Source organism: Neltuma alba, unplaced genomic scaffold, assembly GCF_004799145.2.
Source record: "Neltuma alba isolate B1F8T4 unplaced genomic scaffold, ASM479914v2 tig00010875_pilon, whole genome shotgun sequence".
Lineage (NCBI taxonomy): Eukaryota > Viridiplantae > Streptophyta > Magnoliopsida > Fabales > Fabaceae > Neltuma > Neltuma alba.
In genome coordinates, this window is record NW_021635666.1 from 414,185 (window position 1) to 558,363 (window position 144,179).

The following is a 144,179-nucleotide window of genomic DNA, read 5'->3' on the forward strand; positions in this document are numbered from 1 at the left end:
AATCTATGATTTGAAACTTAAAAGACCAAAAGTAAAATAAAAACAAACTTGAGGGACCAGAAATTATATTAATTAACCCTAAAAGTCTATTACACCTTGCAACAAATGCCATAATTCATTTTAGAAATGTCACCGCCTATATTTTTAATGTCTGTTTTAAAAACAAATAGACATAAATAAGGGAAGTAAATACTCTATTTCGTGGTAGTGGTATTCCAGTCCTAACATAAATAAGGGATGTAAATACTCTATTTCGTGGTAGTGATTCCAATCCTAACCATTCATGCGCTGTTAAACCCTAATGGCTCTTTTCTTTCTATTTGCTAGACTTGCTTCTTCAATGGTCACATCATCCTCTTTTTAGTCAAGAAGACGTTCATCAAGGCAGAGTAAAATGATGAACAATGTGAGTAGTCACGGCGACTAAAAGAATATTGCTGTAGATAACATAGCAATTTAAATGTTTCAATGTCTCTCTTTAATCAGTACTATGGCTTTTCTTTTAAGCATAAGTGTACTCTTATTGAAGGCAATCTTATTCGAGATACTGTTAAATATTAAATATGGGTACATTTCCCAACAAGAATTTGTTCTTAGCAAAATTTGAGTTGAAGTTTAATGGTTTCTTCCCCTATTGACAAACTCTTATTTTGCAGTGAATTCTTGGTCTAATTTGTTGGGTTAAAATGGAAATTTTGTGATTAAAAGCTATTTGTTTTGTGGGAAATGAATAAAAAAATATAACTGATCAAATTAGGAACCAAGTGTCATTTTTGATACTATTTTTGATGCTGTGAACCAGTTACTCTTTCTGTTATTTTTATCAGGTCTTGGGCTAGAAATTAAAGGCATGAAAGCTCAAGCCCAGCCCAAAAGAATTGGATGAAGACTTTGAATAACGAAGTGCTGCGTTTTGAGGTAGAGCGGGGTGGAAGAGGATTCTGTTATGAACCGCTGGGCAAGAGGGTGATTGATTGGGTTTTATGAGTTGGCAGAGGCGAATCAATTTATCTTCTTCGTTCTTTCCGCAAAATGGGGGGAAGTTCGCTGTTCTTCTTGCTAGAAAATTCATTCGCTTCAGGGATCATCAGCTTCGTCCCTCTTCTCTTCTATCGTTAAGCGTTCATCGCTGCTTCATGGATCCTCCGTCTTACTCCTCGTCCTTTGCAAAGCTTGACCTGAATATTGGTGGCTAAGCCTGAGTGGATCTGCCTGGCAGATGCTAAGCCCGAGCTCTTGTTCTGATTGTAATGAAGATCGCTCCACTCTCTGATTTAGTCTAGAGTTTATATAACTCCAGGACCTATACTGCTTATATCAAACTGGAATAGAGAGTAACTAGGATTTGTTAATTCGATGATTATTTGTAAGACCGAGTTAGCTTGCTTCTCCTCTTTCAAATTCATATCAATTTGTTGATTCAATCGAACTGATTCATTTCTTCAATTATAGATTAGGTTTCATAATATTTCATGGTTGTGGCTATGGGCAGGAGAATTATTCGTCTTGTTAACTATCCTGAACTGCATCATTTAACTCTCTGTGATTTGCTATAGTCATAGGATTGCAGTGAGAAATCCAGCGAGTTGTTGGGTATTTCTTTGAATTCGATTCTAGATTTTTCTTATCCAATGGCGAGCTGGGAAGGCAGAAGTGATTCCAGGTGGATACCTCGTTAAAATTGTTGATTTTCTCCTCTTCTTCAATCCTACTTCTTGTTCATTGTTAAAATACCAAAAATTCATAAACATTTAGATCAAGGATGTAATTAGACACTTTAAATCAGACACTTCAGTTTCGTTAATTTGATTAGATTATCGCCATAGGATTCTTTAGGAAATCTTACTCCATTTAGGCTCTTTGAGATCAGACCTGGGTTAAATTCCCTTTCTACATTTAGCTTAGTAATTTTTGAAGAGTAAACGACATGCTTTTCACCTATATGTAATCAAAGCATTATTTGAGTTTCTCATATATCACTGCCAGAAGTTAGGCAAAGGTGCATAGCTATTTAAATTTAGTTATTATTAATTTATTATAAATTATTATTATACGGGTAAAGTGCAATTTATCTCGTGGGTTTGCAATAAGCTCCCTGCAATACTTTAGTTGACTACTGTGGTTAAAAAAAAAAAAAAAGTTGATTAAAAGCCTGTCATAATAGAAAAGGATTTTATCCAACATTATAAAACCTAAACATAATAGAAAAAGAGTTTAACTAGACATTTAAAATGCTACCATAGTTATAAAAACAAGGGAAAATGACACTAAAATACCACTTGAATTCCAAAAAGACAAATAAGGGACCTGAATAAGCAAAATGACAAAGAAGGCATCAGGTACCAATCTGGAATTTTGATTTTTGGCCTAAAGACTGAATTGCCCTTATTGTGTTCGCCTCCTCCCAGCGAAAGCAATTCCCCCCACTCGGCGAAAGAGAAACTGCCCCCACTTGGCGAAACCAATCCATCTGCTCGGTGAAACTAATCCCTCCCCTCAGTGAAACCGAATCCCTCTACTCGATGAAACCAATCCCTCCACTCCACAAAACCGAACCCCTTCCAGTTGACGAAACTAAATCCTTCGCATCACCATTCTGTAGAGATTATTGATTTGGTAGGTTTTGGTTGTGGGAAAGAGGATTTGTAGTGAGAGAGGGAGTGAACCTGTGGGAAAGACGAAGCGGAAATCAGAAAACAATGGCAAGCAATTACGTAACGTAACTGCTGTCATATGCCTGCTGGTTTTTGGTAAATCTCATTACGTGAATGGTAAATTTCACTATACATGTAGTTATTTATGAATTTTACAAAATACATATTGTGATTTACAACTTTTGTAGTGAAAGTGACTACTTTGTTAATGGGTTTTGCAACCTGTTTTCAGGAGATAAACAACTTGTTTGTAAAAACCAATAAAATTTCACGCTAAATTTGACAAAACGTATAGTGGGATTTACAACTTCCATAGTAAAAATGACCACTTATTCAATGGGTTTTGTAACTTGTTTTCAGGAGATGGGCAGCTTGTTTCTAAAAACTAATAAAATTTCCTACTAAATTTGACAAAACACATAGTGAGATTTATAACTTTCGTAGTGAAAATTACCACTTCTTAAATGAGTTTTGCAACCTCTTTTTAAGGAATTGGCAACTTGTTTCTAAAAACCAATAAAATTCCATGATGAATTTTACAAAACATAGAGTGATATTTACAACTTTTGTAATGAAAATTACCACTTCTTAAATGAGTTTTGCAACCTCTTTTCAAGGGATTGGCAACTTGTTTCAAAAACCAATAAAATTCCATGCTGAATTTTACAAAACACACAGTGATATTTACAACTTTTTAGTGAAAATTACCACTTCTTAAATGAGTTTTGCAACCTCTTTTCAGGGGATGAGCAGCTTATTTCTAAAAATCAATAAAATTTGACGCTGAATTTTACAAAACACACAGTGATATTTACAACTTTTATAGTGAAAATGGCCACTTCTTAAATGAGTTTTGCAACCTCTTTTCAAGGGATTGACAACTTGTTTCAAAAACCAATAAAATTCCATGCTGAATTTTACAAAACACAGAGTGATATTTACAACTTTTTTAGTGAAAATTACCACTTCTTAAATGAGTTTTGCAACCTCTTTTCAGGGGATGAGCAACTTGTTTCTAAAAATCAATAAAATTTGACGTTGAATTTTACAAAACACACAGTGATATTTACAACTTTTATAGTGAAAATGACCACTTCTTAAATGGCTTTTGCAACCAGTTAATTCAACGTGACTACAAAAGTTGTCACTTTTATTAGTTTTTAAACAAGTTGTTTATCTCCTGAAAACAGGTTGTAAAACCCATTAACAAAGTAGTCACTTTCACTACAAAAGTTGTAAATCACAATATGTATTTTGTAAAATTCATAAATAACTACATGTATAGTGAAATTTACCATTCACGTAATGGGATTTACCAAAAACCAGCAGGCATATGACAGCAGTTACGTTACGTAATTGCTTGCCAGTTTTCTGATTTCCGCTTCATCTTTCCGCTTCGGTTCACTCCCTCTCTCACTACAAATCCTCTTTCCCACAACCAAAACCCACCAAATCAACAATCTCTACAGAATGGTGATGCGAAGGAGTAAGATAATAGCATTTCCAACATTCTTCTTTCCTTCTTCCCGCATTTCATCAGCGTCGGTCTTCCTCTCTCCTTTCTCTCACTGCGTCGGTCTTCTTCTCTCCTTTCTCTCACTTTCAGCTTTCGGTCTTCCCCAATTTCATCAGGGCATTTTGGTCTTTTGGCCGAAAATATGAATTCCAGATTGGTACCCAGTGCCCTATTTGTCATTTTGCTTATTCAGGTCCCTTATCTGTCTTTTTAGAATTCAAGTGGTATTTTATTGTCATTTTCCCTAAAAACAATTTCACTTTTTGAACTTATTATCAAAAAGACTGTAACGCATAAATAGAGTTTTACGAAAACATTCACGTGCAAACCATGCTAAGAAAAAAGCACAACTCACTGACATGGTTATTTAGGGACAAACCTCTGATTAACATCAATACTTTTCACAGCAACAACAATTAGACTTTGGGTAATACAAAGGCCACGATAACACATCTCAACAATGATCATTTAATCACATCCTTGCACTATTTTCTGAATAACATTCCATTCATTAACTTTCATGCTAACGTACTCAAGTATTTAAATAATCAAATCTCAAACTAGAAAAATGGGTTCAAAGTTCACATGCAACCTAGTGGCTTTTAGCCAACTATCAACACTCGTTCCACATTAGTTTTCTTTTCGGCCAGACTTTCCAGAATAGCTAATCAAAAGTATATCATAATATATCCGAAAGGGCCATAAATATGACAACATGTTGTTCATAGCTAATTAAACGCAGTAAATAGCTATAGAAAAGTTGAGAATGACCTGAAAAAGTGGTCTTATTAATTGATAATGAAAGTTGTTAGTAGCTGATGAAATTTAGTCAACACCTAAATATAAATTGTGAATAAACGAAAATTATTAATAACTAATGAAATGTAGATCATACATAAACAATAGTTGTGAATGATCTTCAGTCAAAATTAAGTTGCTAACATTTATATTATTCTGCACTATTTCGATAACAAAACACTTGTGTCTTAACAGTGACCTTTAATTTTAACATGCACAAGCGACCATGGGATCACATCCCGCCTCCACAGTTTTCCCACCCAAAAAAAAAAAAAAATCGATACCTTTTTTCAAATGGGAGCATTTGGGTCTTCTTGTTTGAATTTCAAAATCTTATCTAATGATCTCACGCTTTATAAGAATTTGCTATATTCATGCACCATTTTTGACATTTAGCAATTTTCAGGTTTTCTTTTTCCTATTCTTTTTCCCTATTTTTTTAAGGCTTCTCTTTTCTTTACCCCCTCGTTTGGGAGATAAATAATAAAGTATAAATATATCACCCCACCCTAATTGCCTTGCACTTGAACACTGTCCATACCCCCACCAGGCAGTTGCTCATTTTTAAAAACTATTCAAGAGTTTACCTTTTACCTTGTCTTATACTTCATAATGTTTTTATTCACAAATGTAGAAAATAAAAAATAATTGGAAATTTTCAAAAACTTATTTTTAATGAGTCTTTTTTTTTTTTTGGGTAGACACACCACTAAGTATGAGCACATCTTCTAACAAAAATTTAAATCTTGATTTACCATATTATTGAAGATTAACTCTTTCCGCTAAACCCAACCCTCTATTAGTTAAACAAGTCTAGTTTGGTATTGGAAACTATTTAAGGATTTTTGAATCTAACTAAAGTACCTCATTATAATTTTCTCCATCCACAATATTAGATCTCACTAGAAAAGAATTGAGAATCACCATTCTCAATTGGATATAGCATCCCACAGCATATGCCTACTTTGTCTTCCAAAGAAAATCTACACGGAAAATATCTCTGAGATGTATTTAACGCAGTGTGTAGCAAATCAATTAGAAGCATTATATATGAAACACGTTAAAGAAATCTAGCTCCAGAAAAATTTATCTGCACCACCAACTCAGCCGGTCGAAGCCGACAACGAACTTCAAGGGAATAAACCGGTTCAAGAAGTGCTAACAATTCTGAAATACAACCCTAAGCCAATAACAAGTTTCTTTTTTTTTGTTTTTTTTCCCCTTTTGTTTTTCTTTCTCCTAAGCTCATAATGATTTTGTGGTGGAACAGATAAGAGCTCCATCAGAGAGGCAATAACCTTTGTCTCCAAAAGCAGAGGATTATCTCAGTGGATGCATGCCATGAATTAAAAGTCAGGCAAGCTTCTAACACACCCATCCAATGAGCTCCTTTATCTACTACTCTCTTCAAGATAGTGGATGCCGCCTCCTGCACTCATTCCAATGTCATCAGTCTTGTGAGTAAACTAATGCCGTACCAACACAATGCACTTTTAGCCCAATTTCCTCTACTACATATTGCTTGTTATAATTCCTTTCCGTTAACAAGACACGGTCCCATAATTGTTTCAAATCAAGAACCCAAGAGAAAAAGGTAAAATTGGGTTGGCGGAAATCCTACTCAGTATATTGAATTAAGTATTCAAACGCCAAAATAATTGAGCCAAAAAGAAAATTATAAACTAAATTATTGAGAACCAACCAGGAATCAAAACCTAACCACTTTTTTTTTTTTTTCATTCTCTGGGTATCATTGCCAGTAGGTGACATCCGGATAAACCAGGATGCACACAACCAAAATTTTATCCAAGACAATCTAGTCAAATACTTAAAGCTCTCTCAAATTACCTTTTAGGTCGGCTTCGATCTTCCTCATAGTCCATCACTCCACCAGATTCAGAGTTGATCTCCTCATGCCCTCGAAAGTCAATGTCGGCCTGCTGACAGTGTGCAACTTCTGCCACAAAGTAAGTAAGACACATCGACCAATATATCCCAGCATTTGTATTAAGACTAAATCTAATAATATGAGATCAAACAGTAAAGAAAAAAAAGGCAGTTATCTAAGCAAACAAGTCTCATACTTCTGTACCATCCTAAAGAAATACTGCAGCTGCCTCCAAGGTATTGCATAGAATAGATTTTAACCTGAAGACTTTAGAGAATCTATGCATGGCTCAAACTAGCTTAATTACCATGGTGATCATAGTGCGTTTGACATCCAAACCACATAATGAAGCACAAAGCTGGTTTCAATAATTCAAAAATTTCCCTGAGCAGCTTTATGATAATATTTAAAATAAAATGGGGCAAGAAAACTCTTACATGGACAAGGCCATTACATATCCAGTTTTTATATTTATATACAATTTTTTCCTCCTATATGTTCGTTTCTCTCCTTGATGAAGGTGTATGGTATAGCCTCATACTCCCTTTCAGAGACCAAGCTCTCCCGGTGATCCCAATTAGATATACATACTATAAGAAGTTAAGAAAACGTAGCCAAACCAAGCCTTAAGTTAATTTGCTTTTGCCAAAATTTGGAATGACCCCATCAGATCTACACTAACTCTTCAGATGCAGTTAGGAACAAAATAACAAAAATATGAGAGATCAACTTATCAGAACCAATACAACAACAAAGCCTCATCCCACTAGGTGGGGTTGGCTATATGGATCGCACAATGTCATTGAGCTCTATCCAAAGCCAAACAAGAGAATTTGATTCTGTAAAAAACTGAACTTGATTCTGTAAACCTTACCCATTAGATGAATTTGATTCTGTAGGGTTATTCTTATGTGATATTCTTGAACTGGAGAATGACATTCTAGTATTAGAATTAAAACCAAAACATTGTAAGCCATGGACATCCAAATTTTGTGACAGATAAGAAAGAGAAGCTATAATGCAGAACAGAAGCTTATATAATATATATTTATATAATGCAAGCAAAGATTAATGGATTGGCAGCTGATAATTGTTTGACAAACATTTTTGGTATGTTTGAGCTAATAAAAGCAGAGATCCTACGGGAAGGCTTTATATAAATGGATTACTCGCACAATTATGTATGAATAGTGAAGGTTGAAATTGTACATCTCCCATTCAACATTAGTGTCTTGGCGTCATGAAAAAATACTACAAAAAACTTAAATGTAAACCCAAATTTGCAAGTACGAAGTGATTCATCTCTTTCATCTTCCTCTACCAGAGAGCATGTATATGAGCATGTGCATGTGCTGGGGGGCAACATAAGCACTGCCATAAAAAACTCAAGACAAACTTGTGCTAAACCAATTCCAGAACACAAATACATAAACTACAGAATAAATTAAAAATCTTTTACAAGTGTCAGTACAAGCCATTTATTCAAAACTGTCCTGCCTAGCTTGAAGGTAAAGAAGCAGATGATGAAAAGATCAATCCCAACACACAGCACCTAATAAACGGGAAATTGCCAACCACGATTCAAATTACATGCGTGTTTCTGATGGGCCATCCTCTTACCCATGTGAGTAAAGAAAATCACCAATTATGAATGAGATAGGCATGATATTAAATTCAACCGACCTTGAAAAGTGATTTCTTCACTTCTTCTGCCTTTTCTTCCACATCTTTCTTGTGCTTCTTGTCCAACTCGCTCATAGTATCAGCCCATTTTATCTTTTCTTGAATGGAAGCAAGCATATTATCTGATGTAGACAACCTATATTTCCAATCAATATTAAGATCTCAGATGCGAAGCCAACCCTTAATATTTTAAGGAAGGAACTCTACACATGGCATTGACATCAGAAAAATACGAAAAAGAATAATGGAGATAATTATCATTTAGAGAAGCTAGAAGAAGCAGACAAACACGGTACCAAAAGTTGAATCCAGTTTACTAAGAAAACCGAAATAAAAAATTTCCAAGCTTGATAACTGAAGGTTCAAACCAACTATAAGTGAGCTTGAATTCTATACAGACTAAACTTCAAGGAAAATAGTATTCCTCTGGTTTTTAATGTAAGACCTATTTAACTAATCTGATTAGATTAAAAAAACTAGGTAAGTTAGTTAATTATAAAAAAATATGACTTATTTTTCCTAAAACACTATAATCATCTTCCTTAATATCCTACATTCCTCTCCGACTTGATTATAGTTGAGGGAGAATCAATAAGGGTAATTTAGAAAAGAGATAAATATAAAAACTAAGTCTTATATTTAGAACTAAAAGCAACTTAATAATTAAGGACCGAAGGAGTATTTTTAAATAAAACCTCAGCAGAGTGACACTTGAAGCTTTGATTTGAACTAACCCAAAAATGCAAATTAAAGCTTTGATTTGAACTAACTCTATGTAGCAAGGAATTACATGATCCCTATCACATTACAGTTGTGAAGTCCTGTCATATTTATCATCAAGCAGGCCATCTGATAATGTCTCCAAATGCATGTAATTGATTACCAAGTCGAAATATGGTTACAACAAGCTTTCTTTCCTACAAAAAAAAGTTAACATTACCAATTAGAGAGTGTTTGTATCATATTTCCCAGCTGACCCGGTCTCAAGTCCCTCCCTGCTGCAAATTGGACCTAGAGTTCAACCCCAGAAATCAGCAAATATTCTGATAGAGGACACAACAAAACAGAACAGCAGAAGTGGAAAAGAAGCCCGACAAATTATGAAAGAGATCATGAGATGGGACCTCAAAACATCTTCGCAGTTGATCCAGCTTTCCTCTGACTATGCCCTGATAAAAGCAATAAAGATTGAAATTAGCCCGTTATTTATGCTAATAATTGTTTCCAAATTAACAATTCATTCAATGATTTTTCCACATCACCAGAAGAGTGCTAAATAAAATAAGGCAAGAACTCCAGAAAGATGACTGCCAAACATAAGCAGATTAAAACAGCATCATAAAGGGACAATGAGAATCATATTAATCTCCTACAATCAGCAAGTAATCTATAACACCGTATTATTGAAGAAAATTGAAGATTAATAAACCTATCATCATAAAAGTAAAATAAAAAGTCGACTCCTTGTTAGCACTTCCATATGAAAATGTCAACAAACATCTAGAAGGAAAGCAGAACCCAAAGTATCTTGCGTGGATTCATCAAAACTAATTATTTGATGTCCGGGATGCCATCATCAATGACAGAATTGATGCTGATGAGGGATCATGGAATGCAAGAACTTTCTGCCTAGAAATGGGACAGAATCATTTTCACCTCATTGACTAAGGTGAAAATCGGGCAATTGAAAACACCACTGAAAGGCACCAAAGATAACATGCTGATGAATGATTCTCTCTTGAAATCTAGCGTTGACGCATTGGCAGAATTGGTTGCTCAAGAATGCACAGAAAACATTTTCAAGGGTCTTTCAAAAGACTACAACCCATTTATCACATATCCTTGGATCGTGCAGATACAGCCCCCAATGCAAGAGCACAACCTAGAAGAGCAAGACTCAACCCTTGAAGGGGTGGCAGAAGCAATGATAGCCTAAAAATATTTCTGTTAATGAAAGGCAGCAACATAAACTGTCAACGCTGTGGCACTGACAATGCAGAGATAGCTGGCATTGTGATGAATACTTCCAAGCAATCTTAATCATCCATAATACTGCTGCATCCACCTCAAAGCAGTCTAAAAAATGTCCTACTGCACTGTTAGCCAAGTTTAAAACAATGGCTTCTGTACAGGGTCTTTTGATTCTGGAGCAACAAGCCATATCACTGATGATTCCACGAATCTGAAGGGGTCAAGTGCCAAATAGTGGAGCAAAGCAAGTGTATATAGGAGATGAATCAGGTTTGCTTGTTAAGAACATTGAGCATTCATTCATTTGCACCAACCATTGTATTACTCTTAATCTTTATAATATACTCCATGCCCCTTGCTTAACCAAGAATCTTAAAAGTATTTAAAAATTAAGTTTTGGCAATAATGCTGTAGTTGAATTCTACTATCAGCCATTGAAGGATTTCAGTATGCCAAGTCTAGTCCTTAGTCAGTTTTAGTTGCTTGTACTAATGATAAAATTTGTAATAAATGCCCAGAAAATAATATATAACGGGCTTACTTTGTTTCAGGTTTGGTACTAGATCATCCTTGTGCTTCTAACATCTTCAATAATAAATTAGATGTTTGCAAAGCATGCTATCAGGGTAAATCCAACAAAACCCCTTCTAATGCAGAATACGCCAAACCACTTTAGCTTGTAAATATGGTGGTCAGTGCCTACTAAATCTAGGGAAAAGTTTTCAAACTACATTCACTTTGTAGGCACCTACACATGATTCACATGGATTTAACCCCTTGAACGAAATCAGATGCACATACAGAAAATGAATGTCCACTATCCTCTTTCCATTGGCACTGACATTTCAGGTTTAGCAGCTTCAACTGTCTGCTTCCAACAGTTCAGAAGCTACAACTCAACAGAAGTCTCCTCAAGCTCAAGCTCAGGTAATGAACCACATCTAAAAGGAAGAACTAGTTCAGGTGTTGTTCAACAATCTGACAGCAGAGCTCAGAATCATTAGAGAATGCAAATTGTGGTACCATACAGGAACCTAACAGCAACCACCACATGACAACCAAGGCAAAGTCAGGGATCTTCAAAGGCAAAAGCAAAATTCCAGCTCTCATTGCAGAACAGAACCCACTACTGTCACTGAAGCTCTCAAAACTGCCCCCTGGAAGAAAGCTATGCAGGAAGAGTACGAAGCATTGATGAAGAATGGAACATCATCATTAATGAATCTACCACCAGGAAGGGAAGTAATAGTATAAAGCCGTAGTTGTTAGGTATAAAGCATTGCTAGCGACAAAAGGAAGGTAGAAAGAAAGGAGAAAGGAGAGAGGGGGGGGGGGGGAGAGAGAATAGAGAGAAAAGAGAAACAAATATATTACGCATATTTGAGCAGAAATGCAATATCCGAGGAAATGATGCCTACCGCATACATGCACTCGTTAATTAGAAAATCTTCAAGTTCACGTACATTTGTCACATCTAATTCCTGCATTAGTTGGTCATAAGGCAGCACCTGGAAGAAAACTGAATAAGTAAATATGTGATGACTAATGAATGATTACATGTTATAAGAGAAGCACCAACACCAAAACCAAAACTGAATACTTTTAGGCTGTTTCTCAAAGAGGTTATTTTCCACATGAGCAGATGGAAGAAAGAAAACAACAATGATAATAGAATCCTGCCCAGAATTTAAATAACATCCAGAGGGAGATAGTTGAGACAATAAGCTTCCATAAGTACTACAAGGCATGTAACTCTAGCTCTGCTGGTCAATAGTCTAACAGTGAGATAATCCAATTTAAATGATCAAGAAAAGAGAAGTGGGGCTTTCAGTTAACCACTAGAACACATGAATTAAGATACAACAGATTCTAAGGCTCTTGCTAAAATAAAGTCATTAGATTGAAGCTTCGTACTCAATAGAATCAACAATAATGACACGGTGTAGGTTCATAGAACAAAGACAATGTTTTACCCATTAAGTAGAATAAGTTGCTTGACATTTCCAGGGATCACTGAGGGTGTCCTCCATCCTTGGAACAATATCTCAAGACAGCTTTCACTAGTTTCGGGAAGAAAAGCAAAATGCTGTGGTAATTTGCTGTTTTTACAATACTATGATGTTAATTGGAAACAACCGCGAGCAATTTTGAGGGTGTTCCATAGCATCTCCAGTAATTGCAAGACAGTATAATGGTTATGGTCTATCTGGGTGATTTCCTTATTATGTTTTAAAAGGAATATCACTGCAGCTTTGCTGTATTCTTGACTTCCAAGTGTTTGAGACTTGCATTTCCCTTCCAATGATCTTCACTTCTTTTAGGAGGATATATTACATCCTCATTTGCAATATCTTTATGTTTAGTAAACCTTATTATTTTATTAATAAAAATAAAAATTAATTAATAATATTATCACTTATTAAGCCAAAAACAGCAAGTCCAGAAATCCACATGTTTACTTGATCTTTCCAAATCTATCAAAGGTTTAGAGGGCACCATCTTACCTTGTTTGTCTCGGCTAGTGTAAGAACTGTGAGTTGCTTTAGCTTGAGGATCTGATCAGGTATCAATTGCGGAAGACGACCAGCATTACCTACAAACAGTGTATTGCTCCACTATGATATTCCATAAACAGTGTATTGCTCTTGCACAACCCCTTAAAGATGACCAATAATACCTTTGCCCCTACAATTATTCTATTCTCCAAAAGGAGAAAACTAGAAATAGGCATTTTCCATTTCCTATTCAAATAATTTGCCAACAGAAAAATGGAGAAGAGCATAGTCACATGATCCATAATGTGAAGATACCCTTTCAAAATGGAGATTGTTGTCACATTCAACGCCAAATAACAACATATTATACAAGAATATTGCACAATAAGAGGAGCTGCTATCAGATGACCCTAATGACAAATGAATATAAGGATATAATAGGCAAGAGCAAATTATAGAAATGGCCATGTGAATATTTGATAAGAAAAGCGAACCCATATTAAGGCATAAAGGCCATAAAGATGCTTCACTAGGTCAATTCTTTTGATCACCATCAATTTACTTCAATATATTAGTTATTTCCTCAGACAACTTCAAGAATTGAATAATAAGGATCATAAGTATTTCCCTCAAAAGTGAGCATTGTGAGATTATATCTATCAGAAAAATGCTAACAAAAAGCCACTCACACAGACACACATTTCAATTCTCAGCCTAATATAACCTCCCCAATAGTAAAGATAGAATCTGTTGGAAAAGCTCACAAGTGGCAGCCCAACATAAACAAAATCAAATTAGTTTCTATTTTCCTTCTTATTTTCTATCTTTATTTAGCCTCTGATTTTATTTTTTGTTTTTCATGCTTTTCAGTTTTAATTAGACAGATCAGAATCAATTTTTAATTAGATTTAAATCTTCTGATAGATACTCTACAGCAAAAGTAACCCGTAGCAACCTCTACGTATATTGTCCTTGATGGTCAATAATCAAAAACAATTTTAGAAGCTGAGTCCTCAATTGCTCACCCTATCAGCATCCCATATTACTCAATGCCCAACACTCATCACCAATTTTTAAGAATCTCAAACAAGAAATGCAACTTTCCCATGAAAACATTTACTTTTTTTTTTTTTGGGGGATAAATGCAAACATTTACTTTCTAAATACAACCACTCATCGCAAGGTTCAAATCCTAACAGCTTAACACAGGTAATCAAAAGAAACAGTCACTTCTGCTGCACTTGACAACTCAGCAAGAGATTTGATATGGCAAATATAGGAATTTATAAATTTTACCTCATCAGCATGTTCCAGAACTTTTGAAAATGCCATTTGATACTATTCTTTTAAAACTAAGGTTAAATGTTTGGCATTGTCAATCATTGCCAGCTCTCTTTCCATCCATCCAAACCTTCTTTTCCTCTCAGTTTCACTATATGATTTCAATTTGATTCAGCTCCACATCAACCAGAACAATAGCAGTAGGATTTTGTGAAGAATCTCAATCATCATTAATTCATGGACACTATTCTCAGTACTAACTGCATCCATGTAATCTTTCAACACCTAAAAGCAGCTGAACATATAAGTCGGAACAATATTGTAACATTTTCTTCTAGGAAGCACCAATGCCCAATCCTCTGATAATGGAGCTTTAAACCCTAAACACTTCTTAAATTGCAGCAAGAATAGAACATTATTGTTGAAGTCATCACCATTATATAGTTAACAAATAATATACATAAAGTAACAATAATCTGTAACAAAAATAATTACACGGAGGAAAGAAACAGAAACATGAATTTTTAGGCTTACTCTTGTAGTCACTCCATGTACCATATGCAAACAATCGTAGCACATCAAGGTAGACAGAATGTTCAGTTCCTTCAAGCTGCATGATTTGTGAATGGAAAAACCATAGGAATTAATTAAGAATGAATCATACAAAAAAGTACTAACTAATAAGTAAAAGAAGTGCTGCTTTAAAAGTTGTACTAACTATTACCTTATAAATAAAAGCATGGGGATTCACAAGTACACCTAAGTGAAAGAACTGGTTGCCCACCGTGAAATATATAAAAAGCGCTTTATTTGGAAGCCCACTAGTCCCCATGAAATATATAAAAAGAAATTAACAAAATCATATTTAGAGGAGCCAAAATTGAAACTTCTGTTTTCAACACATTCTATCCCTAGCTCTTGAATTTCGAAAGAAACAGCAGCACAAATCTTATCGAGTCATCAACATGGTTATATTCCTATGTCCCTAAAATTTTAGGAGAAATGCCTTGACAGGACGAAGCCTCTCGAAGTGGTACTATCTTACTGTTTAACAACCAACATGTTGAAAAAATTCATGAGGCAAAAGGTTTAAAACTCAGGTGATGCCAATGTTACAAGATTTCAGCATAAACTAGAAAGAAACCAAACGGAAGCCTAAAAAAATTCAAGTAACTTTAAAGAAAGTGACCAAAGACCACGAGACTGCAAGAAAGAATCATCGCATGTGGCATAAAATATGAAAACCAGATAAGTTAGAGGTAAAGAATTAATTCTATTTCCCTCGAACTACAACCCTTCGAGCGGAATTTTTTGGGAAAAAGTGAAAAGAAGAAATTCCAGATCACTGAGACGTACGAACCTCTACAACATTGGGCACGGCAAGAATCTCAGAGAAAGCGAAGAGAGAAGGGTGAGAAGTGGCTTCAACAACCAGAGAACCAAGGGCCGAACCCTTGGAAGCAGATGCTTGCTTCACGAAGTGATCGATGAAATCCGCTTGCTTTTGCTCGATATCCATCTCAGCATAGAAGACGAGAGAAACCAGAGATTTGGGTATTGACACTTGCGCTTCTGCAGTGAGAACTTGAGGAAGGCCCTCTCGAAAGAAGGCTCTCGGTTGTAAGAACCGCTCTCGTAGTTCTTAAAAATTGTTATAAATTATAAATGTACTTTATAAAATGATTAAATATTTGTTAGTTTGGTTATTAATTAATTAAAAAGATTCCAAAAATTATAAATAAGTACTCTACAAAAAAAATGTAATGCCAATAAATTCTTAAAATTATGTTTCACTCGTATAAAACACCAAAATATCATTTTAATCAATTACTTTAAAAATTTAGCAAGAAGGAGAAAGGGAGGCAAGGTTTGGATAGAAGAAGAATGCAATACAGATCAATAGGAGAGGGAGAGGGGGAGGTGAGAGAGAAAGAAGACTAGGGGTGCAATCTTTTTATCATAAAGGTATTATAATCTTTTCATAATTTATGACTAATTATAAAAATAAAATTAATGCAAACATTCAATATGAATCCATACCAAACATACTTTTAAAGCCTCATTCTCAATCTTATTCTCATTCCCCATGCATCAAAATTTAATATTGTGTAAATAGGACTTAAGGATTATCCCAAACACGACAAACCTTAAACCTTGTGGTAGATTATGAATTATCAATATGTTAAATGAATGTCTTTTGACCCTTAAATTTGGTGGGCAAATTGTCTATGATGATGTAATCAATTTCATTTCTCAAATCAATGGAATGAATTTGAGAGTGTTCTTTTTATTGAAAGGAGTTTGACCTTCTTATGGGGTGTTTAGATGAAACCAAATCATGGTTTGGAGAATAGTTTCTGGAGAACAGATTTTTGAGAAAATAGATTTTGTGAAAAAGTGATTCTGATAAAGTGAGTATTTGGATAGTTGTTATCAGAAACACTTTTTATATGTGTAAATTACTAAAAAGAACATAAGTTAATATGATAATTATATAAAAGATAAATTTTATAATATATTTTAATTTGAAGGAATAAAATTATTAATAATATATTTTTTACCACCGTAATTAATAATATATAAGATAATGTAATTAATAAATAATTAATATGTGTATATATATTTATAAAATATAAGATTAAATATGCTTATAGAAAACTAATTGAGGGGTATTAAAGTCATATTACCGGTGGGATATACTTTGACAGACACAATCATACTCTCCAATTTGAGCCAGAAGCAGAATAAATTCACTTCTTCTGAAAATCATGGTTTTAAGCCCAAAACCATGGAATTGTCGCAAAACAGTGGTTTGTCCATTTGTCCCCTTGTTTGGCAAATTTCTAAAACCATGGTTTGGGTATTTTGCCAAACAGGCCTTTAAAGATGGTTGTTGACCTTAATTCGTCTATCATCCTTTCATCTTTCATGGTTTTTTCTTTTAGGTTATTTTTTTCTTTCATCTTCAATATTTAGTTGTTTGGTTTCTTCCTTGTTTGGTTGGTTTTGTAGATTTCTTTTTCTTATTTTGTTATGAGGAAATTTTTTTTTTGGTGAAAGGTACGGGGCTCAAAGGCCCAATATTATTGAATCATCACTGAACGGGGGATAGCAACTCCCACCCAGTCAGCATATAACAGCCTTCTTACAACCTGGGGAGGACTTTCAAAAATCATCTCCTCTATATCTATCTCAAAACTGTAATTTGCAAGGCAATCCGCAATAGTATTGCCTTCCCTATAAACATGTTGTATCCTAACATTCACAAATCTATCTAGCTCAACCTTTACAAATTTCAATAAGCTAGAATTACAATTAAAATCATCAACTATACTAGTTAGAATATTAACAGCAGCTAGGGAGTCGCATTCCACAATCAGGTGCTTGATCCCAGCCATGTACGCCATCTGCAAACCAGAGATCATGGCCCAGATTTTAGCTTTTATAGCCAAGCAAGATCCCAATTTTCTTAAGAATCCCCTGATCCATTTCCCATTGCAGCTATGAGGAAATATTTTCATTATAAGATGATGCTTCTAGACTACAGTAAGGAACATCTTGATTTTTGTCAAAATCATTATTTGTTTGCTTAAATATGGGATTCTCATCTGATTCGTGCCTAAAAGCTTAAACTTTTATTAGATTATTACTAGAATCAATTTCGGTGCTCATCATTTTGATAAGCATTCTAAACTCATCAAATTTGAAACGTTTATCTCTTATTTGGGTAGTTTGGATTTAATTTTTTTATTTTTATTTATTCAAAATAATTATTTTAATATGTATAGAATCTAAAATAAAGATAATAATCTTAACTATCATTTATTCAAAAAAATAATTAATTAGAGATTTTAAATCTGAACTATTCAAATCAAATATAAACAATCTAAATCTGATGAGCACTAAAACTGATTCTATTATTACTAGCATCTTGGAGGTCAAATTACTATTGCTCAACAAAATCTCAATCATTTTGTTATCTATTTTAGTAGTGTTTGTGATAAAGAATTCATATTAGGGTAAGGATCATGGATTCTCTAAGGGTTTATGCTAATTGTTTCTGAATGGCAACTATATCTTTCAATTTCGCATATTCATTTCAATTATCTGCGCGTATAGTTTCAAGTGAGTCGGTTATCATTGGGCTATTATTCAGAAGCGGTTGTTGATTATATTGGTAATTCAGTTGGCTCTTTCGTTTCTTTCAATGAATCATATCTAAGAAGATGACCTTTGTTTTAAGGTTTCATTGTCGAGTAATATCATGTTTTCTCATCTTTCATCCTTTCAAACTGCTAATAGCAAGGAACCGCAACTTTCATTGACACTAATCACTATGCGAAGGCATTGAGTTAGTGGGCTTCGTTCTATCTGCTACTGGGCCTAGATTAGCCCATATTTGTCATTCAAAATTTGTTTTGGAGTCACTATGCTAAGGCATTGAGTTAGTGGGCTTCCTTCTATCTGCTACTGGGCCTAGATTAGCCCTTATTTGTCATTCAAAATTTGGATATAGAATGTGTCGTGATTTTGGAGTCAAGTTTTGGGCTCAGCTCAATCCTATGAGCTTAAAGTAGTCGTGGGAATCAAATTCACGGTTTTGAGAAAAATGGAAATGAAATTATTGGGCTTTTTAAATAGATCGTCTAGAATCTTGAATTGATTAGTGAAATCGGGACTTCACTGAAAAGGATGGGTCTTTGTTCATCATGATGGAGCTCGCTCAGTGGGAAGCAAGATAAGTCGAACTAATATTGTCACATCGAATGTTGGGTGGAGTTTGAAGCACCTGATTAGTATCACGAAGGAGTAATAACAACCATGGAATTTCGGCCGTTTCCGTTAGAAGGGCGGATAAGCCAGTGAAAGTGAATGGCTGTTCAAGAGGCCCCTAATTCAACAAATGTAAGCTTTTTCCCCACTACTCAAGATAAGAAGTCACTTCCCCTCCTTGGTCTCGACCTCAAAAAAAAGAGGGCCGGCGGGAAATTATCTCATGGAAAGGTTCAAGTGGACTCTTCGTGAGTCCAGCGAAGCGCGCTGACCCAAGTAGTCCAGCAGGCTGCTCGACCAACTGGTGCTGTCTCATGTCTGTTACTTTACACTAACACAAGCAAGGAATAAAAGATTTGCTATTGGCATCACTGATCATCCCAGCTAGTGAGCTAAAATAGTTCATTAAGTTGAAGAGAAGTCCAAAGCTAATCAGAATGATTTAAGAAGTTATTTAAAGGTTTCCCATGGCATAAACTATTCAAAATGGTTGACGTGTCTTCCCATTATGCCATACGTTAGCTATTCCACAAACTATAATTGATGGAGTAACTTGAGGTTGGCGTCCGATTACATAAAGCTAAATAGCTAGTGTTAGACTTGCTATAAAGAGGAAGCATTAGGAATTACCGCTTCATCCTAAGGTGCTAAAACTCGACTTTAATCCTATGCAAAATTAGTGCTTTGATCGCAGTAGGCGCCATAGTGGAAATTTATCCAACTCTAAAACTCAAGCCAAATATGGATAGGGTAGTTATTTTCGGGATCATGCACAATTCAATGCCGAGGATAATGGATGGGTACCGTTACATTTAGACACTTCGTTGCCTTTGTGGTTCTGGGAGCTAGCGACCAAAAAGGCTTGCACTGTGGAAGAATGAAGTCTTAAGCCTTTGGCTACCATGGAATGGGCAGTGCTATGCCAGATGCTCACATGCTTAGGCTACTCAAGTTTACTTTATTCAAGCTTACTTTCACTTTCTTAATTTTTAGTACTATATAGCTACTATTTTAATGGCTTTGTTTTTCTTTGTCATCTTCTTCCTTCAACACTACTTCAACAGAATTCTCGACAAGCCTTCCGTATGGCTTATATGCTGACTTTTAGATCCTGTTTGGTACGAAGCATTGAAAATGAGAGATTGTGATTGTAATTGAAAAAAATTATTAAAATAGCATTTAGCATGAGTAATTTCTTGTTATATAGGATTAGACAAACCCATAGAGGTGGGATTGGAGAATACACTTCCTCCCATAGTATTCTCCAATCCCACATACATAGGTTTGGCTAATCCTATATAACAAGTAATCTCTTATACTAAATACTCTTTTAATAGATTTTTTTAATTGTAATCTCAATCTCAATCCTTTATTTTCAATGTTTCCTATCAAATGTAACCTAAGTTCTCAACAAACCAATTTCTTTTCAATAACTCGTGGGTTATAAATATCGTGTCATCAGAGTTTTCCAGTGTGCCGTAGGGGTATCTTCTATTGCCTCATGTTCTTTAAGTTTTACCTATTAGTGTGTTCCTACTTTTTACTAGGACTCTTGGCTATCTCTTCCTTGATGGTGTGATCACTCGTGTAGCACGAGACTTTATCTATCGCTTGTCTTCGAGAGGCTAACCTCGTGTTGGGCCTATTGTCTACTCCATGACATTTTGTATATGGCTTTTCATGTTTGCATGTTAGATTGTTTTTATGCTTTTCTTATACTTTTTATTTTTGAACTTTGGGCCTTCTAGCAAATGGGAGGACCTTTTTTAATGTATTGTTTTGTTTGCTTGAATAAATTGACGTTCTTAAAAAAAGAAGGTGGTGAATTTTACTGTGTTTTTAAAAATAATTTAAATTACCAACGGGGATTGGTTCAAGTGGTAAACGACTTGATACCGCTTAAACGAGGTCTCGAGTTCGACTCTCAGCGTATGAAGAAATTCCTGTTAGGAGACTCACCCACTACAGTCAGGTGCGCGACGCGGGTCGGATCCAGATGTAGTTGGAGCAAAGCTCCAGTGAATTGGGTGGGCAACCAAAAAAAATAATTTAAATTAGATTATGCAAATTATATATGTGGATTTAAAGAGGATTACTTAGATTTGGATTTGTTTGGATTAATATTAGTAATATTTTTATTCTAATTGTTTTTGCAAACTAAATTTAGGTAAAAATCAATTAATGTAACATGATTTATATATGAATGTAAAATTGTAATTTTTTATGCAATTTAAGTGACTCTGGGATATAGTTTCTCAAAGTACACAAGGTTTTAGAGTATTTATGATTATTGGATTTAAGTTCATTTACTCATTTGCACTTGAAAGTGAGAAATATTAGAATATGATATGAAATGGTAGGAAAAAAATTACAAATAGTGTTTTAAGGTTGAGGCACACAAATTAGCGCCCAAGTGGCACTCATGGCAATGAGCACTAGGGCCCAAGCGCTCAACATCAACACCCCAGGTTGTGGCTATTACAAGGGCCAACAACACCCAAGTGCTCGTGTTGCATATTTTTATAAGAAGGGAAGTTGGGGTGCAAAAAACAAAAGAAAATAAGAGAGAGAATGTTTTGGCTATGCTAGGGCATCAATTTTAGGCCAATTTGTAAGTGATTTCAAGCTTTCTAAGAAAAAGGTTAGTAATTTAAGGTTGATTTCTACATTTTCCTTTTAGTTTTTGAGATTTGATTGAGATAGTGTGGCTCTAGGACTTGGTGAATCCAAAGGGATGAGAGTTTTCTTCAGTTAGACTATGTGTCAATGGATTAGGTACTAATATAAATATTTAATCGGTTTAGTTTTGTTTAATTTCAAGTTTGGGATAATTTAAGGTTAGGATTTGATGATAATTTGAGTGTTTGGTAGGAGATGGATATTGTGACCAATTAAATGGTTGTTTAATGGTAGGAGTATGTTCGTATGAGTTAGAATTGAGGTTTAATTAGTTCAAATTGTTGGGTAAGCTTGATTTTCAATTATTGGTATTTGGAGGTTTGAGACCTAAGTGGTAAAGGGAGGAATTAATATATGAATAGATGTTGTTTGATTCAAATGAGTTGATTCCAAAAACAATTGAATACCATGGTTTGATGTTAGAAGCTGCTTTAACTTTCTTTTAGTGTAACATGAGTTTTGGCTTAAAAGCACACTGTAACTAACGTTTTTTCAAATAGAACGAATTGCGCCAGCTACCTTTTTCCTCAAAAAGCATTCATTCTGCTCTTATCTTATTGACAATCAAAACAAGCTTTAACACAACTAACCCTATAAGATGATAATGTAACTTTAGCCTTAATGGTTAAGGGACAAAATGGCTTCTCACCTACCACTAATCTAAACAAAACAAACTAGTTTTAATGGGTTTTTTGTGTCAAAAAAGTTAGTTTAAAGGGCTAAAACTAGGGCTATGCAAAAATGTTTAGAAGTCAATCTGTTCGGTCCAACTTGATACAGCGCGGTCCTAAAAAAATAACTCAACAAGAGTACAAGATCACACAGGTCAAACTGAACTACCGAGTAAAACCTGGTTAAAAGCTAATAGTTGAGACCATGTGGTCTAACCCAATCCAAGCAAGAAAGGGAAGGAGAATAAATTTCATTGAGTTTTTTTCTTCTATTTTTTTAATTTATTAGTACTCTTTAAATAAAAATGTATTTTACCTTGCTTCTTTTTATAACAGTACTTTAGGTTTGGTGTGAATTCTTTGAAATCCCCAGTGGTAACGTTGTTGTCATCTTCGAGTTCGTCCGTGATTGTGGGTGGCTGTTATTCGAAAGTAACTCTTTCTTATTAATTTCTCTTATATTTTTTTAGCAACCTGATCAGTTTTTTTAGCTTCCAGGATGCATTATTTTTTGGCTAAAAAATGTATAAAAGAGTTTTCTAAAAAAATATATATATAAGCAAAATATCAACCTAGACTGATCCGGTAACCCAGTGGATCAAGTGCAATCCCGTCTTGATCCTGGGCCTAATCAGACTGGCCTGGTCTTTGAACCAACATTTTCAACCCAGTTACTTTTCAGACCAAACTTCAGACTCGCATGCCGCTCGGTCTAATCCAGTCTCTATGCAGCTGTAGCTGATACGCGACCCCAAGCATGTCCTTGCTTTTTTGATTGGGATTCCAACCCATATGAAAATAGGCTAGTTCAATCAGACTCATGCCTTTTTATTTTTTATTTTTTGTTAAAAAGTTTAGATGAATTGGATCCCAAAAACTTATAGGGCTGATACATGTTTCTATGTTCAAAGAACGCTTACAAATATATTTACAAATCACTCACTAACAAAATACTTATATTTCTTTTTCAATCTATGATGGTCAGTCATATGATTTAGGTTGGCCTATGTTCTCACATCTCTCCCGTTCCCACATGTTCATTTGTGAGGTAAACTAATAATGTGCTTTTTCGTATTGAAAAAAAAAAATAATGTGTGTTTTTTTTTTTAACCTCGCAACGATTAGTTGTATATTATTTAATATTGACAACTATGTATATGTTTGTTGAATAAATTAATTATAAGTTAACAAGAGTGGAAAACAAACTAAAACGCGCGGAAGAAAAAGAACATCTCGCACAACACCCGAGTATTTTGCTATTTCCTCTTATATTTTCTTATTTTCAACCATTCGATTCTTACTCTAATTTTTAAAAAATTTAAATATTTTAATATTTTTTTAAGAAAAATACTTAAATAAAGTTTTTTATATCTATTATGTCAAGCTTTTCAATTATACATGGCTATGTGCTCTACTTTTTTAATGTAAACTTGTAATTAAATAATAATATTTCAAAAGTAGAATATATGATTATGTATAATTGGAAAATTTAATATAATAGATATAAAAAAACTGATATAAGTAGTGTCCAATATTAGATATATCTTAAATTCAGGGTAAATGTGCATGCAAAATCCTGATCTTATTTTGCATACATCCGGCATACTTTTATATAATGTCTCTAGTACGATAATCTTTTTTTTTTTGTACATCCAGCACCCTTGTATTAACTGCTCACCCACCTTTGTATTAGGTGCTCAATGCAACTAAATAAACATCATTGGGTGTTGAGTGTTCCAGAAAAATAACTTTATAGTGCTAGATATACTTGAGAAATAAGATCAAGGTGCTAAATATACTTTTACCCATTTTAATCATGGGGATTTTTATTTTTAATTAAAAATAAATTTCATACTATATTAAGGGAGATTATTTTTATTTTTATTAATCCTTAAAATATATTGCAAAGCTTAAGACAATGACTTCTCAGTCAGCAGATCAAATTTTAGAATAAAAAATTAGAATAAATCAAACACCAGCCATACGAAAAGACAGCCATGAAAAGAAAACAAATTTTTTTTTTTTTTGACCAAGAGAAAAGAAAACAAAGTTGAATCCTTAGATAGCCCATAAAATAATCATCAATATGGTAAAATCTCAGCCATGAAAGAAACAAAAGATCAATAGAATCATACTAAAAATTGAAGGCCTCAAAGGCGTAAATAAGGATCAAGCAATAGAAGTCAACACAAACATCCTGCATTGATGGGGTCCCACCTGTGCTGATATGTTTCCCACAAAATTTTGCTCCAATGTTTTGTGCTGCAACCATATTAATTAACCACACAAAAATTAAATTACTAACTACGTAGATCCAATTTACGTACATATAAAATTTTTTTTTTATATTCTTACTGTCAAATTCTTGGTTATAATATAGATATAATTTAATTAGTTTAAAGTATACATCTGATTCTCTAAGCTTATGTAAATTTAACTCCATAAAGAGTATGTTACTCCCTTAATTTGAACATTGTTTGTTTTATTTAACAAAAAATGATGATTCTGCAAATTTCAATGGTGACGACAAATGATGCTTATAATCCATATTTTTATAATATAAAATTAAAATAAACACACTAATCAGTAGGTTTAATTTAATTTTAAAATATCAAAATGATTATAAGCAAACTTGTCAGCATTTAATTTTAGAGCCTTTACCTAAATTATTGAGTCATTATTTTTTATTCAATAAGACTAACAGTATTAAAATTAAGAAATTTAAACACTTTATAAATTTAAAAGATTAAACTAAAATTTAAAATAAATTTAAAGGACCAAATATATACTCTTCATGATTTAATTACATAATCATACGAGTGCTATATTTTTATTCATGAGAAACGAAGTAAAGATATAATTTTTTCCTTATATTTTGCGCTCAAGATTTTTGTTTTAAATACAAGAAATATATTTTTTATATAATAATGAGGCATATATATAAGATATAATTAAAAGTTTATACAGGTGATATTTCTAAATTCAGGATAATAAAATAATGATGGAGGGGAAGTTGAATTTGAAGTTTAGAAATATTATTTTTATGATTATGAATAAAATTGTAAACTGGTGGTAAAATTAAAATACCTGCCAAACATCTCTGGCTTGAACGACGGCGTTGGGAGGGAGGCCAAGGTCATCCCAATGGGCAGTGATGGCGGCATTCCAATAACTTGTGCGGTTTATTAGCATCACAACTATTCTATTCCCTGACAATTGTCGTGCCCATGCCCATGCCCATGCCCGTAATTTTCCTAACATATTATTGTTCCACTCCTCCAATTTTTAATCTAACAACTATTTTTTTTTTCACAAAACAAAAATAAATCACTTATTTTAGGGAAGGTTCTATTTCCCCTGCTAAATTCCCCCATTCGAAACGATTTGATCAGCGGGTTAACCTTTTCTTTTTCCTTTTTATGAATGTAATTGTTAATTTGAATGATTGCATTTGAGAAATAATATAGTCCACCAATCCTAAATATAAAAGTAACTTTTAATTGTAAAGACAAGACTTTACTCCATCTTATTTATCATTTTTCTCGAGCTAATTTATTTAATTTTTAAAATAACATGTCACGAGTATTATAACTAAGTAATTAGTAATTCATTTAATCTTCAAACTTTATGTAATATTTTAATTTTATAAAATATTTTTTGTTTCTTTAATGCTAATACTATAACCCTCAAATGATGACTTTTTTTGCCAACTATTATTTTTTTAGAAAAGTTAAATTTAATATATGAGAATATTTTTGTCAATATTTAAAATTCTAATATCAGCATTTTTTGTCGATGGCATTTTGGTTAGAGGACCCAACATGCACTTTACAAAATGGAAAAATTTCAGAAAAAGAACTATGAAATTTTCATTTTTTTTTAATTTAGATACCTAAAAGTTGGAAATAATAGAAAGAAAATGGTATCTAATTTGATATATTGCAAATATAGTTAAATGATTAAAATGTCTTCGTATTAGATTTGGGAAAAAAAGGTCAAATTTGTCATTATTAATACAATTTTTGTCATTAATTGTTTAACATTTGTCATTGTCAGTTTATAATTAGTTAATAAATTTTTATATAAGAATATTTTAGTCATTTAATTACATTTGCAAAATACTAGACTAGACGGCACTTTCTCTTCTGAAACTTTGAAATATTTGGTTTCTGATTTGGAATATCACATTTTTCAACTTCTTTATTTATCATTTTTCCTTACAAAATTAATATACCAAATTAAAATATTTTATAAAGTTAAAACACTACATATATATATATATTAAAAAACTGATAGAAAAGGTATTTTAATTTTTCAAAATCCCTTAATGGTATTCTAAATTTATACATTCCCACTCAAGTGGTAGGGTGCCTAAAGTATGATTTTGAAATTCGGCCAAAAATTTGATCCACCAAACCATTTTGTTAAAACTTAAAATAGTGCAAAAGGATATACATATTTAGAGGACACTTACTGCGAGTGAGTAGAAATTTACTATAGTTGTACTTTTCACTAGTTCAATGCAAGTATATATGACACTTTTTTTTCCAGGTCATGCACATGTTAAAGTGAATGATAAAGGAACAAGTATGAGGATACTTACCACACTTGAGTGGGAATAATTTACGACACTTGATGTGATTTTCACTAATTCACATCAGAGATTTACAACAATTTCTTCGAGATTCCACGCTTGTTAAAATGAATGATGAAGGCCCTAGTTTGAGAACATTTATTACACTTGAATAGGTATTTACTAGACTTGATATTCAAACATTTCAATTTTGGGATTTACAACATTTTATTACGAATTCATTTTTAACAACCGTGGAATCTGAAAAAAAAAGAAGAAGTTGTAAATCCCTATAATGACCTAGTGAGAGTGGCAATAAGCGTCATCAATTCCTAGTCATCGATTATAATAAATATCGTCAAACCGAGTCCCCTATCTTTCATTTTAGCAAGTGTGAAATTTGGGGGGGAAATTGTTATCAATCCCTATAGTAAACTAGTGAAAATTACAAGAAAGGTATTTGCATAGTCCCTAAACACAGATGGCTGAGAGCGAACGCATGGTTGAGAGCGAATGCACTGACAGAGGGGAAGGAACAGACGACGGCGAGAAGGCAAAAAGAACGAGAAAGAAAGTAAAACATCCACTACCGGCGGAAACAGATGGAAAAGAGAAAGATGAGCCTACGCAGGAAACGTCTAAATCTTTTAAAGCCACTCTCCTGGGTACCTCTTCAGATCAGGTGTCAAGAGACAGGAAAGGCGCTAGTGTCTTCGATGAAGCTTGGGCTGAATACATTGATGGTCTGCAAGGTTATTTCAGTAAGGAAAATATGGATGGGGTAAGAGATGATACTGAGGAGGTGGATACCGATGACGATGAGGACTGTCCAACACTGAAGGTGTCGAGAGCGGACTACGAGAGATGGTGTGCTCCTTGGAGAAAGTCACTGATTGTGAAGCTGCTTGGGAAATCAGTCCCGCTATGGGTCATGAAGAACAGCCTAAAGTGGATGTGGAAAACGACCAAAGCCTTCACTACCAGAGATATCGATAATGGTTATTTTGTGGTCTCGTTTGAAGACGAGGAGGATTTGAATCGTATCTATCAGGAAGGTCCGTGGATGGTGTCGGACAGGTACCTCGTTGTCCAACGTTGGCGACCAAACTTTGATCCATGGAGTGCCGATCTGCAAAAGAAGATAGCAGTATGGATCAGGATACCTTTACTACCGTTAGAATTCTTTAATGCTGAAAGCTTAAAGATGATTGGTTCTTTGATTGGACGAGCTCTGAAAATTGATCGGGTCACTTATGGAAGCGAAAGAGGTAAGTATGCTCGAATATGTGTAGAAATAGATATTAAAAAACGTCTGAAGTTAGCTGTTAACATATTTGGGAGACGTCGTTGTGTCGAATACGAGGGACTACACCTAATCTGCTTCTGCTGTGGCAAATATGGCCACCACAAAGACTCCTGCCCTGAGAAAACTACTAATCAGAATACAGCAAAGGAACAGGAGGAGCATCAACCAAAGGGCACCACTCCTATGACGGAGACCTTTGAGGCAACTAATGAAGCTAGTGCTGAACAGGAGGTTGAACACCAAGGCGGAAAACGAACCAGAGAAGTGAATGGCGGTGTAACATCGGAGGTCGTCGGCGGTCAACCACAAACAGAGGGCTTCGGAGTCTGGAACCTCGTTCAACGCAGAAGGCGAAGCAAACTAGGAATGTCCGGGAAACCAGGAGATCAGAATCAGAGTTTCGCGAAGATCACGCAAGAGAAGAAGGAAGTGAAGATTTCACGGGAAAGAGACGTTAGTATTAATGAGGCTACCGGGATTTCAGAGGCAACAATCAAGGAGAAGAAGCACGATTCTGCTGTTATACTTAGTAAGGAACAAAGTAATCAAAAGATGTGGGTCCCGATGACAAAGGGAAGTCAGAATAAGGGAGATCGGAGGCTTAAGGGTAAGGAGAAAAGCAAGAGAATCAGTTTTTCCAAAGCTGGGCCTTCCTTACAGATAGCCCATGATGGTAAATCAAACTTTTTGAACTCACCCAATCCTTTTCAAGTCTTATCCTCAGAGCTTGGTAATGGGTCAATGGAAATAATATTGTCTAAACAAAAAAAAGCAAGCCCAGTGGTAAATGAAAACGCTGAAATGGACTGCTCTCTCGATGATCCAGCTAACTCTACAGCCCTCGAGATGCATGGTGCCACTCCTCAAGACTCTACTCACATGAACCCATCTCCACACTCTCACTCACAAGATAATATTTCTGAATTAAGGGGACCTATAAGCACTGTCTCCCCTATAGTTGGTACCCCATGATTTGTCTATTTTGGAATAGCAGAGGAACAGGATCAAAATCCTTCACGGGTCTCATAAAGGAGATTAAAAAACGTTACTCCATCAATTTTATGGCTCTTTTTGAAACGAAATGCAGCGGCTCTACGGCACAGAATCGTTGCAAGAAACTAGGCTTCAATAATTGTGAGATTGTCGACTCAGATGGATTACGTGGTGGCATTTGGATTGCTTGGGATGACGTGGGTTTCAACATCTCTATAGTTAAAAAATCTAATCAATTTATCCACGTGCTAGCAGAAAAAGGCAATGAGAAGTTATTTATTACTTCAGTTTATGCTAGCACAAATGTAAATTGTAGAAGACAACTTTGGGAAGAGATCTCGGATATTCAACCAACCGAAAACTGGCCATGGATTGTCGGAGGAGATTTTAACGCAACGCTTTACCATCGAGACCGTAGATCGAACGCGAATAATCCCATCTCAGTGGATAAAGATTTTGTCAGATGGTCTGAAAATTTGCAGCTTAATGACTTAGGATGTGTTGGCCCTTATTTTACTTGGCACAGGGAAGGTGTGGAAAGTCGTATTGATCGAGTGGTGGCTAATAATATGTTTAAGGAGAGATACACTGATGCCTCCGTCAAGCACTTACCTTGGTTTAAATCAGATCATAGACCCATCTTGTTTAACTTGTCCTTAGTCAATCCCAGGCAAAAAATTGAACGTCCCTTTCGAGTCTTAGCTTCATGGGTTATCCACGAGGATTTCTCCAGATTGATTAAGGACAACTGGGATGTGAATGTCTGCTGGAAAGATAATGTTGAGAATTTTACGTCGCAAGTGGGCTTTTGGAGTCATAACGTCTTTGGACATTTGGGACAGCTCAAGAGTCGGCTAATGGGTAGACTCGAAGGTATCAACAAACAGTACAATCACTCAAGCATTCCCTCCTCTATTGAACAACTCCAAACGAAGCTCTGGCTGGAGTTAGAGGAGGTACTGATCAAGGAAGAACTCATGTGGGCACAGAAAGCCAAATGTAGTTGGTACTCATTGGGTGACAAAAATACAAAATATTTTCATGCCCGTGCAAATGGTAGGAAGCACAAGAATAAAATAGAAGCAATCAAGAATGATTTGAATGAATGGATTGATGACAAAACAGAGATTAAAGCTTTAGCTACTAATTTCTTCAGAGGTCTATTTGAGGAGGATGAAGTGTGCCCCATTTCAACGTTCAATGGTTGCTCCTTTACTTCGATCAACGACGTGTGGAAAGAAGATATGAGAAAGGAGGTTTCAAGTGACGAGATACGTTCTGCTATTTTCAGCATGGGAGCTCTTAAATCACCGGGTCCGGATGGTCTAAATGCTTTGTTCTTTCAAAGTCAATGGGAGATTTTGGGCCCCTCAGTTACTCGTGTGGTTAGGAAAGCTTTCGAGGATCCTCGCAGTATTCAAGACCTTAATCACACTTTCCTGGTTTTGATTCCAAAAAGGGAGTTTCCTGAAACTATACGTGATTTCCGACCTATTAGTCTTTGTAATGTTATTTATAAAGCCATTACGAAAGTTATATCTAATCGTATTAAATGCTTTCTTCCGTAGGTAATTTCTCCCAACCAATGCAGTTTTGTACCTGGCAGAACAAGCTCGGAAAATATCATTGTAGCTCAGGAAGTCATACACTCTATGAGAAACATGACTGGCAAGAAAGGTTTTATGGCGATTAAGATCGATTTAGAAAAAGCTTATGATCGAGTCCGATGGGATTTTGTCATGCAATGTATTGAGGAGCTCCAAATTCCTACAGAAATTAGTGAGGTCATTCGGGCTTGCATTACTTCCTCGTCCATGCAGATCCTTTGGGAAGGAAGTAAAGCAAAAAGCTTCTTGCCATCCCATGGTTTGAGACAGGGAGACCCTTTATCCCCATATTTGTTTGTTATTTGCATGGAAAAACTCGCCCTTTTAATTCAAAAAGAGGTTATGGCTAAACGTTGGCGACCTATTCGGCTTGGTAAGAAAGGACCTCCTATATCCCATCTCTTTTTCGCTGACGATTTGTTATTGTTTGCAGAAGCTAGCATGGAGCAAGTGCTCATTTTGAAAAGCTGTCTAGATATATTTTGCAAAATGTCAGGACAAAAGATCAACACTTCCAAGACCAAGGTCTTCTTTTCTCGCAATATCAACCACACTCGAGTTAATCAGATGAGTGAGGCCTTAGGCTTTGCAAGCACTGCAAACTTGGGCAAATATCTTGGAGTACCTCTTCATCATGAGAAAGTGAACCCAGGCACTTATAATTATGTGATTGATAAAGTACGAGATAGATTGAACAACTGGAATGCTTCTTGTATTTTGCTTGCTGGACGGGATACTCTGGTCAAATCTGTTATTTCAGCCATGCCGAATTATTCGATGCAAACAGCGAACATCCCAGTTACTACTTGTGATGCTATTGAGAGGAAGGCCCGAGAATTTTTGTGGGGCTCCACTGAGGAGAAAAGGAAGTTGCACTCTATTTCTTGGGAAACAGTCTGTCACGAAAAAAGACTTGGAGGACTTGGGATGAGGCATATCAAGCAACAAAATAGAGCTTTTATGATGAAACTCGGATGGGGTCTCGTGAATGATCGCAGTTCGCTCTGGGTTAAAGTTATAAGGGGAAAGTATGGGTGTGGCAACGACCTTCTACCAAGAGTCAATTTGAAAAAACCAGGTTCTAATACTTGGAACGGCATAAAACAGAACTGGAGCAAAGTAGAGGAAGGCATTCAACAGGTTCCAGATCGACACGACAAGATTCAAGCTAGGTGGAAGTGGGAGAAAAGTGGTAAATTCACAGTCCGTTTTGCTTATCAATCTCTTAATACCATCTTGTCGAATGCCACTGGCAGATGGAGGGATATTTGGAAACTTAAAATTCCCCAAAGATGCAAAACTTTTGCATGGATAATGTTACATGGAAGACTTACAACCAACGCCCGAAAGTAGAAAACGAACCTTCACCCTACAGGCTTCTGTGATAGATGCAACTCGGACGTGGAAGATGGCTTACATGCCCTTAGAGACTGTCACGACATTAAACAAATGTGGAAATCCATAATTAAGCCCTCCTCCCAGAATCATTTCTTCTCAGCACAGTCTAAGGAGTGGTTTGAGTTGAATATGAAACGTAATGCATGTATTTCCCAAGGAGCGTCGAAGGAGTTATTTATCATTATATGTTGGCTAATTTGGTGTGATAGAAATAATAGAGTCCACAATAATTCTGGTCAGGAGTCATCCAGCCTCGTGGCTCGAGCCATAGCGATTCTGGGTAGCATGACAAGAGCCAGTGCCAAAGTTAGGGGAGTGCATCTTAGTAACTCCTCTAAATCTACTATTTTGGACGGTATTGCCATCTCTGGTTATGAAGCGTATGTCGAAGTGGATGGAGCTTTCTCTCTGATGAACCGAAGTGCTGCCTGTGGAGGAGTCCTTAAAGATAGCAAGGGGAAGATCATTGAAGGCTTTCAATTTAAATTACCAATGGGTGACGCTCTTTCTGCAGAGATATGGGGCTGCCTTTTAGGCCTCAAGAGAGCTTGGGACTGTGGCTTCAGAAATATCAGGCTAAGCAGTGATTCTCAAGAAGCCTTAACGCTCTTTCAGACCGAACCTTCGGACCTCCACGAAGACCTGAGGCTGATCTTAGAAGTCAGAGACATATTGCAAAGGGACTGGAAGGTGGTGACTCTGTTTCTTCCACGAGAGGAGAATCATTTGGCAGATAAAATGGCGAAGCATGCTTTAGCTAACAGTGTGGGTTTGCAAATTATGAGTCCAGAAGCCGTCAAGCGTCTCGTTCAAGAAGACACAGGGGATTAGAGTGTTTTGTTTTATTTCGGTATTTGTTTTGGTTAGTATTTTCCAGTATATCAAAAAAAAAAAAACTAGTGAAAATTACAACAAGCATAGCCAATTCCTACTAAAGCTAGTGAATTGGTAAAAATAGGACACATCATTATGAAATTTTAATAATTTAAGGTTTTTTTCGGGAAAAAGACAGAAAAATGCCACTTGAACTTCATAATCTTTAAATGGTCTGCTGAATTTGAGAAATCCCAATTTGGGTCTCAAGAGACCAAATTGGGATTATCATATTAAAAGAAAAGACCAAACTGCCCTCATTTATTTATTATTTTTAAAATACCAAAGCCCCTACTGGCTTGCCGGTCGCCGGAGCTCTGACAGCGGCAGTCACTGGAGCTCCGGCGACTGGCCAACAATTAGTCACCAGAGCTCCGGTGGTTGGAAATAATTTTTTTGAAAATTCTTACAACTTCAGTATAAGGTTAACAACATTTGTAATGCTATTAACAACTTCAGTATAGTAATTAACAACAAGTTATCTGAGAAATTTAACAAGTTCCAAAGGTCAGAAACAATGTTTTAAAAAAATTTTACAACTTCAGTATAACGGTTAACAATTTTTGTAATGCTATCAACAACTTTAGTATAGCAGTTAACAACAGGTTTTCTGGGAAATTCAACAAGTTACGGTGGTTGGAAACAATTTTTTTGAAAATTTTTACAACTTTAGTATAATGGTTAACAACTTTTGTGATGCTATTAACAATTTCAGTATAGCAGTTAACAACAGGTTTTCTGAGAAATTCAACAAGCTTTGATAGCTGGAAACAATTTTTTTGAAAATTTTTACAATTTTAATATAACAGTTAACAACTTTTGTGACGTTATTAACAATTTCAGTATAGCAATTAACAACAGGTTTTTCAGAAAATTCAACAATTGGTCGCCGCAGCTCCGGCAGCCAGAAACAATTTTTTTGAAAATTTTTACAACTTCCATATAACGGTTAACAACTTTTGTAACGCTATTAACAATTTCAGTATAGCAGTTAACAACAGGTTGTCAGTAAAAATGCTACTTTTTGAATTTTTTGAAAAACTTGTTGTTAACTGTTATACTGAGGTTGTTAATAACATTACAAAAGTTGTTAATCATTATACTAAAATTGTAAAAATTTTCAAAAAAAAAAAGTAATTGCTAAAGTTGTAAAAATGCTATTTTTTTAAAGTTTTAAGAAAACATGTTATTAAATGCTATACCGAAGTTGTTAATAGAGTTACAGAATTTGTTAACGGCATTATTGAAGTTGTACAAATGCTACTTTTTGAATTTCTTGAAAAACTTGTCGTTAATAGCTTTACAAAAGGTATTAACCGTTATACTGATGTTGTAAAAATTTTCAAAAAAATTATTTTTGGCTGCCAGAGCTCTGACGACCAATTGTTGAATTTTCTGAAAAACCTGTTGTTAATTGCTATATTGAAGCTGTTAATAGCATCACAAAAGTTGTTAACCGTTACACTGAAGTTGTAAAAATTTTCAAAAAAAATTATTTCCGGCCACCGAAACTTGTTGAATTTCCCAGAAAACCTGTTGTTAACTGCTATAATGAAGTTGTTAATAACGTCACAAAAGTTGTTAACCGTTATACTGAAGTTGTAAAAATTTTCAAAAAAAAATTGTTTCCGACCACCGTAGCTTGTTGAATTTCCCAGAAAACCTGTTGTTAACTGCTATACTGAAGTTGTTAACAGCATTACAAAAGTTGTTAACCATTATACTGAAATTGTAAAAAATTTTAAAAAAATTGTTTCTGGCCACTGAAACTTGTTGAATTTCTCAGAAAACATGTTGTTAATTGCTATATTGAAGTTATTAATAGCATTACAAATGCTATTAATCGTTATACTGAAGTTGTAAAAAATTTTTTAAAAATTATTTCCGACCGCCGGAGCTCCGGTGACCAATTGTCAGCCGGTCATCAGAGTTCCGGTGATTGCCGCCGCTGAAGCTCCAATGACTAGCAGGCCAGTAGGGGCTTTAGTATTTTAAAAACAATAAATAAATGAAGGGCAGTTTGGTCTTTCCTTTTAACATGATAATCCCAATTTGGTCTTGAGACCAAATTGGGATTTCTCAAATTCAGCAGACCATTTGGGGATTATGAAGTTCAAGTGGCATTTTTCTGCCTTTTTTCCTTCTTTTTCTATTATTTTTCATATATACTTTTTTTTTCCCCAAATAATAGGGACGTTGGAAGCCCAACTTTCCATGAAATGACTGTTGAGATTTTCGCTTGGATATTCAATATATAATGATTAAAGCAACCCCTAAGTAAATAGCGAATTAACGATGACATGAAAGTTGCCCAGCTGATCACTTTGTTTTTCTCTAAATTTTCTAAATATATTATTGCAGATAATTTATAATTCATTCAAATAGGATTTTCCATATATATGCCCTATATTTCTTTTGGAGAAAGATAAAGAAAGAATAATGCAGTGAATTTTTTTATTTATATAATTTAATTATTTATAATTTATATGGTGCACTAGAAGGATCTCATTGGAGTGAAGGATACTATTTGTAACGTTCTAATGAATAAAGTTGTTAAAAAGATAAACAATAAAAAACGTGGGTAATTAAAGCGTACCTGAAGGTCGCCCTCGCTCCTGGCTTTTCTTCCTTGAACACCAAGTGAATCTACAAATGCCCAAAAAAGTGTATTCATGACCATAACTCACTCATATGATACCATCTATCATTCTTAATATAAGAGCTAAATAATTAATTTATAAATATTATAAAAATTAATAAAATCAGTTATCTCTAATGAATAGGTATTTTTTTTTGTAAGATACTTTTGTTAATAATATGCATTAGAATGAAAAACTTTTAATATTTATAATTAGCATGAGAACTACTTTGAGAGAAAAATAAAAAAATATGAGAAATAAAATATATTAGAGATTTTGCATTTATGATCAAACTAAATCTTCAACAGCTCTTATTGGAGATAGTATCATTTTTCTTAACGGTTAATTTGCAAACTTACTCAAATTTTTTCTTCGTTATTGGTCATCATAAAATAAAACATGAGATAATGTTGCTTCTTGAGTAGTCCAAGAAAGGGAATAACAATGTTGCACTCTATTAAACTTGAGTTATTTTGACAATTAGTGAAGTCGGAGAGGACAAATTACAAATAGGATCTATAAAGATTACAAACAAGTCTCTTGACGAAACAAATCCATGTGTTTATAATATTTTTTTTATGCAAAGTAATCTAATAAGTTTTTAATATAAAAACCAGTTGGGAATAGATTTAGTCTTCAATATAACATTTTAATTCACTTCATCTCCAATATTTATCATTTTTCTTAAATTAATTTTGCCTGATTTATAAATTGATATACTAATATAATCTAATATTACACAAAAATATTTCAGGAAAACATATCACATTTAATTTGTTATAATTAACTAATTTATCAAGCTTAATTACCTATCCTATGTTTGTTATAAGAGAAATGAGGGGAGGGGAGGAAAAATTTTAATGAGCTCTATTTAAAAATTTAGAAAAGTGGGGTTTTAAAATTTTAATACAAAGAACATGTAAACTAAAAAAATTTGATAAAAATTAATTAAAAATTTTTAACTACGATTCTTCAGTTCTATAAAATTGATTTCATTAAAATTTTTCATCCCCTCTATTTTTCTCTCATACGAAACAAACCCTTAATTTATCTAAATTAATTAAATAGCTGTTATATTGAGTGGGGATATTTTTGTTATTTAAGTCATATACTAATTGATAATATTAAAATTTCGAATGATTTACCAAAAGGAGTAATAGTTAGAAAAAGAAATTTACAAGAACATACCTTGATTAATTGCAATAACCTCGCGGTTGCCTGTGATTTGTTTTGTGATGTCATTCATATTGCTCAGGTCGTTTCCCAGAATAAGAGGAGCCTGCATGTAGTTATCCCTTTCATTATTGTGAGCATGAAATTTACAAATCACTATCAATAATATTACTTTGATAGATATCTAAAGCGTGATAATATAATTTGTAGTCCTCAAGATGTCTTTAGTAAGCTCTTCGGGTTTGTAATTTGCTTCCAACCTTGGTAGATACCTTGACACTTACGTTGATTTGGGTGGGAATAAATTGACCATAATTGGGGGGAAATCACTAATGATGTCTCAAGCAAGGAGGTTAGCTTTTTACACACGCACATACAAAAGTTTAGATAAGTTGGGTCACAAATTGCCTACTAATAAGGTCCTCACATCAACAGTGGGATTCGAGTTCACAACTTTATAAATTGTGAGCTGACTTCTTATCAATTGGGCTAACTCTTGTTGGTTATATGTTAGTTTTGATTAAGTCAGCGGTTCTATCCCTGCTGGTATACCAACTTTCTACTGTTGAACTGCCTAGCTGCGTAGCCCACAGTATTGACATGCAGGTCGCTAATTTTTTTTTTTGGGAGATATGGATAATAAAAAAAACATTCGCCTGAAAGCCTGGAATCTGATCTGTTTGCCAACTTCTATGGGAGGGTTGGGGATCAAGAAAACGGAAGACTGCAACAAGGCCTTGCTGGCTAAATACTTGTGGAGATTAATTAGTGCCCCGAAGGATTCCCTACTACACTCCATTTTGAAACCTGAAGTCGATTGGTATAAAGTATTAAAAATAGAGGGTAAAGATTGTGATTGAGATTAAAAAAAATTTATTAAAAAATGTTTAGAATGAAAGATTGTTTGTTATATGGAATTGGACAAACCCATATAAATGGAACTGAGAAATATCATAGGGAGATGTGGTATTCTCCAATCCCACCTTTATGAGTTTACCGAATCCCATGTTAACAACCAATTACTCAAACTAAATACTCTTTTAATAATTTTTCTCCATTTTAGTCATAATCCTTACCTCTCATTTTTAGTGCTTGGTACCAAATGGGACCTAAATATCTTTCTATTACTCAGGAAGGTGATTTTAGACACCAGGCGGTGCAATCGTCTATGTGAAGGGAGGAATGGCTTTGGCCATAATGTTTCCCCATACAAACAGGGAAGAAGTGCGAGGGAGGAGTATTAATAAATGGCTCTTCTCTTAATGGCTTTGAGGAGGACGTTATGTTTGTTTGCAATCAGAGTGTTATCCTACTTCCCACCCCCTATGGTCTGACGATTCAGGTTGAAGATCCTAATTTCCTCCGGTTAATAATGGCTGGTCAGTTGAGCATTTCATGGGAGATCTTGCCTTTGGAAGAGGATTGTAATAAACCATTGCATAGGTTTACTTCTTCTAATATTTTGGAAGATATTCTTACTTGGAATTGTAATTTCTACCTTCATAAGTGCCCACAAACCGAAGTGAACGATGTATTCATTAGTGGTCATTCCTGAGTTTCCTACTTCAAGCATGTCCGGGTCTGCAAAATTGGTAAATTAGTAAGTTTAAAATTATAACAATATTATCCTTTATCGTTAAAAATATTTACAGTTAATGTTACTATTTTAATGGTAAATGTTTTTTTTTTTTTTTACAGTAGGGATAAATATTACTGTGATTTTAAATTTAGACAAAAAAATTCTCGGGTACCCAACTGTTATGATTAAAAACTTTTGAGACAAATTTACACCTTAATCCTACTAATAAATTTAATTTCTATGTGCTTGTATCCAGATTTATAAGCTCATCCAATAATTTCAAGAGATATATAGAAGAAACTAACCGTTCCATCCACCAGGCCCTGCATATTCTGCATATATTTCGTTATAATCTGCCCTAGTGATCATTCTGCACACAAAAAAGAAAAAAAAATATATTTTTATCTTATTTTCTTTTTATTTATTTATATGTATGAAAAATAAAATTCATGAAAACCTCTCCCAGTTGTTGTAACATCCTTATTTTTATCTAGTATTTAATTAAATTATAAATAAATATATTTTAGTATTAAGTTAATTAAAAAAAAGTTAGATATAAGCAAATTATTATTATTTTAATAATGTTTTTGTGTGTGATTGTGTGTGTGGATGATATTCTAGAAAATTAAACCATGGTATAGAAGTTTCACATCGACTAATCTTTAGAGTGAAGGAGTTTGAGGAGCCTATATATAGGAGATAATGAGTGGAGCTTGAAGTGAGTAAATAATTTTCGCACATATCTAAGGTAGTCTCAGAAAAGTGCTAGTTTTGAGTTTATTAACCGTTGGATCGGACTGAAATTTGGTCAGCCCATTTTGGACATCCAAATCGTTAATTTCAACGGTTGGATCATCATTTTGATATCCGATTTACAAGTTATCAGATATAAACTCTGTTGTGGCATTTTCGAGGTTGGACTCTGGTTGTAGTTGACTGTTAGCTAGGAGACCAGGTAACTAAATTTCTATCTGTTGCATGCTCTAGTATGAAGTTGGTGAGTGGTTTTATAACTAATTCTATAAAAGTATATTACATTTTGTATGAACTGTCTTGTGGGATGCTATTTTGAAGAGGATTGACATAGTTTGTATTGCAAGAAATTGGTGATCATGATTATGATGTGTTATTATGAAATTCTGTTGATTATGCATATAAATGTGTCATTTTGAACCCTGTGCATCTATTTTGGGTGGGAAAAGGAGATAATTGGAGTTATTGAGATTCATATACTTGCCACGTGGTATTACCCTCCATACGGAGCTCTATGGCTGGCTGCTATTATTGTCCCACTAGTTCTTCGAGAAACTGCGACACCCCACTAGTTCTTCGAGGGGGGACCCATGGTCCACCGAGTGCTCTGTGGTCTTTGGCCGGTCCACATCATTCGTGTGGTTAGCTTATCAGAGTTGCCAGTCAAATGGAAAGAACTTAGCCCATGAGTCTAGTCAGCGGAAATAAGGAGGATATAAGGATGGATTTGGGTTCAGGAATTGCATATGACATGGGATATTCATTGATATTTATATCTTTTAAATAAATGACAAGTATGTTATCTCTTTTGAAATGTATCAATTGCATGAGATTGGTGGAAATATTTGTCTTGTATGATTATTGTGAGTTTAAATGTTAAATAAATGTTTATCAACTATTATTAATTCTGTGTATCCCACCTGACACCTCACTAGCCCATGCTAGGGTGTGGGATAGGTAGGGATTTAGTTACTGAGACGTTGTCTCATTCCTATTGCTTTACCATTTTCAGGAAACAATACGCTAGCGGGATCTTCGGGGAAGACTCTTGAGGCTCAATAGCTGTAGCTGACAGTATAGAGCTTTTGGACTTTATTTTATGCAATCTTTTCATATATTGCCATGCATCAGGATTGCATTCATTTGGGACTTATTTTACCTTCTCATATTTTTATGTCAATTGACTTAGTGAACGCATTATACCTTCTATTTTTGGTTTATTTTGTCTGAATATTAGACTAGAGTGCTGATAGTGGGCCCGAGGCCCTTAGATTGCATGTGACTGAATTATTGTGGATCCACGATGTGAAAATGGCAATTTTTGCAAGTTTAGTTGTTGCTAGTATTGACTAAGATAGTCAAGTCTAAACTGCTATTATAATTTATCATTCAAAGGCGTATTGTTTTATAACCATGTTTGCCATGATTACAAATATATGTTATTCTTTTTCTAACCATGATAGCCTTAATTAAGGTCAAATGCTTCTCTATCATGGTTAGCCCCTTAATGATGTGGTTGCTCTTAAATAACCATGATAGGGTATGTTTACTAGTTTTAGTCCTTTCTATCATGGTTAGTTCTGGTTAGTAAGTGGTGGTGTTACAGTTGTCACCAATGTCATCGCTTGTCCTCCAGCTGTTTCCTATTTTTGAAGCTCATAGAGCTGGGTCCATGTCCCCCTTATTTAAGAACTAATAGTAATTGGTAATAAAAAATACTAAGAAATGAAGCAAATAGTTTAACATTTAACATCTAAAATAAAATTAAAAACAATTTCTCAGCCCAAAAATGTATGAAACATTTGCGTGTTAGATCTTATATAAATAAAATAAAGGATTTTTATACCTAAATTTTTAACTACTGAACACGATGCGAATTATGACATTTTTAGTGTTATGTATATTTTTGATTCAATCCCTAAAATTATAAAGTTTATATTTACCATAATGAATTAAAAATTGTATATTTAGCTTTTTATTATTAAGAAAATTAGTTGATTAATGATATTTCAGTTTTATATAATAATGAAAATATAAAAATATAAAAATGCTGTGTGTTTTTTTCATTGAATGAATTAAATAAAATAATTTCAAAAGAACGAAAAAGGTATATCTAACAAGAAACAAAAAACAGGACTAGACAATGAATCGGTTAAGATAGTAGGTTAAGGGTTAATGGTCTGACCAGAGTCGGACGAGGATTGGACCGGTCATATTAAAATAATATAATTTAATTAATAATAACAAAATAAAATAATGTTCATAAATAATAATTAGTCAACAAAATACAAAAAAAACCATAAAAATAGTTTAAATATTTTTGAATCATTGCTATGCAGTCGTCCCTTTTTTATCTCCATCTGCTTATAGCTTACCCCTCAATCACGCCATCAAGTACCACAGTCAAAATGCAACCAACCCAAAGGAAAGACTTGGAAGACTTGGACTATCATGCTTGCTCTGAAATTACAGGTTGTGCATTCCTTCTTTTAATAATAAAATAATTGCCTTTCATCCCTTCACTTCCTTAGACTACCGTGCTTGCTTTGAAATTACAGGCTGTGCTCACCTCTCTGTCCTCGTCCTCAATGGCTCCTCATTTTGCTATTCTTTCTCTTTCCACTTCCCCCCACCGCCACCTTTGTCCTTCTTATTTCAACCCTCCCACCACCTCTTCAACACCTCGAGGTATCTTCTTCATTCTCTACTCTTTGTTTCCTCCAGTTATCTTTTCCCTCCTCAATCACTGCCCCTCTCTTTCGCAGGATTCTCTAGATTTTCGGTCATCACCTCTTGCTCTTCTAATGGCAGAGACACAGATGGCCTCAAGAGCGACGACTGCCTTCGTGAACAACAGGAAGACTAGGATTATTAAACCGAACAACCCATCTAACCGACGGGTTGCCTGGTTTTTACAAGTTGAACCGGTTTTTTTTTCCGATTTGATCATAGGTCGGTTTTTTTCCTTCAACCAGACTAGACCAAAGACTGGTTTACCGGTTTTCTGTTGAACCGGCTGGTCCGGTCCGGTTTGATTTTTTTTTCCCCCATTGAATTTAAGTACCATTCACATAAGGAATAGAAGATTGGATGACCTGACTTCAATAATGCCTTGGACATTATTGGAAACCTGCAAGAGAAATAAAAGAAAAGATATTCACGCAATGTTATAATATCACAATTAAAATTATACCATTTTTAATATATTATTTAAATTTAAATAATATAAAACAGGATGATTTTTGCGTCAAGTTTTTTATATTCATTATGTTAAGTTTTCCAATCCCATGTATATTATTTTTGAAATATTAAAATTTAATAATAAACTCATTTAAAAAAAATTAAGACACTTAACCATTTATAATTAGAAGACTAAAATGTACTTTTGGTCTTTTAACTTTACATAAGGTTTTATTTTGGTCCCTTAATTAATTTTAAAAGGTAAACTTTTAGTCTCCTAACTCTAGAATTGTTAACAAAAAATGATGATATTGAGCTTTTGAATATTGATAAAATATTACTAAATGTTATAATATTAAGTTTAATTTTTAAAACAACCATGATTGTTACAAAAAATCACCATTTAAGAGTAAATTTTAGAGCTAAAGAACTAAAAGTATACTTTTGAAAGTTAAGGGATCAAATTGAAATCTTACATAAAGTTAAAGAATGAAATGTATACTTTAGTCTAATTAAAAAAACTTAACGAATAAAAAAAACTTAACGTGAGTAATTTTTCTCTGAAAAATTGCCTACAAAGCAATAAACTCAAATACGAATATACATCTATTGATAAGATTTTAGTTATTCCCTCCGTTTCTTATTATAAGATACATTTGATACTTATGACTGTTGGCTTTGATCCATCATGATTACAGTTGTCATACTTCAGAAAATCTACTCCCTGCACACAGTCAACCAATTAAGTTATCATTTTTGCATTCCAACGCATCGCATTGAAATTCAACTAGAAAATATATTTTATATTAAGAATCAAATGTAATATCATTTATACATTATAAATAATATGACTCATTTTGAATTCTGTAAGGAGAATAGATAGGAAAGCCTGTCTATTTCATATTCATAGAAAAATGACTATGGAATGTTCATCTTAATCTGAGTTACTGAAATTGATTTTAGATGGTCTACATGCAATTTAATTTTTTATTTTAACTTTTTTTTGTTTTGATAGATGTAAAATTTAAAATAAAAATAGTCTTATAAGTGACATTTCCAAAAAAAAATTTATGACAAAAAATTGTGGATTAAAAATTTTAAATTTGAATAATTTAAATAAAATACTGAACAATATAGATTTTATTATTGCGATAACTATGCAGTGCTTATTAGTGTGATGAACACTAAGAAATCTATCATATAAGATGGTTGCATCAAATTGAGTGTTAAATAATACCCATGAAGCAAACGTGTTTGCATCTTGTTGTTCATGACCAAGTGAACAGGCATATTATTATCACAAGTAAAGTAACTGGAAAATTAAAACAAAAAAACAAAAAAGTGAAGCTTGTCATAAGAAGCACATTATGTAAGAAATTATTTATAGTAGTAGTTAGTAGTAGTAATAATACCCTGCAGATGAATATATGCCAAGCTTGAGCCCCTTGCTATGAACATAATCTGCGAGAGCTTTTCCCGAAGGGAATTTTGTCTTGTGGGCTTGCAAATTACCCTACTTTCATGATAATTCATATTTAATAATAAGATCACAGAAGTTGGTGCAACAAAAAAAGAAAAGATTTATAAGCAATAAGATTTAGAAATAATCTTAATTACAAATTATACTACTGGTCTTAACTGTAAGACCTAGATTAGGATCAGAGGTAGTATCACAATAAGCAGTACCTCATAGGTATGATCTGGTTCGGCCCAACAATCGTCTGAAGAAACAATTCGCTATAATTCTGGGTCAGTTTCACAAATGAGTATAAGCAAAGGGATTAATTGGTAATTTTGCTGATAAGAAGAAATAATTAGTTCATAAGAATACAAATTCAAGCACACTAATAATTAAATAAAAGCTAACATTTATTAATCATTATTTTAGCTAAGCTTCAGAAACTAAAAAAATGTACTTAAAATAGCAATGGTACTGGTGGCCGGTGCTTTCCAAAGTTGTTATATATATATATATATATATATATATATATATATATTATATTATCAATTCAAAACAGTATAACACCAAGATAATTTGGTAATATAGATACTTTTGAGAAATACACATGAGAGGTACCTTGCGTCTCGCAAAAGATTAAAACTTTAAATACTGTGATTATAATCCAATATGGGATTCATCATTAAAAGAAATTTTTTAAAAGTAAATTTAAAAAGAAAAATTTTAGCTACTCAATTATAGCTGATAATGCTTGAATATATCTTAATTATATAGTTATATTTAATAAATAAGATACTTAAGCATATATAATATTCCCAAAAAGAAAAAAACGTGGCTACGAACCTATGTTCACATATTGATATCCAAGATTAGCAAGTCCAGTAGAAATCAACGCATCGGCTGCAGAGCGGTTAAAAAAAAAAAAAACAAATGAGTCATTAATATTTTTTTGAGCATTGAATGGCAAATTTTCAAGCCTACATTTACATGCATCTAAGCTATGCCCCATTTGGTACGATGGAATTGGAGGTAAGGAAATGGAAATGGAAATGGAATCAAATTCCATGCAAAAGGTTTGATTGGTTTGCTTGAATTGGATTTCCACATTGAAATGAAATCCATCAAAATGGGCCGAAATGGGTTCCTTCGCACAGCCAATGGAAATGAGATGAGTTCCATGGAAGCTATATTTTTTAGACTAAGATGTCCTTAGTTATGAAATTTCTAGACACCTTTACCCCTTTTTATTGAATTAAAAAGAAGCCCTAGCCAAAACTAAAATTGTAATCGATCTGTGAGTAGAAAAGAAGACCCCACTCTTGAAGCTTCGCACAAGTTAACGAGGAAGATGGTAGTCGAGCTTAGTGGAACGATTTGATAGAGAGGTGTTTCCCTGTAAGTTTTCCATCCTCTTCTTCTTCAAATGTTCTTGTAACAGTTAAAAAAATCTTGTTATTCTCCCCCTCTATGTTACAAAAATCTGTCTTATGTGATCTTCTTCTACAAATGTTATAGCATTTGAAAAATGTTGTTCTTCTCCCCCTTCTTTGTTACAGAGGTGTATTTAGCTATTATTTAAAATTTTGAGGTTATGCTTGGTGAAGAGGATATTATTATTTACATGTCATTTTGCTGCTCTCTATAGTGGTCTGTCAGATGAATTTGTTACTGAAGTTTTTAAAAAAATCTTGTTAGTAGTGCCTTTTTCTTGCTTTTTAGTCTAAGTGAAAAGCACTGCGAATTTTTTATAACAAACAGCATAATACCTGTTTAAACTTAGAACGGTCAATCAATATTTACGAATGAGAGACCAAAAAAATGGAAAATAAAAAAAAATTTACTAAGAAATTGACATCTTTGTAGATCTGCACATAATACCTGTGCTCCTTATTTGTTAGTTTAATTGTTTTTTTGTTTATATATTTCCTCATTTTTCTTTTTAAATGTATGAAGTAGTTTCATTCAAAACTCATACTTATTGCCTGACTTGGTTCAATTTAATTACATGTAGTGTTACTGAGTTTATTATATTTAACTTATGTAACATTATTATATTTTGATGTTTTCACTTAATTATAACTTTCCCTTGAATTATTTATATTTTTTATTATGAATATATTAGTTCTGATATACTTCTTACACACTTATGTCCATACAGTCATGGATCGTATTACAAGAGAAGTCATTGTGCACGTGATTCTTTGGTGGTTTCATGCTATTTGTGTTGTGAACCAATGTTTTGTGACCATATGTATTACTATTGCTTTGCATGGACAACAAATTAGTCATAAGCCATACACACTGGACTTTCATACTAGGAGAGTTCATCTTCGGAATCTTATTTATACTAGTGATATAACTTGTTTTAATCAAATTAGAATGAATAGAACTACTTTTGACAAGTTATGCCTGATGCTTGATATAAAAGGAGGTTAAAACCAACTAAAAACATATTGGTTGATGAACAAGTTGCTATGTTTCTTTACATCCTTGCCCATCATCAGAAAAACAGAGTTGTACAGTTATATCTTGGGAGGTTTGGTGAAACCATAAGTCGACATTTTAATTCTGTTTTGACTGCTATGATGCGCATGAACGAGGAGCTATTTAAGAAACCTGAACCCATCCCAGCAGATTCATCCCAGCAGATTCAATGGACATAAAATGGAAGTGGTTCAAGGTATAATATCATTTATTATATATTCAGATTAATGAGTTATTTAACTTCATTTGAATTTACTGATATAACTATTTAACTTTTTTTTTATAGAATTGTTTAGGTGCCCTTGATGGTACCCATATTAAAGTAAAAGTTCCTATTATAGACAAAGGAAGATATAGGAATAGAAAGGGAGATATAATTACTAATGTGCTAGGCGTTTGCTCCATGACGCATAGTTTATATATGTCCTTACTGGTTGGGAAGGCTCAGCTGCTGATAGTAGAGTTGAGATGCAATCCATAGAAGGAGTGGAAACTTCAAAGTGCCTCAAGGTTTGGTAATTATAATGATTTATCTATTATCATTACATAATGTCAATTGCTAACTAATCTTCTCATAAATACAAGACAATACTATTTGGTTGATGCTGGATATACAAATTCTGAGGGATTCTTGCACCCTATCAAGGACAACGTTATCATTTAAGTGAATGGAGAGATGGAAGACACCCTATAAATCCTCGTGAATGTTTTAATATGAGGCATGCATCAGCTCACAATGTGATCGAGCGTTGTTTTGGAATGTTGAAACTACGTTGGGCAATTCTTAGAAGTCCTTCATTTTATCCTATTCAAACTCATAATAAAATTGTGATAGCTTGTTGCCTCTTGCATAATTTGATTTATCAACAAGGATCAGATCCGCTTGAGGATGAGGTTGAAGAATTAGATACGGATGGATCTAACATAGATGCTCCACCTATTTTGATAATTGAACCATCAAATGCTTGGAGCAACTTTCGTGAGAGCTTGGCCAATGAGATGTTTGTTGATTTTAGAAGCCGTAGGGATAATAGAATAATAGAATAATGGAAGTATAATGATTTTATAGGAATGTGTAATAGAGTTGTCTTTGTATTGATAGTTTTATATTTGCAGTACTTGAATTTGAAATATGAGTGCTTTATTTTGCCATGCTTTTATATGTTTTGTTATGGATGTAATGAGTTTAAATATATATATATTTATGTTATCTTCATTTGAAATATAAATGTTTTGCAATTTTTTATTATGTTTTATTTGGATATATTTTATTATGTTCTATTATGTTTTGATTTAGATAATGGCAGAGGAGGGTTCAACAAAACAAAAATTCCGTGTGTGGACAGCTGAAGAGGATGATGTATTTGTTGCTTCCTTATTGCAACTTCATGAAGAAGGCAGTTTGCTTGCTGATAATGGTTTCAAACGTGGAGTTTTCAAGCAATTACATTCTATGTTGCTTGAAAAGATCCTTGGTTGTAATATGAAAATTCATCCTAACATCATATCTTGCTTGAAAACATTGAAACTAAATTAGCAAGTTGTTAATGACATGGTTAATGGCACTAACACATTAGGGTTTGGATGGGATCCAGAAAGAAAGTGTGTTATAGCTGAGAAATTTGTTTGGGACTAGTATATAAAGGTAAATGGAATGTTAATTTTTTAGAAACTTGCTAAATGAGTACCTGTTACATGGTTGTTGAATTTAGTTTGGTTTTTTTTTTTTAGAGTAACAAGAAAGCTGCTCAATTCTGTGGGAAACCTTTTTCTCATTTTGATGTACTTTGCATTATATTTGCTAAGGACAGAGCTACAAGGAAAGGGTTATTGTCTGGTGTAACTCCTGACCAGGTTGGAGACACTGAAGAAGCCCCAAATATTGATATGATGACAATGAAGAAACTGCACATGTTGATCTAGGTGTTGAAACTAACCCTTCCCATTACTGCTATGAATGGTGAGGATACTGCTACCTTGTCTAAAAGTAAGAAGAGGAGAAGGAACAGTCATGATGACTTTATGGAGGCTCTTCAAAAAATGATGAACAACACATGTGAAGGAATGCAAAATGCATCTGCAAATTTAGGAGCTCACCTTGAAAATATAGCATGGGGTTCCATGTTGGATGTAAAGCGTGAGGCCCTTTATGAGGAAATTTCCAAGTTGGAAGAGTTAACTGAAACTGAACAACAAGAGGCATTATTGAAAATTACTACTAATGATGGGCTCCTTTTTGTCTTCTCAACCCTCCTGTACAAGGCAAAACTGGATATGGCCAAAAGACTTCTTTCTTAGTTTGGCACTCTATCACAATATTTTGTTTGTAGGTATAGCTTGGATATGCTAATGATTGGCCACTTTTGTATATTTTGATACTACCAGAATACGCTACTATGTATTTTTGATATATGTAGGGGTTAATATGTTGGCCATTTAGATATGATTATGTAGCTTGTGAAAAGTGACCACACAACACATAATTGGATGATTGTATTTTGCTTAAACATATATTATATATGAAATATATATTCAGCCTTTTGTTAATTTGAAGTTGAGTTCATTTTAATGGCTTGAATACAGGATGCCTGAGAGAAGTTCTTACAATTTGATATTAACAAAGTAGACATCTTTCTTCTTTTTTTTAATGGATTTTTAGTTCTTTAGCTACAGGATGATTAATATATTTATTTTCTCATATTATTTATACAATTATATAATATTCAGCTTATTTATATAGTTAGATAGTCTTGTTAGTGGTAGTCTCACCCATGAGGGGGTGAATTGGGTGAGTTATAAAAATTTTGCGAAATTAAAACAATGAACCATCAAAAATAGAGAGCGTAAGTTAGAAGGATATCATCGTAGAAAAGAAGACACAAGATTTATATTGGTTCGGTCTCAACCACTTGACCTACATCCAGTCCTCAGAACACCTCTAAGTATTCCATTATGTTCCAAGATTAATCGGGCTCTTGGTGCCTCAATACAGTAATTGATACTCTTAGTTACTCTCCCTTACTTTCTGTAAGGTTACAAACCCACTCAAGAGTCCACCTCTTGAGTATCACACAAGACATGATTAATGATGAAAATGGAAACTCTCTTACAGAGTGAATAAATGATAATCACTGAAACTCGGTGTATGGAAGAACAAGTATTGAATGCAACAGTAAATAATCAACAGAGGGTAGCTCGCGTATTCAATCCGTTCATTTAATGCTTCTTCACGCCTTTTATAGTTGAGGTAGTTTAGTAACCGTTAGACAGAAGAGCTTTTAGCCGTTGAGAGTTCGATTGCGTGTTTTCCCAGTTGCAACGGTTTCTGCCATTAATGCTTCTGACAAAGTAGGTTACAGGCTATTTGGACAACCATTGGAGAGCCGTTGGGTTTTTCTTCGTAATCTACAAAAATACATTGATTCAATAAGTTTTTCTTTGCAGAGTAAGATCAAAAGTAGAATTGAACAAATGATAAAACGAACATTCATAGTTTACGGTTAAAATTAATCAGTTGTTAAATGTGCTGAGTAATAACTGATCGTGCTTGATCGAAGTGATGATCGATTACTGCTTAATCGATCAGGTTATCGATTATTCAGAGTAAAATTTTTTGAAACAGATAACTAAGTTTATCGATCAAGTGATGGATCAATGATTTATCGATCAAGTGATCGATAAAAGGAAATAGTGACATCATACTGTATGCATAGAAAAAGAAGATCAAGGTCACTTTTGATTTTGAAACTCTTTAAACAGTGAATTAAGACATTTATGAAGGTTGAGAAAAGCTCGAATGAAATAGATGATAAATTTTGAGAAATATCGAGACTAGTTAAAGTTTAAATTGAAATCGCCTCATGATTGAACAAGTGATCGAACACTTGTTGATCGATCAGGTTATGGATAATCAAAGTGTTATAGAAATAAATTTTGAAGCACTAATTTTCGAACACATTATCGATAAATAGATGATGGATAACCTTATCGATAAACAATAAGCAAAAGTATATTTAGTGAAAACACAGGCTATGTAGGTTGATCGAATAGGTGATCGATAAATGGCTGATCGATAATGTTATCGATAAAGAGGTTTGTTCTTGTAAAGTCAAAGAACTGATTTATCGATCACGTTATGTGAAAACATGAAGTGCAATGATCGATCATATTATCGATAATGAAATTATCGATCCCGTGATCGAAGAATCATGGTTTAAAAATGATGTGCTGATTATTGATCATGTGATCGATAATTTGTTGATCGATCAGGTGATCGATAAGCTACCAAAATCAATACCTGCACGCAGAGTTATGAAGCAATGTTCGATCATATTATCAATAAATGGCTAATCGATAAATGGCGACTAAAGCAAAACATAGAATGAGTAGAGCGCATTACCATTTATCTGTCTTCTCATCGATAATCTGTTTATTGATCATGTGATCAATAAATGCCTATCAAATTTGTATCCCGATATTCGATCATCCTGATTATCGATCAAGTGATTGATAATTTACTTCAAACTTTCATACACAACAAGTTAACAATGATTAATCAATTGATCGATCAACACATTATCTGACAAGTTATCGATCAAAGTTTCTGCTAAGTTACTTAATTGTATAGAGATATTATCTATCAGCTTATCAGTAAATGCTTGATTGATCAGGTGATCGATCAACATACTAAAACACAAATTACTTACTTTGTTATCATCAAAACCTTAATCCTAACAAATCTCTTATAATAATGATGGTTTATGGATTTAGAGCACCCCTGTTAAGAATAATTTCCTTTTGATAAGAAATCAGTGGCTATATATTTATTTTAAATAAATGATTTAATGAGAAATACTCAAAGCTTGATAATAATTAATTGAAATTAATGAGAGCAACTAAAAAGCTTCCAACATATGAAAGTAGCATGGACCATCCGGAGAGGCTGCTTTTTTTGCTTAGGTTCGAAGTTTGGCATTAAAAAAAGAAAACAAAAAAAACATTATAAATGATAATCTTTCATAGCTTAGCATTAAACTGAATGACCTTGTGTATAAAACAAAAGATACACACACACACATTCCAGATTGATAGAAAAGATATTGATGTAAGGCCACCAATTTTAAATCTTTTACTGCTACATTTTTCAATTTGTAAATCTACAAAGACAAGCATAATAATTTAAGTCTTCTTATGAGAACAACAATCTTCACATACAAAAGCTTAATTCATATACAATGAACAATACAAGGAAACAATAACAGCCTTCACATACAAAAACTTCTAAAACATTAGCATCTATAAAAGAAGTTCTCGAACAATCTTCTTTTTAGCATCACGTGGAAGGCTCAGAAACTTAGCACGCAATACTTTATCTTTAACCAGTTTTAGATAGGTAGCTTGATGCTCCTTGTCATTGATCCCATCCACATTCAACAACTCGTCATATAAAACCTCCAACTCAACAACAACATCACAAAGAACTTGTGATTCATTTCCACTTGTCCCATCCCTAAAAAAACACACTGGTTTGAGCATCAAAATGAGGGAAAACTTTTAAACGAACTAGTGCAGCTTTCTTGTTCACCTATAAACAACAACAAAAGTCATTTTAGTATACCAAAATAAAACATCACAACAAATAGTTAAATAATAATAAGACTCATTATGTATTTGTAATTTCTTACCTTGATGTATTCACCCCACACCTCTACTTCTGCAATAACACACTTTTGAATAGGATCCCACCCAAAACCTGGGTTATTGGTAGCATGCAACATCTGATATATCATGTGCCAATCTTTTTTCATTGTTTTTATACGGTAGTTAATATCAAGAACCTTTATCCCACGTCCAGGTAACTTTTCATTCAATATTATCTCTATTTGCTTCAACCATAGTGATTCCATCAAACCTCCTTCGTGAATCTCTGCCAAGCACTCAATGAGCAAATCATCTTCCTCTTGAGTCCACGTGTGCAACTTCTTACTTGCCATATTGAAGATAATATACAAGAAATTTTGCTTTCTTATAACTAAATATGTAATAGGTGGAAATATACAATATAAAGGCAATAATCTAATTTGTATATATAGTGATAAGACTATTAATGAAAAATTTTAAAAAATGTTAAACAAACAATCAACATACGATTGGTGCAAAGCATATAAACACATTCATTATTGTTTGTTGGTCTGTAAAATTTTTAGTAAGCATTAGGCAAAACCCAATAAGGAACTAGATTGAAGAAACCTAGAATGAACAAGTCAAAAAAAGAATTCCTAAACTCATCATCGATTTGGCATTTCTATAAGAAAAGTATAGTACCCCATAAAATTAGCATTTTGTTGGAAACAAATAAAGAAGGAAGACCAAATTTCTTTCCCACATCAACCATGAGCATACAAAAGAAATCAACGTGAGAAAAAAATTTAACATGCCACATCAAAAGTTGAAACAAGGAACCATTTTGCTAAGCAAAATTTAAAGCGACATGTAAAAAGAACTCAGAAAAGGGGTATGTTCATACTTGAAGTGGCAAAGCCAAATTGAAAGCTACAATAAAGTTGATAGCTGAAGTTAATAAAGGCTCACTGACACAGGATACAAGTTTGCAACACCAACGAGAAAGGGAGGCAGCTGAAGCATAATCTCTAAACACATAAACAATACCTTTAGGGAGAAATGCTCAACAAAGAACAGGATGCGATTTGAAAAGTTAAGAGATGGGATTCAACTTTGAGAGAGAGCGATGTGATTCGGTTTCAACAATGATACGCCCAACAGATTTGCTTGCTTGAACGAGTTCGCCTCTGTAAATTTGCTTGCTTGATGCATTCATTGTTGCTTGCACCCAGAAGGAAGAAGCCATCAATGGATGACTAGGGCAAGACGTATGTATTTTAATTCAATTCTTTTGTTTTTTTATTATTAAGGGTAAAACGGTCTTTTTGTTGCATTTGCATATATTCAATATGCATATCAAATAAAAACTATACATAGATTCTATCTTTATTTCCATAACATACCAAATATCTTTTTTAATCTCATCTCCATCTCCATATCCATATCCACTTCCACTTCTATTTCCATTTCCGTTCCCATCAAAATCAATTCCATCATACCAAACGGGGCATTAATGATTAATGCGTTTTTTGTATATTTATCTATTATGATTATTTCATTGAAAAAATACATTATGATTATTTTGTATTCACTCTATAATTATTACCCCTTGGGACAAGAGTCTCCATACTACTCTTCTAGTCCTAAGTGTAAGAATTTTTTTGTAATATAATTTATAATATAAAATAGATCTTATATTAAGATCAGTAGAGTATTATATATTAATGTGGAGACACATTGCATCAAAAAAATGGGGAGACACATTATTCTCTCTCCAGCATTTTATTTTAATGTGTAACTTTCTCCATGAAGTATTTATGAATACACATGCAATATTGTAATATTCACTTGGATGCAAAAATATTCATAAGATTCTAAAAAAAATGCAAAGCGTCGGTTATTTTTTAATGGTGGCTCCATATCCATTTATGTTCTAAAAGTCAATGAGCATAAGCTTTAAATTAACAGTCATGACAATTTTGCCCAGTTTTAAAATTTTCTTAGGCATACCTCAATAAACATTATGGTGTTAAACCCGCAATTTTTTTTATAAACCCTAAAAGATAAAAAAAATTAACTTTAAATTTCACGAGACATTAGTAACTTGAACTTATTACTTTAAAAAATTAAGTTAATAACTTCCAAATAATGAATTACCTGCATTTTTTATGATTGTCTCGTTGACTCCACACCAATAAATGTTCCAACTGTTCCACCTTTAAAAAAAAGTAAATAGTGGTCAACATATTATATATACAGAATGAATCATAGAATTGGGAAACCAATTAATATAAAACCAAAATAGAAAACAACTAACAAAGAAGATAGAATAAAAATTTCAAAATAAGTTGTAGGATTAAAATGCAAATCTACCAACTAAATATTTGCGAATGTGCACTTGTGGGTTTTAATGTCATGATTGATAATTTGAGCAAACATTCGTCCACTTCTACAACATAAAAGATGAGGGACCCACCATTAAAAAGTAGGGAAAATTATCATGAAGTTTCAATGAAGGAATTTAATTAAAAAGAAATTTCAATAACAAGTAACTAACATATCATTCTCTATCTTAGAATTTGTCATTGCATATTCTTAAAATTGTCAATAAACTTTCGGATAATTAAACCCATTTCCTATGACTTGATTGTAATTCTCCATAAAAAGTAACGATGGGCTGCTTAAATAAATGATTATGTCATTTTTATGTTCTTTTAGAATCTTCATAGACACTTTTGGCCCCAAGTGACAGTAGAGGCAATTTTATTGAAGGGACTATCGAGTATCAAATGTATGTGAGCACCTTTTCTAGAGGAGATTTGAACTTTGATACCCTTGCTATGAGGAATTAACTTATTTCACTAGATCCAATGTTCATTAATGCTCCAAGTGAATATTATGATATTAGGTGTGTATCTTCAAATACTTTATGGACTGATTTGCCCCTTACTCCTAAGTTATGTTGACATCTTTCAAATTATAAAATCAGTAACATTTCATTTGTTTTCTCACAATCAATTTAGCAGCGGAGGAAGTATATACAAAGTAGTCGCCGTTTGAGGAACATCTGATAAAATTGAAACAATATGCAGAAAAGTATATAGAAAGTTATTTTACGTGCAGAAAAGGCCATTATGAATAAGACTCTTTCTCCCCTGGTTCTTCTTTTCATAGTAAAGATGGCTTTTCAATCTTGAACCGCCACCACATTCACACATTGTAACCCCACATAAAATCAACATCAACCCAATAACTTTTTTCATCTTCCTACGGCTTCTTCTTAGCTGCTTAGTTCTTTCCTTCTTCTTTAAATTCTACCTACGCTTTTTTGATATATACGAGTCTGGATCTTTTTATAACCCCTCCTTCTCCCTTTCCTCTCAAAATCCCATCTCCACCCTAGATTAGAAAACAATGAGGGGTTCGGATTTAAGAGTTTATAACATATTCTTATATTATAATATTGCATAAAAATAAATTTAAGTTGTTGATATTTGGTTTTAACAGTTTATAACTGTAGTATATAAAAAATAAAAAAATTAATTAATAAAATATCATAATAATAGTTTTACAAAATATTAAATCTGAATCATTATTTTTTCATCTAACAATAGAGATAATATTCTAAGAGGAAAAGTAGAGAAATGATTATGGGAGCATCTGCTTTCGATATATACCTAGCTTGCCAGTGATATTTAGATTCTAGTACGAAAAGATCGAAGGATATGATTCACGCATCCTTTTCTCATGACTAGAGAATAGAGGTGATTGCAAAATATAATCTAAAGATTAAAATTTGATTCGACAAAATGTGAACCTAAAAATTAAAGAAGCGATTAGATCATATAAAAAAAAGTGGGAGAACTTGGCTTTCCAATAATTTATATATTTCCCCTATTTTTTCTTCTTAACAATAAATTTATCATACTCATAATAACACTTCAATAATTTTTTTTTATTATAGTACCCAGTATTACTTTATTAATGTATTATTTTTTAAAATTTATCTTTTTGAGTGTTCAATTTAGTACCTGTGCTGAGCGGGAAAAAAACTACCTTCCATTCAAATTAACTTGGTTGAGAATATTTATCTTCATAGTTCAAAAGACCTTAATCACTCGGATTTTCTTTCGGTTACACGGATTTCTTTTCAAAAAGGACTTGATAGGTTTATCTGAATTTATTTACAATTTTTTCTACAGTGCGATGTTGCTCATATAAAGGATTCAAAGAAGCGTTTCAACCATTCAAAATATAATATGGACAGTACCAATTTAAAATTTATAAATTTATAAATTTTAATTTTTAATAAATTTATTTTTTAAAAAATAAGTTATAAGATTGTCTTTTTTTTAATTTTAGTTAAATCTAAATCATCTTAAATTATTTTGAAGGGTCCAAATTAAAATAGTACTCTATTTTTTTTTTATGAGTATGGAATGTGCTCTTGTGCATCTTTGATTCGATAGAAATAGATTCTCAATTATATAAAAAAAATTTATGTATATTTTAATTTTAAAAAATGTTTATATACGTTTTGAAAACATATGGAAGATTTCTATAATTTAAGTAAAGCAAGAGATGGTTAATATATTTTACTCTATTTAAAAAGTACTTTGAGAATATAGGAAAAAAGAATATCTGTATCAAGGATAGCAGTGTATCTTCAAAACTCCAAAATCTTTTAGGTACATAAACACAAGAGACAGTGTGATAAAGTGGTCTATAAAAAACACATCCAATATTAAGATTTACATTCTATAAATCTTTAGATATAAAGAATGGGGTTAAAGTGTATTTAGTACCTTAAAACATTTTTTTCCCCATGTGCACTCAATGTCATAAAGTTATTTGTGAAAAAAAAAGTTATTTATGGGGTAATTTCAATTTAAAGTATTTAAAAAAAAAGCAGTTTCTTTAAAACCGCTAACACTAGAAACGATCATTAATTTCTATTTACAACTGGGCATTTTCAAATTGAAAATATAATTAAACTTGTCAATTATTAAATTAAACTTGTTAATTTTAAAGAATGTGTTTTGCGTAAGAAAAAGGCAACTGAAGTTTCAGCAATTTCTGATAAAAAAAAGGTTCAGCGATTAAAATCATATTAAAAATAATTATTATTAAATATAATGACAAGATTCGTACCTTTTCTAGTAATTATACATTTATACATAATTTTAGCAAATGAAATCAATATATAATTAAATTTCTCATAGTCATTTATAAAAAAATATTCAAATAGAAATCACAACTAACTAAAATTACTTTTAATCACGTAAAAATCACAATAATCTAAAAGCATATTTATTCACCTAACTTAAAGGGAGCACTTAATTGCATATTAGAAATTATACAAAAACATAATTAATGTTCCCCCTCTAAAATGTCTTATAAAAAATATTTTATTATAACTTTAGTTTGGCATTAGAGAATAAAGCTGATGATATGAGTTGTACCTATGAGCTAATTGGCTGATTAATTGTTATGAAGTTCAGCTTTAAAGATATCTCAAAGAAGTTTGATGTTCTGTGTAATGCAGTGGGTTAGTTTTCCCAACCAATTCAAATTTCCTTCAAAAATGATTAATAAGTTTTTTTTTGTTAAATGATTAATAATAAGTTATTTGTGACTTCCATTGGTGATTATACCAGAAAATGTTATATCTATTTAATGTACTCAAAGGATAAAATCTTAGAGAAATGTAAGATCTTTAAAACTAAAGTAGAGCTTCAATGTGAAACCATTCTTCAATATTAGAGTAAAGACAAAGGGGGAGAATACTATGATCCAAAATATTTTGAACTTGTTAGTATAACACATCAAGTAACCGTCCCTTGTTGTTTACAATAAAATGGTATAACTGAAAGGAAAAATAAAGTCCTAGTTGAAATGAAAAATGCCATGTATTGGGATCGTGCATTACTAATTGCATGTCATGTATTAAGTAGATTTCCTAATAAAAGGAACAAGATAACCCCATATAAACTATGAAAGGAAAGGAAGCCCACTTTCAATTATTTTAGGGTTTGGGTGTACAAGGCGATAGTTAATGTTCCAAAATCCAAAATAAAGAAATTGGGTAAAAGAGGAATTGAATACATCTTCTTGAGATATGTTGAAAATAGTAAAGCATATATATATTTTGTTAATGAACTGAATAATTCATATCTATTAATAAAGTTATTGAGTTAAGGGATGCAATTTTTCAAGAAGAAATATTTAACTGAATCCTTAAGCTCAGTGACATTCCTCATTCAAATGGGAATTCAAATCCAAAGAAAAGTGTTTCTAGTGACAATAACTTGGAAGAAATAGAAGTTAAAGGAAGTAAAATGCCTAGAAAGCAAAAAACCTATTGTTCATATTTCTTCATATTTCTTATTTGAGGGGACAAGAGAAGAGATTAAAAATTATTCACCTATTTACTTTAATGTAGAAAATAACCCTAAAACATTTGAAGAGGTTATGAAGTCTCAACATATAAAGTTTTAACAATATCTTGATTTTTTATCTCGAGGTTCGATGTTGATTAAGTAATGATTAGTGTGAGAATATGATTACTTCAGTAATCTAATTTAATTGATTGAGGGTTAAAAATATTAAGAATGATGATTGAAAGTCATATCTTTAGAATTTTTGCGGCAATATTGAAAATTGAAACTACCAAATGACAATATATTTAGTGATTCTTTTTGCATTAAAAAGTAGACATCTCATGCATTTCAAAAATGTTAACTTGTAATTTTTGGTGATCTGTGAAATTACTTTTAAATTTTGGAATTTAGACTATTCTTTTTGTGTCATTCATTGTAGTGAATAGTGCATTTACTGCAGTAAACATCAGAGAGAGGTCACTTGATTCTCTATGTCATTTATTAGAGTAAACACTATTTGCTGTAGTAAATGAGTAAAAAGATGGTTTATAAAATTAGTTTTAGAATGCAAAAACAAATGGGAGTTAAGGGAGGTATGACTTTGCTTTGTTATGGTTCAAATATTTCAGCCTATAGGAATATTGTTTAGTCTCCAAACTCTTAATGAATGTTTTATACTCTTTTCTATTAGGTTTTATGATTTAAATAGTTGAATGATGAAATTTTTGGGTGATTTCAAATGGGTGATATTTTGCCTGAATATTTTGATGTTATGGTTTGATAATAATTTAAGGGTTTTGTAGGAACTTGATGTTGTGATTGATTAAATGGTAGTTTAATGGTTGGATTATATTTGCATGAATTATAATTGAGATTTAATCAATTTAGATTGTTGAGTAAACTTCATTTTTAATTATGGATATGTAAGAGGTTTGAGGCATAAGTTGTAAATGGAACAATGATTATGAATGGATGTTGTTGAGGTTAATTAATGATTTAAATGAGTTGTTTGGCTTGAGAAAGCTTAGAATGTGTGATTGGTATGGTGGTCTGAGAGCTTTGAGAGAAACTACGAATTTTGGGTTGAATGGAAGTTACAAGGTGTAGTATTTGGAAAGTTATGTTTTGTAGCTAATTAATTGTTGTAACTTCTATTAATGTACATCTATATGATTATTGTAGATTAAGCAATAATTTAATTTGGCAAGTGGTTTTTTATCTCAAACTTGCAAGGTTAAGCTTTAAAAGGAAGTAACCATAGTTAGTATATTTCATATGCATGTTCTAGGTTGTAAGATCTTTTGAAATGTTTTTCATTATGAGTTTATTGTCACTTACAAAAATTTATCTTAAGAATTATATGTTGATGTTATGTGAAGTTTAGTGAAGTGAGAATTATTTTGTAACCGTACATATGATCTTACAGCATGAACTTGTATGTGGATTATAGCAACAAAATAGATTGATTTAGAAAACTATTATTTGAAATTCTTATATGACCTAAGCCAATGGCACTAATATCTATCCATTATAATAGTCAGTTTATTCTTGCAAGATTCTATAGCCAAATTTATAGTGAGAAGTCGCAACATATTGGATTATAACATGGTTATATGAAGGATTTGATTATGAATAAAGTAATATCTATATTTCATATAAGATCTAAACTAAATCTTACAGATTTTTTGACAAAATGTTTGACAGGGGATATATTCTCAAAAATAACAAAGGAGATATGATAAAAGCTTTATAAACGTTAATCATCGATAGTGAAAACCCAACTCACACTTGATCATCATTAAATCTTGAGTTCAGTGGTGAAAATAAATGCTAATGAAGCTTTTGAAAAAGAAGATATATTGAAGCTATAAGGTATTAGGCATTCCTCTTTCTCATTAGAAAACATAGTGTTACCATTATCACTCTCTAGTAAGTACCTTTGATTTTGCACATAAAAAAAGAAGACCCAGGACCTAAAAACCTAATACCATGATGCTCTATCTTAAAACCTAGAAGTTTAATGGCTAACTCTAAAAAAAGTTGCTTGGGACCTTGTTTTGTTGTGTTGCCATAAAAAATATAGTTTTGTTGCTTTATTCTTTTTTGTTGTACTCTTTTGAAAACTTTACTTTTTATGCTAAATAGAATAATGAAGCTGTTTGAATGATATTTAGGTCACTAAATAATTTTTTTTGATATGTTCATTCAATTCAAATACCATAATGGTGGTAATGGTTTTTTTAGTGTGTCAAATACTTAATTTAGTCATCAAAATGATTAACACAATTGTGACTGATGAGAACATAGCTACTAGCCTTTTATACAATTTCCAACCTTGATTATTCAAGTCCTTGGAGTTAGAAGATCAAATCAATCAACAAATAGTGGCCCTTCAATTTTGATTGATTTTGAGAGTTTGAATAACAAATGTACTTTAAGCTATGAGGATTACTGTAATGATGTGAGGTTAAGATATGTGATACTCTTGCAGATTATGCTACAACTTCAGTGTGAAATATTGGTAAACAAATTTAAGATAATCCCTCTTACATGTGACTTGGCTAAGAAATATTAGTTGGACTATGTAATAGCGACTAATATTTGTAATTATCACTTGGATAATGTAGCTCTTTTGAAATATGAAATGTAACAAGTTATATGAAATACTTTTTTTTTCATTTCTACACTCAAATTAAGCAAAATAATATGCATTTAGTGATAATATAGCATGTGTTATATTTTCATGCAAACTATTTAAGACACAAACACCTCATCATGTATAATAAGTGTGGCACATTACTAATTTCATATGATATGATATGATATGCATGATATATTATATATACTTGTCTTATATTCTTTTTATTTAGTTTTGTGTCTTCCTTGGAATAGGATTAAGTTTATCTATCAATGGTGGATTGATAGGCTTTTTCTAACAGTACATAATCATCAATTATAAAAAAAAAAAACTAAGTATTGAAGATTATCTTTTACATCTCATTTTCATTTTTTTTACTTAGGATTTAAAGACAATGTTCACAGATTATTTGCAAAACATAAAAGAGAACCTTAAAATTTGTATAATTAACATTCTATAATGATATGATGAGTAAGCAAGCTACCGGAAGCGAAGCTTCTGGCTCCCCATTTGAAGCCTCCGACTCCCTCCTTTTCGTTCAGCCACGCACAACAGACTTGCTCCTATGTAGCGAAGAAAGCTTTCAGTCCTTATTCCCCGGCTAACCCGGATTCAATAGCAACTCCTGCTGAACTAGTGGCATGATAGGGGAAGGAAGGCAAGGAGCCTAGCACATTTATGCACACTTGCCAGCCCTCTTTTATAGTCGAGCTAGTCAAGTTTTTATGTAGAAAGCAAGGAAGCTGCAAGAAAACCAACTCTCTTGACGCCCTCGTGAGATAGCTAAGGAAGAAATGCAAAACGGTCAGCTTGGCTGGAAGCTATAGAAGGTATAGTCGTATAAATAGGCTGTCATTACTAGTTGATTGAGGTTTTAGATCATCGGGAAATCCCTTTTCTTAATAGCCTTATTCTCCTTTCATCCAGAGCTGCCGTAACTTGGGCTCATCATGCTATATTGCGGGGAAGGAAAGTTCGTTTGTGCGTGGGTATTCCCCTCTTGGACTCTCCCTGGAGTTCCCCTTCTAGGGAGTCTTCGTAGGCTGTCATTACAGGCTTTATTGCTTAAGTATAGCCATAAGCCTCGCACTTGACCCCCTATGCCCTTAGATGATATTCTAATAAGAAAAATGATTCCATATGATTATATTGTGGCAATTTCATTTTTGGTTTCTATTCGTGAGAATGATTCTCTAAGTAGTAGGAAAAGAAAAGATGATGAAAAAAGTACGACATAATGTCTTCAAGGTACTAACAATACTTTATTTTATGTTTAATTCGTCCCTACTTATTAATTTCTTATTAGGTGTAAGTTGGGTTGACTGATAATTTTTTTCTATGATACAATAAAGAACCTTAAGTATGGATTGCACTTCCAGTACTCAAGTCAAGATAACAATAACCTTTACAAAGTGATCTTTGATTTTATATCTGCATGCACTTAAAGATAAAGGCAATAAGTTCGATCTTGTTATTGTGTGTTGAGTAATACATGTCAATAGAGTAATAGTGAGGGCTATAGATAGACTATGAAGTAATGACTTGAAGAGGCGCCTCTTGTGTCCTCTTTCAAATAGGCTTGAGTTTACCCATCAAGGATAGATTAGTAGGCCTTTTCTAAGAGTACATGATCATCGATTATAAAAAATACTAATTATTGAAGATTATCTCTTACATCTCATTTTCATTTTTTACTTAGGATTTAGAAATAGTATTCACAAGTTATATGCAAAACAAAAAGGAGAAAATCAAAATTTCTATAGTTAACATGCTATAATGATATGGCACAAGCCTTTAATTAAAAAAAATAATTTCATAAGATTATATTACGGCAATTTCATTCTTGGTTTGTATCCACAAGAATGATTCTCTAAGTTGTAGGAGAAGAGGAGATGATGAAAAAAAAATAATGCACCATGTCTTCAAGGTATGGGCAATATTTTCTTTTATGTTTAATTCATCCCTACTTATTAATATCTTATTCAGTATAAGTTGGATTGATCTATGAATTTCTTGTATGATAAAATAAAGATTCTTAAATATGTATTGCACTTTTAATATTCAAGCCAAGACAACAATAACCTTTACATAGTGACAATTTGAATTTATATCTGCATGTATTTAAAGATAAAGATAATGAGTTTGATCTTGTTATTATGTATGTTGATTGATGTGTGCAAGTAGAGTGATAGTGATGACTTAAAGTGGCACTTCTTCATGCAATATCTCTTTAATTAAAAATCACAGTCATATGCTGGCTTATAAAGCAACATAACTTAAATAACTAAAGATTATTTAATAATTTTTTCATGAAAAATTACAACCTTTTAGCATATAAAGTTTCTTTAAAAACAACACAACCTTTCACTAAGTTGTGGTTACCATATATTTCCATAGATGTTTTTAGAAATCAAAGAGAAGCAACTTTGATAACTTTTAATGTTGTAATTCCTTACACATCCATTCATATTAAATATGACTTTTAAAAAAACACAACTCTTTATTTTAAAAATTTTTTAACAATCCCTCACTATTTTCTCTAGACTCTTATCATTTTGAAAATCTCATGTTTTCTATAAAGGTATATTAAGAATTTGAACCTCTACCTAAGTGAGACATGATTTTACCTATCCAAAATAATATTATAGAGCAAGCTTTAAGCTAGTTATTTCATGTGAATAAGTGTGCATGACCCTTTTGCAGAATCCCTAGATCTAACTATCTATTTCTTCTAACAAGCAATATCAGTATAATCACATTAAAAAGTTGCCTCCTTCAAAACTTTCCAACCTTATAAAGTTTGTAGTTAATTGCTTCAAATAACTCCTTTGTATTTGTGAAAATTAAGTCTAAAGATTGTTGGCAAGAATGATTCGCTATAGAATAGGAAAAAAATAGATGAAGAAAAAAGTAATGCATAATGTTTTCAAGGCATGAGGAGCACTTTTCTTTAGATTTTAATTTTCCTCCACTCATTCTTATCTTATAGGATGTAAGATGTGTTGATTGGTGAATTTCTTGTGAGAGACAATAAAGGTCTTTGAGCATGGACTGCATTTCCAACACTCAAGCAAAGATAACAATAACCTTTACAAAATGATAATTTAACTTTATCTCTGTGCGAACTCAAAAATAAAGGTGATGTGTTTGATCTTGTTGTTATTGTGTATTTTGTGTTATGTGCAAACGTAGTGACGGTGAGGGTTATATATAGATCATGAAGTGATGCCTTAAAGAAGCACCTTTTGAAACAACATCTTTTCAATTAAAAGTCACAATTATATGTTGGTTCATGGACTAGCATAATTTAAATAATGAAATGTTATTTAATAACATTTTCGTGAAAACTTACAACTTTTTTAGTATATAGAGTTTTCTTAAAAGACAACACAATCATTTACTAAGTAATGGCTATTACACCTTTCGATGGATGTCTTTAGGAAACAAAAAACATAACATTATTGATTTCTAGTGTTGTAACTCCTTATATAACCCTTCATATAAATTTAAGATATGACCTTTTAAAAAACACAATTCTTTTTTTAAAAGTACTCCAATAATTTTTCATGTCATTAAGATGGCAACATTTCCTATAGATATCTCAAAATGGGTTATTAAAAGAAAACTTCCATGTATGCCTTCCATTAATGAAGTTGGGAAGCTAATCGGGCTGAAAAATCATGTCATATAAGTTCAAAGTAAATTTTTAATCTTTTGTGACATGTGTTGTCCAAGACAACTTGTCCCAAAAGATTGAGACTTTGATCTCAACAATTGTTGATTCCATAGGCTTAAAGATGCTTCTTGTTGAACTTTTTTGAGATAGCAAGTTGCTATCTCCATTGTTAAAGCTTTCACATCAATAGATTCTTCTTACAAGAATGTTTATCTATGAATATTTTATACTCCCAAGTTTATATTTATCAACAAATGAGTTAAGGTTTCCAACTTGCTCAAGTGTTCAGTCAACTCTAACAGCAACCATGCAAATATTATAAGACATCAATGATTTTCAATTCTGGGAGACATAGTGTTTTCTTGTCCATCAAGGTTTTGGAAAAATATGTTATGAAGTTTTGAAGTTCTTTATTTTAATTTTTGGTTTTCTAAGTTACATATAAACGATATTTAGTTATCTAACAAAGTCTAATTCTCTAATAAATCAATTTTAATTAACTTTGTTAAAGAACTTGTTAATATTTTTGGTTATGTGGAGTCAGAGCATACAAAGAACTTGCAAACATATTTCAAATATTGTGAGGATCTTGTCTTTATTGGCTTGGAATTATTTTTTGAAGATTATAAAGAGAAGATGATGATGGAACACTTTTGAAACTATTATCAAAATTGTTATAAAGATCAAAAGGTAAAATAATTAAATATTCTTAAAAGGTTTATTTTCCTTCCCAAATCAACTCTATATATATAGATAAATTTAGTATTTTTCTTACTCTAAAATATAAGAAATAAGCACAGATTAAACATAATTTCTCTAGTTGATTTTAAGGTCTATGTGAGCCAGAATCCAAAACTAATGGACAAAACTTCATAGGCATAAAAGAAAATGATGCCTATATTGCCCATGCTGATTATTATATTCTATTTTGAACTTATACACAGCTTGTACAAGTTGATATTCAGATTGCATATACGACAGTACTGAATTTTAAGAAAATGTTCAATTGGATAGATGACAAGATTGAAAATACCTTACCTTTCAAACCTACAAAATGTAAGCACTACAATACCTTTATATGAATATAGCTAGTTAAGGTTATTAAATTAGTCTTATTCTATAATTTTTTTGGGATTGAATATGTCAGTGTGCTTTTGTTGCTATTACTTGTTAGTTATGATAATGTTCATTAGCATACCTTATTATGAATACAACTTTTTTTATAATATTTTTCAAGGTAAGTTATTTAATGTAATGTTTATTTTAATTTGTTTCACAATAACATTGAACAACAGTTATTCTCTATTAGCTTATAACAACATTGTTGTTTAGGCACTATTTATATCTTGCAATGCTAGACTCAACTTGTTATCTCCATTGTTAAAGCTTCCTCATCAAAGGATTCTTCTCACAACAATGCTTATCTATGAATGTTTATACTCCCAAACTTATGGTTATCAACATATGAGTCAACATTTTCAACTTGCTTAGGTATTCTATCAATTCTAATAGTAGCCATTCAAATATTGTATGACATTAAGGGTTTTTTATTCTGGGAGAAGAGTTTGTCCAATAATGTTTCTACAAGTGGTTCTATAAGCAAAGAAAAATGTTTAATGGATTCAAATTTTGAGCAAGATCAACCTAAAGAAAAGGCTGCCACGCTTCTTTGCCACCTTTGTTCCTTATACACTAGGGCTTTGGAAAAATATGTTATGAAGTTTTTATGTTCTTTATTTTAATTTTTGGTTTTCTAAGAATTTGCTAAAGTTTCTGGTTATGTAAAGCTAGAGCATACAAAAAACTTGCAAACATATTTCAAATCTTGTGAGGATTTTGTCTTTATTGGATTCAAATTATTTTTTGAAGATTACGAAGAGAAGATTATGATGGAACACTTGTGGAATTATTGTCAAAATTCTTATTAAGATCATAAGGTAAAATAAAAGTGTGAATATTCTTAAAAGGTTTATTTTTTCTCCTAAATCAACTATATATATAGATAAATTTAGTATCTCTCTCTCTCTCTCTCTAAAATATAAGAAATAAAACACAGATTAAATATAATTCCTCTAGTTGATTTCAAGATCCATGTGAGCCAGAATCCAAAATTGATGGACAAAGCTTCACAGGCATAAAAGAAAATGATGCCTCTAAAATGCTAAAGTTGCACTGGGAAGAGAAGGGATTCAATTACATACCTCCCAAGATAAATATGAGAAGATTTAATTACATTCACTATGGGAGGAAGAAGGATGATGGTACCTTGGTGTATATTACCCATGCTAATTATTACATTCTATTGCGAGCTTATACACACCTTGCACAAGTGTATATTTGGATTATGCATATGGCAGTATTGAATTGGATGGAAGACAAGATTGAAAATACCTTGCCTTTCAAACCTACAAAATATGAGCACTATAATAACTTTATATGAATATAGTTAGTAAAGGCCACTAAGTTAGTCTTATTCTATAAATTTTTTTGGACTGAATGTGTCAATGTGTTTTTTGTTCCTATGAATCATTAGTTATGATAATGTTTATTAGCATACCTTGTCATAAATACAACATTTTTATAATATTTTTCATGGTAAGTTATTTAATATAATGGTTATTTTAATTTTGGTTCACAATAACATTGAATAATAGTTATTCTGTATTAGCTTATAACAACATTGTTGTTTAGGCACTATCCATAATCTTGCAATGCTAGACTCAAGTTGTTATCTCCATATTTAAATCTTCCTCATCAAAGGATTCTTATTACAATAATGCTCATCTATGAATGCTTTACGTTCCTAAGCTTATGGTTATCAACATATAAGTCAAGGTTTCCAACTTGCTTAGGTGTTCTATCAATTCTAACAGTAGCCATTCATATATTGTATGACATCAATTGGTTTTTATTTTGGGAGAAGAGTTTGTCCAATAATATTCCTACAAGTGTTTGTAAGCAAAGAAAAATGTTTAATGGATTCAAATTTTAAGCAAGATCAACCTAAAGAAAAGGCTACCACGCTTCTTTGCCACCTTCGTTCCTTACGCACTAGGGTTTTTGAAAAATATGTTATGAAGTTTTTATGTTCTTTATTTTAATTTTTGGTTTTCTAAGAACTTATTAAAGTTTCTGGTTATGTAGAGCCAGGGCATACAAAGAAATTGCAAACATATTTCAAATATTGTGATGATTTTGTTTTCATTGGATTCAAATTATCTTTTGAAGATTATGAAAAGAAGATTATGATGGAACACTTATGGAGTTATTGTCAAAATTGTTATTAAGATCAAAAGGTAAAATAAAAGTGTGAATATTCTTAAAAGGTTTATATTCCTCCTTAGGCCAACTATATATATAGATAAATTTAGTATTTCTCTCTCTCTAAAATATAAGAAAAAAGCACAGATTAAACATAATTCCTCTGGTTGATTTCAAGATCTATGTGAGTCAGAATCTAAAACTGATGGACAAAACTTCACAGGCATAAAAGAAAATGAAGCCTTTAACATACTAAAGTTGCACTTGTAAGAGAAAGAAATCAATTACATACCTCCCAAGATGAATATGAAAAGATTTAATTACATTCACTACGAGAGGAAGAAGGATGATGGTACCTTGGCCTATATTGCCTATACGGAATTATTACATTCTATTTTAGCTTATACACATCTTACACAATTTGATATTTAGATCAGGCATATGGCAGTATTGAATTTTGAGAAAAGGTTGAATTGGATGGAAAACAAGATTGAAAACACCTTGCCTTTCAAACCAACAAAATACGAGTACTGTAATAACTTTATATGAATATAGTTAGTAAAGGGCATTAAGTTAGTCTTATTCTATAAATTTTTTCAGACTGAATGTGTCAGTGTGGCTTTTGCTGCTATGACTTGTTAATTATGATAATGTTCATTAGCATACCTTATTATGAGTACAACTTCTTTATAATATTTTTCAAGGTAAGTTACTTAATGTAATGGTTATTTTAAATTTGGTTCATTATGACATTGAATAGCAGTTATGCTTTATTAGCTTATAATAGTATAATTTTTTGGGCACTATCCACAATCTTGGGGAGTTGGATTTTAAGTTTATAATTTTTTTTATATTACTCACTACAAAAAAGCCTGATTTCGTTGCTGTTATTTTGTATGATTTGTAAAAGTTTGACTACTATAGAGAAGCTTTGTAGTAGTTTACCAAATGGCTACTAAACTGATCATGACAAATAATTTTGTAGCAGTTATACAAACCCCTTATTCACGTAGTTGAACCTGTTACAACCGCTATAGCAATTTAATTAATTGATATTAATGTCATTACTAGATGAGGACTCAAGTATGGCATTAGTGGCAGTTTTCAACTGCTACCAAAAGTGGTAAGAAAAGTAAGGTTTTAATTCATAACGATTACATAATCACTATGACAATTAGTGAAAAATTTTTATTGGTGTAAAGTACTTTAGTTCACATGCAGAGTTGCATCTTTTGATATTAGACTTAAGACTACTGACATGTGGTTAATATTTGTGATACGCTTTGGATTTTATCAATATTCTAAAACTTTTTTTTCATAGGGTTAAGGTACAAATCTGCTTATAAAATATTTTGTCATAGGCATCCAATATCATAAACTTTTCTTGAGTGCAAAAGTATACATCAATTTTTAAAATAGTGAAATTATCACAAATGTTAAATCAACTAATGTTGATGAATATTTAAAAATGATGTAGGTCAAGAAAATAGTACAAAAATTACACATGAAATTTTCAAAATGGTGCTAAAATATCATGGCAAGTGAAAACTTTATGTTTATTTTTATACCACTTTTTTGGTTGAATTATTTGTTAAAATGGTTAATGTTAGTTGACTAAATGGCCATGACATTTTTGTATTATTTTAAAAACTTTACATGTATTTTTGCGCCCAAATAAAGTTTATAGTGTTTGGTACTCCTAATAGAATATTTCACGGGTAAATTTGTCTTAACCATTTTTTATATTCTCAAATAATTGCACATAATCTGAACTTGATTAGAAATAAAGATATGTGAAAGTAGAATCTTGGTTAACCAACCTCATAAGTTTAGATTTTACTAATGAGTCTCATCATACAGTTACCAAGGAGCAAAAAAGATAAAGATGAGTACTTTCTCTACTAATACATCATTTTTTTATTAATAAACTACTACCAAAAAAAGTTCATTTTTGTATGTGCTAGAGGATTGTTTTTTTGCCTATTTAAAGGGGGACATAGGCCAAGGGAACATAGATAGTAGTTGTATATTTGTCTATTTGGGATAGATGAATATTATGAGACTATATTTCTTTGTTTACCAGACCCAACGAGTATGCAGGTGTATATTCATCTATTCTAGTGAACAGTTTGTATATACTAGTTTTGATTTAAACCCTACAATTCTAATTCAAACAAAACAAATTACAATAATAGCACCAATTCAGTAGAGGCAAATCAAAATTTTAATACAAATACACCTTAAATGCTAACTTATCAAAATAACATCATGATTAACTTAGTTAAGCTAAAAAAAAAAAAAAACCTAAACACCCTAACTTAATCAAGTAATTTTAACTACATAAAATCTTATGCCTTTTAACCTTGTGTATTATTTAAATGAAAAAAAAACTCCTAAAGAAATTATCTTGCCAAGGGATCTCAAACACTATCAATCTTTTCATTAGTGTAGAAGTATTCATCATAATAAACTTGTAAGTTTATAAATAAGAAATTTAAATGCATTAAGATAAGATAATTTAAAAAAGCAACAAGTCAAATTAAAAAGAGCAAATAATTATAATTAAAACGAATTATTACCATTTTGAAATCTTTAGTACATCCAAACTCAATAATTTCATAAATAAAATGAATAATACAGTATCTACACTCTGTACTTCCTGATTGCATATGACACTATAAATCAAAAGTGAATAGCAAAGATGAATACCTCTATATGAAGTAATTGTTAATGAAATTAAAGAACTTAAATTGACAATACTTACTATTGGTTTATGCCAAGTCATCTTATCATTTTTAGTTTCACGCTTCCTAATCCATATATAATATATATTCAAAGATTTATGACCAAATGAAAATAACTAGACATTAGAACAATATAACAAAGTAAGAAAACCAAATAGATGATAACAAAAATTAATTATTGAAGACGCATTTAATATCACCACTTGAACGATAGCCTAATAAATTAGACCAGTACATGACACTATTTATTAGGCAAGCAATGCACAACGACCATGGTGAAAATCATTCCACGCAACATAATTGATTTTTGCTTATATGCATCAAATATATTTGTGCCTTCCTCTCACAATTTCTTCAAATTTTCAATTAAAGGTGCCAAATAGACATCAATATTATTTTCTAGCTATTTTGGTCTCAAAATCATCATAGACAGCATCATATACTTGCATTTCATGCACAACTAGGGAGGTAAGTTGTAAATCACTGGCAGAACTAGCTATGCAATCTGTCTGCTATTCAAAGTACCATAAGGATTGATTCCATCCATACAAATTGTAACACCTTACGTTTACGACCTTATATTGTGCCAAGTTAAGACATTCGGAAGCGCAATTTAAGGTTACCGGGTTGAAAAACCTGAATTTGAAAAATTCTTTTCCCGCATTACTATTCATTGTAACCTTAAACTTGGCATAACTTTGGAAAATCATAACTAATTCTAGAAAAATCGAAACAAGGTCGTTCCAAGTCTCACTCGAACCTCTTAACATCATCTATCAAGGAAAAATGACCTCAGGTTCCAATTTAATCAGAAACGTATCCGTTTTTAATTTCGAAAAGCACTGTTCATTTGGTCATTTTTCTATTTTCCAGGATTTTTGCCTAACTTCGGAAGGGCATAACTTCTTACACAGAGCTCCGATTGGGACTCTTTACCACTCATTTTAAAGGGAAAAATAAGATCTATTTGCATGCCGAATTTCAGGGAAAAGTCAACCAATTGACCAGGGTCTTCGTTGGTCAAAATTTGGTCAAATCTAGACCATTTTTATCCCCTTTTTCACTAATTCTAACAGCATTTCGTTTTTCACTATAATCATACCATAATCACATATAAAGCTGCTCTACCATTAAAATACATTCAAAAAGGTTATCATGTCATGTGTTCATGATCAGAGTATGCTTACATGGCTTGAAAGAGAAAGGTTCAAAACTGTATAATACAATACATAACTCATAACTTCCTCAAGCTATGATTATTTCCTTTCCCTTCTCCTTGGCAGTAGTGGCACCTAGGATATCATGTTATAGGAGGAATGAGATTTCATAGAAATCCCAGTAGCATTGAACATACAACCATCAAGTCAACATGCATAAGATGTCATGCTACATGTAGTAAAATAACATTGCTAGTCTTTATGTCATGCCATAATCATTCTGTATCCATGTCATCATATTATGGAGCATATAATCATTCTGGTCAAAACTCAATCATGCAAGAGCCAAGGCATACATTGCAAGGAGTTCACATCATCTAGGCATAAACATTCTCATGGCACATAAACACACATAGCAGAAACACCAAATGCAGATCAACAAAATAATTGCAGTTCACGCTACCTTAGTTCCACGCTTAATGTTTCCTCCTTGTTTCCTTGCTGGAGATCCTCCTAGGTTTCCAAAAAATTGCCTATCAACCATACAGTAAGGGTATGGTAAATTCCATATCCAGTATACCATTCTTTCTCAATACAATGCTACCCTTGTGCCTTTTAATTTATAATTTCTGTATACCTTTCCTAAACCTTTGACCTTGGTTTGACCAAGCCTTAATCCTCAATTAAGGTCTTGGAATTCTTCCTTAATTCATGATTAATCATGCTTTTTTGGTTAATCACTAACCCTTAGTCCTTAATCCAATATTTAATTAAGGTCCTCAAGTCACATAGTCATAATCCTCTAAGATTAAGTCACTAATCCCTTATGGATTAACCATTAATCATTCTCTAATCAACATGATTAACCCTTAATCATTCCTTAATCAACATGATTAATCATAGTTAATCATCCTTCAATTAGCATAACTAATCATTAATTACTAATTAATCAAGGTAGCTAACCTTAATTACTTACTAATCTTTAACCAAATAACATGATTAATCTTAGCTATCACTAAACCATAATTAATCAAGGTAATTAATTCTAATCTTCCTCAAATAAATAATTAACTAAAAAATAATTAACACTTAGGGAGGTAAACATACCTTAATTAGCTCTTAATCGGCGATTAGAGGTGTCTAACCTTGTTTTCTCCCTTTCTCTCTCTTCTTTCTTCCTTTCTCTCTCCTAGAACTCAAGAACACAACATTCCCTCTCGTGCAAATCACCTTGGCCGAATTCTTCATGGAAGGGGGGTATTTATAGGCTTTGATATTTCAAAATTCCAAAAATGCCCTTCGGGAAAAAGATGCGATCTCGGCCGTCCATTTTTTTCTACTTTACACATGGACAAATCTTAGGGCACACACCATAAGAAGTTGACATATGGATGGACACCTAATCACCATGTGATTTTCATGTGGAAATAAAATATTATTTTATTGTTTTGTCTCTTATTTCCCTTTATGCCCTTGAACAATTTGGAAAATTCCAACTTTGTCCTCCCCCTTATTTTTGGCCGAAATATTACTCTTAATATTGGAAAAAAAATAACTCATCCAATAATCAGTGCAATCCACTGATTATTTGTATATTTCCGGTCCAATTTTCCAACAATCCTGTCCAATTTACTGTCACAAAATTTTGATTTCAACATCTCATTAAATTCCCCTCATCCCAAGGGTAATCCATGATTTTTCTCAAGTTTTACCTCCCTCTATAATTTTCTAAATTTTATTCTGTCAAAAATCACTATTCTACCGATAATAATTCGGTAATAAATATTCTTTAAGCTAACCTCTGCACATCCAAAGGTGGGAAGTAATTTTATAAATTAGGATAATATGTCACATAATTTATCCCTATTTTTCCTTGAATTTTTGAGGCCTCTATATATTTTAAATAATGGAAATTGGCTAATTTTCCTTAATTAACCAAAAATTCCAATAATTACAAATAATTCCCTGATAAATTATTTTTAATCTTATATTCATCTTCTAAGCCTCAAACATTATTCTGTACCCTCCTTTCTATTTTTCATGATTTTCTAGAAATTTTCAGGAATTTTGGACATTATTTCCAATACTGCCCTTTCTTGACCGATCTTTTCAAAAATGACCGTTATGTCCCTATCCTGATTTTTTCTCATAACTTGGGTCCTCTACCAGTCTACTATACTACTTGACCATAGTCAGTCACAAATCATTCATCAATTAGAATAAAATTATCAGGGTGTGACACAAATCCCAAGATGAAGGTTTCTTGGCTCACTACCAAATTCAGGAAACATTTCATCTATTTTCTTTTACTAAGGAGAATTCGCAAGGCGCCAGAGATATTTTTCATATGATATTTTCTCATCAAAATGTCATGTCAACTCTTTTGCTTCCGTTTCATTAGCAAACAAATATTTAAATCGTGGTATTATCAAAAGATACCACAATACCTTCAAAGATTTCCCTTTAGCTGTCTCATTAACATCACCATCACAATCTATGTTCTTTTTCACTTTGTATCATGAGATTTTACATTTTAGGCACTCACTTAGATTGACATACTCTTTTCTGTATAGTACACCATCACTAGGATAAGCGTGCATCTTTTCAGAGCCCATACCTATTTGAGATATTTTTTTTGCCTCATACACACTATTTGGAAGATTATTAACAGATAGAAGCATATCACTCAACAAGTAAGGCAACTCTACAAAACTTTTATCGGTCTATATATTAGTTGCCTTAAAATTGAATAATTTTAACATAGCTGTCAACTATATATACTTAGAACACCCAGGGTATAAAGCTATATCCACATTATTCTACAAGTTGTCATTTATATGTGATTGTACAAAGAACTCTGTTCTAACATCATAAATTATATCATCCATTCTATCATTCAAGCCGCTCATAACTTCCTTTGACTCAACTAATGGCGGTGTTCCTCTTTTAACATGTCATATCTATTTTGTATATCGGAGATTTATCTCCTCATAAAATAAGTGATCTCTTATATCATCAACAATCAATTATCTCTCATCTAAACAATTGACACAAGGGCAAAAATACTTTTCTTGTTTGTTATAAGTATTTTTTTATAGCAAATTTAATACATTGATCTACCCCTTTCTTGTATTCTTTAGTCATTCTCAAAACACTCATCCAACTACGATCCATTCTGTTAATACATAAGCAATTTTGAATAATTTAATTCAAGACTAATACTAACAATATTTTAATTCAATTCAGTTTAATTCTAAGAAAATTAAAGCAATTCAAAACTAATAGAAGCAAACAAACTTACTTGCAAACTACGCCTTATAAATTTTGAAAATTTTTTTTGCAAGGTTTCCCCTTAAAAGTAACATAAAAATTTCAGCAATAAACCAATTCAGCTCAATTTCAACAAAATTTTTGAAAAGTGCAGCAATAAAATGCTTCTATTTTAGCTTAGATTCACAGCTCATACACATACGCATTTCATTAAGCACCTAAAGTACAACAATAAAATCTGAAAAATTAATTTTCACTAATTCTAACAAGTTAAATAGCAACAAGTAAACTACCTATACCCATTCAATCTCAAATTCACATCATGTACCTTAGGCATTTCATCAAACACTTAAAATACAACATTAAAATCTCAAAAATTCAACTTCAATCAGATTCTAACATTAAAATCTCAATAATTCAAGCTTTAAGTTATTAACCACCTTTAATCATACATTATATCAAGAAGAAGTCAAGTTAAACTACACCCACACAATGAGCTACAGCAATAATGACCCATGGCTAGACCCATGGGGTACAGCTACCTACGGCGACCCACCACAAGACGCATGCAAGAACTATAATAACAATGAAGACCCACCATGTGACCCCTATAAGATCCATGGTGAGCAGTGTAGCAACACAAAGAACGAGGAAGATGAAATTGTCAGCTGAATGGGAGAAAAAACAAAGAATGGGAAGAAGAAAGGGGATGATGAGCTGATAGAGCTGAAAGGGAACAGTGAGCTGATGGAGTTGAAAGGGAAAAAAGAGAAAACATTTAGAAGAGAGGAAATAAGTGAGTGGGCTATGACCAAATCTGAAATTCTTTTAAAATAATGACCCCATACTCATTTGTTTGGCCTGACTAGACAAGTATTAGGCTAGTATATTCATCTGTCTGGATTAGAACATACAAGTATAGGGCTCCCATACTCATATAGTCAAGTAGATCAGTATGGGAGCCCATACTCATTTGCTTATGCGACCAAACGAGTATGGAAGCCCATACTAGTTTCCATCACTAGATGAATTTGGAGGCCCATTTTTTTCTATTCTTTAAAACCAATGAAATATGGCAACGAAAATGGCCCTTTTTATATTAGTGATAAATACATCACTTCATTTAGTTTATTTGCTTTCATTTAATTTGTCTGTTAAATTTATAAGAGCTAAATAACTAATTTATAAATATTAGGAAAATCAATAAAGTTAGTCATTTGCAGTAAATGAGTGTTGTTTTCTCTAAGATATTTTTGTTAATAATATGCATTAGAATGAAAACTATTTAACATGTATAATCACTATAAGGACTACTTTGAAGAAAATTAAAAAAAAAAAAAAAAAAAAGATTGGGAGTCTTATATTCAGAATCAAACTGAATCTTCAACAACTGTTATCGGAGGTAGTATTATTTTTCTTAATGGCTAATGAGCAAACTTACTCATAAACTTTTTTCCCCTTATTAGTCATCGTAAAATAAAACATGAGATAATGCTGCTTCTTGAGTAGTCCAAGAAATGGAATAACAATGTTGCACTCTATTAAACTTGAGTTATTTTGACAATTAGTGAAGTCAGAGAGGACAAATTACAAATCAGACCTATAAACATTCCAAATCAGTCTCTTGGTGAAAAAATCCTTGTGTTTATAATATTTTTTATGCAGAGTAATCTACCAGGTCTTTAATATAAAAATTAGTTAGAAATAGATTTGGTCTTTAATATAACATTTTAATTCACTTTGTCTCCTATATTTATTATTTTTCTTAAATTAATTTTTCCTAACTTATACATTGATATACTAATATAATCTAATGTTACACAAAAATATTTCAAAAAAAAAAACATATCACATTTCATTTGTTATAATTAACTAATTTATCAAGCTCACTTACCCTGTGTTTGGTATGAGAGGAAGGAAGGAAAAATTTTAATGAGCTCCATTTAATAATTTAGAAAAAGTGGGGTTTTAAATTTTTTTTTTGATAGGCATGGGGTTTTAAAATTTCAATAAAGAGAGCATGTAAGATAAAAAAAAGTAATAAAAATTAATTAAAAACTTTTAATTATTCTTCTTGAATTTGTTAAACCAAACTCATTGAATTTTTCCCTCTCCTCCATTTCCTTCCCACCAAACGGACCCTTAATCTATCTAAATTAATTAAATAACTTTTATATTAAAGACTGGAGATATAATTTTTTTATATTTAAGTGATATACTAATTAATAATATTAAAATTTTGACTGATTTGCCAAATGTAGTAATAGTTAGAAAAATAAATTTACAAGAACATACTTTGATTAATTGCAACGACCTCGGCGTTGCCTATGATTTGTTCTATGATATCATTCATATTGCTCAGGTCGTTTCCCAGAATAAGAGGAGCCTGCATGTACGTATCCCTTTCATTATTGCGAGCATGAAATTAACAAATCACTATCAATAATATTATTTTGATAGATATCTAAAGTGTGATAACATAGTTTCTATCCAAAAGAATAATAAATACTTTCTTTTAAATAAAAAAGAGTAATTTGGAGTAGTTTCATATATTTTCTACCTTTAACAAAGTCGTTAATGGTTTTTAGCCCCAGTGTGAACCGTGTCCTTAAGAGTTAAGACGTCTTTAGCAAGCTCTTTGGGTTTGAAATTTGCTTCAAAGCTTGGTAAATAGTAGGCACTTATGTTGATTTGGGTAGAAATAAGTCCACCGTCATTAATGATGTCTCAAGCAGGGAGGTTAGCTTTGATTAAGAAGATGTTCGGGTAAAAACTAAAGCACGATTTTAATAGTAATTTTATGAAATTCAGAGGGGTTTTATCTCGGTCTGAATGAAAATATTAATTTTTTAAAGTTCTTTTGGAATACCCCAAACACCCCCTGAATTGGTGGTTCCATCCCTGCTAGTGTGCCAACTCTCGACCATTAAATAAACTGCCTCGCTACGTAGCCCATAGTATTGACATGAAGGTCGCTTTTTTTTTTTTTTAATGTTTTTGTTTTGGGGAGACATGGATAATAAAAAGAAAATTCAGCTGAAAGCCTGGGATCTGATCTGTCTGCCAATTAACTTCTATGGGAGAGGTTTGGGGATCAAGAAAACGGAGGACTTCAACAAGGCCTAGTTGGCTAAACACTTGCCCTTTGTTTGGTGTGAGAAAAATAAAGGAATAGAAAAGGAGGAAAAATTCTAATAAGTTTGATTTAAAAAATAGAAAAAGTAGAATTTTAAAATTTTAGTAAAGATAATATATAAGATAAAGAGTGATAAAATTAATTAAAAGCTTTTAACACTACTTCAATTTTTTAAAATGAGTCTATTAAAATTTTCCTTTCTATCCTCCCTCTTTTATTTCTCTCGCACCAACCTCTTTTTTTAATTTCTCTCGTATCAAACGGACGCTTGTGGAGAGTAATTAGTGCCCCGGGAGACTCCCTCCTCCCATGGTCTGGTGACTCAGGTTGAAGATCCTAATTTTCTCCGGTTAATGGCTGGTCAATTGAGCATTTCATGGGAGATCTTGCCTTTGAAGGAGGATTGTAATGGACTATTGCATATTTTTACTTCTTTTAACAGTTTGCAAGATATTCTTATTTGTAATTGTAATGAACGATTCAATATATATGTGTGTGTGTATTCTACCTTCACAAGTGCCCACAAACTGAAGTGAACGATGTACTCATCAGTGGTCATTCCCCCGTTTCCTACTTCAAGCATGTCCGGGTCTGCAAAATTGATAAATTGGTAGATACACATACTAAACTTAAAAGAAATTATTAATATTAACCTAAGGTGTAAATTTACACACAAAGTTTAAAACCGTAAAAATATTGTCCTTTACTGTTAATGATGTTTACAGTCAATATTAGTTTTTATTTTTTTTTAGTAGGGGGCAATAATATTACTATGATATTAAATTTACACACAAAACTCTCAGGTACCCAACTCTTTTGATTGAAAACTTTTGGGACAAATTTAAACCTTAATCCTACTAACAAATTTAATTTCTATGTGCTTCTGTCCAAATTCATAAGCTCATCCAATAATTTCAAGAGATATATAGAAGAAGCTAACGATTACATCCATCAGGCCCTACATATATTTCGTTATAATCTGCCCTCGTGATTATTCTGTCACACAAAAAAAAGAAAAAAAACAAAATAAATATCTTTATCTTATTTTCTTTTTATTTATTTATTTATATGTATGAAAAATAAAATTCATGAAAACCTCGCCTAGCTGTCACCGATGTCATTGCTTGTTCTCCAGTTGTTTCCTATTTTTGGAGCCCATGGAGCTGGGTCCATGTCCCCACTATTGAATAACTAATAATTAGTAATTAGTACTGACAGATACCCAGAAACGAAGCAAATGGTTTAACATCTAACATTTAACATCTACAATAAAATTAAAAACAATTTCTCAGCCCAAAAATGTATGAAACATTTGCGTATTAGATCTTATATAAATAAAATAAAGGATTTCTATACCTAAATTTTTAACTACTGAGCACGAATTATGACATTTTTAGTGTTATATATATTTTTAATTTAATACCTAAAATTATAAAGTTTATATTTACGATAATGAATTAAGAATTGTATATTTAGCTTTTTATTATCAAGAAAATTAGTTGATTATGATATTTCAGTTTTACATTATAAAAATGCTGTGTGTTTTTTTATCGAGTGAATTAAATAAAATAATTTCAAAAAAACGAAAAAGGTATGTTTACCATTCACATAAGGAATAGAAGATTGGACGACCCGGGTTCAATAATGCCTTAGACATTATTGGAAACCTGCAAGAGAAATAAAAGAAAAGATATTAACGCAATGTTATAGTATCAAAATTAAAATTACACCATTTTTAATATTTTATTTAAATTTAAATAATATAAAAAATGGCGATATTTATATTAAGTTTTTTATATTCATTATATTAAGCTTTCCAATCATACATGATCATGTACACTATTTTTGAAATATTCGCATTTAATAATAAACTCTCATTAGAAAAAAAATTAGGACACGTGATTATCTGTAATTGAAAAACTTAATATAACAAATATAAAAAACTTGACCTGAATATTTTTCTCTAAAAAATTAACTACATAATAAACACAAATACGAATATACATCTATTGATAATTTTTTAGTTATTTCGCAACCTGACTGTTGGCTTTGATCCATCATGATTGGAGTTGTCATACTTAAGAAAGTCTACTCCCTGCACACAGTTAACCAATCAAGTTATCATTTTTACATTCTATCGTCTTCAAATCAATGTTTTAAAAGCCGGACCGGATATAGAACCGGAAAGATCAGCGGGTCATGGTTCATACGGTCAGACCGGTTAGACCGATGGTCGGACCGGTAACGTAATAATTAAATAAAAAATAATATTATATACTTATATAATTATATAAATATTAACAATAAATATGAAACTAAAGAAAAACTATAGTGGCACCTCACCCTCAAACCACCGTTGATCTTCTTTTTACGTTAATAGTAGAGAGGGTAATGGGCGGTCCCTCTCGGCTCACACATCCCACAAAAGACAAACAAAAAAATAAATATAAAATATCACTAACTTTCCCTTTCTCCGCCAAATCACCAATAACTGATCCTTCACATTCAGATTTCACTATTCACCTTCTTTCCAAGCCTGCAACTCATGACTCGGTAACTTAAAAGCAGAGAACAATGGAAGAGTCACACGACAAGGCTTGAAGTTTGAGGTAGTAATTTCGACGGCGTACTCTGTCTGAATGGGTAAGCAATGGAAGGTCAGAATTTTAGTGGCAGCATACTGTACTGCGTCTTCACATTCATAGTCGAGCGAGAGAGCGACTGTCAAAATCCGGAGAATGGAGCTTCTGAATTCTTAGTTTCTCACTTTCTGTTGAATGTCGAGAGGAAGGGAGGATAGACTAAACAATGAACAAGAGACAATGACACAGATTGGGGATTAAGGGGGCTTTTTGGGGATGGATTTCGATTTTTCTTCAACATTATAGGCAACACAAGTTGGCCGTTCGGTTTTTGAAAAACCGCTCTGGCTTCCGGGTGAACTCCGGCTACCGGCCTAACAGCCGGCTTGAAGCGGCCCAACACGGTTGAACTAGCTAAACGGCTAAACCATGCAAGATGAACCGAAAAGTTCTCCGGTCATCGGTCGGACCGGTCTAACCGTCCGGTCCGGTCCGGTTTTAAAATCATTGCTTCAAATCCAACTATAAACAATATCTTATATTAATAATCGAATATAATATTATTTATACATTATAAATAATATGACTCATTTCGAATTCTGCAAAGAGAAAATACAATGGAGCCTGTCTATTTCATATTCATGGAAAAATGGCCATGGAATGTTCATCTTAACATGGATCATTCAAATTGATTTTAGATGGTCTACATTTAATTTAATTCTTTATTTTTATTTTTTTTGCATTGATAGATGTGAAATTTAAAATAAAAATAATCTTATAAGTGACACTTCAAAAACAATTTCTGATGAAAAAAATTGTGGATTAAAAATTTGAAATTTGAGTCATTTAAATAAAATTTTGAATGATATAGATTTCATTATTGCAATAACTATACAGTGCTTATTACTGTAATGAACACTAAAAAAAATCCAACATATAAGATTGTTGCATCAAATTGAGTGTTAAATCATACCCACGAAGCAAATGTATTTGCATGTTGTTGCTCATGACCAAGTGAACCAGGCATACTATTATCACAGGTAAAGTAACTGTAAAATTTTAAAAAAAAATAAAAACAAAAAAGTGAAGTTTGTCATAAGAAGCACATTATGTAAGAAATTATTAATAATAGTAGTAACAATAATAATAATACCCTGCAGATGAATATATGCCAAGCTTGAGCCCCTTGCTATGAATGTAGTCTGCGAGAGCTTTTATTCCAGAAGGAAATTTTGTCTTGTGGGCTTGCAAATTACCCTAAGTTCATGATAATTCATATTTAATTATAAGATTGCAGAAGTTGGTGCAACAAAAAAAAAGGATTTAGAAGCAATAAGATTTAGAAATTATCTTAATTAAGAATTATACTACAGGTCTTAAAAATAAGACCTAGATTAGGATCAGAGGTAGTATCAGAATAAGTAGTACCTCGTAGGTACGATCTGGTTTAGCCCAATAATCGTCTGAAGAAACAATTCATTATAATTTTGGGTCAGTTTCATAAATGAGTATAAGCAAAGGGATTAATTCGTAATTTTGCTGATAAGAAGAAACATTTATTCCATAAGAATACAAATTCAGGCACACTAATAATTAAATAAAAGCGAACATTTATTAATCACTATTTTAGCTAAGCTTCAGAAACTAAAAAAATGTACTTAAAATAGCATGGTACTGGTGGCCGGGCTTTCCAAAGTTGTTATATATTATATTATAAATTCAAAACAGTATAACACCAAGAAAATTTGGTAATATAGATACTTTTGAGAAATATACATGAGAGGTAACTTGCGTCTTGCAAAAGATTAAAACTTTAAATACTGTGCTTATAATCCAATATGGGATTCATCATTAAAAGAATTTTTTTTCCTTAAAAAAAAAAAGATTTTAGCTACCCAATTATAGCTGATAATGCTTGAATATATCTTAATTATATAATTATATTTAATAAATAAGATATTTAAGCATATATAATATTCCAAAAATAAAGCGTGGGTACAAACCTATGTTCACATATTGATATCCAAGTTTAGCAAGTCCGGTAGAAATCAACGCATCGGCTGCAGAGAGGTTAAAAAAAAAAAACGAGTCATTAATATTTTTTTGAACATTGAATTGCAAATTTTCAAGCCTACATTTTGCATGCATCTAAGTTAATGATTAATGCGTTGGAAAAAAAAAAAGTTAATGATTAATGCGTTTTCTGTATATTTATATATTATGATTATTTCATGGAAAAAAAATACATTATGATTATCTATTCATTCTAGAATTACTACCCTTTGGGACAAGAGTCTCCATTCTACTATTCTGGTTATAAGTGTAAGAGTCATTTTGTAATATAATTTATAATATAAAATAGGTTTTATATTTAGGATTAGGAGAGTATCATATATTAATGTGGAGACACATTATTCTCTCTTCAGCATTTTATTTTAATGTGTAACTTTATCCATGAAGCATTCATGAATACATACGTGAAATTATAATATTCACTTGGATGCCAAAATATTCATAAGATTCTTTAAAAAAAAAAAGAAGAAGCAAAGCGTCCGTTATTTTTTAATGGTGCCTCCACATCCATTTATGTTCTGAGAGCCAAGGAACATAAGTTTTAAATTAACTGTCATGACAACTTTGCCCAATTTTAAAATTTTCATAGGCATACCTCAGTAAACATTATGGTGTTAAACCCCCAATTTTTTTTATAAACCTTAAAAGATTAAAAAAAATAACTTTAAATTTCATGAGATGTTGGTAACCTGAACTTATTACTTTAAAAAATTAATTTAATAACGTCCAAATAATGAATTACCTGCATTTTTTATGATTGTCTCGTTGACTCCGCACCAATAATGGTTCCAACTGTTCCACCTTAAAAAAATAAAAAGTAAATAGTGGTCAGTATATTATATATACGGAATGAATCCTAGAATTGAAAAACTAATTAATATAAAACCAAAATAGAAAATAACTAACAAAGAAGATAGAATAAAAAATTTCAAAATAAGTTGTAGGATTAATATGCAAATCTACCAACAAAATATTTGCGAATGTGCACTCGTGGGTTTTAATGTCATTATCCATAATTTAAGCAAACATCTATTAACTTCTACAACGTAAAATATGAGGTACCCACCATCAAAAAGTAGGGAGAATTATTATAACGTTTCAAAAAAAAATTTAATTATCAAGAAATTTCAATAATAAGTACCGACATATCATTATCTATCTTAGAATTTGTCATTACGTAATTTAATTATCAAGAAATTTCAATAATAAGTACCGACATATCATTATCTATCTTAGAATTTGTCATTACGTAATTTTAAGATTGTCAATAAATTTTAGAATAAGTAAATCCTTTTCCTGTTATCTGATTGTAATTCTCTATAGGTAATGATGGATTGCTTAAATAAATGATTATGTCATTTTATGTTCTTTTGGAATCTTCATAGACACTTTTGACCCCAGGTGATTTCTTTTTTTCTTTTTTTTATACTTATAAGTATCTTCTTATTAGAGATAATTTTATTGAAGATACTATCGGGTACTAAATATTAGTAATTCTCTTAAAGGAAATTTGAACTTTGAATCATTACGTTATGAGAAACTAACTCTTTCTGATCCCATTGATGCTCCAAGTGAATATGATGTTAGGTATGTATCAACAAATACTTTATAGATTGATTTGCCTCTTGATCCTAACTTATGTTGACATCTTTAGAATTATACAATCAGTAAAATTTCATTTGTTTTCTCACAATCAATTTAGCAGTGGAGGAAGTATATAGAAAGTAGTCGCCCTTTCGGGAACATCCCATAAAACTGAAACAATACAGAAAAGTACGTAGAAAGTTATTTCACATGCAGAAATAAGGAAAGCGAACATACCCCATAGGAGGCCTCAAGCCAAGGCCATTGTGGATAAGACTCTTTCTCTCTTGGTTCTTCTTTTCATAATAAAGATGGCTTTTCAATCTTGAACCGCCTCCACATTCCCACATTGTAACCCCACATAAAATCAACATCAACCCAATAAGTTTCTTCATCTTCCTGCGGCTTATTCTTAGCTGCTTAGTTCTTTCCTTTTCCTTTAAATCCTACCAACGCTTGCTTGATATATACGGATCTGATCTTTTTATAACCCCTCCTTCTCCCTTTCTTCTCAAAATCCCATCTCCACCCTAGATTATAAAAAAAATGAGGGGTACGGATTAGTTTATAACATATTATAATATTATAGTATTGCATAAAAATAAATTTAAGTTTTTGATATTTGGTTTTAACAGTTTATAACTGTAGTATATAAAAAAATAAAAAAATAAATTATAAAATATTATAATAATAGTTTTACAAAAGAGAGGAAAAGTAGAGAAATGATTATGAAAGCATCTGCTTTTGATATATACCTAGCTTCTAACAAATGAGCTAGGTTAGATTGATACTCAGTATATATTAGTTAATTTATTTATTAATAGTTAAATATCCATAAGTAGATATCTAATAGAATGATGTTTATTTTAAAATAAATTAAAAGATTTAAAGAATGCAAGTTATATTTAGATTCTTAGTACGGAGGGATCCAAGGATATGATTCGCGCATCTTTTTCTTGTGACCAGAGAATAGAGATGATTGCGAAATACAGTATAATCTAGAGACTAAAATTTGATTCGATAAAATGTGAACCTAAAAATTAAAGAAGCGATTAGATCATATAAAAAAGTGGGAGAACTTGGCTTTCCAATAATTTGTATATTTTTTCTCTATTTTTTCTTCTTAACGATAAATTTATCATACTCATAATAACACTTCAATAATTTTTTTTATTATAGTACCCAATATTACTTTATTAATGTATTATTTTTTAATATTTATCTTTTTGAGTGTTCAATTTAGTACTCACAGTAGGTCAAACATAATTGTCTCTGATAGAAAAAAAAAACTACCTTCCATTCAAATTAACTTAGTGGAGAATATTTATCTTCAAACTTCATAGTTGAAAAGACCTTAATCACTCGGATTTTTTTTTTTTTTTCCGGTTACACGGATTTCTTTTCAAAAAGGACTTTATAGGTGTATCTGAATTTATTTACAATTTTTTCTACAGTGCGATGTTGCTCATATAAAGGATTAAAAGAAGGGTTTCAACCATTCAAAATATAATATGGACAGTTCCAATTTAAAATTTATAAATTTTAATTTTTAATAAATTTATTTTTTAAAAAATAAGTTATAAGATTGTCTTTTTTTTTTAATTTTATATCTATTAAAATAAATAAAATTTAAAACAAGAAAAAGATTTAAATTGAATCTAAACCATCCCAAATTAGTTTGAAGGGCCCAAATTAGGATAAGTACTCTATATTTATTATTATTTTTCTCATGTGTATGGAATGTGTGCTCTTGTGCGTCTTTGATTAGATGGAAATAGATTCTCAATTATATAAAAAAAAATTTGTGTAACATATATTTTAATTTAAAAAAAAAATGTTTATATACGTTTTGAAAACATATGGAAGATTTCTATAATTTAAGTAAAGCAAGAGGTTGTTAATATATTTTACTCTAAATCTCTAATTAAAAAGTACTTTGAGAATATAGAAAAAATATTTGTATCAATGATAGTAGCGTGTCTTCAAAAATCCAAAATCTTTTAGGTACGTAAACATGAGAGAGAGTGTGATGAAAAGGTCTATGAAAAACACATCCAATATTAAGATTTACGTTCTATACATCTTTAGCTATAAAGAATAGGGTTAAAGTGTACTTGGCATTCTGTAATTTTTTTTTTTCACGTGCACTCAATGTCATAAAGTTATTTGTGAAAAGAAAAGTTATTTATCGGGTAATTTCACCATTAAAGCATTTAAAATGATTCAATTTCATTCAAACCGCTAGCATTAGAAACGATCCTTAATTTCTATTTACAAGTGGGCATTTCCAAATTGAAAATATAATTAAACTTGTTAATTTTTAAAGAATGTGTTTTGCATAAGGAAAAGCCAGCTGAAGTTTCAGCAATTTCTGATCAAAAAAAAGTTTAAGCGATTAAAGTCATATTAAAAATAATTATTATTAAATATAATTATAAGATTCATACCATTTTCTAGTAATTATACATTTATACATAATTTTAGTAAATAAAATCTAAATACAATCAAATTTCTTATAGTCACTTATAAAAAAATATATTCAAATAGAAATCACAACTAATTAAAATTACTTTTAATCAGTGTCACATAAAAATCAGCATCATCTAAAAGCATATTTATTCACCTAACTTAAAGGGAGAAATTAATTATATATTAGAAATTACACAAAAACATAATTAATGTTCCTGTCACACCTCCTTTGTTACCTTATTTTACAACCATGCATTGGAACTCTTTAGGATCATTATATGAGCCTTAAGTATGAGGAAATGCTCAAAAATTCGAAAATTTTGAAAATTTCAGTGCAGGTCGCGACTTGATACTTCTAGGTCGAGATTTGAGGTCATAGAGGCCATTTTTGCTTCCAGGTTGCAACCTCAACTTCTCAGGTTGCAACCTGAGGTCATAGAAAGCCTCGCGCACTGTTGTCATCTTACTGAAATCTTTGCTAACTTTGAAAATTCATAACTAAATGTAAAAAAATCGAAATGAGGTGGTTCTAATTTCTATTTGAAGCTTGTCATGTCTACTATAACGGAAAAATATATCAACCCAGAAAATTGGCCAAGTTGCACTATTCATATGATCAGTTTCCAATTTCCCAGTATTTAGTTTCAACTTTGGAAAAGCATAACTCTTAGCACAAAACTCCAAATTTAATGATCTATCACTTGATTTAAAGATAAAAATGAGATCTATAAATTTTTAAACTCTCATGTCCAAATTTGATCATTTGCTCATTATTTTATATGCTACAAATTTATCACTAGTTAGGGTATTTTTATCTCCTAACTCATGGTTTCTTGAATTTCTTTTCCTTTTTCCCTGCACCATTTGTCACATCTCAAAAATTTTCACCTGGCTATAAGGGATTAAAAATTGGGATGAGGTTCAATGTAGGAACTAGATGGGGAGATGAAACAACTTTTGATGTGAAACCCCGAGGAGGTCCGGGCTGGCATTTTCGTAAGTATCAGTCTAGAAAGGACAAAACGAGAAAATTTGAGAAAAATTCTAGAAAATCCCTGAAAAATGGGAAAATGGAGAGTAGAGGTTTTGGAAACTCGGTTGAGGCCCAAAAGGTGAAATTTCGGTGAAAATGAATTATTACGGAATTTCCCATAAATAGAGGTTTTTCGGGAAATTACTGGGAAAATGAAGAAAAATAATTATTTTGATGAGTTAAAGGCCTCAATAAATTTGGGAGATTGATGAAAAATTCATCTAAATGTTTATTTGAATTTATAAAATTTGTTTTAGGCCTTGGAAACTCAAGGATTAATTTTAGGAAATTTATTTTCCCGTAGTGACACCGATAAAGGCCTAACCGGGGAAAATTCAAAATAAATACCTAGAGGTGGTGAAAATTTATGAAAAATTTCATATCATATTATCATATTAAAAGGTGAATTATCATGGAGAGAAATGAATTTTTGGATGTCTGGAAAAATTATGAAATGTTACTAGTGAATAGTAACCGATAAAGTTTCTAATTGGTTTGAGATAGTGATTTGGTTTGTGGGCCATCTTTTTGGGCCAACCCAAACCATTTGTGGGGCCCAAAATAGATCCATTAAAATACCAATTTCGTGCACTTTCCAGATTCCACCATTTTATTAAATAAAATGTGAAATTAAGGGATATTTTTGTGGAAAAATCTAGAGAAATGCCACTTGTTCAAATCTGAATATTTTTCACACTTGATGGCTGCCACATAACCCCATTGAGCTGTCCCAATTTGTGCAAATCAGGAGGGAGAGGGTAGATGGAATTTTTCTATAAATACCCCTTGAAAATACATGAAAAATGTTAGAAATTTGGGAAAAATAAGGGGAAACTCTGCCACTGCTCATCCAGCCACACTTGCAGGAAATTTTGAGGTGTTTTAGGCAAGAAATCATCCAACCTACTTCAAGGAAACACTAAGGTATGTCCAAGCATCAATATCTCTAAGTTTTACATTGATTAAACAAGGATTTTTGCTTGGGAAAATGCTGGAAAAATCTGAAAATTTCGGTTGAGACATGTGATGCTTAGGGAAGGATAGAAACCTTAATAATCAAGTGGGATAAACAAGATTAAGTGGTGTATGGATTGATTTTTGGAAGAAAGCCAAGTTAGCGTTTTAGTTCTTCATTTTCGTTTTGCACTGTTCATGAAGAAGCAATTTGAGTTTGCTTGATTTGATGATTCCAATGGCTTTAAAACATGTTTTTGTGTAGGGATTTAATGTTGGAAGATGTTTAAAATCATTGGAATCAAAAATAGAATTTTTGGAAGCATATAGCCCCCTATTCGGCCAAGTGAGGATCATGGGGAAGGAATTTGAATTTTAAAAATATGATTGCACCATTGGATTCCTCATGAAAAATTGTGTAGGATTGGGTCATGAGAAGTTTGATCCTAAAGGAGGAATCATTTTCTTGAAAATCAAAGAAAAAGGGGGGAATTGTTAAGTTAATGTTAAAGTGTTAGAATTAAGTTGTTTTGTGATTAATATGGCCTATGTTTATACTTGGTTTAATAGGCATTAAGAGGAGGAATTAAGGAGAAGCATTGCTCCTTGGAGGAATTAAGTGGACAAGCTTTGCAAAGGTAGCTTTGAATTATAATTTGATTGTTTATCTTGCTTGTTTGTTGTGATTTGTTGTTGCTTGGATTTGGAGGAACTTTGTGGTGATCTTGATTGTTTGATTGACATTGGTTATGCTTTGGCCAAATGCTTTGTGATATGTCAATGTGGATGATATGATGTTCCTCTCCTTGCATGGTATTTGGCATGAATTCCTATGAGTTGGGAATGGTTCGGCTTGCATGAACATGTCACAATTGAACTTGCATTGATTTACATGATAATTATAATTCATATGCTACTGGGATTTCTTTAAAATCTCATTCCTCCTATGTCATTCTATGCACTAATTAGGAAATGGACCAAGCATGGATCAAGGCAAGGAATTGGTATTGGGATAGTGGAGCAATATGTAATTAATGTTGTTATGTTATGTTGTGTAAGGTATCATTGAACTTTATGTAATGATGGTATCTAGTTATGGATGATGTTATGATGTGTATTATACTTTATTCTCATGCCCTAACGTTAAAGTTATGCATGGTACATTATGGAATGGATGTGAAAAAAGAGAAAGGGGTAATTAGGGGATAGAAATTCCCTAAAAAGTGCCAAATCTGTGGCACATAAAATAATGAGCAATTGTGAGAATCTGGGTGTGAAATTTGGCAGTCTAATAGATCTCATTTTTAGCTTTAAATCAAGTTTTAATTCATCAAATTCGGAGTTGTGTGCTAAGAGTTATGCCCTTTCAAAGTTGAGCAAAAATAGTGGAAAATCGAAAATTTACCAAATGAACAGTACATTTTGACGAATTTCCTGGAATTATTCTGGATGGAATTGGACCTAATGATTATTTTTCCTCCATAGAAATCTTATCTAGATTCGTGTGAAAATTGGAACCACCTCGTTTTGATTTTTCGAGATTTAGTTATGAATTTTCAAAGTTGGCTCATTTTCGGATGAACAGTGTACGGACAGGATGAACAGTAAAATTCTGAACTTCAAATTTTTCATCCGGAAACACTGCGAAACATGTTATATTAGTTCCAATTGACGTATAATGGGTTATAAAAAGAGGTGTGACACCATTCAAATCAAGCATTCCATGATCACTATTTCCAACATTAAGACATATCATATAAACATGGATACACGATAACATTGTTCAAGATTCATTACAACATTATTGCATGGTTCAAGAAAATATTACATGAACTTAAAATTTCATCATAAAATTTACATAGCTTCTTTAGCCCAACACTAACTCCTTGCCTTGGTCCATGGTTGATCCGCTCCCTATTGATACATAATTTAACATAGGGGGAATGAAATTTCATAGAAATCTCAGTAACAATGAACTACAATTTTCATGTTCATCTAGCAATGCATAATGTATTATGCCAAAACGTCTCAAAACATCTTCAAATTGAATATCATATTTTATGCTATGAAGTAAAACCAACACATGTTTATCTAAACATATTAATATGCAATTGGCAAAAGCATATTAAGCACCATAAAATCAATCATTCCATAGCATATTTCAATCAACATAAAGCAACCAATATGAACACATTAAGCAAGCAAGAAAAACACTCAAATTATAGGTTCAATGCTACCTTTTAACCCTTGTATAATTTGGTCTCCTCAAGGAAATATTGTTCTCCTTGGTTTTTCTCCACAGTACCTATCAATCCAAGCATAATTACAAGTCACATTAATAATTATTCAACTTAAACACCAATGCCCTACTTAAGTCCCCCTTTTCTTTGATTTTTAACAAAATTGCTCCTCCTTTAATTCCAATAATCTCATGGCTCATTCCTACAAAATTTTCATGTAGAACTCAAATATCCAATCAGATTTATGAAAATCAAACTCATTCCCCTTCAAATTGTCTTGGCTGAAATGATCACTAAAGAAACCTAAATTGGTTTTCTTCCAAAAATCAATCCATATACCACTTAAACATGTTTGTTCCACTTCATATTTAAGGTTTCTATCCTTTACTAAGGCATAAACATTCAAACCAAAATGAGACAACATTTTCCCTTGAATTTCCATGCAAAAACTTAACCAAAACAAACTTTAATCTTAACCATAATGAGGTTTAGACATACCTTGATAAATCATTGACTAAAGCTTGCTAATTCCTTGTCCCAAAGCATTCACAAATTTTTAGTTTTCAGGCCAAGAGAACAATTGGATGGGAGCTCCCCAAATTTTCCAATTTTCCACCATTTTTGGGTATCTTGAGAGAGTATTTATAGGCAAAATAATCTGCCGTTCTCCCTATTTGGATGACCAAAGTGCCATCTAAGAGGGGCTCTTGGCTGCCATCAAGTGTAGAAGAGCTTCAAATCATGCCAAGTGTCTTTAGCCTAGAATATTGCAAGATAATTACATGAAAAATGGGTTTTATTTCAATTAAATTGAAGGGTCCAGAACAGTCACAAAATTGGGCCTTCTTTGGCTCAATGTGGGGCCTACTCATGGTTTAGGATGGCTCAAAAAGATGGGATCACAAACCAAATCACAATCCCAAATCATTTTAAAGCTTTATCGGTTACTATTCACTAGTAACATTCTATAATTTTTTTTAGGCCTCCAAAAATTTATTTCTCTCCATGAAAAATCCCTTTTTAATATAAGGATATGATCTGAAATTTTTTAGAATTTTTCTCTACCTCAAACTATTTATTTTGAATTTTTCCCGATTAGGCCTCTATCGATATAATTGCAGAAAAATAAATTCTTTAAAATTAATTCCTGTGCTTCCAAGGCCTAAGAAAAATTTTATAAATTTAAAAAATATTTAAATAATTAATCCATATTTTTTGGGGAATTATTGAGGCCTCTAACTAATTAAAATAATTATTTTCCTCCAATTCTCCACTATTTTCCGGAAAAACGTCCGTATTCGGAAAATTCTGTAATAATTTATTTTCCCATGATTTTCACCTTTAAGGCTTCCATCGAGGTTTCAAAACCTCTAACTCACATTTTTTCCATTTTTTTGGGAATTTTCTATAATTTTTCTCAAAAATTTCCGTTTTGCCCTTCATAGACTGATAATTCTGAAAATGCCAGCCCGGGTCTTATCATGATTTCACATCAAAAATTATTTCATCCCTCTGTATACTTTCTATATTGGCCCTCATCCCAGTTTTTAGCTCCCTATATCCAAATGAAATTTTTGGGATGTGATAGTTCCCCATCTAAATGTCTTATAAAAAATATTCTACTAGTAACTTTGGTTTGACATTAAAGAATAAAGCTAGTGATATGAATTGTAACTATGAGCTAACTGGCTGATTATGAAGTCCACCTTTAAAGATATCTCAAAGCAGTTTGATATTCTGTGTGATGTAACGGGTTAGTATTCTCAACCAATTCACATTTCCTTTAAAAAGGATTAATAATAAGTTTTTTTTTGGTGAAATGATTAATAATAAGTTTTTTTTGGTGAAATGATTAATAATAAGTTATTTGCGACTTCCACTGGTGATTATACCAGAAACTGTTATATCTTTTTAAAGTACTCAAAGAATCAAATCTTAGAGAAGTGTAAGATCTTTAAAACTCAAGTAAAGCTTCAATGTGAAACCATTCTTAAATGTTTTGAGTAAAGATAAAGGGGGAGAATATTATGATCCAAAATATTTTGAGTCTGTTGGTATACTACATCAAGTAATTCTCTTATTCCCCGTGTATCTAAAAAAAAAGCTGCTTCTTATTCCCCATAATAAAATGGTATAGCTGAAAGGAAAATAAGGTCCTAGTTGAAATGATAAATGCCATGCTATCTTACTTTGGTTTGGTTAATAGATATTGGGATGAGGCATTACTAATTGAATGTCATATATTAAGTAGATTTCCTAATAAAAGGAACAAGATAGCCCCATATGAATTATGGAAGAAAAGAAAACCCAATTTTAATTATTTTAGGGTTCGGGTGTACAAGATGATAGTTAATGTTCCAAAATCCAAAATAAAGAAATTGGGTGAAAGAAGAATTAAATACATCTTTTGAGATATGTTGAAAATAAGAAAGCATATATGTTTTTGGTTAATAAACTGAATGATTCATACCTATTAATAAAGTTATTAAGTCAAATGATGCAATTTTTCAAGAAGAAACATTTAATTGAATCCTTAAGCTCAATAACACTCCTTATTCAAATGGGAAGTCAAATCCAAAGAAAAGTGTTTCTAGTGACAATAACTTAGAAGAAATAGAAGTTAAAGGAAGTAAAAGGCCTAGAAAGGAAAAAAACATATTGTTCATATTTCTTCATATTTCTTATTTGAGGGGACAAGAGAAGGGATTAAAAATTATTCACCATTTACTTTAATGTAGAAAATAACCCTAAAACATTTGAAGAGGCTAAGAAGTCTCAACATACAACTTTTTGGCAATATCTTGATTTTTTATCTCAAGGTTCAATATTGATTAAGTAATGATTGGTGTGAGAAGGTGATTACTTTAGTAGTCTAATTTAATTGATTGACGCTTAGAAATATTAAGAATGATGATTGAAAGTCATATCTTTAGAATTTTTGAGGCAATCTTGAAAATTAAAACTACCAAATGATAATATTTTTAGTGATTCTTTTTGCATTAAAAAGTAGATATCTCAAGCATTTAAGAAATTCCAATTTATAATTTTTGGTGATATGTGAAATTATTTTTGAATTTTGGAATTCAGATTACTCTTTTTGTGTCATTCGTTGTAGTGGATAGTATATTTGTTGCAGTAAACATCACAGAGAGGAAACTTGATTCTCTATGTCATTCACTAAATTAAACACCATTTGCTGTAATAAATGAGAAAAAAAGATGGTTTATAAAATTAGTTTTAGAATGCAAAAACAAATGGGTTTTAAGGGAGGTATGACTTTGCTTTGTTAGGGTTCAAAGATTTCAGCTTACAGAAATATTTTTTTAGCCTCCAAACTCCTAAGGAATGTTTTATACTCTTTTCTCTTAGGTTTTCTTATTTTTTAAATAATTGAATGATGAAATTTTTGGGTGATTTCAAAATTGGTGATATTTTGCTTGAACATTTTGAGGTTATGGTTTAACAATAATTTAAGGGTTTGGTATAAAATTGATGTTGTGATTGATTAAATGGTAGTTTAATGGTTGGATTATGTTTGCATGAGTTATAATTAAGACTTAATCGACTTAGATTGTTGAGTAAACTTTATTTTCAATTATGGGTATTCAAGAGGTTTGAGGCATAAGTGGTAAATGGAGGAATTATTATGAATAGATGTTGTTGAGGTTAATTAATGATTTAAATGAGTTATTTGGGTTGAGAAAACTTAGAATGTGTGATTGGTATAGTGGTTTGGGTGCTTTGAGAGAAACTAAGAATTTGGGTTGAATGGAAGTTGTGAGGTGTAGTGTTTGGAAAGTTATATTTTATAACTAATTGATTGTTGTGACTTGTATTAATATGCATCTATATGATGGTTGTAGATTAAACAATAATTGGATTTGGCAAGTGGTTTTTTTGTCTCAAGCTTGCAAGGTTAAGCTTGAAAATAAAGTAACCATAGTTAATTTATTTCATATGCATGTTCTGGGTTGTAAGATCTTTTGAAATGTTTTTCATTATGTGAGTTTATTGTCAATTACAAAAATTTATCTTAAGAACTATATGTTGATGTTATGTGAAGTTTAGTGAAGCAAGAAGTATTTTTTAACGTATGCATGATCATAGCATGCTGGAATATATATATATATATATATATATGTCGAATGGATGTGGGTTGTGCTAAAGAGGTTGGGTTTCTTGTGGTGATTACTCATCTTGAGTTCATCACAGCCTTCACTACTAATCATGGTGGTTGGCATCTTTTTAGATCTAAACCCCAGTAAGAGCTAACATCTCTCAAACCTAAACTTTGGTACTGATTTGGATTAAGTGAACAAACAAAGAAATTCCTGTCTAAAAACTCTGACATGAAAGATATGAGAGATACAATATTATATTAGGAATCAAGATTATTAAGGATATAACATATGTCACAAGAAGGTTAAGTAATATACAAGCAATCCAAGTAAGAATCACTAGAATGTTATGCTAAGGTACTTAAAAAGAACAATTAACTATAATTTGACCAATAATGGTACTCTTTTAATTTAGCAAGAATGTATATAAATCCTAATTGGATAAGTTACTCAAAGGACCTTGCATTCACAAGTGGATGGGTCTAAATTTTAGGTAAAGGTATTGTTTCTTCGGGATAAAAGAAATAGACTGATATTGTAGACTATACTACCTACCTCTAAGTTTATAGCATTAACTACAAGTAGCAACAAAGTGGATTGGTTTAGAAACCCATTACCTAAAATTCCTATATGACCCAAGCCAATGACACTAATATCTATCCATTATGATAGTTAGTCTAATCTTGCAACATCTTATAACCAAACTTATAGTGAGAAGTCGCAATATATTAGATTAGGACATAGCTATATGAAGGATTTGATTACGAATAAAGTAATCTCTCTATTTCATATAAGATCAAAATTAAATATTGCAAATTTTTTGACCAAATGTTTGACAAGGGATATGTTTTCGAAAGCAACAAAGGTGATATGATAAAAGCCCTATAAACCTTGGTCATCGATAATAGAAACCCAACTCACACATGATCATCATTAAACCTTGAGTTCAATGGTAAAAATATATGCTAATGAAGCTTTTGATTTTTGCACATGAAAAAAGGAAGACTCAATACCTGAAAGCCTAATACTATGATGCTCTATCTTAAAAACTAAAAGTTTAGTGGCTAACTCCAAAAATGGTTGTTTAGGACCCTATTTTGTTGTGTTGCCGTAAAAAATATAGTTTTGCTGCTTTATTCTTTCTTGTTGTGTTCTTTTAAAAACTCTACTTTTTATGCTAAATAGAATAATAAAGTTGTTTGAATGATATTTAGGTTACTAAACAATATTTTTTTAATATATTAGTTCAAATACTATAAGAAAATGAAATAAAGGATTGTTGCAATTGGTGTTGCTAATTCATGGCCACATAGGCGTTAAGAATGGTGGTAATGGTTTTTTTAGTGTGTCAAATACTCAATTTAGTCATTAGACATAATTAACACAATTGTAACTGATGAGAACATAGCTGCTAGCCTTTTACACAATTTCTAACCTTAGTTATTTAAGTCCTTAGAGTTAGAAGATTAAGTCAGTCAATAATAAATAGATGGCCCCTCAATTTTGACTGATTTTGAAAGTTTGAATAACACATGCACTTTAAGTTATGAGGATTACTCCAATAACATGAGGTTAAGATATGTGATGGGCTTAAAAATTACGCTACAACTTTAGTATGAAATATTAGTAAACAAATTTAAAATAACCCCCCTCATATGTGACTTGGCTGAGAAATATTGGTTAGAATATGTAACAATGACTAATATTTATAATCATCACTTGGATAATATAGCTTTATTGAAATATGAAATGCAACAAGCTACAAGAAATACTTATTTTCACTTCCACACTCAGATTGAGTGTAATAATATGCATTTAGTGGTAATATAGCATGTGTTATGTTTTCACGCAAACTATTTAAGACATATAAATACCTCATCATGTATAATATGTGTAGCACATTATTAATTCCTTATGATATGATATGCATGATATGTTACATATACTTGTCCTATATTCTTTTTATTTAGTCTTGTGTCCTCCTTAGAAATAGCTTGAGCTTATCTATCAATGGTGGATTGGTAGGCTTTTTCTAATAGTATGTAATCATCAATTATAAAAATATTAAGTATTAGAGGTTATCTCTTGCATCTCATTTTGATTTTTAATTTAGGATTTAAAAATAATGTTCACAAATTACATGCAAAACACAAAAAAGAACATTAAAATTTATATAGTTGACATGCTACAGAAGCCTTTAATTAAGAAAAATAATTCCATGGAATCATATTGTGGCAATTTATGAGAATGATTCTCTAAGTAGTAGGAGAAGAGAAGATGATGGAAAAAGTAGGGCACAATGTTTTCAAGGTATTGGCAATACTTTCTTTTTTGTTTAATTCACCCCTACTTATTAATATCTTATCGGGCATAAGTTGGGTTGACTGATGAATTTCTTGTATGATACAATAAAGATCCTTAAGTCTGAATTGCACTTCCAATACTCAAGCTAGTAACAATAACCTTTACAAAGTGATATTTGACTTTATATCTGCATGCACTTAAAAATAAAGATATTAAGTTTGATCTTGTTTGTGTTGAGTGATGTGTGCAAATAGAGTAATAATGAGTGCTATATATAGACTATGAAGTGATGACTTGAAGAGGGGCCTCCTGTGTCCTCTTTTAACTAGGCTTGAGTTTACCATCAAGGGTATATTGGTAGGCCTTTTCTAATAGTACATGATCATTGATTATTAAAAATACTAATTATTGAATATTATTTCTTGCATCTCATTTTTATTTTTTACTTAGGATTTAGAGATTGTATTCCCAAGTTACATGCAAAACAAAAAGGAGAACTTCAAAATTTGTATAGTTAACATGTTATAATGATATGATAGAAGCCTATAATTAAGAAAAAAAATTTCATAGGATTATATTGTGGCAATTTCATTCTTGGTTTATGTTTACGAGAATGATTTTCTAAGTAGTAGAGTAAGAGGAGATGATGAAAAAAAATAGTGCACAATGTATTTAAGATATGGGTAAATCTTTCTTTTATGTTTAATTTGCCCCTACTTATTAATATCTTATTGAGTATAAGTTAGGTTGACCAATGAATTTCTTGTATGATGCAATAAAGATCCTTAAGTATGGATTGCACTTTTAATACTCAAGTCAAGACAATAATAACCTTTACATAGTGACAATTTGACTTTATAATTGCATGCACTTAAATATAAAGGTAATGAGTTTGATCTTTTTATTATGTGTGTTGATTGGTGTGTGCAAATAAAGTGATAGTGATGACCTAAAGTGACACCTCTTCATGCAATATCTTTTTAATTAGAAGTCATAGTCATATGTTGGCTCATGAAACAATATAACTTGAGATTATTTAATAATTGTTTTATGAAGAAATACAACATTTTAGTATATAAAGTTTTCTTAAAAACAACACAACTTTTCACTAAGTTATGGTCACCACAACTTTCTATAGATGTTTTTAGAAATAAAAAAGAAACAACCTTGGTAACTTTTAATGTTATAATTCCTTACACATCCATTCATATAAAATATGAATTTTAAAAAAACACAACTCTTCATTTTAAAAAATTTTTAACAATCCCTCACCATTTTTAAAATGAATCCAAACTCTTATCATTCTGGAAATATCATGTTTTCTATAAAGGTATCCAGGATTTGAACCTCTACCTAAGTATGACATGATTTTACCTATCCAAAATAATATGATAGACTAAGTTTTGAGCCATTTATTTCATGTGAACAAGTGTGCATGACTCTTTTGCAAAATTCTTAGATCTAACTATCTATTTCTTCTACCAAGCAAGATCAGTACAATCACATTAAAAATTTTTCTCCTTTAAAACTTTCCAACCTCAAAGTTTGTAGTTAATTACTTCAGATAACTCATCTCTACTTGTGAAAATTAATTCTAAAGATTGTTGGCGAGAATGATTCTCTGCAAAGCAGGAAAAGAAGAGATAAAGAAGAAAGTAATGCATGTTTTTAAGGCGTGAGCAATACTTTTCTTTATGTTTTGATTTTTCTCCACTTATTCCTATCTTATAAGATGTAAGATGTGTTGATTGGTGAATTTCTTATAAGAGAAAATAAAGGTTGTTCAGTATGGACTATATTTTCAACACTCAAGCTAAGAGAAAAATAGCCTTTATAAAGTGATCATTTGATTTTATCTTTGTATGTACTCAAAAATGAAGGCAATGTGTTTGATCTTGTTGTTATTGTGTATTTTGTGTTATGTGCAAATGTAGTGACGGTAAGGGGTATATATAGATCATGAAGTGATGTCTTGAAGAGGCACCTCTTGAAGCAATATCTCTTCAATTAAAAGTCAAATTATATGTTAGTTTATAAACTATCATAATTTAAATAATGAAATGTTATTTAATAACATTTTCATAAAAAGTTACAACTTCTTTAGTATATAGAGTTTTCTTAAAAGATAACACTATCATTTACTAAGTAGTAGTTATTACACCTTTCTACAAATGCCTTTAGAAACAAAAAAAAAAAAAAGTAACATTGTTGACTTATAGTGTTGTAGTTCCTTAAACAACCCTTCATATAAATTTAAGATATGACCCTTTAATAAAATCTAATTCTTCATTTTGAAAGTATTCTAACAATTTGTCATGTCCTTAAGAAGGCAATAGTGCCTAAGACATCTCAAAGTAGGCCATTGAAAGAAAACTTCTATATATGTCTTCCATTATTGAAGTTGAGAAGCTAATGGGGCTGCCTGAAAAATTATGTCATTTTTTGGGAACACTTGTCCCAAAAGATTGAGACTTTAATTGCAACAATTATTGATTCTATAGGTCTGGAGATGCTTCTTATGAATTTTTTTGAGATAGCTAGTTGTTATCACTATTACTAAGACTTCCTTATCAATAGATTCTTCTTACAACAATACTCATCTATGAATGTTTTATACTCCCAAGTTTATGGTTATTAACAAATGAGTCAAGATTTTCAACTTGCCTAGATGTTCTATCAATTCTAATAGGAGCCATCATATATCATAAGACATTAATGATTTTCAATTTTGTGATAAGAGTTTTTCTAATAATGTTCTTATAAGTGGTTCTGTAAGCAAAGGAGAATGTTTAATGGATTCAAATTTTGAGCAAGATCAACCTGAATAAAAAGCTGCCACACTTCTTAGCCCCCTTCATTCCTTGTATACTAGGGTTTTGGAAAAATATGATATGAAGTTTTTAAGTTCTTGATTTTAGTTTTTTAATTCTTAAGTTACTTATAAACAAAAATGTGTATTTAATTCTCTAACAAATTAAGTTTAATTCTCTAACAAATTAAGTTTAATTAACTTTGTTAAAGAACTCGTTAATATTTCTGGTTATGTGGAGCCAGAGTATAGAAAGAACTTGCAAACATATTTCAAATATTGTGAGGATTTTGTCCTTATTGGATTGGAATTATCTTTTGAAGATTATGAAAAGAAGATGATGATGGAACACTTGTGGAATTAATATCAAAATTATTATTAAGTTCAAAAGGCAAAATAAAAATCTGAATATTCTTAAAAGGTTTACTTTCCACCCTAAGCCTGCTATATATATAGATAAATTCAGTATTTTTTCCTCACTAACATAGAAGAAATAGAGCACAGAATAAACATAATTCCTCTAACTGATTTTAAGATCCATGTGAGCTAGAATCCAAAATTGATAAGCAAAACTTTATGGGTATAGAAACAATAAAGTCCTTAAAATATTGAAGCTGGACATGAAAGAGAAGGGATTTAATTATATATCTCCTAAGATGAATCTGAGAAGATTTAATTACATTTGCTAGGGGAAAAAGAAGGATCATGGCACCTTGGCCTATATTGCCCATGCTGATTATTACATTCTGCTTTGAGCTTATACTCAGTTTGCACAAACTGATATTCAGATCATGCATATGGCAGTATTGAATTTTGAGAAAATATTGAATTGGATGGAAGACAAGATTGAACACACCTTGCCTTTCAAATCTGCAAAATGCAAGCATTGTAATACCTTTATATATGAGTATAGCTAGTTAAGGCCACTGAATTAGTCTCATTCTACAATTTTTTTGGTATTAAATGTGTTAGTATGGCTTTTGTTGCTAGGACTTGTTAGTTATGATAATGTTCACTTCCACACCTTATTATGAATACAACTTCTTTATAATATTTTTCAGGGAAAGTTATTTAAGGTAGTGGTTATTTTAACTTTAGCTTACGATAACATTGAATAGCAATTACGCTTTGTTAGCTCATAACAACATTATTTCTTGGATGCTACCCATAATCTTGGGATGCTAGACTCAAGTTTTTATCTCTATTGTCAAAACTTCCTCATCAAAAACTTCTTACAACAATACCTATCGATGAATGTTTTAAGCTCCCAAATTTATGGTTATCAATAAACGAGTCAAGGTTTCCAAGTTACTTAGGTGTTCTCTCAATTTCCATAACAACCATTCAAATATTGTAAGACATCAATGGTTTTCAATTCTGGGAGAAGAGTTTGTCTAATAATATTGCTATAAGTGGTTCTATAAGGAAAAAAAAGTGCAATAGATTTAAATTTTGGGCAAGATCAACCGAAAGAAAAAATTGTCACGCTTCTTTATAAGTCATTTGTTATTCCAAAGAAAAACAAATGGGACCTATCATATTGGCGAATTATAAAAACTGATACGCAAAACTTTGTAGGCATAGAAACAATAAAGCCCTTAAAATATTAAATTTGGACATGAAAGAGAAGGGATTCAATTACATACTTCTTAAGATGAATCTGAGAAGATCTTATTACATTCACCATGAGAGAAAGAAGGATGAGGGCACCTTAGCCCATATTGTCTATGCTGATTATTACATTCTCCTTTAAACTTATATTTAGTTCGCACAAGCTGATATTCGAATCATGCACATAGCAGTATTGAATTTTGAGAAAAGATTGAATTGGATGGAAGATGAGATTAAACACATCTTACCTTTCAAATCTACAAAATACGAGCATTGTAATACCCGTACATATGAATATAGCTAATTAAGGCCACTGAATTAGTCCCATTCTATAATTTTTTTAGTATTGAATGTGTTAGTAAGGATTTTATTGCTAGGACTTGTTAGTTATGAGAATGTTCACTACCACACCTTATTATGAATACAATTTCTCTATCATATTTTTTGTCACACCCTGATAATTTTATCATAATTGATGAATGATTTGAGACTGACTAAGGTCAAGTAGTATAGTAGGCTGGTAGAGGATCCAGGCTATGAGGAAAAATCAAGATAGGGACATAACGGTCATTTTTGAAAAGATTGGTCAAGAAAGGGCAGTATTGGAAATAGTGTCCGAAATTCCTGAAAATTCTCAGAAAATCATGAAAAATAGAAAGGAGGGTACAGAATAATGTTTGAGGCTTAGAAGGTGAATATAGGATTAAAAATAATTTATCAGGGAATTATTTGTAATTATTGGAATTTTTGGTTAATTAAGGAAAATTAGCCAATTTCCATTATTTAAAATATATAGAGGCCTCAAAAATTCAAGGAAAAATAGGGATAAATTATGTGACATATTATCCTAATTTATAAAATTACTTCCCACCTTTGGATGTACAGAGGTTAGCTTAAAGAATATTTATTACCGAATTATTATCGGTAGAATAGTGATTTTTGACAAAATAAAATTTAGAAAATTATAGAGGGAGGTAAAACTTGAGAAAAATCATGGAATACCCTTGGAATGAGGGGAATTTAAGGAGGTGTTGAAATCAAAATTTTGTGACAGTAAATTGGACAGGATTGTTGAAAAATCGGATGAAAATGCACAAATAATCAGTGGATTGCACTGAATATTGGATGAGTCATTTTTCCCAATATTTAGAGTAATATTCGGCCAAAAACAAGGGGGGAGGACAAAGTTAGAATTTTCCAAATTGTTCAAGGACATAAAGGGAAATAAGAGACAAAACATTAAAATAATATTTTATTTCCACATGAAAATCACATGGTGAATAGGTGTCCATCCATGTGTCAATTTCTTGTGGTGTGTGCTCTAGGATTTGTCCAAGTGTAAAGTGAAAAAAAAACGGCCGAGATCGCATCTTTTTCTCGAAGGGCATTCTTGGAATTTTGAAAAATCAAAGCCTATAAATACCCCCCTCTCATGAACATTTCGGCCAAGGCAAGTTTTTGGTGAGGGAATGTTGTGTTCTTAAGTTCTAGGAGAGAGAAAGAAAGAAGAAGAGAGAGAAAGAGAAAGAAGAGAGAGAAAGGGAGAAAGCAAAGTTAGACACCTCTAATCGCCGATTAAGAGCTAATTAAGGTATGTTTACCTCCCTAAGTGTTAATTATTTTTAGTTAATGATTTATTTGAGGAAGATTAGGATTAATTACCTTGATTAATTATGGTTTAGTGATAGCTTAGATTAATCATGTTATTTGATTAAAGATTAGTAAGTAATTAAGGTTAGCTACCTTGATTAATTAGTAATTAGTGATTAGTTATGCTAATTGAAGGATGATTAATTATGATTAATCATGTTGATTAAGGAATGATTAAGGGTTAATCATGTTAATTAGAGAATGATTAATGGTTAATCCATAAGGGATTAGTGACTTAATCTTAGAGGATTATGTTGTACTAATGACTGTGTGACTTGAGGACTTTGATTAAATATTGGATTAAGGATTAAGGGTTAGTGATTAACCAAGAAAGCATGATTAATCATGGATTAAGGAAGAATTCCAAGACCTTAACTGAGGATTAAGGCTTGGTCAAACCAAAGTCAAAGGATTAGGAAAGGTATACAGAAGTTATAAATTGAAAGACACAAGGGTAGTATTATATTGAGAAAGAATTGTATACTGGATATGGAATTTACCATACCCTTACTGTATGGTTGATAGGCAATTTTCTGGAAAACCTAGGAGGACCTCAAGCAAGGAAAACAAGGAGGAAACAGTAAGTGTGGAACTGAGGTAGCGTGAACTTGCAATTATTTTGTTGACCTGCATTTGGTGTTTCTGCTATGTGTGTTTATGTGCCATGAGAATGTTTATGTACAGATGATGTGAACTCCTTGCAATGTATGCCTTGGCTCTTGCATGATTGAGTTTTGACTAGAATGATTATATGCTCCATGATATGATGACATGGATACAGAATAGTTATGGCATGGCATAAAGACTAGCAATGTTATTTTACTGCATGTAGCATGACATCTTATGCATGTTGACCTGATGGTTGTATGTTCAATGCTACTGGGATTTTATAAAATCTCATTCCTCCTATAACATGATATCCTAGGTGCCACTACTTCCAAGGAGAAGGGAAAAGAAGTAATCATGGCTTGAGGAAATTATGATCCATGTATTGTATTATATGGTTTTAAACCTTCCTCTTCCAAGCCATGTAAGCATATTTTGATCATGAACACATAACATGATACCCTTTTGGATGTATATTAATGGTAGAGTACCTTTATATGTGATTATGGTATGCTTATAGTGAAAAACGAAATGGTGCTAGAATTAGTGAAAAAGGGGGATAAAAATGGTCTAGATTTGACCAAACTTTGACCAATGAAGACCCTAGTAAAATGGTTGACTTTTTCCCTGAAATTTGGCATTAAAATAGATCTTATTTTTCCCTTTAAAATGAGTGGTAAAGCGTCACAATCGGAGCTCTGTGCAAGAAGTTATGCCTTTCCGAAGTTAGGCAAAAATCCTGGAAAATAGAAAAATGACCAAATGAACAGTACTTTTTGAAATTAAAATCGGATGCGTTTCTGATTAAAGTGGAACCTGAGGTCATTTTTCCCTGATAGATGATGTTAAGAGCTTTGAGTGAGACTTGGAACGACCTTGTTTTGATTTTTCTAGAATTAGTTATGATTTTTCAAAGTTATGCCAAGTTTAAGGTTACAGTGAATAGTAATGCAGGAAAAGAAATTTTTTAAACTCAGATTTTTCAACCCGGTAACCTGAGATTGCACTTCCAAATATCTTAACTTGGCATAATATAAGGATACAAACGTAAGGTGTTACATTTTTCAAGGTAAGTTATTAAATGTAGTGGTTGTTTTAACTTTAGCTCACGATAACACTGAATAGCAGTTACACTCTTTAGCTCATAACAACGTTATTTTTTGGACACCATCCATAATCTTGAGATGCCAGACTCAAGTTGTTATATCTATTATTAAAGCTTCCTCATCAAAAGATTCTTCTTACAACAATACTTATTTATGAATGTTTTAAGCTCCCAAGTTTATGGTTATCAACAAATGAGTCAAGATTTCCAACTTACTTAGATATTCTCTCAATTTTCATAACAGTCATTCAAATATTGTAAGACATCAATAGGTTTCAATCCTGGGAGAAGAGTTTGTCTACTAATGGTTCTACAAGTGGTTCTGTGAGCAAAAAAAAAAGTGTAATAGGTTCACATTTTGAGCAAGATCAACTGAAAGAAAAGGCTGTCACGCTTCTTTATAAGTCATTTTTTATTCGAAAGGAAAACAAGTGAGACCTATCATATTGGCGGATTATAAAAGCTTATGAGCAAAAATTTGTAGGTATAGAAACAATAAAGTCCTTAAAATATTGAAGATGGACATGAAAGAGAAGGGATTCAATTACATAACTTTTAAGATGAATCTGAGAAGATGTGATTACATTCACTATGAGAGAAAGAAGGATGATGGTACCTTGACCTATATTACCCATGCTGATTATTACATTTTCCTTTCAGCTTATGCTCAATTTGCACAAGTTGATATTCAGATCATGCATATAGCAGTATTGAATTTTGAGAAAAGATTGAATTGGATGGAAGACAAGATTGAACACACCTTGCCATTCAAATCTACAAAATGCGAGTATTGTGATACCTTTACATATAAATATAGCTAGTTAAGGCCACTGAATTAGTCTCAATCTAAAATTTTTTGGGTATTGAATGTGTTAGTATGGTTTTCGTTGTTAGGACTTATTAGTTATGATAATGTTCAGTAGCATACCTTATTATGAATACAACCTTTTTATAATATTTTTCAAGGTAAGTTATTTAATACATGGGTTATTTTAACTTTAGCTCACGATAATATTCTTTAGGCGCTATCTATAATCTTGGGGTGTTAGACTCAAGTTGTTATTTCTATTGTCAAAACTTCCTTATCAAAAGCTTTTTTACACAACAATACCTATCTATGAATGTCATAAGCTCCCAAGTTTATGGTTATCAACAAAGGAATCAAGGTTTCTAACTTCCTTAGGTGTTCTCTCAATTCCAATAGCAGCCATTCAAATATTGTAAGAGATCAATGGTTTTCAATTCTGAGAGAAGAGTTTGTCCAGTAATGTTGCTATAAGTGGTTCTGTAAGCCAAAAAAAAAGTATAGTAGATTCAAAATTTGAGCAAGATCAATTGAAAGAAAAATCTGTTGTGCTTCTTTGTAGGTCATTTCTTATTCCAAAGAAAAACAAGTAGGACCTATCATATTGGTGGATTATAAAAGCTTATGAGCAAAACTTCGTAGGTATAGAAACAATGAAGCCCTTAAAATATTAAAGTTAGAAATGAAAGAGAAGGGATTCAGTTACATACCTCTTAAGATGAATCTGAGAAGATTTAATTACATTCGCCGTGGGAGAAAGAAGGACGATGGTACCTTGGCCTATATTGCCCATACTGATTGTTACATTCTCCTTCAAACTTATATTTAGTTCGCACAAGTTGATATTCGGATCATGCACATAGCAGTATTGAATTTTGAGAAAAGATTAAATTGGATGGAAGATAAGATTGAACACACCTTGCCTTTCAAATCTACAAAATGCGAGCATTCTAATTCCTTTATATATGAATATAGCTAGTTGAGGCCACTGAATTAGTCTCATTCTATAATTTTTTTGGTATTGAATGGGTTAGTTTGGTTTTCGTTGTTAGGACTTGTTAGTTATGATAATGTTCAGTAGCATACCTTATTATGAATACAACCTTTTTGTAATATTTTTCAAGGTAAGTTATTTAATGTAATGGTTATTTTAACTATGGTTCACGATAACATTGAATAATTGTTTTGCTGTGTTAGCTCATAGCAATATTATTTTTTGGGTGCTATTCATAGTCATGGGATGCGAGAGTCAAGTTGTTATATTTATTAGTAAAGCTTCCCCATCAAAAGATTCTTCTTACAACAATACTTATCTATGAATGTTTTAACCTCCCAAGTTTATGGTTATCAACAAATGAGTCAAGGTTTCCAACTTACTTAGGTATTCTCTCAATTCCAATAGCAGCAATTCAAATACTGTAAGACATCAATCGTTTTTAATTCTAGGAGAAGAGTTTGTCTAATAATGCTGCTACGAGTGGTTCTGTGAGCAAAAAAATGTGTAATAGATTCACATTTTGAGCAAGATCAATCAAAAGAAAAGGCTGCAATGCTTCTTTGTAGGTCATTTGTTATTCCAAAGGAAAACAAGTGGGACCTATCACATTGGTGGAATATAAAAGCTTATGAGCAAAATTTCGTAGGTATAGAAACAATGAAGCCCTTAAAATATTAAAGTTGGACATGAAAAGGAAGGGATTCAATTACATACCTCTTAAGATGAATCTGAGAAGATTTAATTACATTTGTTATGGGAAAAAGAAGGATGATCGTACATTGGCTTATATTGCCCATACTAATTATTATATTCTCCTTTGAGCTTATACGCAGTTTGCACAAGCGGATATTCGGATCATGTATATGCCAGTATTTAATTTTGAGAAAAGATTAAATTGGATGGAAGACAAGATTGAACACACCTTGCCATTCAAATCTACAAAATATGAGCATTGTAATAGCTTTATATATGAATATAACTAGTTGAGGCCACTGAATTAGTTTCATTCTATAATTTTTTGGGTATTGAATGTGTTAGTATGGTTTTTGTTGTTAAGACCTGTTAGTTATGATAATATTCACTACCACACCTTATTATGAATACAACTTCTTTATAGTGTTTTTCAAGGTAAGTTATTTAATGCAATGGTTATTTTAACTTTGGTTCACGATAACATTGAATTGTATTTATGCTGTGTTAGCTTATAGCAACATTATTTTTGGGCGCTATGCATAATCTTGGGATGCTAGACTCAAGTTGTTATCTCTATTGTTAAAGCTTCCTCATGAAAGGATTCTTCTTACAACAAACTTATCCGTGAATGTTTTAAGATCCCAAGTTTATGGTTATCAACAAAGAGTCAAGGTTCCACTTTGTTTGGTTTCCTCAATTCCAATAGCAGCAATTCAAATATTGTAAGACATCAATAGTTTTCAATTTGGGAGAAGAGTTTGTCTAATAATGTTGTCCAAGTGGATCTGTATGCAAAGAAAAACATGTAATATTAGATTTTGAGCAAGATCAACTGAAGAAAAAAGCTTCCACACTTCTTCGTAGGTCATTTGTTATTCAAAGAAAAACAAGTAGGACCTCTATTAGCGGATTATAAAAACTGATGAGCAAAACTTATAAGTATGAGACAATAAAGAATTAATTATTTGAAGGTGGATATGAAACAGAAGGGATTCAATTACATACCTCTTAAGATGAACTGAGTATGTTTATTACATTCTCTATGGGAGAGAAAGAAGGATGATGGTACCTTGACCTATATTGCCCATTGCTGATCATTACATTCTCCCTTGAGCTTATACTCAGTTTGCACAAGCGGAATTCAGATCATGCACATAGCAGTATTGAATTTGAGAAAAGATCAATTTGGATGGAGGATAAGATTAAACACACCACCTTTAAATCTACAAAATGCAAGCATTGTAATACTCTTACATATGAATATAGCTAGTTAAGGCCATTGAATTGTCTCATTCTACAATTTTTTAGTATTGAATGGTTAGTAGGCTTTGTTGCTATGACTTGTTAATTATGATAATGTTCACTAGAACACCCTATTATGAATACAACTTCTCTATAATATTTTTCACGGGTGTTATTTAATGTAGTGATTATTTTAACTTTCGCTCACGATAACATTGAATAGCATTTATGCTGTTTAACTCATAACAACATTATTTTTTTGGCGCTATCCATAATCTTGGGATGCTAGACTCAAGTTGTCTATCTGTTATTAAAGCTTCCTCATCAAAAGATTCTTCTTACAACAATACTTATCCATGAATGTTTTAAGCTCCCAAGTTATGGTTATCAACAAATGAGTCAAGGTTTCCAACTTACTTTGGTGTTCTCTCAATTCCATAACAGCCATTCAAATATTGTAAGACATCAATAGTTTTCAATTCATTGGGAGAAGAGTTTGTCTAATAATGTTGCTACAAGTGGTTTATAGCAAAAAAAACATGTAATAGATTCAATTTTGAGCAAGATCAACTGAAAGAAAAGCTTCCACGCTTCTTTATAGGTCATTTGTTATTCCAAAGGAAAACAAGTGAGGGCCATCATATTAGCGGATTATAAAACCTGATGAGCAAAACTTCATAGGTATAGAACAATAAAGCCCTTAAAATATTGAAGGTTAGACATGAAAGAGAAGGGATTCAATTACATACCTCTTAAGATGAATCTGAGTAGATTTCATCACGTTCGTTATAAGAGAAAGAAGGATGATGGTACCTTGGCCTATATTGCCCATGCTGATTATTACATTTTCCTTTGAGCTTATACTCAGTTTGCACAAGCGGATATTCAGATCATGCATAAGACAGTATTGAATTTTGAGAAAAGATTGAATTGGATGGAAGACAAGATTGAACACACCTGGCCTTTTAAATCTACAAAATGCGAGCATTGTAATCTCTCTATGTATGAATATAACTAGTTGAGGCCATTGAATTAGTCTCATTCTATAATTTTTTGGGTATTGAATGTTTGAGTATGGTTTTTGTTGTTGACTTGTTAGTTATGATAATGTTCACTACCAACCTTATTATGAATACAACTTCTCTATAGTATTTTTCAGGTAAATTATTTAATGTAATGGTTATTTTAACTTTCGTTCATATAACATTGAATCGCAGTTATGCTGTTTAACTCATAACAACATTATTTTTTGGGCGCTATCCATAATCTTGGATGCTAGACTCAAGTTGTTATCTCTATTATTAAAGCTTCCTCATCAAACGATTCTTCTTACAACAATACTTATCCATGAGTGTTTTAAGCTCCCAAGTTTATGGTTATCAACAAATGAGTCAAGGTTTCCAACTTACTTGGTGTTCTCTCAATTCTAATAGCAGCCATTCAAATATTGTAAGACATCAATGCTTTCAATTCTGGTAGAAGAGTCTGTTTAATAATGTTGCTACAAGTGGATTCTGTATATAAGGAAAATATGCAATAGATTCAAATTTTGAGCAAGATCAACTGAAAAAAAATCTGCCACCCTTCTTCGTAGGTCATTTGTTATTCCAAAGAAAACAAGTAGGACTTATCATATTGGCAGATTATAAAAACTGATGAGCAAAACTTTATAGGCATAGAGACAATGAAGCCCTTAAAATTGAAGGTGGACATGAAAGAGAAGGGATTCAATTACATACCTCTTAAGATGAATCTGAGAATATTTCATTACATTCACTATGGAGAAAGAAGGATGATGGTACCTTGGCCTATATTACCCATGCTGATTATTACATTCTCCCTTTAGCTTATGCTCAGTTTGCATAAGCGGATATTTGGATCATGCATATGGAAGTATTGAATTTTGAGAAAAGATTGAATTGGATGGAAGACAAGATTGAGGACACCTTGCCTTTCAAATCACAAAATGTGAGCATTGTAATACCTTATATATGAGTATAGCTGGTTAAGGCCACTGAATTAGTCTCATTTTACAATTTTTTGGTATTGAATGTGTGAGTATGGCTTTTGTTGCTAGGACTTGTTAGTTATGATAATGTTCACTGCCACACCTTATTATGAATACAACTTCTCTATAATATTTTTCAAGGTAAGTTATTTAATGTAGTAGGTTATTTTAACTTTAGTTCAGATAACATTGAATAGCAATTACGCTCTTTAGCTCATAACAACATTATTTTTTGGCGCTATCTATAATCTTGGGATGCTAGACTCAAGTTATTATATCTATTATTAAAGCTTCCTCATCAAAAGATTCTTCTTACAACAATACTTATCTATGAGTGTTTTAAGCTTCCAAGTTTATGGTTATCAACAAATGAGTCAAGGTTTCCAACTTACTTAGGTATTCTCTCAATTCCATAACATCCATTCAAATATTGTAAGACATCAATAGCTTTCAATTCTGGGAGAAGAGTTTGTCTAATAATGTTGCCACAACTGGTTCTGTGAGCAAAAAAAAGTGTAATAGATTCAAATTTTGAGCAAGATCAATTGAAAGAAAAATCTGTTGTGCTTCTTTGTAGGTCATTTCTTATTCCAAAGAAAAACAAGTAGGACCTATCATATTGGCGGATTATAAAAGCTTATGAGCAAAACTTCGTAGGTATAGAAACAATGAAGCCCTTACAATATTCAAGTTAGACATGAAAGAGAAGGGATTCAATTACATACCTCTTAAAATGAATATGAGAAGATGTGATTACGTTCACTATGAGAGAAAGAAGGATGATGATACCTTGGCCTATATTACCCATGCTGATTATTACATTTTCCTTTGAGCTTATGCTCAGTTTGCACAAGCTGATATTCGAATCATGCATAAGACAGTATTGAATTTTGAGTAAAGATTGAATTGGATGGAAGACAAGATTGAACACACCTTGCCTTTCAAATTTACAAAATGCGAGCATTGTAATACTTTATATATAAATATAACTAGTTAAGGCACTGAATTAGTCTCAATTTGCAATTTTTTTGGTATTGAATGTGTTAGTATGGCTTTTGTTGCTAGGACTTGTTAGTTATGATAATGTTCACTAGCATACCTTGTTATGAATACAACTTTTTTATAATATTTTTCAAGGTAAGTTATTTAATATCGGGGTTATTTTAACTTTAGCTCATGATAATATTGAATAGGAGTTACGCTCTATTTGCTTATAGCAACATTATTTTTTGAGCGCTACCCATAATCTTAGGATGCTAGACTCAAGTTGTTATTTCTATTGTCAAAACTTACTCATCAAAAGCTTCTTCTTACAACAATACTTATCTATGAATGTTTTAAGCTCCCAAGTTTATGGTTATCAACAAAGAAGTCAAGGTTTCCAACTTACTTAGGCGTTCTCTCAATTGCAATAGCAGCCATTCAAATATTGTAAGACATTAGTGTTTTTCAATTCTGGGAGAAGAGTTTGTCTAATAATATTGCTACAAGAGTTTGTCCAATAATCAACTTATCGATAATTCTGACCCATTTGACTGATTTGACTAAGAGTTTCATGTTGCTTTTGATCGATGTATTGATCGATAATTGAGTAATCGATCTGTTCATTGATAATTCTCCTCCCATCGTCTCTGGTCAGCTCCATGTTCCTTGTTTATCGATCAATGGATCCATAATTTGTGTTTATTGATCAGATGATCGATAATTCATGCCAATTCCAATATATAATTATCGATGTCTTCACCAATCACATCATACTTTGTTCACCTTTGTTTTTCAATGTCCAAATAGAGCTTCCTACAAAACAAATTTCTATACACTCTAATGCTTAAGTTAGTCTGTTAATCATCAAAACTTTAAATCTAAATACTCAAATTAGAGAAATAGTGTGAGATTTCTTACAACTCATTGGAATTTACCATTACCAATTCTCTTATGAAGTAATTGAATTTCTGTTGATCGAGAGGCTTCGTGAATATGTCTGCTATTTGATATTCAGTGGAAATGAATTCTACCTTCACATCTTTCTTTTAAACATGGTCCCAAATGAAGTGATGTCGAACATCAATGTGCTTGGTTCGGGTATGATGAACTGGGTTCTTGGACAAACTTATTGTGCTCGTGTTGTCATACTAAATTGGGATTTCCTTCAAGTTGATTCCCAAATCTTGTAGTTGTTGATTTAACCAGAGAATCTGAGCACAACAGCTGGCAGTGGCAACATACTCTAATTTTGTAGAGGATATTGCCACAATGTTCTGCCTTTTGCTCAACCACGAGACAAGGCATCCTCTAAGAAATTGATATTGTCCACTAGTACTTTTCCTATCTATTTTATAGCCTCTATGATCAGCATCTGAGTACCCCATTAGATATTCTGTTCCTTTTTTCATATAGCAGATTCCCAAATTTGATGTTCTGACAAGATATTTGAGGATTCTCTTAACAGTTTCTTCATGTGATTCCTTGGGAGCTGATTGGTATCTTGTACACATTCCCTACACTGAATTGAATGTCCAGTCTGCTTACTGTGAGGTAGAGTAGTGATCCAATTATTCCTCTATACTTGGTCAGATTCACATTTTTGCCTTTTTCATCTGCGTCCAGTGAAATGGTTGAGCTCATGGGAGTCTTTACACTTTTTGCATTTTCCAAGCCATATTTCTTTAGTAACTCCTTGAGATATTTTTTTGGATATGGATATTCTGTTTTTCTTTTGCTTGATTTGTAATCCCAGGAAGAAATTCAATTCTCCTATCATTCACATCTGGAATTCACCCTACATTAACTTAGCAAATTCTTAGCAAAGATCCTCATTAGTAGCTCTGAATATAATATCATCCACGTAAATTTGAACAATTAATAGTTCTTTTCTATTTCTTTTGATAAAAAGTGTAGCGTCCACTTTGCCTCTTTCAAAATCTTTTTCTATCAGGAAATTGCTAAGTCGTTCATACTAAGTTTTAGGTGCTTGTCTTAAACCATATAAAGCCCTTTTTAGTTTGTAAACATGATTAGGGAAGTTAGGATCCTCAAAACCAAGAGGTTGTTCAATGAAAACTTCTTCCATAATATAACCAATCAAAAATGTACTTTTAACATCCATTTGATATAATTTGAAATCTTTTATGCAAGCAAAGACTAAAAATACTCGTATAGCTTCCAATCTAGTTACTGAAGCATATGTTTCCTCATAACCAATACCTTCTTCCTGATTGTAGCCCTTAGCTACTAATTTGGCCTTGTTTTTTATGATTTGTACAAATTCATCGAGCTTATTTTTGAATACCCATTTGGTGCCTACGACTGGATGGTCATGAGGTGGGGGTACCAAATCCTAAACTTGATTCCTCTCAAATTGGTTCAACTCTTCCTACATTGCTACTATCTAGAGTTCATCAGACAGAGCTTCTTCAATATTGGTTGGTTCAATGTGTGAAATAAATGCAGAGAAATGCACTTTATTGAACACTTATCTCCAGGTTTTGACCCTTTCATTGACTTCGCCAATGACTTGTTCCAGAGGATGGTTTCTATTATGCCTCCAAGTCTTAGGCTGTTCCAAATTTTCTTAAGAAAGAGGTTCATTTAAATCATCCTTATTTTCTAAAATTTCTTCAGAAGATACTTTGTTTGAAGATTTGTTCAAATTCAATTTTTCAAAATTTTGAACGATCTCAGCATCATCATCTAGAGGTTTTGAAGTTGATTCAGTTTCAGCAAACACAGTATGTATTGACTCTTCAATAGTAAAAGTTCATTTGTTGAAAACTTTATATGCTTTACTACGGTTAAAGTAACTGAGAAATAAGCTTCATCAGCTTTAGGATCAAATTTACTGAGATTTTCTTTGTTGTTGTTGTGGATGTAGCACTTGCTTCTGAAGATTTTTAGATGAGCCAGGTTAGGCTTCCTTCCTTTGTACAACTTATACAGAGGTTTTCCAAGCAATGTTCTGATATAAGCTTTGTTAGAGATATAGCAAGCTGTGCTCATTGCTTCAGCCCAAAACACTTGAGAAATCCCTTTTTCATTTAGCATTGCTCTTGCCATTTCTGTGAGCACTCTATTCTTTCTTTCCACAACTCTATTCTGTTGAGGAGTTCTTGGTGCTGAGAAATTGTGGTCTATCCCATGCTAATCACAATAGTATGTGAATTCGTTGTTCTCGAATTCTCCTCCATGGTCAGTCCCGATTGACACAAAAGAAATACCTTTCTCATTTTGGACCTTTTTAGCAAACATGATAAATGCACTAAATGTCTTATCTTTAGAGGAAAGAAATAGAGTCTAGGTGAATCTCAAATAGTCATCAACTATTATAAGAGTATATAGGTTTCCACCAAAACTTTTGACTCTTTATGGACTAACCAAATCCATGTTAAGTATTTGGAGTGTTCTTTCAGTTGAGACTGTCTTTTATTATTCAAATGAGGACTTTTTTTTGTTTACCCTTTTGACAAGCATCACAAATGATATCATGTTCAAATTGAATTTTGGGTAAACTAATAACTAAATCCCTTTTCGTTAGTTTTGAAAGCTGATTCATATTAACATGAGCAAGACGTTTATACCAAAGCCAACTTTCCTCATTTTTGCTGACAAAACAATTTCTAGAGAGGTTGGAATTAATTTGAATAGTATAGCAGTTACCGTCCTTTGGAGCTCTTAGCTTCACATTCAATTCTTCCTTCTTCAGTGGCAAATCATCTTTACTTATGACTAGACATTCCTCTGAATCGAAGATCATCCAGTTATTTTTGTCGGTACTCTGACTAACACTGAGTAGGTTGTGACATAGGCCTTCTAGGTAGTAGACATCTTCAACTTTCATTCCTTTGTCACTTCCTATTTCTCTGATGCTAGCAATTCTTTCAGATTGATTTCCACCAAAGCTCACCTTGCATCCTTCTTTTGGTTTGAGTGATGAGAACTTCTCGGTATCACTCGTCATGTGTCTGGAGCATCCATTGTCGATGTACCACTTGTTTGTTTTGGATCCTTTAAGACATACTTTTAACAAAACAATCATGTTTTAGGTACCCATACCTTTTTGGGTCCTTTTTGGTTAGTATGGTTTGTCCTAGGTACGTAAGTACCTTTAGGCACCCATTTTAATGTCCTGTAAGTTCCTTTCTTCTTATGATGACAATAAGAGGTTTTATGACCTTTATAGTTGCAATAAGAATATAATGCAAAAAGATTATAAGACTGAACAACGTTTCTAAAAAATGTCAGATGCGATCGATCACCATTTTTCTTCTTTCCTTTCCTCTTATCTTGAGTAGGATCATATCCTATTTTTGATCTATACATCAAGCACCATTAGGCTCCCAGAATCACTTTGAGCATTTCACTGCCCCTTGTGAATTTCTCCAAAGTTTTAGTGAGCTCCTTGGCTCTCTTCTTGTTCTGCTCACATTCTGTGCAAACTAAGGGTGTGGTGTCTCTTTGCTTTGCTCGCTGTTCCTCCAGAACTTTTATCTTCTTTTTGGAGCTTACCAAGTCCTTTGCAATTCTTACTAGTTCTAAATGTAATGCATTATATTCAGATTGTAATTCATCATAAGAGGGTTCAGAAATGATTACCTCATCTGCCTCTAAATCTTCATCTTCTTACGCCACAAGATAAATATTTGTTGTTTCTTCATCGTCGCTGTCTTCTTCTTCTGAAGAGCTATCTCCCCAGATTGAAGTTACAAAGGCCTTTTTCTTTCTGAACTTTTTTTTTCTTTTTGTCTTTATCCTTCATCTTGGACAGTTGAGGACACTCTGCTTTGATGTGTCCCGGCTTCTTATACTCGAAGCAGATGATAGGATCTTTTGGCACGTTTTGTAATGTGGAGACTTTACATTTTGATTGGAATCTCCTTCCAGCTTTGTTCCTGTAGAACTTTTTGAATCTTCTAACTATGAGACCCTTTCATCGTCCTCCAGGTCCTCTTCGTTATTGTCTTCACTCTCTTGAGTCTTGAGAGCGATACCCTTACGATTTTTCTCGTTTATTTACTTCTTATACTTTTGTTTGCTTTAATATTCTGCTAAGCTTTTGAATAGTGCCGTAACAAAGCTTATTGATTCTCCCTTTCTCTCCTCAATAGTTGTTACCTTCGGCTCCCATTTCTTCATAAGACCTCACTTGATCTTCTTGACTATACTTCTTGCTGGTACAGTGAGGTGATTAATGAGGTGTGAGAATCTAACTTTCATGTCTCGAATACTCTCTCTATCCTTCATTCTGAATAATTCAAACTCTGTAGTGAGAGTGTTGATTCTGCTCTGTTTTATACCGGTTATTCCCTCATGTGTAATCTCCAGTGCCTCCCATATTTCCTTTGCATTTTCCAAACTAGAAACTCAAAAATATTCTTTTTGACTTAAAGCACAGGTTAATATGTTGATGGCTTTATCGTTCAGTAGTACCAACCTCTTATGTTCTTCGTCAAACTCTCTGGGACTCTTACGAACTTGTTGACCATCTACCATTTTCATTGGAATATAGTTGCCATGCTCGATCACGTCCCATAATCCATACTCTGTAGCTTTGATGAAAATCTTCATTCTCATTTTCTAGAAGGTATAGTTTTCTCTATTAAAGCCCGGTGGCTTTGATGTTGAATATCTTTCGGGTAGCACATTGTCTCTGAAACCTACCATAAGATCTCTCTTTGGATGTTTAAGTCTTTAAATAAAGAGACTTACTTTGGTACCAAATGTTAGTAGCAGCTTTACCCAAGAGGAGGTGAATTGGGTGAGTTATAAAAAATTTAACGTAATGAAACAGTGAAGTAAGTAAAACAGAGAAGATTGAGTAAGGAAGATTTCACCGTAGAATGAAGACATAGGATTTATACTGGTTTATTCTCAACCACTTGACCTACGTCCAGTCCTCAGAACACCTTTGAGATTTTCGCTATGTTTCCAAGATTAAACGGGCTCTTGGCACCTCAGTACAATAATTGATTTTCTCAATCACTCCCTCTTATTGCCCGTAAGGTTACAATTCCCTCAAGAGTCCATACTCTTGAGTTACTCTTAGAAAATAAGTAAAGAAGGTATGTCAAACACTCTTACAGAGTAAATGACTATTAAACACTGAAGCTCGGTGAAAACAAAGTATTGAATGCAACAGTAAATATTTCAACAGATGGTAGCTCGCGTATTCAATTCTGCATTCAATGCCCTTCGTGCCTTTTATGGTTGGAGAAGTTTAATTATCCATTAGATTGAAGAGCTTCTAGCTGTTGGAAGTTTGATTGTGTGTATTCGGCAGTTACAATGATAGTTCGCCATTAATGCTTCTGACACATTAGGTTATAGGCTGCTCCTCCGGTCCTTAATATAAGACCCATTTAACTAATTTGGTTAGATTAAGGAAATTAGTAAGTTAGTTAATTATAAAAAATGTGACACATTTTTCCTAAAATACCATAATCATTTTTTTAATACCCCTCTTCCTCTCCTACTTGATTATGGTTGAGAGAGTATCTATAGGGGTAATTTAGAGAAAATTGATAAATATGAAAAATGATCCTTATATTTAGGACCAAAACCAACTCAACAATTGGGTCCTATATTAAGGACTGGAGGAGTACTAAATAATCATTGAGCTTTGTAATCTGCATAAGTCTTTTAATACAAGTTAGTCTTCTTCTTTAAGGCAATTTGTAAGGATAACATAATAAGTAATGATCAATAGTATTCATATAACAGTTAGGGAAGTATGGAATCAATCATCAAATCCTTCAAATATAATTGAACTTACTTGATTGATGTCTTGATTGATAACTGGTTGATCGATCAAGTTATCGATTAAATATAAGGAACAAGCTTGAGTTAAATATATAAATTTATCGATAAGATTATGAATCAACAGATGATCGATAAATGGTGAGAAATGAATACAGTGACTTATGAAAAGATTATGCAAGAATAAACTTTAAAGTTAACCTTGCCTTCGATTCCTTTCAATAGAGAGTTAAGTCTAATAGGAAGACTGAGAAAAGCTTGAAGATAAAGAGAGAGAAGTTTTGAAAAAACATTGTGTATAGTTGTTATTAAATAAACTGGTTCAATGATCGGACAAATGATCATAAACTGTTTCATCGATCAAATTATCGATAAAGCTAAGTATAAGATAAACGTATTTCCAAAGATTATTGATCGAATACTTTATCGATAAATGGTTGATAGGAGAAGTGATCGATAAAAAATTTCAGAGAGATTTTTGAAATGTCCTGCCTTTAACCCCTTGAGTACGCATTCGTAAGCGTTATGGTTCAAGCATATCATGACACAAGCCCGCAAATTCAAAAATTTCAACATAATTACTCGGGTTACTATTCACTGTTTAACTTCCAGATTACAGGTCCAATTTCAAAAATTCATAACTAATTCCATAAAAATCATATTGGGGTGATCTAAAATTCTACAGAAAGCTCTTTCAATGCTCTTTAGTGAAAAAATATCAAACTGTACTTATCCTTGACTAATTCATACAGTTTATTCAGTAAATACTACCGTTCATTTTGTAAAATCTGAAATTTCCAGATTCTGTGGCTCAACTTTGGAAATTTGTATCTCCTTCTGTACACATCCGATTGAGGTGATCTACCCCTTGTTTTAAAGCTTGGGATGTGTACTATGAGTCTGCCAAATCTCATGACTTAAATCATTTTTTTGATAGGTCAAACTGGAGTTACAATCTTACTGCTCCAGGACCCACGTTTTATCCCTTAACATCTCTTTACTTAAATTCTTTTTATTTCTTTGGCATACATAACATGGGCTTACTCTTTCCCATTCATGATCATACATTTCTGTACATGCCATAAGCATTATAATTAATTACATGACATCCTATGCATCCATAACATAAATTACACAATAGGAGAATTACACATTGAATAATAATATCATTCATTAACATGAACAATTCTCCACTTTCTTCTCCTTGCTTCTCATGCCATTATTGCCCATTGATGATTGACCTATATGGTTGGTTAGGGAGGGGTGAGATTCGGGGGAATCTCAGTAGCAAACAATACCATATTAATCATGCTAAAGGGATGCTCATGCACTACACGCAAGTTGTTTATTCTCTTGTTAATTAGTGACATATTAGCATGCTCAAAGCTAACTTCTTGATGCATGGCCATGGAGATATAATCTACTCATCATGAATAGCAATTACAGTAGCTAAAACATATCACAATAACATTCAATAACATGTACACGGCAACACACAAGCATACAACATCAAGCAATGACAATAGGTAAGTTCACTACCTTGCACCTCAAGCTTTCCTCTTACTTTTCCTTTGACTCCCTTGACTTTCCAACCATGTGGGCATTCGGTCAACATCACCAAACATCCTCTTGGATGTTTCAAAGGTCCTAAACATAGTCATAATGAACATACAATCTATTAGAACTACTAGATTACATAAAGTTCAAGACTAGCTTTCTTGAATCTCAACCCCTTCTCTTAGTCTTAGGGTTTTCTTTCTAACTTCTCTAACATAAATCTTATCATTTCCCATTCTTAAGATCCATTTCTTGTCAATTAGGACCACTTTAGATGGGCTTAGATTCAAGAAGACCAAATCTGGAAAATTTGGTTCGCGGGTACTGTTCACGCAGAATCTCCAGAATTTTTGCTCAACTTTGAAAATTCATAATTAATTCTAGAAAAATCAAAATTGAGTGGTTCCAAGTCTCAATGAAAGCTCCTTAAGTCAAATTTAAATGAAAAATAGTCTCAGGAACCAATTCAACGCCGAACAGTACCAGAATCGTACGGAACTCGAAACTCTTCCAAAAGTTCAACACTGTTTCCAGATTTCAAACCCTAACTTTGAAAAATCACCATAAATCGTACACATATCCAAATGAAGTGTTATACCCATGGATTTAAAGATCACAGAGTGTAATTTAAGCATGAAAAATATCAGAATCAGATACACATAGTAACTAATTCGAAATAGGCATCAAAGCAGATGCTATAGCCATCACATACCTTGATCTTGAAGCTTGAATCTTGTTCCTTCTTCTTAGCCTTCACTCCTACGTTTTCTCTCTAAATTTTGGCATAGTTTTCCCTCTACAAATGGCTTCCAAAAATATGAAGGGGGAGAGGCTCTATTTATAGCCAAAAATTTTACTTGAATGGACCAAAATACCCTTGGTGGCTAATAGAAAGGGTAAGGGCAATTTTGAAACTTCAAGTTGACTTTTACATCATCATTGCATCATCCTCTTGCATCATGCTTACCTCAACCTTCTAGAATATGCCAGGTGTCACAAATGTGGTGGAGGAGATGGGAGATTAGATCCTAACCGTTGGATCAAACTTGTTCCATAAGTTTCCTCCGAATTTACTTGGCCCACGTTTCTCCGGCTTTCTTTATGGACTTCCGGAGCTCAGAAAATTCTTCTGTCTTCTCCATAAATTCTCTTTAATTCTAGAGAATATCTATGAATTTTCTTAGGCCATAACACTTCCTTTAAGCCTTGCATAAAAATTCATTTACTAAAATACCCTTTTATCGGCATAATCGGCTTTTTAATTTATTAAAGCCATTCCACTGGCCTTTTGATTGCGGGACTAATTTTATAAATTAGCACAACCTTTCAACCATTTAATCTCATTTTTGTATACATTTTTTAGGTCTCTTGCTATTTTAAATAATTACTTCAAACGGTATACTTTTTACCGGCCAAAACCTTATAAATTCCATTTAAGCTGCCTCAAGGGTATTCTCATCTTTTCTCTTTACAGAATAGCCTTAGAATATTATTTTCCATTTTTTGGGATTTTCTTGGAATTCTCTGTACATTCTTCCATTTTTGCCCTTGCTGGTCATAACTTTTTGAATTTACAGTTTAGTCCCTGCTTGGACTTAACTTCATATAATCCTCTCTTTGAGGTTTGTAACTTACCCCTTGGCCTGTATCTAGCCTCTTTTCTCTTTTTGGGCCTTCGAGACTTTACTGGAACCTCTAACTTTAATTACACTTGAGCCCCTAAAAACTTTCACTTTGCAGTTTAGTCCCCAAAACTGCTTTGACTTCCTTTCTCATCTTTGGGACTTCTGCTCAAAAGGGGTCTAGTAGTCTATCCAATTTTGGCTATTTTTGGTACTTCTAGGCCCAAAAGTTTGGATGTTACAATTTTCATAGTGAAAGTACCGAATATATAACGATCGAGTAAATGATCGGTTAAAGATTAATTGATAAATAATCGTTGAAATCTTATTTTAGAAAGGATTGTGAAAAACTTTGACCGATCACATTTTGTGAAAACAGATATTTCATATAACTGAATGATCGATCATATTATCGATAAATGAATGATCGATAAGGTGATATGAAAATGGCTTGAAACAAATAAGTGCAGTGAAGGTGATGATGATTGATCATTTGATCGATAAGTGACTGATCAATGAATTGATCGATTAAAGATCTTGACAGAATACTTGAACAAAGCACATTATCGATAAACCAGTAAGTTATCATGCAATGTTAAAACAAGTTATCGATTAACTTCTGATCGATAAAGTGATAGATAAATAGTTAATTAAACAGAACAAAAAGTAAGTACGGAGGCATTACTATTTATGTCTTTTAATCGATAACTCGTTAATTGATCAAGTGATCGATAAATGCTTACTAGAATTGTATGCCTTTTCTGACTGTTGATCGAGCATTAGATTATTAATCAATTGATTGATAATTTTCTGCAAGCTTCTACAATAAATAGTGTTAACGATGATCAATCTATAAATTGTGAATTATCTATCAAGTTATCAATCAACCTTAGTGCTAAATTACTAACATACAGAGAAGTTTTATCTGATACATGACCGATCAATCTTTGATCGATCGAGTGATCGATCAACTTATCAAACCAGTAATAACCTAATTTGTTATCATCAAAACCTTAAATCTAACAAATGTTGCTACAAGCGGTTTTGTAAGCAAAGGAAAATGTGTAATGGATTCAAATTTTGAGCAAGATCAACCAAAAGAAAAAGCCGACACGCTACTTCATAGGTCATCCGTTATTCTAAAGAAAAACAAGTGGGACCTATCATATTAGTGGATTATAAAAGCTGAAAAGCAAAATATCAAAAGTATAAAGATAATGAAGCCCTTCAAATATTAAAGTTGGACATGAAAGAGAAGGGATTCAATTACATACCCCTTAAGATGAATCTGAGAAGATTTAATTACATTTGCTATAGGAGAAAGACAGATAATGATACCTTGGCCTATATTGCTCATGTTGATTATATATGAACATACCTTGCCTTTCAAATCTATAAAATGTGAGCATTGTAATACCTTTATGTATGAATATAGCTAGTTAAGGCCACTGAATTAGTCTAATTCTACAATTTTTTTGGTATTGAATGTGTTAGTCTGGCTTTTGTTGCTATGACTTATTAGTTATCATAATGTTCATTACCACACCTTATTATGAATACAACTTCTCTATAATATTTTTCAAGGTAAGTTATTTAAAGTATTGGTTTTTTTAACTTTGGTTCATGATAACATTGAATAGCACTTATGCTGTGTTAGCTCATAACAACATTATTTTTTGGGCGTTATCTATAATCTTGGAATGCTAGATTCAAACTGTTATCTCTATTGTCAAAACTTCCTCATCAAAAACTTCTTCTTACAACAATACTTATCTATGAATGTTTTAAGCTCCCAAGTTTATGGTTATTAATAAACGAGTCAAGGTTTCCAAGTTACTTAGGTGTTCTCTCAATTTCCATAACAGCCATTCAAATATTGTAAGACATCAATGGTTTTCAATTATGGGAGAAGAGTTTATCTAATAATGTTGCCACAAGTGGTTCTATAAGGAAAAGAAAAAGTGTAATAGATTCAAATTTTGAGCAAGATCAACCGAAAGGAAAAGCTGCCACGCTTCTTTGTAGGTCATTTGCTATTCTAAAGAAAAACAAGTAAAACCTATTATATTGGTGGATTATAAAAACTAATGAGCAAAACATCACAGGTATAGAGACAATAGATCCCATAAAATATTGAAGTTGGACATGCAAGAGAAGGCATTCAATTACATACCCCTTAAGATGAATCTGAGAAGATTTAATTACATTCGCTATAAGAGAAAGACAGATGATGGTACCTTGGCCTATATTGCTCGTGCTGATTATTACATTCTACTTTGAGCTTATACTCAGTTTGCAAAAGCGGATATTCAGATCATACATATGGCAGTATTGAATTTTGAGAAAAGATTGAATTGGATGGAAGACAAGTTTGAACACACGTTGCCTTTCAAATCTACAAAATACGAGCATTGTAATACCTTTATGTATGAATATAGTTAGTTAAGGCCACTGAATTAGTCTCATTTTATAATTTTTTTGGTATTGAATGTGTTAGTATGGCTTTTGTTGCTATGCCTTGTTAGTTATCATAATGTTCACTACCACACCTTATTATGAATACAATTTCTCTATAATATTTTTCAAGATAAGTTATTTAAAGTACTGGTTATTTTAACTTTAGTTCACGATAATATTGAATAGCAGCTATGCTGTGTTAGCTCATAACAACGTTATTTATTGGGCGCTATCTATAATCTTGAGATGCTACACACAAGTTGTTATCTCTATTATTAAAGTTTCCCCATCAAAAGATTCTTCTTACAACAATACTTCTCTATAAACATTTTAAGCTCCCAAGTTTATGGTTATCAATAAATGGGTCAAGGTTTCCGACTTACTTAGGTGTTCTCTCAATTCCAATAGGAGCCATTCAAATATTGTAAGACATCAATGGTTTTCAATTCTGGGAGAAGAGTTTGTCTAATAATGTTACTACATGTGGTATTATATGCAAAGGAAAATGTATAATAGATTCAAATTTTGAGTATGATCAACCGAAAGAAAAAGCTGCCACACTTCTTTGCAGATCATTTGTTATTCCCAAGAAAAACAAGGGAGACCTATTATATTAGTGGATTATAAAAACTAATGAACAAAACATCTCAAGTACAGAGACAATGAAACTCTTAAAATATTGAAGTTGGATATGCAAGAGAAGAGATTCAATTACATACCTCTTAAGATGAATCTAAGAAGATTTAGTTACATTCGCCATAAGAAAAAGACGGATGATGGCACCTTGGTCTACATTACTTATGCTGATTATTACATTCTACTTTGAGCCTATACTCAGTTTGCACAAAGGGATATTCGGATCATGCATATGGCAGTATTGAATTTTGAAAAAAGATTGAGTTGGATGGAAGACAAGATTGAACACACCTTGCCTTTCAAATCTACAAAATGCGAGCATTGTAATACCTTTATATTTGAATATTGCTAGTTAGTGCCATTAAATTAGTCTCAATCTACAATTTTTTTGGTATTGAATGTGTTAGTATGGCTTTTGTTGCTATGAGTTATTAGTTATGATAATGTTCACTAGAACACCTTATTATGAATATAACTTCTTTATAATATTTTTCAAGGTAAGTTATTTAATGTAGTGATTATTTTAACTTTTGTTCACGATAACATTGAATAGCACTTACGCTTTGTTAGCTCATACCAACATTATTTTTTGGGCTCTATCCATAATCTTGGAATGTTAGGCTTAAGCTGTTATCTCTATTTTCAAAACTTTCTCATCAAAAACTTCTTCTTACAACAATACTTATCTATGAGTGTTTTAAACTCCTAAGTTTATGGTTATCAACAAACGAGTCAAGGTTTCCAACTTACTTAGGTGTTCTCTCAATTTTTCTAACAGCCATTCAAATATTGTAAGACATCAATGGTTTTCAATTCTGAGAGAAGAGTTTGTCTAATAATGTTGCCACAAGTGGTTCTGTAAGCTAAAGAAAAAGTGTAATAGATTCAAATTTTGAGCAAGATCAATCGAAAGGAAAAGTTGCCACACTTCTTTATAGGTCATTTGTTATTCCAAAAAAAACAAGTAGGACCTATCATATTGGCGGATTATAAAAGCTTATGAGCAAAACTTCATAGGTATAGAAGCAATGGAGCCCATAAAATATTGAAGTTGGACATGAAAGAGAAGGGATTCAATTACATACCTCTTAAGATTAATCTAAGAAGATTTTAATTACTTCCAATATGGGAGAAAGATGGATGATGGTACCTTGGCCTATGTTGCTCATGCTGATTATTACATTCTACCTTGAGCTTATACTCAGTTTGCACAAGCTGATATTCGGATCATGCATATGGCAGTATTGAATTTTGAGAAAAGATTGAGTTGGATGGAAAACAAGATTGAACACACCTTGCCTTTCAAATCTACAAAATGCGAGCATTGTGATACTTTTATATATGAATATAGCTAGTTAACACTACTAAATTAGTCTCATTCTACAATTTTTTTGGTATTGAATGTGTTAGTATGGCTTTTGTTGTTATGACTTGTTAGTTATGATAATGTTCACTAGAACACCTTATTATGAATACAACTTCCTGATAATATTTTTCAAGTTATTTAATATAGTGATTATTTTAACTTTAGTTCACGATAACATTGAATAGCAGTTATGCTTTGTTAGCTCATAACAACATTATTTTTTAGGTGATATCCATAATCTTGGGATGCTAGACTCAAGTTGTTATCTCTATTATCAAAACTTCCTCATCAAAAGCTTTTTCTTACAACAATACTTATCTATGAATGTTTTAAACTCCCAAGTTTATGGTTATAAACAAATGAGTCAAGGTTTCCAACTTACTTAAGTGTTCTGTCAATTCGAATAGGAGCCATTCAAATATTGTAAGATATCAGTAGTTTTCAATTTTGGAAGAAGAGCTTGTCTAATAATGTTGCTTCAAGTTGTTCTATAAGCCAAAAAAAAGTGTAATAGATTCAAATTTTGAGCAAGATCAAGCAAAAGAAAAAATTCCCATGCTTCTTTGCCACCTTCATTCCTTGTACATTAAGATTTTGGAAGAATATGATATGATGTTCTTAAGTTCATGATTTTAGTTTTTGGTCTCCTAAGTTACTTGTAAAGAAAAGTATGCATTTAGTTATCCCATGAAGTTTTTTTTATCAAATTAAGTTTAATTAACTTTGTTAAAGAACTTGTTAACGTTTTTAGTTATGTAGAGCCAGAGCATACAAAGAACTTACAAATGTATTTCAAATATTGCGAGGATTTTGTCTTTATTGGATTGAAATTATCTTTTGAAGATTATGAAGAGAAGATGATGATGGAACACTTGTGGAATTATTATCAAAATGGTTATCAAGCTCAAACGGCAAAACAAAACCTAAATATTCTTAAAAGGTTCATTTTTCTCCCTTGGCCATCTATATATATAGATAAATTCAGTATTTTTCTCTCACTAAAAAAGAAGAAAGAAAGCATAGATTAAACATAATTCATCTAGTTGATTTCAAGATCCATGTGAGTCAAAATCCAACACTAATGAACAAAACTTCTTAGGTATAAAAATAATGAAGCCCTTAAAATATTGAAGTTGGACATGAAAAAGAAGGGATTCAATTGCATACCTCTTGATATGAATATGAGAAAATTTAATTACATTCGCTATGGGTGAAAGAAGGATGATGGTAGCTTGGCCTATATTGCTCGTGCTGATTATTACATTCTCATTTGGACTTATACTCAGTTTGCACAAGAGGACATTCGGATCATGCACATGACAGTATTAAATTTTGAGAAAAGATTGAATAGGATAGAAGAGAAGATTGAACACACCTTGCCTTTTAAATCTAAAAAATACGAGTATTGTAATACTTTTATATGTGAATGTGTTAGTGTGGTTTTTGTTGCTAAGGCCACTAGACTAGTCTCGTTCTATAATTTTTTTGGTATTGAATGTGTTAGTGTGGTTTTTGTTGCTATGACTTGTTAGTTATTGTAATGTTCATTAGCAAACCTTATTATGATTACAACTTCTTTGTAATATTTTTTAAGGTAAGTTATTTAATGTAATGGTTATTTTAACTTTGGTTCATGATAACATTGAATAGCAATTATGCTCTATTAGCTCGTAACAACATTATTTTTTAGGCGCTATCCATGATCTTGGGATGCTAAACTCAAGTAGTTATCTCTATTTTTAAAGCTTCCACATCAAAAGATTCTTCTTACAACAATACTTATCTATGAATGTTTTAAGCTCCCAAGTTTATGATTATCAACAAATGAGTTAAGGTTTCCAACTTACTTAGGTGTCTCTCAATTCTAATAGTAGATATTCAAATATTATAAGACATTGATGGTTTTCAATTCTTGGAGAAGAGTTTGTATAATAATGTTGCTACAAGTGGTTCTGTCAGCAAAGGAAAATGTGTAATAGATTCAATTTTAAGCAAGACAACCGAAAGAAAAAACCGCCACGCTTCTTTGTAGGTCATTTTTTATTCCAAAGAAAAATAAGTGGGACCTATCATATTGGTGGATTATAAAAACTAATGAGCAAAACTTCATAGGTATAGAAACAATAAAGCCTTTAAGATATTGAAATTAGACATGAAGGAGGAGGGATTCAATTACATACCTCTTAAGATGAATATGAGAAAGTTTTATTACATTCGTTATAAGAGAAAGGAGTATGATGGTACCTTGGCCTATATTGCCCGTGCTAATTATTACTTTCTTTTTTGAGCTCATATTCCGTTTGCATAAGCTGATATTCAGATCATGCATATGACAGTATTGAATTTTGAGAAAAGATTGATTTAGATGAAAGACAAGATTGAACATACCTTGCCTTTCAAATCTACAAAATGCGAGCATTTTAATACCTTTATATGTGAATATAGCTAGTTAAGACTACTAGACTAGTCTCATTCTATAATTTTTTGGGTATTGAATGTGTTAGTTTGGTTTTTGTTGCTATGACTTGTTAGTTATTGTAATGCTCACTAGTAAACTTTATTATAATTACAACTTCTTTGTAATATTTTTCAAGGTAAGTTATTTAATGTAATAGTTATTTTAACTTTGGTTCACTATAATATTGAATAGCAGTTATGCTTTGTTAGCTTTAACAACATTGTCTTTTGGGCACTATCCATAATCTTGGGATGCTAGACTCAAGTAGTTATCTCTGTTGTTAAAGCTTCCTCATCAAAGGATTCTTCTTGCAATGCTTACTTATGAACATTTTACGTGTCCAAGTTAATGGTTATCAACAAATGAGTCAAAGTTTCCAACTTGCTTAGTTGTTCTATCACTTCTAATAGTAGCCATACAAATATCGTAAGACATTGGAGTTTTTCTAATAATTTTACCACAAGCGGTTCTGTAAGCAAAGAAAAATGTTTGATGGATTCAAATTTTGAGTAAGATCAACCTGAATAGAAAGCTACCATGCTTCTGAGCCCCTTCATTCCTTGTACACTAAGGTTTTTGAAAAATATGATATGCAGTTTTTAAGTTCTTGATTTTAATTTTTGGTTTCCTAAGTTACTTATAAGAAAAAGTGTGCATTTAGTTATCCAGTAAAGTTTAATTCTCTAATAAATTAACTTTAATTAACTTTGTTAAAGAACTTGTTAATGTTGTTAGTTATATAGAGCCAGAGCATACAAAGAACTTACAAATGTATTTCAAATATTGCGAGGATTTTGTCTTTATTGGATTGAAATTATCTTTTGAAGATTATGAAGAGAAGATGATGATGGAACACTTGTGGAATTATTATCAAAATGGTTATCAAGCTCAAACGGCAAAACAAAATCTAAATATTCTTAAAAGGTTCATTTTTCTCCCTTAGCCATCTATATATATATAGATAAATTCAGTATTTTTCTCTCACTAAAAAAGAAGAAAGAAAGCATAGATTAAACATAATTCATCTAGTTGATTTCAAGATCCATGTGAGTCAGAATCCAACACTAATGAACAAAACTTCTTAGGTATAAAAATAATGAAGCCCTTAAAATATTGAAGTTGGACATGAAAAAGAAGGGATTCAACTGCATACCTCTTGATATGAATATGAGAAAATTTAATTACATTCACTATGGGTGAAAGAAGGATGATGGTAGCTTGGCCTATATTGCTCGTGCTGATTATTACATTCTCCTTTAAGCTTTTACTTAGCTTGCAGAAGTTGATATCTGAATCATGCATATGGCAGTATTGAATTTTGAGAAAAGATTGAACTGGATGGAAGAGAAGATTGAAAATATCTTGCCTTCGAAACCTACAAAACCCGAGCATTGTAATATCTTTATATGAATATAGCTAGTTAAGGCTACTAAATTAGTCTCATTCTATAATTTTTTTTTGGGATTGAATGTGTCAATATGGCTTTTGTTTCTATGACTTGTTAGTTATGATAATGTATGAATATAACTTCTCTATAAAATTTTTCAAAGTAAGTTAGTTAATGTAATGGTTATTTTAACTTTGGTTCACGATCACATTGAATAATAGTTGTGCTCTATTAGCTTATAATAACATTGTTTTTTAGGCACTATCCACAATCTTGTGATGCTGGACTTAAGTTTATAATTTTTTTGTATTACTCACTACAAAAAAAGCATAATTTTGTTACGGTTATTTTGTATGATTTGTAAAAGTTTTGACTACTATGGAGAAGCTTTGTAGCGGTTTACCAAACTGCTACTAAATTGATCATGATAAATAATTTTGCAGCAGTTATATAAATCATTACGCACATGGTCAAACCCATTACAACTGTTGTAACAATTTAATCAATTGCTACTAATGTCATTACTGGATAAGGACTCAAATATGTCATTAGTGGCAGTTTTTAGCTGCTACCAAAGGTGGTAGGAAAAGTAATATTTTAATTCGTAACGGTTACCTAACTACTATGACAATTAGTACAAAATTTCTATTGGTACAAAGTACTTTAGTTCACATGTAGTGCTGCATCTTTTAATATTAGACTTAAGACTACTAGCATATGATTAACATTTGTGATATATTTTGGAATTTATCAATGTTTTGAAGCTTTGTTTTTATAGGGTTAAGGTACAAGCCTACCTATGAAATATTTTGCCATGGGCATCCAACACTATAAACTTTTCTTGAATGCAAAAGTATATATCAAGTTTTAAAATAGTGAAAAAAATGCCACGACTATTAAGTCAACTAATGTTGATGACCATTTAACAAACATGTAGGTCAAGAATACTGTGCAAAAATTACACATGAAATTTTCAAAATGGTGCTAAAATGTCATGTTAGGTGAAACTTTATGTGTATTTTTACACTACTTTCTTGGTTGAATTGTTTGTTAAATGGTCAATGTTAGTTGACTAAATAATGGATGTGACATTTTTGCATCATTTTAAAAACTTCACATATACTTTTGCACCCAAAAAAAGTTTATGGTGTTTGGTGCTCCTAATAGAATATTTTGTGGGTAAACTTACATCTTAATTGTTTTTTATATTGTCAAATAACTACACATGATCTAAACTTGATTAGAAATAAAGATATGTGAAACTGAAATCTTGCTTAACTAGCCTTGTAAGTTTGGATTTTGCTAATGAGTCTCATCATATAGTTACCAAGGAGCAAAAAAGATGAAGATGACTACTTTCTCTACCAATACATCATTTTTTATTAAGACACTACTACTACAAAAAAAGTCCATTTTCGTATGTTCTAGTGGCTTTTTTTGTCTATTTAAAGGGGGACATAGACCAAAAGAACATAAATAATAGTTGTATATTTGTTTGTTTGGAATAGACGACTATTATGAAACTATATTCATCTATTCACCAAATTAGATGAGTATGTAGATGCATAATAATCTATTGTCATGAACAGTTTTTGATTTGAACCTACAATTCTAATTGAAGCAAAACAGATTACAATAGTAGCAGCAATTCAGTAAAGGCAAATCATAGTTGTAATACAAATACACCTTAAACACTAACTTATCAAAATAACATCATAATTAACTTAGTTAAGCTTTAAAAAAAAAACCTTAACACCCTAACTTAATCAAGTAATTTTAACTATCAAATCTTCCTAACATATGCCTTTTAACCTTGTGTATCATTTTGAGGAAAAAAACTCCTTGAAGAAATTATCTTGCCCAGTGATCTCAAACACTATTAATCTCTTCATTAGTGTAGAAGTTCTCATTATCAAAAATTTGTAAGTTTATAAATAAGAAATTTAAATCCATTAAGATAAGATAATTTAAAAAAGCAACAAACCAAATTAAAAAATAAAATAATTATAATTAAAACAAATTATTACCATTTTGAAATTTTTCGTACATCTAGAATCAATAATTTCATACATGAAATGAATAATATAATATCTGCACTCTATACTTCCTGATTGCATATGGCACAATAAATCAAAAGTGAATAGCAAAGATGAATACCTATATATGAAGTATTTGTTAATGAAATTAAAGAACTAAAATTGAAATTGCTTACTATTGGTTTATGCCAAGTCGTCTTACCATTTTTACCTTCATGCTTCCCACCCTGTATATAATGTATCTTCAAAGATTTATGACCAAATAAAAATGATCGGACATTAGAACAATATAACAAAGTAAGATAACCAAATATATGATAACAAAACTTAAGTATCAAAGACACATTTAGTATCACCACTTGAGCAACAACCCAATGAATCAAACCAGTAAATGTCATTGTCTATTAGGTAAGCAATGCACAATGACCATGGTTAAAATCATTATGTGCAACTTAATCAATTATTGCTTATGTTCATCAAATACATCCACGCCTTCCTCTCACAATTTCTTCAAATCCTCAAGCAAAAATGCCAAATAGACATCAATATTGTTTTTCTGTTGTTTTGGACTCAAAATCATCATAGACAGCATCATATGCTTGCATTTCATGCACAACTAGGGAGATAAGTTGTAAATCACTAGCAGAACTAACCATGCACTCTGTGTGTTATTTAGAGTATCATAAGGATTGATTCCATCCATATAAATCCCAAGACGAAGATTTCTTGGCTCACTACCAAATTCAGGAAACATTTTGTCTATTTTCTTCTACTAAGGAGAATTCACAAGGCGCCAAAGATATTTTCCATTCGAGATTTTCTCATTAAAATGCCATGTCAACTTTTATACTTCTGTTGCATTAGCAAACAAACGTTTAAATCGTGGTATTATCAAAAGATACCACAATACCTTTGAAGGTTGACATTTAGTTGTCTCATAAACATCACTATCACAATCTATGTCCTTTTTCACTTTGTATCGTGAGGTTTTACATTTTGGACACTCAATTAGATTAACATGCTTATTTCTGTATAGTACACAATTATTAGGACAAGCGTGCATCTTTTCATAACCCATACCTATTTGAGATGAGATTTTTTTTGCCTTATACACACTATTTGGAAGAAAATTAACAGAAAGAAGTATATCACCCAACAATGAAAGAAACTCTATAAAAATTTTATCAATCCACCCGTTAGTTGCCTTTAAATTGAATAATTTCAACACAGCTATCAACTGTGTATACTTAGAACACCCAAGGTATAAAGTTATATCCATATTACTTTGCAAGCTGTCATTTATATGTGATTGTGCAAAGAACTTTGTTCCAACATCATGAATTATATTACTCATTCCATCATCCAAGCCACTCATAACTTTCTCTGTCTCAACCAATGGCAGTGTTCCTCTTTCATCATGTCATATTCATCTTGTATACGGGAGATTTATCTCCTCATAAAATAAGTGATCTCTTGTATCATCAATAGTCAATTGTCTCTCATCTAAACAATTGATATAAGGGCAAAAATACTTTTCTTTTTTGTTATAAGCATTTTTTTACCAAATTCAATAATTGTTCTACCCTTTTCTTATATTCTTTTCTCATTCTTAAAGCACTCATCCAACTACGATCCATTCTGTTAATACATAAGCAATTTTGAATATTTTAATTCAAGACCAATATCAACAAAATTTTAATTCAATTTAGCTTAATTCTAAGAAAATTAAAACAATTCAAAACTAATAGAAGCAAACAAACTTACTTGCAAATTTTGCCTTACAAATTTTGAAAATTTTTTGGCAAAGTTTCCCCTTAAAAGTAACATATAGAAAAATTTCAACAATAAATCAATTCAGCTCAATTTCAACAAAATTTTCATAAAGTGCAGTAACAAAATGCTTCTATTTTAGCTCAAATTCATAGCTCATACACATGGGCATTTCATTAAGCACCTAAAGTGCAACAATAAAATCTCAAAAATCAATATCCCATCATAATTCATGGCTACTAATTCTAACAAGTTAAATAGCAACAAGTAAACTACCAGCACACTTATTCATTCTCAAATTCACATCATATATCGTAGGCATTTCCTCAAACATTTAAAGTACAACATTAAAATATCAAGAATTCAACTTCAATTAGATTCTAACATTAAAATCTCAAAAATTCAAGCTTCAAGTTATTAACCAACTTTAATCATACCTTATATCAAGAAGAAGTCAAGCTAAAATACACCCACACAATGAGCTACAGCAACAATGACCATGGCTAGACCTATGAGCTACAGTTACCCACAGCGACCCACCACAAGACCCACAGTGAGAACTGTAATAGCGACGAAGACCTACCATAAGACTCATGAGAGTAGTGTCATGTCCGGAATTTTTAGCCTAGAAGTACCATAATTAGTTTGAAATGGGCAAACTACCAGACCCCTTTTGACAGAGGTCCCAGAGGTTCCCTAGAGGGACAGAGAGATTCTCTTTTCTGGGACTAAGAGAAAGTGAGAGATTCCAGTGAAGTCCCAAGGTCCAAAAATGAGAAATAGAGATGAATGTAGGGCAAAGACAATGTTAGAGGCCTCAATGAGGTGAATTATGGGGTAAAGCCGAACCAAGGGCAAAATTGTAATTTTGTAAAGTTTCAGGCTAGTTAGGACAAACATGGAAATTATGCCCAAAAATTCCAGAAAAATTCCAAAAAATGGAAAATGGCATGTTAAGGCCTATATATGAAGAAAAATGTCAAAATTCCCTTGGATTGCCTTTAAATAAATTTTAAAGATTATAACTCATTTTGAGGTATAAAGCTAGATTTAATTATTTAAGCCATGAAGAGGGCTAAGAAATGTAAGTAAAAATGGGAATTCATGAGTTAAGAGGCTACAGAAAATTTTAAAATTAGCCTCACCCCCAAAAGACCAGCAAAATAGCTTTAAGAATATTTAAGAGCCAATTATGCCAAAAAAGAGCAATTTACGGGAAATTTAAAAAGAAATGCCCACGGATCAAGTTATGGACTGAGAAAATTCACAAATTTTCTCTAAAATTTGAGGAATTTTATGATATTTTTGGAAGAATTTTTGGAGCTCTGGATTGAATAAAATGCTCTAATTAAATATTAAATAATTTTTGTCCCTTAAATAGGAGGAAAAAAACCAAAGAAAATATCTAAAGGCCATTATGACGGCGCTGAGTCAGCGTACTAAGTCGCCAAGTGCAATTATGAGACCTCTAAGTCAGCGTGCTGAGTCATTAAGGAATATTTATGGACAATATAAAAATCAAAACATAGTACGGATATATTTTAGACAGTCCTTTGTCTACTTGTTATAGTGAAATCTCTACTGCATCACTCAGTAAGGCTAAGTAGCCTTTCAGTAAAGATAATTATTTTCTTCTATGCACCTCTAAGGTGACACCATATGTGGATTTATTTGAGGTGAGAAAATGGGGTGAGAACATGTTCCAGTGGTCCCAGGGAAGTTAGGACCCGAAAAAGTACTCGATACGATACAGAATGGCAAGATAGGTAGAGGAATGTCTAAGGGTTATATTTTGTATGAATTTTATATTAATTTTCTCCATATTTTAATGCTAAAATGATGAAGGGACATGGAAGAGACAAGTGTATGATTAGATGAAAGACAAGTATACAGTTGGATGAAAAACACTTGTACAGTTAGATGCAAAACACGTGTACGGTTCAATGCAAGACACATGCACGGTTGGATCAAAGGCATGTGAATTGATGATGTAAGTATGATGTAAACATGATGTCATGAGAACACTTGTCACTGCAAGACAAAGAGGGGAAAATGGATGGCCAAGATTTAATCTTGTAATTTTTAAGATCAATGGCTAGGATTGTTCTTAAACTCTATAAATACCCCCTCCCCTCCCCTCATTTTCATCCAAGGCTCTTGGAACCTTAGGGAGACTCTTCTAAAATAGATTCTAGAGAGAGAAAGGCTAAGTGGTCATATGCAAGATCAAGCTCCAAAACAAGGTAAGTTCATGGTTTTTGATGTGGTTTTCACTACTCTTGTTATTGAGCTTGGTTATGGATTTTAATAGTTTTTGGGAGCTTGAAACCCTTGTGGGGCATGCTGCACGAAATCATTAAGTGTGAGGCGAGATGAAATTGATGTTAGATTATTGTTTAAAGATTTGAAAGGAACAAGAATCAAGTGGTTCTAGCTTTGTACTAATTGAATTCCATGACTTTGGAACCAAAGAGGATGCCACGGCCTGACTGGTTCTTGTGCCTAGGATGTGATTTTGATGATTTTGATGCTTTCAATGTGTTTAAAATGAAAAATTGTGTAGAAATAAGATGAAAGAATGAAGTAGAAAGTATTGGAATCAAAACTGAAATTTAAGTGGCAGATTTTGGTTTTGGCCTAGAACCAGGGGAAGGAGTTGGATTTTGATGAATCTAAGCTTATATTTGGATTCCTTGGGCAAAATTGTGTAGGATTGGCCTAGTAAGTAATGTGACCCTTGTGACTGTGATTAGGATCTTGAGACATCCAAGAGGAAAACTCTTATTTAGCTATTTATTGCTCTTATGCAGTCAACAGTAGGGCTATTCACAGGGACAGGATAGGAAATCTGTCCCATGTCCCGTGCTTTCCCAATGTTGTCCCAGTCCCAGTCCCAGTAGGGATGAGACCAAACCGGGACAGGACCAAGATGTTCCTTTTTTTAAAAATATTTTTTGCTTTGTGGTTGGAACTATTGTAATAGATTTTAATTGTTTTTCTTATTTTATTTTTAATTCTTTAGGCTTAGCCCTTCTGAAAGCATCTTTTTTTCTTTTGTATTTGTTTGGGCTTAGCTCTTTTAAAAAAAATTCAAATAAAAATAATCAGTAATGCAATAACTCTAAAATTCATTTTCACCATTCCAAAAATCATAAGCAACTATAAAAACTCTAAATAAATAATAGCCATTCAACTACATATGTCTTGAAAGCTACAAATATCAACATTTTGTATTACATATGCCTTAAACATTTTTTATTTTTAACATTTAATAATTATTATATGATAAAAAATAAAAAATATTACTACCGGGATGGAACGACCCCATCACGTGTCCCGTCCTGATTCCTTTTTTTGTCCCGTCCCATCCCGTCCCGTCCCAATATGATCGGGACTAGGACGAGCCTACTTGAACGCCCCTAGTCAATAGTTAGATGAAGGTAGTCATTGTATCTCTAAAAATAAAAGTAGTTGATAGCGAAACTAGAGTTATAATAGTTAAATAAAAATAGTCAATAGGAGTATGATGTCATTTCGCAACATTTTAAAATTTCAAAACAATACAAGAGGTCTGATTTGATATTTTAAAATTCATCAACCTAATTTATTCTATAACATTTTTTAAGGATATTTTTGTGTCTTTTCCCTTTAAACCAAGCAGCGATCTCATTGGATAATTGATAAAGGGAATGGTTTATCTCTTTATTAAATAAAAGATAAACTAAAAATTCCAATTGAATGATTAATTGAAGGAACAATTACAAACTAGACTGAGTTCAATTCGTCCGGTGTAAAACATATGGGCGTGCAATTGGTGAAAAATTAGAAATGCATATTAAAGAAATTTTAAATTTTTTGTATAATGAATACAAATAAGTTGTTTCTCCCCCAACACAAGCTGAAAGGGAGTCATTGTAGGACACACAAGAAGAATTTTATGATGATGATAACCTCGGTGGAAAAATTAGAAAATCACTTGATAATTAGGAGCAAATATGATGGATGAGTTTTTAGCTGGAAAACTATCACAATAAAATAACTTTTTAGTTAATGCAAAATTCCTCTTTTCATTGGGGGGGGGGGGAAGAAACTTTACAAGGATAGTGCTACATTTATGGTGATATATCAAGTCAATTTGCAAAAGAAGAGCATTGTAGGCAATTAAGTTGTTTGTTAATCAACAATACGAGAATACCTTGTTATTTATAGGGTTAAATAAAGTGTAAATTTTTACTCAAAGAGGTACCCAAAAATTTTATGTGTAAATTTACTCCCAAAAGTTTAAAATCATAATAATATTGCTATTTACGGTTTAAAAAAATTAATATTGACCGTTAAAATAGTTACATTAACTGCTAACATTTTTAATTTTTAATGATAAAAGATAATATTACTATAATTTTAAACTTTTAAAGAAATTTCACATCAAAAAAAATTTTCTAAATACCCATTGCTCTTGAGTATAACTTCTGAAACAAATTTACACTTTAACTCTTACTTATCTTCAATTATAACAAGATTTGCTGTTGGCTCTTCATCAAGGATCATGGCTGTTGCAAGGCATAAATTTGCAGTTTTAAAGGTTTGGATTAGAGTAATTGGGATATAATACATTTATACTTATGAGATGGCCTATCAAGTGCGATTGCCAAATGGGGAGCCGTTGGTATGGGTCCTAATTACAGTTAATGTGATGGGGCAAGATCTCAGCCTAATTAACACTGGTCTCGTTGGGGCTGTAATTAAGCTCAGTTAAAACAAAGACAAGCCAGTAAGAAAGTCAGTTTGAGACTCTGCAGACTTCTCCAAAGCCACGTGGTACAGTGCATGAAGGGGATGATGTGTTATTTGGAGGAGAAGCAACCAAGAGAAAACTTCCACGTGGCACAATAAGAAAGTTCTGAAAATTATATGACATGAAAAAAATTCAAGTAGCATACAAATAAAGGGCATTAGCCTTCAAATTTCAGCATGACTATGGATGCTTAAAAATAATCTATAGAAATTTCTAAATCTTCCAAAACTGAACCACATTTTTCGTCGCAGATGATGATGAGTTGATGACTCACTCATGCTTAGCCAGATTCTTGGAATTTGCTTGCTCTACACTTCTGAAAAGTGAAGCGCATGTATGGTGGCGGATAATCATAACAAGAACGAAAGTGTTGGCTGCCAGAAACAGCAAGCCTGCCGCCCAAAGCTGTAAGAAGACATTTTTACCCTTGAACTCAAGAAGGTAACCCCACAATAACCAATGGGTCTGAGCTCCAATCCATAAAAGAATGCATGAGAAGCCCTGCCATTTGAGTTTCATCTTACTCCATGGAAGTATTAGAGGCAACAAGCAAAAGAACCAAACAAAGTACTGTGCCGTAATCACCTGCAACAAAAATTATGTAACAGTGCAGAGATCAGATGGGCATATTGAAGGACTCGCATGTATGGAAGCTTGGGATTTGAATCCTCTGTATTCCATAAAGAGAAAGGTTCAGATAAAGATATCAAAAAGTGAAGTCCTGTAGCATGCAGCCTCTTTGATATATCAAGCCTTTTCTCCCTCGAATTTTTACTCTTGTTAAGAGATGATCATTTGTCAAATCAAATAAAATAATATAAATCTTGTGGCAACAAAATAGAAACCAAACAGTACAAGGCTTGTCGGATCCACATTGAATAACACAACTAATCAAGAGGCTCACATGAAGTATTTGTCTCTTTAAAAATGACAATGCTACTTCCCTCGGGAAATTTAAAGGATCCCAATCCACAAGCATGATCCTTATGTAAGCCAAAAAGGGCTTCAACATAAAAGTTGTGCTTGGAATAATTAAGCTCAATTTCACTGAAATTGTATTAACTTGAATTGGGTAAAAAGTAATTGAGCGGAACTATTTGAATCAGGATTTCATTTTCCTTTAGATTATAAATGAACGAACCTTATTAAATGCTACAAATGCCACGGTCTGCACAAAAAGGCAAAACGGCAAGTCCTGCGCGATGCTGAATATAAGAACTAGTTGCACCACAAATTGCGGCAAAAAGGAGATTAGCTTCTCCACCATTGAAGTGTTATTGCCGTAATTAAGATATATGTGATAGAAATAGATGGAGAAGTTGTGCCTCGGATCTGTACGAGTAAGATGGTACAGCAGCGCCTCATGTAGGAATTCCCACCCATATAGATGGTAGAACACACCAGTACAGAGGAGAAAAACGATCCCTGATATTAGTCCAAACATTAGCCTATCCCTGGCAAATATGCTTTTCAATAGATTATATAAAAAACATTTATCCCCATCCTTGGGTTTTTCTCCTTCAGTAGCACTCCAGACCCTTAAGACGGGTTTCTGACCAGATTGGAAGCAGGCCGGATCAAGAACCAGCAATATGGGAATGGAATATATAATAGGGTAAATCCTGAAATGGACAACAAGTCCGTACCAAAATGCTGACTGTGCCACATTACCTGCAAACCAAGGCCAGGAAAATTGCCAAAAAAAGGGCATCAAAAGAAATGAAAGCGAAAATGAAAAGGATCAAGAGGAATGCAAAGATTTAATTTTATTCCATCAGCAAATTATAACAAGGATTTATTTGGTGCATGATGCATCAACCAAAAGAAGCCTGATAATCAATACATCTGGACCTTTCAATTTATATATAACAAGAAAGCAAATGATTCAAAAGCCAGGGAAAAGGCAGTCTGAGTTTATTCCGTGTGTCAAGAAATGTTTTAACTTACATACCAACTTTCTGAACTTTTTTCATGCATAATAGGAGAGGAGAATAACAGAACAGGGATGAAATTATAAAGGAATGCAGGTTATAACTTTTGTCTCCTGGCGTCTAGCAAAAATGGGGAAATGGTTGAAAACACTATATTTCAAAATCTATACATTGCGCATTCAACTTGTTTTAAAATTTCCTTCCATGTTTGAGATGATATTTGTCAAGCGTAGATGAAAACTAGTGATCAAACCATTTTCATTCCAACATTTGATTCCAAATGGCACAAACTTACATATGTATACTATGCTTCCTAATTGCGCCCAAGTTTGTTACTCAGAAGAGCACCTAACACCACAACGCCACTACAATGACAGAGCACACTCCCAATTCCAAAACTACCCCTACCCCCCACCCAAAAACCAACAAAGACATTAAGACACATAAAGCCAACATGCATCACATATATTCATTTTGGCTTCTTATTTCAAATTCCCTTTGATGCAGAACAAAATAAAGTCACAAAATAAATTACCCTAAAACCAAATTTACCATCACTCCTACTCCTGTTCACCAGTTCCCCCACCCCCCTTCCAAATAGCAGGCGAGGTAATAAAAATACACCAAGGCAACGATCATCATACAAAATAAGAAATCAAGCCTTGGTAGATCACAATTAGGGGACTCTATACAGTCTAAAAGAAAACCGGTATAGTTGGGCAAATGAGCATTGTCTGCAGCACAAAAAGGTTGATAGGAGGAAGCAAAGTGGAAGGACACATCAAGACAGATGAGAAGGATTTCTAGAAGAAATTTGTTAAGCTGAAGGTTAAAAAGAGACTTGGTAAGAAGTAGGAAGATAAGGGGAACTTCGGTAAGTGTTGGTAAAGAGTCTAATCGTTGTGCAGATGGGATAATTTTTTTCCTTTTATTGCTTCTTATGTTCTCTTTTGTGGGTGATATTTTAGTTTTGATAGTGAACTACAGGTTTCCACCATACTCAAAACTAATTCCCCCCATTAGATATCTTAGAAAAATATATATAACCATCATTAGATATCTTAGAAAAATATATATAACCAAATAATGGTTAGCAACAACTAATAACCCATTATTAAAGCCAATAACCAATAACAGATTAAAAGATTGACCAGCTATATCCATGAATTTAATATCACCACAGTATCAATTTAACGCTAATAGAAAAGCAGAAACATACCATTCATAAGACATATGATGATCCACAAGACCAAAGCACAAACGATGGGCTCACAGTTCCCACGTGTCCCAATGGTGAAGGTAAATGGATTGAAGAGCCATGTCATGACACAATAGTTGCATAGATTTTCAGGCACCTTACGCTGCTTCAAAATATAATGTATGAAGTATCCCACAAGTATGTCTGAATTTTGAACATGATAAGATGTTCTTAGATGTAATGAACCCACAATTGAAAAAACTGTCAGCTAGGCCTTCTCAATATAAGTATAGGGATTTGGACTTGATGCAGAGGTATAAAATCTATAAAAGATGACCGTTACTGAATATTACTAGCCTTGAAATTACAACCTCACCTTGTGCCATAGGCAAACCTTCCAACCATAAAAGGTCAAACAAGTTGCAACAAGCACAAGGCTTGTGAGCAGATGGCATTTAATGTGTGCATGATAATTATTACATATCCAATTGATCTATTCTTAAATAAATGCCCCCACAAATCAACATTGTCAAACAGGGATTGGACACATCCTTAGGAATACAAAATAAAAATCTTAGTTAGAAAAGCAATAACCACTTCAATTCAGTATATCAGTCATAATTGTCTGAAGAAACTAAACGTTGAAATGTTTTCATACCTGATGCTGAGAAGAGAAACTTTCCCCATGATCGATGGATGATAGAATTGGGAATAAGAAGAAATGCAAGTAAGGGGGAATAGCGATAGGTGGTCCTCTTATAAGGGGAATCACCCACAGCCACATAAGATGCAGCATCCGAAAATACAAGGTAGTCAACATCGGTGTATCTAACCTCCAAATGTGTATCTTGCCATTCTCCATATAGAATTAAAGCCACACGGAAAAAGATAGAGAATACAAGCAATGAATAAAAATTTATGGTCGGCATCACTGAAAGAGAATAAATACCAAAACTTGTCAGCTTCAGAATTTCAAAAACCTTAACTGTAAAGGAAAATTCAGACATCATCGAGATCAACTAAATAAATAGAAAGAATTCCACATTACACCAATCATCCAGGAACAAGCAACTGATACCAAAGTGCATCAAAATGAGAAATCACTGAAACTCAAACTCTTAAAACAGAAAAAGCCAAAAAAAAAAAAAAATCCAACTTAGATTGTGGGACCAAAACTTACTAGCTATTGATTTCAGGTTGCTAATTGTTCATGGGATAACCAGAACATAATAAGGGAAAAACCTGTGCTGCTTCCGCACAAAAACTCAATATCAATTCTCCTTCTTCTAGGGTTTCATGGACTTAGATCTGCAATGGAACCCAAGCTTGTTCAAATATGATTATACAACCCAACTAGCACTGGTACCTGCAGAGACTAGTAACGTAGCCTGTAAATTGACATCCTATGTGCCCACCAAACAAGCTTTAAAAATTAGTAAACTAAGCATACAATAAATTACATACATTCAATATTCAGTCTGTTTGTACAAGTGTTCAGTCAAATATTAATCGTTCAGGTAAGTTTCATTCAGTAGGATAGAGCGCATTCAATTTATTCCACCTCTTGTGATCCAAGTTTGTGCTCATACCAATCAAAAGAGCTGATATTCTTTAGCTTCTCAAGGAACACTAAGGGTGAGCATCAAGTTAAGGAATTATAGCAATGAATTTTCACCATAAGATTAGCATTAATATGTAACAACAAACAACAACAATTAAATGTACCATTTAATCTTATCATTAATTTGACAGTATGGAAATGAAGGCTGTAAAAAAATTCAGCCAAGACTTACATTTCCACAATCATGAAACCCAACTTACAAAATTAAAAAGCCAGGAAGACCAAGATACAAACTGAGTAAACATTTGCTACATTCTTAATCAATCAAGACTCAAGACTTTTCCCAACTACTACAAACCTAGTGCATTCCAAGATAGAAAATCAAGTACCATAATCACTAGACTCCAACCAGCTCACAATGAGATATGCAACGACAGCCCACGAAGACGACAGACGATTTGCG

The 144,179-nt window shown here is 32.2% G+C and overlaps 2 protein-coding genes and 1 pseudogene across 9 annotated transcripts in view; all 3 read right to left on the minus strand.

The window, feature by feature from the left end:
* Positions 1–5,952: 5,952 nt before the first annotated feature.
* LOC114759637 (COP9 signalosome complex subunit 7) lies at positions 5,953–15,904 on the minus strand. 3 transcript variants are annotated; one of them, XM_028948842.1, is made up of 9 exons: positions 15,647–15,904; positions 14,821–14,896; positions 13,015–13,103; positions 11,929–12,018; positions 9,664–9,708; positions 9,480–9,550; positions 8,540–8,675; positions 6,817–6,905; positions 5,953–6,397 (listed from the first exon to the last, which is right to left on the minus strand). In XM_028948842.1, the coding sequence occupies exons 1-9, from the start codon at positions 15,803–15,805 to the stop codon at positions 6,376–6,378; spliced, it is 777 nt and encodes a 258-aa protein (XP_028804675.1). In that variant the 5' UTR covers positions 15,806–15,904; the 3' UTR covers positions 5,953–6,375. The 3 variants fall into 3 exon arrangements, with proteins under 3 accessions (XP_028804675.1, XP_028804677.1, XP_028804676.1); XM_028948844.1 differs by having other exon boundaries at positions 6,817–6,922; XM_028948843.1 differs by having other exon boundaries at positions 6,817–6,925.
* Positions 15,905–17,369: 1,465 nt separating this feature from the next.
* Positions 17,370–84,899, minus strand: LOC114759617 (alpha-galactosidase-like; annotated as a pseudogene).
* Positions 84,900–139,075: 54,176 nt separating this feature from the next.
* LOC114759657 (GPI mannosyltransferase 1) overlaps positions 139,076–144,179 on the minus strand; it is a 6,866-nt gene continuing 1,762 nt past the window's right edge. Inside the window, exons 1-6 of one of the 6 annotated variants that reach the window (XM_028948872.1) lie at positions 144,106–144,179; positions 143,336–143,521; positions 142,814–143,086; positions 142,177–142,359; positions 140,168–140,697; positions 139,076–139,611 (exon numbers count right to left, since the gene is read on the minus strand). The exon at positions 144,106–144,179 is cut by the window's right edge and continues 221 nt beyond it. In XM_028948872.1, coding sequence (XP_028804705.1) covers positions 139,297–139,611; positions 140,168–140,697; positions 142,177–142,359; positions 142,814–143,086; position 143,336 — 1,302 coding nt within the window. In that variant the 5' untranslated portion in view covers positions 143,337–143,521; positions 144,106–144,179 and the 3' untranslated portion in view covers positions 139,076–139,296. Of the gene's footprint in view, positions 139,612–140,167; positions 140,698–142,176; positions 142,360–142,813; positions 143,087–143,335; positions 143,920–144,105 lie in introns of those variants that run through there. The other 5 variants (XM_028948873.1, XM_028948868.1, XM_028948871.1 and 2 more) reach the window with 5 other exon arrangements.

Excerpts from the sequence above, each read along its gene's own strand:
- LOC114759637 (XM_028948842.1), bottom strand. The coding sequence starts at position 15,805 with ATGGATATCGAGCAAAAGCAAGCGGATTTCATCGATCACTTCGTGAAG. Across the intron at positions 13,104-14,820 it reads TACATGGAGTGACTACAAGA|GTAATGCTGGTCGTCTTCCG; the intron begins GTAAGCCTAAAA and ends CACTGTTTGTAG. Across the intron at positions 6,398-6,816 it reads GATCGAAGCCGACCTAAAAG|GAGGCGGCATCCACTATCTT; the intron begins GTAATTTGAGAG and ends GAATGAGTGCAG.